The 144,179-nt window shown below is 39.5% G+C and overlaps 1 protein-coding gene across 1 annotated transcript; it reads right to left on the reverse strand.

Moving 5' to 3' along the window:
* Nucleotides 1–3,959: 3,959 nt before the first annotated feature.
* MAST4 (microtubule associated serine/threonine kinase family member 4) lies at nt 3,960–113,693 on the reverse strand. Its single transcript, XM_075138026.1, has 26 exons — nt 113,406–113,693; nt 81,308–81,396; nt 69,688–69,757; nt 65,761–65,839; nt 60,564–60,721; nt 58,452–58,527; nt 56,831–57,040; nt 53,049–53,150; nt 48,779–48,911; nt 44,465–44,532; nt 41,994–42,079; nt 34,147–34,355; nt 33,263–33,401; nt 32,086–32,218; nt 31,200–31,365; nt 28,074–28,175; nt 23,772–23,894; nt 23,439–23,551; nt 21,373–21,500; nt 21,038–21,270; nt 18,969–19,169; nt 15,935–16,164; nt 13,975–14,097; nt 12,062–12,198; nt 11,174–11,355; nt 3,960–10,300 (listed from the first exon to the last, which is right to left on the reverse strand). The coding sequence occupies exons 1-26, from the start codon at nt 113,495–113,497 to the stop codon at nt 6,414–6,416; spliced, it is 7,269 nt and encodes a 2,422-aa protein (XP_074994127.1). The 5' UTR covers nt 113,498–113,693; the 3' UTR covers nt 3,960–6,413.
* Nucleotides 113,694–144,179: the final 30,486 nt, after the last annotated feature.

The following is a 144,179-nucleotide window of genomic DNA, read 5'->3' on the forward strand; positions in this document are numbered from 1 at the left end:
AAGATTCCTGCTGGACTAGAAAGTTTTTGCTCATTTCTGAAGACGCTGCTGACAAGCATCCCTGCTGGGTCTTCTCAAGTAAGAAATACCTCTCTTATTTGAAAAGGTCCTTCAACCCTCTATTAGCAGATCAGACTAACACATGGGTTCTTGCAGCTTTCAGATGCCTTCACATCACGTACACCGCCTGCCTTACCCCACAGCTTCTCCTCCTCCTGCCTTTGTAGCCACGTGCTGCCCAAGGGCGCACAGTGAGAGACATTTGATGTTTCTTCTCCAGTTGCCTATAAACACTCCCAGATTCTGGGTACCAGGACGTTGCCTCTCCTCACAACTCTCCATATGGCTAACCCATATTCCATTTCTGCGGCTGCTGACACGCTCTGCACAGAAACTCCTCCTGACCCCGTCAGCAGGCGCTGCGCTCCGACTGCAGAACACCAAAGCTGCACAGGCTGCCTGCGTCAGATGAGCCCTTCCGCAAGGACTGGTCTAAGGGAGAGAAGTGTCACTGAGCAAGCCACACTGCCCGAGGCGAGGACTCCCCGACTCGTCCTCGGGAGCAAGGCAGGGATGCTCCTGAAGTCAGCTCAGGATTCAAGGTGCAAACCTGACTGGTTAAATGCGCAACTTCCGATAATTGCGTTATCTAACAATCCAGCATGAATGCCAGTGTGTGTACCATCCAAGAGAGACCTGCTTCTTCCATTGTTTCCCTCTTAAAATTTGTGCGTTCAGGAAAGTGATAGACAAATAGTGAAGTTAAAAGGGAGCATGATGCAGTTCATGACTTGGGATAGGTGCAAAAAAAATTGCTGCAAGTATCAGGTAGTAACTGCGGGAGAACCACAAATACCAGTGACTTGAGGGGAAAACTGCATGTTGGGCTGATGCTTTCTGAAATGCCTCTTCATTTGGAGAGAAGAACACAGGATTTAAACACCACCAGTTTCTGAAACGCTACCCAGCATCATGGCGTGGGCTCATGTGCAAACTTCAGTCGGTTAAAACTCAAAGACAGCTGAAAAGGCGAAATGGTGAACGTGTTCCCATGCGATATATATTTGCACACAGAGTATTAAGTACAGACTTTCCTGCAACCCATCTCTTTCCCTCCACACAACTTGTTTTTGATGACCGTTATCTTCATCTGTGGTCATTTTTATTTTCTCTTTGATTTACTTTACAGCGTCATCTCTGCTTTCTTATTTGCCTGTAAAATGCCATTCATAGGACACCGTGTAAACAACAGTACTGAACAGCATACACTGTGTGTTTCAGGATACGCAAATCCTAAATACAGAGACTGATTATTCTGAAGGCAAATTTATATATGGCTATAATACACTAAAATGTCCAGATTTTATATTAAAACTTTTTGAAGTCCAAAGGTTTAGTCTTCTGGGATTACTTAGCAAGGATATAAATGGAAAGAGACAGTAGATCTATTTTTCTTTATAGAATTTGTTTACCCGGTCAAGCTTTGATCTGATGCAGTCCTTGGTTTCCAGTCAGGCCTTTTCTCTCTTATTTTTTCAAATACAGCTGGGGAGCTGGCACACAGAGAGAACAAGGGAATCGCCTGAGGTGAACGGTGCCCAACAGGATCGAACTCACCACCATCCTGGCTCCCGGGCTAGATGTCACTGAAGTCATGGTACAGCACAAAACTGCAAAATAGGATTTGTTATCAGTATTTACACAGAGGAGAAACTTGAGTAGATCTTAGCTAACAAGTCACATTTCAGGGACTGCTAAGCACTTATCTTTATTTCGGTTGGACAAACCAAAACTCAGAGCCAAGTTCTTCCTTCCCCAACAGTGCTTAAACAAGATACTATCAGTAAGATGCACGTCAATTTTTGAAAGAGGATTTTACTCTGAACAGGATCCTTGAAGAGGTCACTTTCTAAATCTGCTGACTTAAAAAAAAAATCCTAATGTTGACAGACATTCTTTTAAGAACTTTCTCTAATTCACTAGTCTTGTCTGTACCTGGAAAAAGAGCAGGTGAAATCCCTTCTTCACCACTCACTCATATCGTACCTCCTTGCCTGGCAAATACAATGGAAATTCTTCTCCCCCAGCAGCAGATGACAGCCTTCTTCAGCGAATCTCTCAGACATCCTCTTGCCCCTGTATCTAATTCACACCTGCATTTTGAAGGGCTTGCTTGTGCTAGAACTTACCCACATTGTTACTGTCTTCTTACTCTGCAGCCTTCTCCACTCCTCCTGATGCTCCCAACACTTTGCAGCTTGAACCATCACTTCTAGTGGCTATCCCCAGTTCATTCAAATCCATCTTTGGCAGATGTCTGGGAGATTGAGCTGGTCAGTGCTAATCAAATACTGTACTATAGATACAGTCAGTGGAAAGAAAAACTGTGGCTAACTCAAGCTATGAATTGGGCATGCATCCATACACACTCTAGTACCTTCCTGTCCTGTGTTTTACTCTTTCTAAGCTGCCATCTGAGCCACCATCCAAATCCAAGCTTGGCATCCCTGCTAACTCTTGCTAACTACATAAGAGAAAAATACAGGGTCTAAGGGAACATAGCAAACTGTGAGTTCAGTGCTGAAGAAGGGAGCCCATGTTTCCCTTTCAGACCATGAAAGCGTTCCCATTCCAGGTGAGGTGCAGTCTCTTCTTCAACAGCAGAAGTGAGGATGACAGGCCATGCCAGATATAATACCAGGAACCTTTCCCTCCCAACTTCTTCCTCAGCCCAAACCCCTTACACCACCCCTTTCCACTGCCCCTGAACACTATGGAGACTCAGCCTGGGCATGCAGGTTTCTACGCCTCCCCAGGCAGAGGTGACTGCTGCTGTCCACAGCCAGAAACGGCACAGCAGGCAGAGCAATTAGATCCAGAGCCAATCCTCAACTCTAGTAATTTCCTTTCCCTGAGCTGCTTGATCCTGCTCTCCCCTCAACTCATCACACCCCCTGCCAGTGCACCGATTTTGCAGACTATCTGCCTTCTGCTGGGTTGCAGCAAGTTGGAAAGGTTGGGGGTGACCTGCAGTTTCCCCTCACCTATTGGTTTCAGAGAGCAAAGCAATAAAAGTGATGTGTATCACTGCTGTACTTGGTTTTGTACAGAGGAAAAACACAGAGAAAACAATGCAATAAAAAAATGTGAACAAAAATAGCCTCTCCCGCCAGACCAACAGTTCCTGGCATGTGCAACCAGCTGTGCAGAGCTACTGGCAATGGAACAGTAAAGAAACAGGTATTTTAATTGATGCCACTCTTCTGCAAGAAGTGGAAAGATGAAAATTGGGGGAGCAATAATCCTGCTCTGTTGCTCCTCCTGGCAAAAGGATTTTTCTTCATCAAAGAGGCCACTGCATACTAAGGTGCTCTGCTCCATCTCCCCTGTCTGGTTCACTGCATCTATTTATCTTCTATTATGAGAAAAAAAGAATAAAGGGAGATTTGATGACGTTCAAGGGGTAGAGATTTCAAAACTGAAGAAAATGTTGCACTTACACATGCTCCAGGAAATTTGTTAAGGCTGAAAATTCAGCATTAATAAAAAAACCAATAAAGATTGGGTATTTTGACCCTAAAAAACATACTGACCTATTGTAAGTAATTATACATGTTTTGGAGGAAAGATTTAAATGTCACATTACAGCCTACTGCCATTGTTAGTGACCAGTCAGGATATGTCATCCATCATCACCTCGTGCCTACCTACCCAACAGCAGAGCAGTGGTTCCAGCCACTGCCTGAGACGACATACTCAGCTATGCAGAGCTCCTCCGTCTCTAGAATAAACTGCATTTCCTCATGCAAAATTCTTGGCCAGCATGTGCCTTAAGAGGTGCACTGAGCTGCCCCAGAGGAAAAAAAAAAAAAACAACTACCCACCTCTGAGTTGAGCAGAGATGTGCCTTAAGTTACAGGAGTGAACGCAGTTTAAAGAAAAATGATAACACAACAGTGTTTCATGCTGAATTTTTATTTCAATGTTATGCAACTGCATAAGTATAAATAATCGTGTTCAATATACAACAATTATGACATCCATAAGGAGTTTCTTAGAGAAAATAAGACTGCAAACACTTTATTGCACAGACCCTAACGATTTTTTCTTTTTTTTTTTTTTCCTTTTCTTTTTTTTTTTTTTTTTTCTCTTGTAAGCTGAGGAAGTCTACAGCAGGAAGTCTACAAAAGAACACACCAGATCTACAATCACATAAAGACTGACCAAGTAGCACACAGGTAGGAGGATCCCTAACAGCTCACCAATAAGGTAAACACCAACAAACAGGTATTACATAAACACAAGCTTAAGCACTGTTACATTTCCAAAATGCAAAGAACTTATTTGTCAGAAGTGATAATGATAATGAACTATACAAGATATACATAAAGGTATACTGTAAACAAATAGCTAGATGTGCTTTAAAGGAAACAAGAGGATAGCTGAAAAAAATGCAGAAGACTGTAAACTAGGAAATACCTCCCAGACAGAAATGTTATTTCGAAGTGCATTAGCATTCATTTGTAGTAACTGCCAAAGCACAGATGAACTGTAAATGTCAAGACCATTTTATCTTTAAAACCGCTCAAAAAATATTATCCACTGCTCACTAGCTCCTCTGTGAACACAAAGGCAGTATGAATGTTCCAGTGCCACATAAAAAAATCAGAAGGACTTGTTTGTGATATTATCTTTCCATGACAGGTTTGCTGTAATCCAACTCAACTAATCAGTAGAATAAAGTTTTCACCAGAGGGAAATGAATTCTGCACACTGTCAGCTGTCATACAAACCTCCAAGTCAAGATTACACTGTATTTTTATGAACAATTTTCTAGCTTTTGAGACAGAAAGACAACCCGTAAGCCCTGATGAAACAGGTAGGGGCCTAGCTCTACTGTGGGTACATATAACAGAAATAAGCAAAACCACCATTCTATTGATCCCCATTATTAAAAACCACGCATCTGCAAGGCTATTTTGTAGTGCTTCTGTACATGTTTCAAATTTTAGCTTTCATCCTTCAAAACAAACTAAATACCTCCACGCTAAAATGATCTAAGTCTACATGTTCCACAGTATACAAAATTTAAATAAGGCTTAGCAAAAGTAAAAAGACAGTCACATTCTAGCACCAAATAGCTCCAACAGGTTCCTTTGTTACAAAATGCTTCTTTTATAATTACAATTTTTTTTTTTTGCATACAAATAAAAAGATTATGTTATGAAATGTATGGAGCTACTCAATGCATTTAGAAATGAATATGAAACCCAGAATTACTTGCTAAAAACAGCAAGTTAAGTCTACAACATAAGGCCCCAGCTATGTATTAAAATGTATCGGATGTCCTGAACTTTTTTGAAGATATGATACTGAAACTGCTTTTTTCCTTTTTACCTTACTTGTCATAAAATAGAAAAAAAGCTACGGCTATATGAAGCTAATTATGCCATGATAATATGAATTCTCTAAACGTATTAAAAAACAGGGATGAACATACTAGTACTGCAAGTCATGTGCTTATACTTGTGCCTCACACTGTAAGGGCCTGAATTTAAAAAAGCTCAAGGAACTCAAGAGAGGATTGCAGCAAAAACTAAGCACACGGCATGTGCTTCAGAGTCTCAGCCTTGTCTGAGGTGAAGGTCACAGAACACACTCCCAATAGACAAGACGAGAACCACCGTTTCACCAGAGAACACGACTCTTGCTGCGGCGCCCCGATAACCAAGTGGTCCTCCCGTAGCTTTAACAACACCTACCCTAAGAGACAGGCTTTGGGCGGTAGGGAGATGCAGTTAGGTCTTGTGTTAGATCTGGTGAAGCAGTCAGCCAGGTACAGTACTATCAAAATTGGCTTATTAAAAATACATGTAAAAACTCACAATAAGTCACCATATTTATTCTGTACTAGTATTTTTTTTAACCTCTAGCTAGGATCTTTAGTAAGTAAAAATGTGGCCTGTTTTTGTTTTCCAGTCAGACCCACGCTTGTGCATTGTCCATGCCAGGTCTGAGTTTTAATAATTCTTTCATATTCGAGTATGGCAAATAAGTGGCAAAGCAACTATCTTAAAAAAGGGGAGAGTAAACAACGCAATCAGCAGCAAAGTATATATGCTACATTCAAACCCCAAACACATCGCTAGGTATTTACAGAGGAAATCTTTTCTTCAACAGCTCTCAGCTGTAAAGGTATTTTTGTACAAATACTATATGGTAACAGTTTTACCGGTTACAATTGGGAAGGCATTTTGAAAAAAGTCCTCTCTTTACATATCCCCTTGTTCTCTTTCTTCAGTGACATGAAAGCTTTGCTGCACAAAGACACGACACAGTGCTGGTTTAAATGCAGTCCAATATATTGACATTGTTTCAGCTAGTCTTGAATTCACACCTGCCAGGTCTTACAGTTAACAGGATTTTTTGTGAGGACTGCTCCGTGAAGCTTCCTTTCCTCGCCGCTGCCGAGCTGAGTCTTTGTCATTAGAAAGTGCGTTAGGGCGGTCAGGTGTGGTTGCTGACCTGGATAAATCTTTACCTACATTCTGTTTTCTTGAAGCAGACTGCTGAGCCTGAACGGCATCTTTTCCCTTTACATCCACAGTGTTAACAAAAAAAGACTTTTCTTGATTTCCAGGTTTCCCCCCAAGGTTTGAAGCAGGGTGGTGGGCTTCTGCTACAACAGCAGCACTGTGCAAGGCCATCAATGAAACACTTTTAGTTATTTCTGCCTTACCGCTCCCTGTGGAAGAGGTGCTTTTCTTATTTACTTCCTTGCAGGTTGCGGGAAGCTCAGGTGAGCCTGCTTTAACCTTTGCTGAAGATGCATCACTCTTCGCTGAAGACAAAACAGATGCTTCTTGTCTACATTCAGAGAAATTGGCTGAACAAGTCAGTGGCTTTCCTGGTGTTGCAGCCACACGACTAGAACTCTGCCCGTTGGCAGACAACAAATGTTTTATTGCAATCTGCTTGTTTGCGTCCTCTGGCTGTTTTTGATTAACTTGTGCTTTCCCTTTTGAATCTTGAGAGCTTTTGCTATTTGCGGTCGCTTTTTCTACTCCTTTCCCTCTGGCATCGCAGTTTGCGAGGCAAAGGGTAGGCTCTACTTTCCCACTGTCAAGTTGAACATAAAGTGCATCAGTGCATATTTTTCCTTCGGGTCTTTTGTCTGCAGAGATCATCTGGTTACTAGGACTTCTGTCTGCCTGTTTGCTCAGAAAGAGACAGTCCTTCACAGTGGAAAACTTTGGAGACACGGTTTGTTTTTCACTGAGGTGAAGTTGCTTTTGATCAGCAGATTCCCCCAAGCCTGCCGGTTCTTGCCTCTGCATCTGCCTAGAACTCTCCGGGCCTGCTGGTACCGAGCCGACAGCAGAGGATTTGGGTTTGGTGTCAGGAGTGATGCTGCTCATTTGGAGGGTGGCTACTGAGCCATGCTCCAAACTCACGCGCCTTTCGGCCTGCACATGTTCATTGCTCATTTTTCTCAAAGAGCCTGAAACAGAAGAAAGGGGATCTAGCACATTTTTACTGGCATGTTTCCCATCTTTCCGGGAGCTGGTAGACACCTGAATAATTGTTTCTTTTTCTTTGATGGTTGGAGTGCATGGTTTTTGTGACAATATCTGTTTATCCAAGTACTTAGACTTAGAGGAACTCGTATCGGAGACTGGCCTCTGTTTATTACTGCTGCTTTCCACATATGTGGCAGCAGGTTTCACATGTTCTTGAACACCTATGTGAACATCTGCAGCACAGCTTCTGCTTACAGTGTCTCTCACAGCAGGAGAGCCTGAAGCATTAAGTTGCTGCCAAGGAACTTGGCTGGACTGCTCTCTCTCAGTAGTTTGAAGCCTTATGTCAGTGAGTTGTTTCTGATCTTTCTTTCCTAAATCTTTAGCATTGTCCTTCTGCACAGAGGAAACCGGTGCAGACTTCTCATTTTTAGGATCACAATCTACTGAGGGTTGCATGAGCCGTTTGGATGGAAGAGCTTCGCTCTTTGACTCTGCAATAACTTTCTTAGATTCACTCAGAACTTTCTGCTTGGTTACTTCCCTTTCCACAAAACTACTAGCAACAGTGCTGTCATCTTTGCCTGGCTGTTTCAGTGATTCTCTGCCATCCTTAGGTTGCGCCCTGGGGCCAGCTGCCTGCATTTTTCCTTGCATCTGAGGTGGAATGGCAAAATCAGCACAATTTTTTTCATTGCTTTTGGAGTAGCTCGTTATCAGGACATCCGAGACAGATACCTTCAGAGATGACTCCCTGATCACCTCCACCTTTGCAGGGATAGGCTCACAACTTCTCTGGGCTACTGGCTGTTTGGCAGGCAACTCCTTTTGTATTTGCTTCTCTTTTCCTACAGCTTTTTCAGGAGTGCTTTGGACAGCAGAAAGTTTGGAGTATGCTTGAGTAGGTTTAACACTCTGACTTTGCATAACGCAAGACTTTGCCTCCATTGAACTGTCCTTCTGTTTTGAAAGGGAAGTGTCTTTCTTTTGAACAGCTTCGATAACAGAAATACTGCCTTTAGTAGCTGGACTAGAAACCTTTTGCTCTGTCACTACTTCTGCAGCCACAGGGATGACTGGTGGATTTGGAGAACTCTTGCTTGTTTGCAGAGCCTGAGGCTCTGATACATTGACTTTGCCAGATTTTGAATAGCTTGATAACTGCTCTTTCTGACAGGCCAGCTCTGCCTTACCACCACTCCCTTGTGGTGCTGGGGGTTTAGGAGATCCCCCATCACTGCTGGTGCTCTGTCCTTCTGGCAGCACACACAATGGCAGTTCAGTCTTCGAAGCCTGTGGCCCAGAAAGTAAGGCAATGTCTAGTGTGCCTTCTATTGGCTTCAAACAGGAAACAGACCTCCCATCAAGTTTATATTCTGATGGACTTTTTCTGACAGGAGCCTCAGTGGAAATAAGGACTGATTTTTCCACACTCACGTCCCCTCGGCCATTCAAGGTCTTGAGAGGAACAAAAGACACTGAGTTAATCTGAGCAGCATGTGCACTGCCGATAAATGCTCTACCATCGGCCACTGCAGTGGAGTCCTGCTGTATGTTTATGGGTCTGCCTGTATTAAGTTGAAGGCATTCATGAACGTTTGATGTCAATTTGGGTTTTAGCACTGGACAGACACTGTCATCTTTTTCTTCAATGGACATTTTCTTTCTAAGATAATCAATATTTGCAAGTTTACCATCTAATCTTTCAAATTTGACAAATTCTTTTGTTGGTGCATTTTTATCTGTGTTTTCTCCCTTTCCATTTAGCATCTTGTCAGAGGACTGAGGTAGCACATCTTGCAGTGTACATGGAGGGGAAATTCTTTTGAAGTCGTAAGAAATATGACTGAGTTCATTAGGCGGAGGCCCGTGACACAACATCTGTGCATCTAAAGCAACACCATCATTTGATCTCAAGTTTGCATTCTTTTGAAGGGTGTCTTTGAGTATGCCACCAACTGACTGGGTCTCCAAAGTAACAATTTTTGTTTCAAACTGATTTGTTTTTTCTAATACCTTCTGGAATGCTTTTTTGTCTCTTTCTTCCAATCTTAGGGTACTGGGATTTTCTGGTTCACTGCTAGGTTCATGTACAGCAGTATGTACAGTTTTTTCAGCAAAATCTTGCTTTTTCATAACTATCTTGACCTTCAGCTTCTCTCTGTCTAGCTCATCGATGGATTCTTGCCTACCTAATTTTCGGGAGATGGGTCGTTTCAAGCAGCCCTGCTCTGCAGGCCTGACTCGTGTGAGTGATGGCACATCACATACATTCTCCTCCAAGCTCTGAAGAGTTACTTCCCTTTGGGACAATTCTCTATTCACTTCTTCCTGGGTCACTTCCAGACTGTGTTTTCGTGAACATAAGTGTTTCTTATCATTGCCATAAGAGGGCGCAAGTTTCTCTTCAGATTGGACTCTCTTTAACAGTGGAGATCTTGGTGGCTCTGCACTCTTTGGCCTAACAATATGCCTTACAATAGTTGGAGGGGAGTGCATTTTGCTAGGAAAAGATTGAGCTATTTTTGTACTTCCAATCGAATGTCCTAGCAATGGTGATGGAGATCGCTGAGGGGATGTCGGCTGGGGTGTTGGAGAAGGTGTCCGTGCAAGAGGAGAGAGAGGAATGCTGCCAGCTGATTTGCGTCTTCCCGATCTGTATCTTTGCCCTCCAAGCTTTGGACCCAAGCCATGAAGAGTGCTGGGTCTTATGTGTCCTGAACCAGCTGGAGAATTGGGAGCACTTGAACTAGGGGAGCTACTCTGGGAAGAGTTAGTACCTACAAAAAGAACAAACAATCAAACCAAACAAACATAAGATTAGCAAGATTTTTTGAATCTTGTCTAAATGTTCAGTGAGACATGGAACTTTTCACCAGTCCAAAAGGCCTATGTGCCATCTGCTGCCACAATGTTCCAGAATTTGTGGAAGGTTTTGAGTGACTGGGCTGTAAACCTCTCATCACTCCAATTACGTTGCTATTTCTCCCTTTGCCCCTCTGTTCCTTCATCCCCTTTAAGTTATCGTTTCCTTCTATTTAAATAAAATAGCTAATGCTTTCTACCACTTCAAAGCAATGATCAAGGCTTTCCTTGCCTTTGCTTTTCCTTGAAAATAATTTACTTTTGCCAAGGGATTGTACAACAGTAGTCACTTTTAGTATGCACTAAAATCATGACAGAAGTAAAACAGGAAAAAGGGGCAGGCTTTTAGGAGCCAGAAAGATGCATATTTCAGCACCTAACCAATCTTTTCAATAAATCTGCATTCAGGAGTGCCCATGCTACTTCCATTATGTAGCAACTTTTTTGTCAGTTTTGTTCTTTTATCAATCAGCCTCTCCTAGGCAAGATTCCACCTTTTACTCCAAACTTGGATTGTTTATTACTCCACTTACAGCTATTGGACTTGGATTTAAACTCTGGGACAAACCTAGCAGACAGTTCCCTTTTAGGTACTTCTGTATCATGAAAACACCTTTGATTTTGCATCAGGAATCTTTCTCCCTTTTTCCAGACAGAAATCAGCTGTTCAATGATTATGCTTGTCAGAGCTGACTACTCTTGGCAGAGTAAAACAGATCTGGGGGGCTCACAAGAAGTAGTGAAGGACACTTCAAGTCCTTTTCCTTGCCCTCCTCCTTCACACTCACCAGATGGAAAATCAGGAGTAGAGCGGTAGCTTGGGGTAGGTGATCTAGGAGATAAGCTGTGGGTTGGAGACCCAGGCAAGCTCTCCCCTGATGAAAGTGATCGGTTCAGGCAGGAAAAACTTCTGCTGGTGTGAAGAAGAGGAGAGGGTTGCTTGGCCAGCTTTTTAAAGAGAGATCTTCTCCTAGGGTGAGAAGAGCACAGCATTAATCAAAAGTTAAGATGCATAGAAGATACTATTACCGGCAAATTAATTACCGGCAAAACTCGTGCAAGCTGACATTGCTTCCCTCTCCTGTTACCCTCAGAAAAAGCAAATGCTAAATCTATGTTTACATGAAAGCAAACCATACTGCACAGCATGAAGTTTAGAAAATATCATCATTTTCTAATAGGTGGGATAGATATTTGTACTAAAATTTACTCACTGTATTTCAGAAGAACATGAATATAAATCTTCCTTTTCTTAATTTAAAAGCCCACCAAAACTGAAGGAATATCTATAAAGTACTAGCAGTGTATTTACAAAACACACATAAACTTATCATCAAACTAAAAATGCTCATAAACTTAGCACTAGAAAGTTTAATTAAACAAGTACAAAAAGATATACTTAAACCAAATTAAGATGCAACCTCAGTTATTCACTTTCTTCCCCATACATGTGTGCCATGCAAAATTTTTAGGGGTTATTTTAACAGATCTAGTTTAGGCAAAACAGGGTTGGAAGAATGTGTTACAACCATAGGATCTCACAGAAGAAGGTAAAAAGATGTAGAAGACAAGAGAAAAACATTAACTCAAAATATTAACTTCGTATTTTAAATTAATTGTTCTGTATACAAACACACACGGAAACATATTCACGATGAAACAGAACGATTACTCACCTCTCTAAACTCTCTTTCTTTTTGGTTTTCTTACTGCGCCTGACCATTCGGCTCCTGTAGCTGTTTCGCCTGGCAGGTCCTGTCTTGATGGAAGTGTTTTCAAAAGGGGTTGTCGTTACCGAGACTTTGTTACCACTCTGCCAAAATGGAGAAGGAACCTTTAGGTGTGAGTAATAGAAGATGACTTTGCCTTAAATTGAAGCTACACCACAAATGCAACTGCAACGAGACAGAACTCCAGCATCAGAGTAAGAGCTGGCAGTGTAGGAAGCCCTATGCAGATGTTGCCAGGCTAATTTATGTCAGATAAACAATGATTAGAAAATTCTCAAATTCTGCCAAATTTCCTAAACTTCCTCTCTTCTAGCTTTGAGACAAGGAGAAATTCCAATAATTGTAGCTGGACAGGAGGAGACCAAGGACTGACCAAGTCTGCAATTTTCAAGGTGAAAGCTTCTACAGAAACATCCTGTTTTGCCACAAATAACAGTGGTCCATTCACTGGCCATTTGTGTCTCAGAATACTGACTGTTACAATGGTGAAATGGAGGAGAAAACTTGATCTTCATTATCAACCCCAAACAATCCTTTTATGTTGTTCAAAAGAGGTAACAAATATAATTAAGTTAAGCTTTTTAGGACTGTTTGCATGAACAGATGATTCAATAAATAAAACCAACTGGAAATATCTATATTAAATTTTTAACATCCATACCTGCTGCCCAGCACTGTACACCACTACAGTGAACTTCTTTTCAAAGGAATTGCAATAGCCCAAATTCATTTATGATACAGCACATTTGAATAAACAACAATCTCTTGTTTTGATTTTACTCTTGTAAGGAGTGTGCAGGGTTGTCATGTTTCTCTTTTTCTGTATCTGACACAGAAAACAACTGCAGACCCAACTATCTAAAACTACAGAATTTTCTCTTATATGTTTCTTGCAAAATTGGAAAACTTGGAAGTTCTTCCTGGTTTCAGAGAAGGAAAATAAAGACTTAAGGAAAAGCGTATTTTGCATCTTTCCTCAGCTCTTTATATTTCCCCATTACTTCATTGCTTTCCAATCTTCTTTTGTAAGTGACTACTCCCTTTGACAGCAAAGCTCTACATGTAACAGTATAAATTGTTAATAAAATAGGAAGTAAATATACAGCTGTCTAAAATAATTTTGACAAACATTAGTCTGTGCTGAAAAGTTTATATAAAAACTGCACTATAATGAGCTACAGTGAAAAGCTAAGACACTACTGTTCGTTAAAAAAAAAACTGGGTTTTTTGTTTGTTTGTTTTTAAGGAAAAACTGTAATTTTCTAATAGGATAGACCTCGGAAAACTCCACAAGAGAAAAATGTGATAGATTATTCATAAAAGTCCAACTGCAGGATCAGAACTTCATTAAGCAAAGAAGCTCTGTGGGATATGCCTGGCTATACATGAGACAAAAACCTTTTGGGCCTTAAGATTATGAGAGGCAAGTTCCTGTACAGTAGGCAAGAAAGTATTTCATATTCTTTATTTCCACTTTTGCTCATTGATTTCACTTTAACAGGAGAAAACGAGAAATAGCATCATCATCAAAAGCCTGAATCACCTGATGAAGATGGGGGAATTCAAGAAAGTGCTTGAAAATGTCAAATTTTTTGAGAGACAGAGACATCTCTGTGTCAGTGCCTCGAATGTACTTCAGCTATCTCAGCAGCAGTGCCAGTTTATTGCAAAGAAACTAAAATCATAGCAGGATATATGAAGTCGCTGACCTTCCTCCAGATCTAGTGCAATAGTAGCTTAGAGTTTGTACTTGAACAACCACAAAATCTGATAACTAATCTCTAAAGGAAACAAACGTAACACATCAATCCTTGGTGAAAACAGCAAGCGCTTCTGTATCCCAGTTGTCCAAGAATTACCTTTAACAACAACTCAATGACTTCCGTATGAACAAGACCATGCACTGGCTCTCCGTTGATATGAGTAATCAGATCTCCAGCTTTTAAACCCGCTTGGTAAGCTGCACCTCCTTCTTCCACATTCTGGAAATCAGAGACGAAGAGAATATACACAAAATGGACTCCTGTTTCACCTTCATACTTTCAAGAGGCGGCTTTGTTTAATGAACGCTTTCTATAAAACCAGTTGGCAATGAAGAGATCTTACAGATACTAAGTTATATAAGGGAAGAAGAAAAATCAGACCAGCCATTCCACCATCAACTACCTACTCAAACTTTATACTTACACAGGGCCTGCAATGGTTTCAAAGCTCACTGAAACACTGCTTGATGCCACTGGTATTAAGTAAGCTCTGTACAGCAGAGCAGTCTTCATGCATGATAAAGAAGGGGTGATTTACTCCCCATGGCAAAATTTCAGGATTGAATGAAGATTTTTAGCATCCGACATTGAGAAATACTGAAGTAATTAAGGCAGCGGTCACATGCAGTACCCTAATCATGATAAAAATTAACTCCACCATATAATTAAGGATTGTTTTCACTTGGTTCAAATTCACAAGGCTGCCCATTAGAAGGAACAGTGCAGCACAAAGGTGACAAAAGACCAAAACCAAACTGAATTGCAAATTATTTTGCAGGTGGCTTAAACAATTCATCGTATTTTAAAATGAGCTTTCAAAGAATTTTAAGTCATGCAGCCACTACTGAAACCTACAGTGTTACAGAGCCAAAAACCCCAACAAACCTCTTGTATTTTGGAAAAAAGCCAAGGTTTCACTTTTACTGCAAGGTACCATTTTCTTCCCTTCCTTCACTGATGTGATGTTACACCAGTGGCAAGAAATCTGATTTTTTTATTTATTCCATTATCAAATGTACCCCATTCTCCAGATTCAATGTTCTTGATGGATTAATTACCTCTGAGAGGTAAACAACATGAAAGAAAAATGAGTAATACACAGTAGTATTTAGTAGCATTCTAGCTACATCAGTAGCATTCCTTCTTCAAAACCTACAATACATATTTAAACCAAAGCACTGTACAAAACTTCAAAGTTTTTGATATATTTGTAATCAATTTTTCAAAATTATTTTAAGGTAGTTGAAATATTTTAGTTTGTACACACACAAAATATTTATGTATGTATAATAGATAAAAGATATAAAATGCAGAATTTGTTATCAACCTCAATTATAAAATAAATATCTATCTATCTATTTACATAAATATATATTTATTTTACAATTAAGGAGGTTGATAAGCAATGAAATGCAAGAGCTGCTTTTCCTTCAGCCTTCGTTCAAATCAGTAGTGAACAGAGGATGAAAAATACATGTTATTCAAGATAGTCTTTTTCCCGTGCCATAGAATCCTCAAAGGTTTTCACAATTCCAAATGATTTGCACATTTCTACACAAAAGAAAGTCAGTGCCTGAAATCAGCCTACTTGTGTCTAGTAAAATACCACTGACTTTCATGAATCCCTTAACTGACGCAGCTTAATAAACTCCATGTGTTTTTCAACAATTTCTTTTTACAATCTCCTTGTTTTGCAGATCCTGCCCCCAATCAAAGAGGGGCTGCAGCAACCCTTTGGTTTTCTAAGCTACAGTACTCTGAACTTAGACATGGTTGTTCACAACTGCCAAACTTGCCAGAAGTGAAAGTAACCCCTGCAGAAGGTCAACATCATATGTAGGTACCACTTCTGCCAAAGGTGGCTTCTGTCATCCCTACAGCCAACACTGGTCTTGTGTACCGGCACAAATTTAGTTCTAAGAAAATTGTTTCGCACACCACCACGATTTACACAGTAACTGCCAACAAACAGGTACCACAGGTACAAAAATCAAAAGCAAATATATCATCACAATATTCTGTGACTGTATATAAGCAAAAAACTGTATTATCTTACCCAAACAATATGGTGCACGGTGTAGATATCGCTGTCACCCACGTAAACCCTGATTGCTCGGATGGTGAAGCCATACTTTTTTCCTGAACTGTGAATTACTATCGGTTGATGAGGACTTGCAGCAGCAATTGATGAATCACGGCTGGGAGATGAATCTCGGGAGGATGAAGGATCAGATGATAGGGAATGAGGAGACATAGGACTTCCCAAAGGAGAAACACCAAACACATCTGGAAGAAAAAAATCTGCCTATTAGAGTACTTTCTGAGCACACAAAAATACAGACACAGAACACTGAATTTGCTTAGTTTTATGACACCTTTGTGTCAAAATGTATCATTGCCTTTGCATAAACATTCTCTCCTCAATCGGTGTGTACCTTAGTGAATGAGAAGTTTAACCAACAACCAGATGTTAGAACTGTATTTCTTTCCCTGTAGCATAAACTGTATTTTTAAATTCAAGGGTTAACTTGTTAGATGTAGATTACTTTTTCCTTTTAGATAGGAAACACACTCATTGCTAACTCTGAAAGAACAATTCTCAGCCTCCTCCTAACAAACACTCATGAAAAGAAAATCAGAGTTTGGTAGCAGATGTTATTGTGATTACACCCAAAACCATTCCCCAAATCATCCAGCAGTGCTAACAAAGTGCTAGTTGTTTTTTTGGTTTCAGTTATGTATAGATACAGATAAACCACAATATCTAGTTGGTACATAGGACAGTAACTCAATGCTTGTACCAAGTCTCCATTTCTACATCCTGCTACATCATGCAAGACCACAAGAATTTCTTGCAACAACAGTATCAGTTACAGCTTTGTTTTATTTAATTGTTTTGAAAGCACTATGTGCTCATGCATGTGCAAATGTAAACACAATTGCAGCAGCATAAAACACACTTTGGTAACTGCAACAGACAGCTCTGCAAAGGAATGCAGCCCAGAAAGATTCCAGGTTTGGTGTCCGTGACAAACCATGTCATGCAAGGGCAGATACACTTTGAGAGCTGAGGCGCTACTCCCTGGTGCAAGTCACCAGAGGCTCCCAGAGATCGGTATCGCTGGGTTAATGCTGAAATACCACAGAACAACCAAGCCCTGAGGGGGCTGTCACTGTCACCCTCTGGCTCTGAAACCCGCCCAGATACCCTGCGCTCCGCTTTCTGCTGCGTGTGGGACATGTCCTGTGACTCTCAGCTACATGACTCAGGTCAGGGACACTGCCATCTGTTGCTGTAGTTTATTTTATGGATAAACATGAATAAGGTAGGTTTTTTGGACATAAGATTTTTTGGTTGATATAATGACAACATTTTTAGGTGTAGGCAAAGCTAAGTTTGGATTTTATAGAACAATGCTGAGATTAAACTGAAAGAAAACCATAGTTCAATGAGCACAGTAACTCAGTCTATATCATCTCTGAACTTAGTGATTCTTACTCGACAGCTGTGAAAGAACTACTAAAATACAAACTGATGAATAACTCGAGTGTTACTTGGCTGTGTAATTAGCTGTGTGTACATCATGCTCCTGTGATAGCTAATCTCAAGAATTAGCATGCACTACAGGCCTTCTACAAGGGGAAAAAAATAACCATGGTGCTAACTGTTTCAGGGCTATACCAAAAAAACACTTACGACATTTGGGAAAGAAACATTATTTGGAAGAAAGAGTCTACACAAGGAACAAGCCCAGAGTGTTTGCAAGCCACTTGCAGTTTTCAGTGTCAATATTGCCCTGAACAGGCTGAGCACACACCACTATCTTTCTCATTGTAAAAATAAAGTCATCTTCATCTCTCATGCATTTTGTGAGAATGATCATTCACATTTGGACAGCATCATAGAAACGCTAAGTATTCTTTTCATTGTCACCTAGTTGCCCTCATTCAAGCAGGGCAAAATACTCCTCTTTAACTGAGACTCAAAATTTTCGTCTTATCTTATTAAAAAATCCTCATGGTTAGCTGCTGGAATTACAGGTACTGCAGAAGCCTATGCTGTTCTTTAAATTGTGTGGTGAAGAAAGGTAGAAAACATGAGGCGAATCAGAAATTCCTGCAGTAACAGGTATCAGATGGGCCTTTCACCTCTCCAAAGCCTCCAAAACAAATGCACAATAGCACACTGCTTGCTCACCAAGGTATTAAGGAGCACACAGGGCACATGGGCTTGACAACTCAAAGACAGGTGAAGTCGAAGAGGAGAATCAGAACCAACTCTTCAACACTGTGCAATTCTCCACTAGCCTGAGGACTCAAAGCAGCCTGCTGAAGTTACTGCCAAAGCCACCTTTAAACATATGGGGCAAGTGCAGGGTTACGTTATCAGACCAGCTGATACTACACCTAAGGTCTAAAAGCACATGGCCAGCGTGCAAAGTTGAGACATAATCCCACTTTTCGAAAAAATCCCTCAAAGTTTGGGAAATTTGGACTTTCTGAACCATTAAAAAGCAAAGCACAAATGCTTCATCTGGAAACACTCAATACTACCATTATACTTCCACTTACTTATAGCAATATTTCTGGCTTCAAATTTTGAAATGTAGTAAGCCAATGTAGTACAAACAGGAGCCTACATGCTATTTCTACTTTTGTGACACTTCTCTCTAGCTTATCACCTTTCCTTATGCAAGATGGGAGAGGACTAGTCAGGCTGAATGTGCTGCTGTAACAAACAGCTATTCTTGGAGCTGTACATAGCGAGCTACTTAAAACTTAAGCTACACCCCCCCTACTGCAGGATGAGCCAAGGACTGAAGCCTGCATCCTGCTGTGCATGCACATGGTTGAACACAAAGTAGTCATCAATAAACTACATTTTTGCCATCAGAAAAGGTCCCTCAGCTGTAGTGTGACCATTGTAACTTGCTGACGAGATTACACCATCTAGTAATGCATGTGAACAACAAGAAACAAAAAAGTGTGACACAGAATCCATTCTGGACTCTCAAAAATCTTGCATTTACGTCATAAACCATGAAGTATGCATAAATCATAACATTTCAAACAAAAAGCTTTATCTCTACCTCCTGGGATCATGAGGGACAAAGCACTTGCAGAAAGGGACTTTGTGACTTTTCCAGAGATCTTCTTTTTCTCTGTGCTTTCTAATCGCTGACGAGCCATGTGAGATGCAACTTCATTGGGTGGCTTAGAGGAGTTTTCTGTACTGTCCACACTCTCACTTCTTCCATTTATCTGATCTAAGTGCTCTGAAAAACTGCCAACTGTACAAAGAAGAAGGGATTGTACAATTGTGAGATAGCAATTTTTCCTTCTATTAACAAGTTCATAAAACAACTTTACAGAAATCTGAGTAATTCTTCCAGACTTACAGAATGCATGAATGTTAACAGAATGAATTGAAGCAATAGTTTTTTGTAATCACTGACTAAAGTAAAGTAAGAGACAAAAGCTGAAGCAAGTCTTGTATCTCAATATGCAGCACTCACCTTAGAGAACTTAATCATACATTTATTTTTCATGTGAACTCCTCCTAAAGTAAATGAAAGGCTCCAATCCTACACAAGGCTCCAATCTGGCATGAGTTGCTATCAGCTTAACAACTTTTCCAAAATCATTAAAACACTAAGTATAATTTTATTTTTAATTATCATCTTTTACTTTTATTCTTTGGGTGGTTTTCTACCACACAGGAGAAAGATACCTGGCACCACTAAACTCTGCATTACAACCACATTGTATTAGTGTCTTGTAGGTAATGAACTTCCACAATACCAAATGGAGGAAGGAAAACAATGTTTCAAACAATAAAAAAAACCATAAAGGCCTTGTGTCACGTGAACTACCTGCACGGGATTTCTTCAAAAATTCAAAGATGTCAGGGGAAAGTTGTATGACCTTATGAAACACACACCAAGGGTAGGTCACCTGTTTAAAGACATAGCAGTAATTCCTAGTATTCCTTTAAGGTCACTGAATATCCTGCTGCTAATGGACCACAGAAAAATGAAATACTCCTAAGTGTAATTGATAAGTGACCGAAGAGGATCAGAAGCTTTGAGTTGTCACTGTGACTGCTGTGCTAATGCCAACACCATAACACAGGGCTGGGGGGAGTGAGCCAGACTTGGGATACAACACAGTCAAGGTTTTAGACAAGGAAAGGAGATGGAAATGGTTGTACAGCTGGATGAGCCTGAGCAAATTTATTTTCCCAGAAATGGAGAGGAGGAAGGGGGAGGAAAATGCGGGCTACAAGGGAAATTAGGTATATGGGAATAGAAAGTGGTATCCTGAGAAAACTCAGTGAGGTACAAAAGAGAAATAAGCTGAAGACAGGTAAATGTGTACAGAAGGTAACTAGAACCTATATATGGACAATCATGAGACTGATATGGGCCTAGATCTGTGTTAAGTATCAGGTCTTCCCACAGTTATACAAAACTCTCCTCTGAAAGTACAAAACCAGCAAGATACTGGGGCCATGGATCCTACTGAATTGCATGCAAATACTTGAGCTGGGAGAGGGATGCATAAAGGAAATAAATTATTTAAGTAGGGAATGGTTTATAACACTCCCTCCTAGATTCCTAATGACGAAAGTGACTTCCACAAGTCAAAGACAACCCTGCCAATTCTGAAAGGCGTACATCATTAAGATGTCTTAATTAAAAACACACAATGGTGCAGCACAGAGTGCTAGAAAACAGCAATACAGATCAGTTGGAATGACTCCAGGATGATCAATCAAAAGAACACCAACTTCAGTAAGGGAAGATAAAAAAATAGTGCTTTAAGCGCTCAAGGGATCTAAGACTCCTTTTCTCCACAGAAGGGTCCTGCAAAGGCTCTATGGTCAAGTGACCATTTTATTCACTTGCCTAGCAGCCCTCCAGAGTCAGTGGGATGACACCACATGTTGGCATTTGAAAAATGTCAAAACTTTCCCATACATATTTTCATGAGATTTTATTAGCTTGAGCCTGAGCCCAAACCAGACCCCTCTCGGGATGGCTTTTTGTTAAAGTAGTTCTGAAATACGGGACTTCTAAATCCATGAATGCTACCGCTAAACAAAGAAGGTCCACAACTGTTTCTGATGTTATCAGTCAAGAGACCCACTGTGAATTACCTGATAGTGTGGAGCTGCTGATCGTACTTGCCGGAGTGGTTACTTCAGGTTCGTCTTGCACTATTTCCTCGCTCACAAACGCAGGCTTTTGCTGTTCCTCCCGGGGTCCCACTAAGCTGGTGGAATCATCCTGTTCTCCTTCAGCTGATATGGCCAACTTCGGAAGCAAACCAGAACTGTGTCGCTGCCTGCTACTCTCAGTGTCAGAGGAGATGGATGTAGATATTTGTTGTCTGCATTAAAAATAAGCAAACTCTCATGCAGTTATTGAGATGAGGAGGCCTGCTACCTGACAAGCAGGACGTGGACCACTTCTAGCACCTCCTTCTACTTACATTTCCGAATATTCTGAACTCCAGCTTAAAGATTCCACAGAAGGCAATGTTACACTTTTTGTTTTGTCTCCTGCATCTTCCTTTTCTTCACCTTGCGTTTGAATGACTCGATCTATGCTACTAAAAACCTGTTACAGACAAAAAAACCACAAAAACCCCAATTCATCACTGACACATTTGATATAAAAAGATATGCAGGAAAGCACATTTCTGGTTGTACTCTAAATGTTCTAAATGTTTATACAGTATTTCAGAGTGCAAACTTCAAGCTTCTTGAGTTTTTTTAAATTTCCAAGAGTTTGTGTTCTTAAAATGCTTTCCTATTTTGCTTTCTCGGCTCCTCACTTACAGGGTCACGAATAACATCTCTACTCATTATGAATTCATCAGCTTTCTCCCCATTTGGTGTGAACCAAGAGAGTACAAACAAAATCCATAGCCTTGGGGTCTCTAAGTCACAGGATTAATTGCTCATCTTGGATTAATTTATAACCATAAAGCCAATCAAGGTAAAAAAGCCCTAACCCTAAGATACTTACTTAGTCTACCAGTCAGGTGGAAAGCAGGCAAATTAATCTGAATTAACTTTGAAGTTAATCCCTTGGCTAAAGGATTTAGAAAAAATAAATTCTGATCATTGGAAGTCTGTTGTTTGCTCAGCTGACAAAGAGCACACAGAAGTTGTCAGCTGTGTATTCTACAGCTTGAGATGCACAGCTAGAGATGCAATGACATAATGACATTAAAAACCCAAACTATTACTGTGGTACAGAGCTTTCAAAAGGACAAGAAGTTCACAGAATCACAGAATGAGGCTGGAAGGGACCTTTCAGGTCATGTTGTCCATCCCACAAGCAGGGTCACCTAGACCTGGTTGCTCAGGACCATGTCCAAGTGGTTTTTGAAGACCTCCAAAGATGGAGACTCCACAACCTCTCTGAACAACCTGTGCCAGTGCTCAATCACCCTCACAGTAAAAAAGTGTTTCCTTGTCTTCAGAACTACCTGTGTTTCAGTTTGTGCCCATCGCCTCTTGTCCAAGTTATCTCCAAAGAGACTGCATCATTTACCAGTATCTGAATTTGAAACATACCAAGCCAAAATAAGGAGTTTACACAGAATGAGGATAACTACATCCACGATTCCTGCCTCTGCTCTTCCACGCTATCACAGATATAACACATATGTGGTACTGCACAGCCAGCATGAAACCCACCAATTCCTTAAAGCATAACGTTAAAGCATAGGACAAACAAGATACAAACACAGACTTTCCAAATACCTTTAAACAGTTCCTAAAAATAGGCTAAAGAAACTTCTTAAACAGAAAGCTTTTGAAAATCACTGCTGGATGCTATGTTAAGACTAAAAGCATTCTCAATAGGCGTTCCACTTCCATTATTTCCTGCCAATTTATCCTCCACAGTATTTCCTGAGCATGTCCACTCTGCTCCTACTTGCGTCCTTGTCCAGCAATAACTAGCTTTCATCTCAACTACCAAAGTATACTACCCTTCGGACAGTCAGCTTTACTTTCAATTCACAGCATTCAAATCACTCCCTCAAATCCACATCTCTCCTTGGTTAAGTCACATGCTAACCACTACTTTGCTTTTTCCCTTCAGTCTAATGTAATTTAATTAATAGCTACTATAGGCTAGGACTGTAATCTCTGTTATGCCATCACCTGCAAGATGCCCAGGATACAACTGGAGCAACATGCAAACTATGTACAAGGAAACCAACATAAGGAACATGCATTAGCATTTAACAGAACACTTTCCCTAAACTTCCTCTTATGCTATCATGAATTTTCTACAGAAAATACCAAGTTCTTTATATCATTTTCTATTACCTTCATAAGTATTCAAGAAATAATTTCCTACAGAATCTTCCCATGTTTTGGTTTAATGGTATTCATTTCATTCTTGCTCAATTTCAGTTAACATTTCCTTAAGAAACAATGCCCTATACATCTCTTCCATATCTAACATTTCCAAACTCTGTAAAAGTTGAAAAATGTTTATGTACACAGTACATACAACATTACAGCAATTTTTACTTACTTTTGAAAATCTGTGTGAACATGAGGAAAACTGTCTTATCTCCAAATTAAAATCTTCATCATTGGTATCATCTTCTTCCTCAGTTTCCATATGGTGGTATTTCTCAGAACGAGCTACAGACAAGGGAAATAATGGGTACCAAGCTTTAATATTAACTAAAAGCATAATTTTATTCTTAAGATTATTTCTGCTGAAATGTCAAACCACCAGTGAAATCGCAAGCTGCCAGTGGTTCTGATACAGGAGATTTTCAAAGCAGTAGGCAAAAGTCAAAGGCAGTGATTATTTAAACAAGGCGTTCATCACATTTTTATAATACCATCAAACACCTACTGTCAAAATAACTTGTGTCGTCTTCAGACTCCAATTGTGGAATAAATTCTGCTTTCTGCCTCAGCAGACTATTCCAGTCAAGGCTCCTGAAGAACTGATGCTGCTTTACTTCATATGCACCACCTGGGGGAGCCAGAGAAAAACACTGAGCAAGTTATACCAAATCCTCTGACATTAATTTACCTAAACCCCTAGTCAAAAAATGCTAATTATCATGGAAGGGCACAATCACCATTGTAGGCAGGAACATCCACTACCCATTTCCACTAGAATCTCTTAAACCTGTCAGAGCACCTCCCTGCCCCTGTTTTGTTGTTGCCATTTCTTTAATAGTGGTGGCATTGCTTTATCATCTTCCCCTTTTTAATGTTTCTATTTTTCTGGATATACTAATTATTATTTGTCAGCATCACAAGCTGTAGTAGTAGTAGTCATGAAAATATAAATAGGTGCACTAAATGAGTAAGTAGTTAGAAAGTAATGAAGAATGATTCTTAATAGTTGCTCAATGAAAATATCATTGCTGATCAGGAGCTCCTTTTGGTGTTTTATGGCAGTAATATACAATTCTATAGGAAATACCTTATCATTTATCTTCTTATCGATTACTGCCTACTTGTTATAATGCGTGTTACACAATTACACTAGTTTCAAGTTAAGAAACAATTATAGGAACACAGTGAAATACTGGAATTTTTGTCCTGGGGAGGAGGGCATTAATAAGCATAAATCTAATTCTAAAAACTGAACAGGTAACCTGCACCAGCAACTGCAATCAAGTTACTGCCAACTTGATTGTACTGGGTTTACGTGGCAAGGTTTTGGTAGTGGGGGGGCTACAGGGGTGGCTTCTGTGAGAAGCTGCCAGAAGCTTCCCCTATGTCTGACAGTGCCAATGCCATCTGGCTCCGAGACGGACCCACCGATGGCCAAGGCCAAGCTCATCAGCAACGGTGGTAGCACCTCTGTGATAACGTATTTAACAAGGGGGGAAAAAAACCTGCAGAACAGCAGCTGGAGAGAGGAGTGAGAATATGTGAGAGAAACAACACCAAGGTCAGCGGAGAAGGAGGGGAGGAGGTGCTCCAGGCACCGGAGCAGATTTCCCTGCAGCCCATGGTGAAGACCATGGTGAGGCAGGCTGTCCCCCTGCAGCCCATGGAGGTCCACGGTGGAGCAGATATCCACCTGCAGCCCGTGGAGGACCCCACACCGGCGCAGGTGGATACACCCAAAGGAGGCTGTGACCCCGTGGAAAGCCCACGCTGGAACAGGTTCCTGACAGGACCTGTGGACCCGTGGAGAAGGAGCCTGTGCTGGAGCAGGTTTGCCGGCAGGACTTGTGACCCCGTGGGGGACCCAAGCTGGAGCAGTCTGTTCTTGAAGGACTGCACCCTGTGGAAGGGACCCATGCTGGAGCAGTTCGTGAAGAACTACAACCCGTGGGAAGGACCCACATTGGACAAGTTTGTGGAAGACTGTCTCCTGTGGGTGGGAACCCACCCTGGAGTAGGGGAAGAGTGTGAGGAGGAAGGAGAGGCATAGACAACATGTAACGAACTGACCGCAACTCCCATTCCCCATCCCCCTGCGCCACTCGGGGTGAGGACATAGAGAAATTGGGAGTGAAGTTGAGCCCAGGAAGAAGGGAGGGGTGGGGGGAAATGGTTTTTAGATTTGTTTTTCTTTCTCATTATCCTACTCCGTTGTTAATTGGTAGTAAATTAAAGCAATTTTCCCGAGTCGAGCCTGTTTTGCCCATGACGGTTACTCCTGAGTGATCTCCTGTCCTTACCTTGACCCACAAGCCTTTCGTCATATTTCCTTCCCCTGTCCAGTTAAGGAGGGGGAGTGACAGAGCAGCTTGGTGGGCACCTGGCATCCAGCCAGGGTCAACCTACCACACTGATACAGTATGTAGACTTCCTTACGTCAAGGCTAAGTCAGGAGAGAGCCATAGAAGAAGTGTGAAGTCTCCAGGATTGGTCTTTAAGTCAGAGTACCATGGTTTCTAGTTGGGTTCTTTGCTTTTCTGACTGCACCAGGGAAAAATTTATAAAAGCCAAATCTTCCCAAAGGATACCAAAATCATCTCTCATTGTAAGTCACTAGCCAAGGTGTGAACACTTCTCTGAGCACAGTAATGGGATACTGCATCAGAATTGGGTAATTCTTGATTGGTACCAGACACTTCAAACCCAAACTTCTGTCATTTTCCTTCTTCAAAACAAGTAGAGTAACTATCTCTCTTCCTTCAACTTGACTATACCACTCAGGTCTCCTAAGCAAATACACAACTACGATTTTCATGGAGTATTATGCAGCTAGCTAATATGTATTGAATAGATAGGGCTGTCACTTGAAATGCATGGTGGAGCCTGGAATAAACGGTGCTATTTTCCAGTGCCTTCATGGCACATTGCAGCCTCCGTTTCTGTGAGTTGCTTCTGACACTTAAAAAAAAAAAAACAAAACACTTTGTTGCAGTTTCTAAACACCCCTCTGTGCTTCAAAGAAATGGCTGCCCGATTTCCTTCTTCAGGCTGCCAGCTCTTGAGATACCATGAACAGTCGAAAGAAATCAGCCTGTAATTGAGCTGCACAGATGCTCCATGTGGTGGCACTGACCATTACACTTAAGCCAGTCTCATTCTAGCCAATTCACTTTCTCAACCAGCTGTAGCAAAAGAGGCAGAAGTTGCAATGTACTTCTGATCCAGCCTCTCACAGGGTGACAGTCTTGAATTAACACTGTGTTTACCAGGAAAAAGCATCCTGGCAATGAAACAATGCCTGAAAGGAGTATACTTAAAACAAGAGAATGGAACTAGTTGTGGCTCTCCCATTTTCCCTTTGGCAGCCATGCCCTTTGCAGCAGATGAAGCAGGCAGCAAGTGGAGAAGCTGACTGGGGCATGACGCCTCCCTCACTCTTAACTTGCTCAAGATGGGGCAAGAGAGAACAACAAACTTTGCTGGATGCCACTTACTCCAGACCATCAGCTACAGTGAAGTCTAAGGGCTGTTCACACAGATCCCAGATGCTCAGGGAGCAAGGGACACGCAGTTCACTCAACTCAGTCACGTCATTTTGTCCCAAAAGAAGACCTGTTGTTTGGGACCACGTCAATAGTACTTGGGGTCTGGGCTATACTCACGTTCCCCCTGAGTGGCTGTGGTAAGGCCAGTTATGAACTGATTCCTAAAGCTCCTTTTTATATTGGCTCTAAAAATATGCAGCACAATCTGACCACTGGACTCAGTTTGCCAGCAATTTGGCAAGTACTCTCATACTGACTCAACCTGCCACTTGGTTTCCTTAGTATCCCCAATGTATTTATATTCATGGCATACAGTGTTCATTATAAACAGGACTATACCTTTACATTCGGGCTCTTTTATATTGGAGGCCTTTTTTGCTGTGTTTACATAGTGCTTTGCCCAGTGGAATGGCAGTCAGTGACTAGGGTTTCCACACATTAACACTCCAAAAATCGTGCAATATTTTTCATTACTGCCTCTCACACAAATTCCCAATCCTTCCCAAATACATCCTGCTCCATCAAGTAACAAATATAAATGCACAGTGCTTTCATTAGCCTATGCAGGCTCACTGCTCTTAATACCACATGCCAGGTTCTTCCCTCAAAATGGAATGAGCACAGCACTGAATGACCACAGTGGAATAAGATGGCACCTTGTGTTCTCACCGATATCTATTTACTTCCTTAACATTCACACTTTTGGTTTTATTCTTTTTCATGCAAGGCAGTAGTGCTTGCTGAATGAGAATGACAAGACCTTTCCCAACACAACCTCAGACAGTCATTTCTGAATAATTAGTTCCAGTACTCATCACCTACCTAAAGCCTGGAGGAACTAATTTGCCAGGCTAAGATACTTCTGAAAAAAGAAGCATCAGTTGATTCCCCTTCTCTATTTCTGTGTTTAGTTATTTAATACTGTATTCACGTTATTTAGTTATTTAATACTGTATTCATGAAGGAATCCCATCCAATGGCTAACTGGGTCCTTGAGAAATTTCTCTTTTATTTATCGAATTAAGCAAAGAGTAAATGTGAATGACCACATGTAAACTCCAAAAAAAGGACAGTCATCTTCTTGTTAAGCTTGTATTATTGGTCTGAATCTATAAAATACCCTCTGCTATAATGGCATGTTGTCATGCTATTTGCCCTGACAGATGTTTCCCGGTCAAAACAAATAGGTGAACAAAAGCTCCCAATGCTGAATATAGAAGCTATTTCTAGCACACTAACAACTGAAAATAGTGCCTCCTAACCTGTTCCCAGTCTTTCCAAAGGATTCTGCCTGAGCAGCAGGGTAATCAGATCCTGGGCATCTGGAGGTGGTGCTTCATCCTTTTCAGGCCAATTGATTTCATCTAGCAAAACAGAAAGTTGTTTGTTATTACTGAAGTCTGATCCCAACATTCAGCAGAAACTGTGTGAAAGCTCTCATAGTGAGCTAGCAGTACAGTCAGAGTTAAGGCAACTTTTTCAGGTTGCTCTCTATTGCATATCAATTACTGCCGATTTTTGTACTCTCTATACAGATTCCATAAACACATTGTTATGTTCCCGTTTTCCTTGGAAGTATCCTTTAACCCAAACAGTGTTTAACAACAGAATGCAGGAATGCTTGGCTCATGGAAAACTATTGCAAAATATTAGCACAACTTGTATGCTGTCCCTTCTCCCCGTCCCTCCAAAATCATGGTTTAAATTTTAGTTCTGTTCCATGGAAACTGCTGTTAAGATGGACACAGCTGACCTGACCCAGCAGTCACTGCTGACATCCGTAATTCCTCTCTAATGCTAACAGACTCAGTGAAGTCATTACTCCCATGACTAAGGGCCGAGGTATCGGACTCTGCTCTGGAGAGATACATGCCAATGGAGCTTTTTTCCAAGTATCTCATGCTTCAGAGGAAAATCATCTCACCCTACTGACTCTTATACTACTAAGACTTTTGCACTTCATAGCAAGCTGGACCTAAATTATGCAATCAAGATATTAAACCCTGCAGTATTCAGGTAAGGCTGAATAAAAATTCCACCAAACTTCCATTTAAATTAAGCAATGGAAAATTGTGCCAGTTTCAATAGGAACATGAACTTTGTAACAGCCCACAAAGCAAGTTTTGTCTGATTTTTAGCAGAAGCTGCCTCCACAAATGTAATGTATTGCAGGTTTAGACAAAACTCTGCAGAAGTTTCTTGGGAGCTGCAAGGATTTGGGCATCAGAGAAACAGAATGCTAGGAGCTCAGGAAATACAGAAGGCTGTTAAGAATTTTGTTGTCATTATATGACCTAGACTTTTCCTTCAAAATTATCATCATTGGAGAAATAATCATCAGAAGCTACACACAAGTTTAATCTTTGTATTTCAGAGGACAAGGAAAGGTACTGAAATAAACAGGCATGAAATGTAACCTGTTTCTGGAGCATTATTTTTAACCCTGATCATTTTAGGCATCTAAGTTTACAGTGAGGCCTCCCACAGTTGTACTCATACAACTTGGGGGCAGGAAAGGCAACCTACAATGAAGAAGGAGCGAGCTAAAATGAGGGGGCAAGATTTTAAAGTAGATTTTCAAGTAGAACATAGATTTCACCCACAGAAACTGGAATAAAAGTCTAGGCTACAGTTTGGGCTCTTTAACATGGCTTTTACAGTTGAATACAAGGGGACCATATATTTTAGCACAGGATGCTTATCCAACAAAAGAGTTCTCCTGCAGATACTGACAATAAGAACGATTTCAGTAAGTAAGAGTATTTAAAATAGAAGAGAAGAAACTGACAAGTCAACATCAAAACAAGAAATTAAGCTGACCAACAGTCTTGGAGAGTGAGTGGGAATAGATCAGGTTTACAAACATACACTTCTACCAATAATTTCTGGAAGATAAATGGACACATTCAAACAGATAAAGTTATTTACCTAAGTCTCAGCTAGATTGTAACACATGACAATTTGTTTTACAAAATGTAAAATTAATGCCACATGCAAAATAAAGTCTAAAGTGCAAATTTTGTCATTCATTTTTGACTATTCCCTCCCCTTCTCCCAGTCAGAGAGCATAAAGATAAAAACACATGTGCATGTGCCTGGAAATGCAATAAAAATATGAGTTATTTCCATGTTTGTCTGCTTACAGCTTCCACTGTAGCTTAAATCTGTTTTGGAAAATAAAGCCTGAATACGCATCACAGCTGTGAGGCATCCACAACAAAGCCAGCATTTGCTGCTTGTGTTAATTAAACAGTTGATTCTCTTTGCCACTCAGGCCTCGGCATATCACATCAGAAAACAACACGGTTATAAAAACATGAACAGCTAGGATATTGTATAAAGAGGTCATATATTAGAGGCAACTCACAAATCCATTTCATTACAGTTTACAAACAAGTCTGGCTTTCAACTTCAGAGATGGAGAAAAGCAAGATATGACAGAGTGTCTCCTGAAGTACAAAAAGGGATTTGTTGCATTCTCAGAGAGTAAGGAACCAGAGGTGTGGTTAGTTTTGTTTCTGTTGGGTTTTTTGTATGCTTGGTTTTGTTTTTGGTGTTGTTTTTTTTTTTTTTGTCTTAGCTACTGGACCTTTTATGCAGACCATAAAACAGACTGGGAAATACTCAGAGGTAACAGAGGTGCCATTCTGTTAAACTTTTGGCATAAATAGAGGCTCTCTACATCTATGCATCTGGGAAATTTATGGAAACAGCAGGTAGGGTAGTAAACAATTCTGTTTAATTATCATTCAGTTTTGCCACAAGCCACATAACAATACTTAGGGTCAGCTTGCAGGTTAAGAACTAAAAGGTTATTGAATTTTAAATGGAAGAAGAACAGCTGCTACAGAAATAACATTACATTACAACAATCACCAATGAAATCATTAACAATCTGTGAATTGAATTTGTTTCCTTCTCTTTCTCATTATTTATTATTCGGGAGACATTTGTTTTAGGGTTTTATTACGTCTTTGTTAATTTCTTCATTGTGCCATGAGGCATTTTCCCATTTATGCAAATTTATTTTATTCTTCTCTAGTATAATTTCTTTACTAAAGACTGAAATCACTGTTCCATAGTGGCACTACTTTTCTACTAATACTGCTTTTCTTTTTCAAACAGCACAGCTTAACCATTGTACTCTACATTACTGCATTTTCTGTACTTAGCAACAAAATACAGTAAGTTCAGCTTTTAATCCAAATTTATTCTTATTGCTTTGACAGCAAATTGTATATTACAACATTACAATAATGGTGGGGTTTTGAGCAAAACTAGCTTGAAAACCTAGCCTATCAGGTGAAGTTGTAAATATCTTTACTATTAACAGAAATTGAAATGTTTCACAGCAAGCTAAGAAATGTTTTTTTAATGATAATCCTCACCACTGATTACTTGTCCAAACAGCTCTTCTGGTGTATCTCCAAAGAACGGCACACATCCAACAAGAAATTCGTAAAGGATAATTCCCATAGCCCACCAGTCCACTGGTTTTCCATAACCCTGTCTCAGTATCACTTCAGGAGCTATGTATTCAGGAGTACCACAGACCTAAAAGAAAGAAAATAAGCATGATGGTAAAACCAGTCTGATTGAACTACATCACATCATTTATAATTCCTGAAACGTAAAATAATATGGAAACATGGAAAAATGGAATTCAGTAGGTTTCAGTCTGCTGATTTAGCATAACAGCTAATGTTTATAGAATGACCTAGCTACATTTACAGTCATCATAATCAACATTCACGTATCTGTCATGCAAAGGACAGTTTGCATTTCGTATGTGGGAGTCCATCACGGCAACTATTTTATTTAAGTTAAACATATCCTTATCTTTATATAGAAGTTGTGATGGTTTTATCTTAAGTAACTTTTACAGTGAACAGATTGTGAGCAATGGTAATGAGGCATGCTTAAAGGGAAATGGGCCATAGCAAGGATTTTAGCACCCTTGGTTGTACAATGCATCATGAGCTCCACAAGTACTCTGCTGAGACTTCTGAATTCCTTACAAAAACAGTTTTCCATTTGTGTCTCTCACAAATTCACTTGCACACAATTAGGTTGTTCATCTTACTAATAGATCCTAATGTGGAAAGAAAAAAACCTAGAATAATCTGCAGGGCATCAGTAAAAGTAACTGACATACACAATTGGAACACCAATGCAGAAATAACAACAGTTTATACAGTATTATGGTACATTCTGCTGGCAAAACATCACTTCATTTGAACACTCAATGTAGAAATGAAAAAGGCTGTGTCTTACTTGTTTGTCAAGGAATTCTCTGGCATCCTTCTCAATGTGACCCTCATACAGATTGGTAGTCAAACTCATTAGCCCCACCTTTGACAGGCCAAAGTCTGTAAGCTTTATATGGCCCATGGATGTTACCAATAAACTGAAAATTAGAATGATCTAAAGTTACTGTGATATAATCCAACATTATGCGCTTATCATTATTATTATTATTATACTTGGAGGAAAATGTTTCATTAGCACTGCAAAAATATAAAGACAGCTTAAAAAGTAATTTAACCAGGTACAAAATAAACAGGTTAAAAATCTGAGAGTCTTACATTTGTTACTGTTATTATCAGATGTAAACAAACTTTTTATATGCAATTGCACAACATCTTATAGAAACACACAAGTGTTGACAGTTGAATGCTAGATGCTTTGAAGAAAAAGAAACAATCATCATCTGAAAGACCTAGAATAGGATAAATGTTGGTTTTGAAGTGAGGTGAGCATTTTCTGTCTGTAACAGCTGGGTCACTTATTTGAAAAAAACTCAGGCATTAACTTAGTCAGTAACTATTACTACACTGGCTTGAGGTATCATGCTATGAAGGTATTATCACTCAACATGACTCCAATTCTTTTTTTTTTTTTTTTTAACTGTGAAACAGAAAGAAGATTAATGGAGCTGCAACAGCCATACTTTTTACTGCAGCTATTTGCTGTAATGTCATTTACACGTGCAGGAGCAATACTGTATTTCTAAATATTGAAAAAAAAACCCAAAAAACATGCAACAGGAAAGATTTCCCAATCTGGTCAATCTTGTCTTCACTATATATGCAAGTTGATGATACTTTGTATTAAACAGTGTTTCAAGCATACTTTGAAAGATCTTTTCCTTAAGGACCAAAATGCATTTCCCTCCATTTCAGCCAGAAGAGCAAGTACGTTTTTTTTTTAGCTACTCCAATAGCCTCTTCCATCTTCTATCACAAGATAGAAAATTTTAAAGAGCTCTTTTGGAAAAAACGCATTTTCTGTAACTACAGGTAATGATAATTCAAATATTGTGCAGAAATTGTGAATCTACGTAACATTCACAATAAAAAAAAATTTCAAAAACATTCAAAGCAAGTTTACACCTTTCATGTTTTATCTAACCATTTCGAAGTTCTCTTTTGGTTATATTCTATATACATACTTGTCTGGTTTCAAATCCCTGTGTACAATGCCATAATTATGAAGGTATTCCAAGGCCAGAACAGTCTCTGCAAAGTACATCCTTGCCATGTCTACAGGTAAGGGACCCATATTCTTCATCAAAGTAGCACAGTCTCCACCTGTGGAAACAGGACAAATGTTCCAGATGACGCTATAAATTCTGAGATGTGTCAGTATAATGCATATATGCTGCAGAAAGAGACACAAACGGTAGTCATAAATGTTTATTTTCCAGTCAGATGATTCAATTGAACATGTAACCACAGCAACTACTGTACTGGAAACACAGTGTGAAGCTGGGAGCAAGCAGTACAAGGGTTCAGCTGGAAACCAATGAAGTCTGTGCTGCTACTTTTAAAAAAAAAAAAAAAAGGGAGGCGTATGGGGGGGGGAAACCCACACAACCATAGCCTGGGTATCTCATCTTACACTGCCTCTGTCCACTGTTCTCCTTCAACATCAGCACCTTTTCAAATTGCTTCCTCTTTCTTCTTTCTTCGTAAAAGTAACTATTACAAACACCCCAACATATGCTAATGAAAATTTGAACTCCAGAAAAGCAAACAGCATTTCGACATGAACTTTGAATGCTAGGACACTTATGATTAGAGTCTATGAGGAACTTATTCAAAGAGCAGTTATTTCCCATTTTAGCTGGAACACAAGTGTTTTACAAGCTCTCACTGGGAGATAATGACTGGGGAAAAAGCCACCTTTTTGTTGGATTTAGATCCTAAACCTGTATTGCCAGAGTACAGAGGACACACAGGAGGCCTTTCTAATGCAAGTACCTTAGGGGTTATTTTTCTTTCTTGGTGTAAGAAAACTCTCTTCTCCTCTGTAAGACAGAACAAACATTTTTACCTTCTACATATTCCATGACCATGCATAAATGACGTCTTGTTTCAAAGGAGCAATACATGCTGACAACAAACGGATTTTCTGCAAATGTCAGAATATCACGCTCAACAAAGGCCTGTTGGATCTGGTTTCGGAGGATGAGATTCTGCTTATTAATTTTCTTCATGGCAAATCTTTGCCTGGTTTCTTTGTGCCTCACAAAATAAACCGCACTGGAAGTTCAAATGGAAGAGAAAAAGAAAAAAGTCTGAATAACTATTAAAAATTATTCTTAAAATACTTTTTTTTTAACAAATAAATAAATAAATATATTTTTGAAAAACTGTGTATGTATTATATAAAAGACTTGGTTTTAATTTAATGTAGTTGACCTGCCTTTCACATTAGAGGGTGGCTACAAACTCATTTTATTTCATAACCAGGATGAGTTTCAGTTAACACAAATTAGTACACAAACTAAAAACAAACAACTCCCACCCCCTCCCACCCCCCACAAAGCAAACAACAGATATAGCAAATGCCCCCTCAACAGATACAGCAAATGCTCTCAGCTCAGGCACATTTTGGGCGTTTCCATCAACAAAGGATTATATACAAAACCCAGTTATGGCACAGTGTTCTAAATCATCCCAACAAATGTTTATTCTGTAGAAGTGTGCTGTCAGATAATTATGACTCAGACTCTTGTCCAGGGGATTTTAAAACATGTCACAGGTTTCACTCAGACATTGCTCGATGGGGTGGCTCCCTCATTGCCAGGTGCAAAATTTTCTGTTCTTGTTCAGTCCCTGACATCAGCATTGATCCATATCAGGGGTAGGTCACTAGTAGGTAATCCGAAATAAAGATCACTGCGTTACCGCATGGTAATGTGGGATTAAGATGTATCTTGACATGCAGAACTTCCACTGGGGTACTGGGTACAAAGTTTCCTGTAAGCTTGGTTAGATGAGGTCAAGGCAGTGAGGGAAGCAAAGTGAAAGAAAACCTCACATGGACAAGCCTTCCTTCTTTCAAGGCTCAGAAGGAATCACCCTGCCGTGAAACACTGACACAGGACATTACTGCTGCATTTCTCAAAATCCCTTGAGGCAAATTCTGAAAATGTTTGCCTTGCTTGAAATCTACTTTGTAGCATTTAATGCTTATAGCATCTCCAGTATATAATTACCACAGTAGTGAGTGTTTATGGAAAGAAAGGACTAAAAGGAGAAAATAGAGAGGGAAAGAAATGGGACTCAATTATGTAGTTTTAAAATCCAATTTGTTGTCCCCATGAGGTCCAATTATCAGCATACAATTATTTATTTAAACACTAAAAGCAATTTTTGCCTTACTATTTCTATGAAGATCTTCCCACAGCTACCAAAGTAACAGGCACTGAAAAAATCAATGTGTTTCTGCTTTCCTTTGTGGAGGGACACTTTTGCTAGACAAGAAAGTTTCTCTTACTGATTCCAAAAGCGTTCATTAATCCCTTGTTCTTGTCTGAGCATAGGGCAGGTAAAAGACATTACACCATTATGAAAGCAGGGGAAAACCACCTGGGCAAAACCCAAGACAAACCCCACCCTTCGTGCCTCCTACTAAGTCTCACTCCCTTCCGCCCCTCCCAACCTGGAATAAAGATGGAGTTATTCAGCTCCAGTACTCCTCCCTGCTGGCTTCACGCCTTTTGTCTTCCTTTACTGTTTCTCTCATACTCACTTCTCTCTCCACCCCTTCATTACAACTCTTTTCCTTTGCTTTTCTTTCCCTTATAGTCTGGTTTTCCTCTCTCTTTGTTGCTATCTCTTGTCAGTCAGTCTTAGCTGCTTAATCTCCTGTCATGTCATCTTTTCTTTTCCCTATTTCAGTCCCCTTGTGCACTCCTGGCACGTCAAAAAATGAGCCCTTCAGGTGCCTGAAGCCGCAATCCTTCAAAAAATATAAAGTTATATGAATGAACTGAGGACTGCCTGAGGACTCAGCATGCAGATTTTTCTCAGAGCTTTAATTTGGATAGTGTGCCAAGATGAACTCTTGACAAACAGATATTAACCACAGCATATTGTTACAGCATCTTCATAAATACCCTCTGCGGATCATGTGGATCTGTAGGGTCATTACTACCATATTTAACGATGAAGAACCAGTAAGTTCTAAGGACTACTTAGTCCAGTAAATATTTCGGACATGCTGGGTATGTTTCCCCAGCTCTCTAAATTGCATTCTCCAGTCTCACAGTCACAGGCAGGTAATCATATAACTTTCCACTAGGATTCAGTTATCTACAATTCCTCAGAAAAAAAACCATTTAGTTCAAGTGTACCAGACTCACGAGACAACTGCAAAACAATTGTCTCTCTCTCATTTACACATGCACACACTGTTTATGCTATATAAAGTGTTTTTAAATCATCTTCAACATACAAAAATTATTCACATCCTCCGATCACAGCAACCCCAGCAAACAGCGTTTATGCTTTACAAAGAAAACTCTGCCCTAGCCAGCAGCATGTTATTCCCGCAGAAGACCTCCTTTCTTCCTCCAGGACGTTCCCAGTTCACAGTAGTAATGCGATTTCCTCAGCCTACCGGTACACAAAACTAAGCACCATGAAACAACTGTGCCTGGGACTGCCTGTGACACCAGTGTTCTCAGCTCCCACAGGTCAAAAGAGCGTATTACAATTTACTGAAATGTCAGTAAAACGATAAATAGAAAATGGAATCTTGCCAAAGAGAAACAGGAAAATGAAGATGTACACATTGCCTGGACATTTAAAAAAAAAAAAAAAAAGAAACAGGAAATCTTCCACGTTTCTGCACATAAGTGGGGCTTCAACTTAATCTAAATGGAAAGCTTGGAGTAAAGCACACATCTGCTGAGACACGACTGCGAACTTTGAGGTAAAATGATGGGAACAGCCACAGTGAGTTCTAGTACATAACAACTTTTTCTTGGGTAATTTTGAACCCTGATTTGCCACCCTTGAAGTATGCTTCTGTTATTGTATAACAACTTATTGTGTAGATTGTGATGGCCTTCTCGTTTCCGTTCACTCCTTTTGAAGCTGTCATCTTGCTACATTCTCCTAATCCTGGCACTGAACTTCCACCTTGTTTTTTCCTCCCCACAGGCCCGCTTTTCCACATCTGTCTCTGTTCTTTGTTTTTCAGAATGCTAGAGCTGGAGCACTAGACAGAAGTTTATCTTTGTTTTGTATGTGCTTTTAAGAGCACAATACCTCACTCCTGGTTTCTTGGACTTGATCATTAAATGCTGCTCGTGATTTTCAGTATGTTATAAAGACAATTGTAAATTTGAGGATTCCTTTAACAAAAGCAATGTATTAAGAACATCCAGACCATCCAATTACCCTGTCAATCCATTCAATGACAGTGGTATGCCCTGTCTGCCTGCACAGCCACAGAGTGGCATTATTGCAACGTCTTATGGTTTCAAATGAAGGATTTGCTTTCCCACCTCCCCCCTTTCTGTTTTCATAACATGGCGACAAGAGATTTCCAAAACATCCTCTGATTTCACTGTATGGATCTCAACAGGTACACAAGTGTTCTGCATTTTATTGATGCTGTATTTTAACATGGCAAGAGAAGTTTACTTGTCAAGAGAAATAAGAAAATTCATAAACTTTGGCATTTTCCAAACATTACGTTATTCCAATTCCAACATAAATCTCAGCTTGAAAAACTATCTCTAATACACGTTTAGCTAGGCACAAATATAAAACACTGTGCACATGTGTTAAGATGACCAAAAAATGCTAAAACATTTAACTGGGTTCCTGAATTGCTCCAACTGAAATATTACACAATCTATCCCTCCAGTCTTACAATCAAGATGCCTGTTTTTTCTCTAAATTACTTACAGGCTTCAGGCCTAGTTTACAGCTCTTCAGCCATTTTACAATCTAGTCTGCATTCAGTGCTTGAGGCTAATGTAGCTGTGTTGCTTGCTTTGACCCAATTCTCTAATTTGTCAAAGGACCTTGAACTCCTTGAGCAAACATAGGTACTGTACTTGCTGCTCACCAGGAACTATGTTTCATTTTCACAAGCAATTTCCTGAGAAGACACTGCTAAATTCTCTACTACCCTGGAATTATGTCTGATGTTGCCTCCAGTAAAGAGGAGCCACTTGTGAGGCTGTGATTCACGTTATGGCAATATGGTAAGTTTACAGATAGTTATTTAAGATCAGAATTTACAAGCAGCACTGCATCATGTCCTAGCTAGGCGATGCCCGTGCCCAGATCAGATTTATTTGGGGGCAGGGGAAAATGCTGCCTAAAGCACTGCAGAACTCTTAACATGGACATCCAGTACGGTGTGGGTCTTCCTAGCCCCAGGACAAAACACACAGCCTCCTCTCAGCAATATTTCAGACTTATCCTAGTCTGCCTAGAAGCAAATGAGAAGCTGGCCATCTGAAGAAGAGAACACGATGGCCGTGATCCTTCTCTTATAACTGGTAGTAGCCCTAGTTGTTCCAATGTCACAAATTTTCACTAATAAAACCACCTCTCCACATCTAAAAGCAGATGGCAGCTAGTAAACACAGATGCAAAATGATGAAGCTCTTGTCCCTATGGGTAAACTGTTCTGTATTTGCAAAAGAAACACTTGAGAAATTGAGCTCCTCACCAGTTTGTGGCATACTGCACATTCAGGAAGGACAGAATTCAAGATCTTCAACATAGTAACTATCTTTCTCTACTATTGAAAGGATTGCATTAGCTGCCAATATTAGATCCTCACATATATAAGAAAGATAAGGCACTTGGCCTGTGCCGTACTGGGAAGGGAGGCTCACTCGAGGGCAATGAAGTGCCTGAGTTCAGAGTTCATCATTTTGAGTAAGTCCACAACAAATGATGAATGTAAGATCCCTATCATAGAAATTGACAGCTTCTGCTTTCTAAACTGCTCTTTAAAGCTATGGGCTTCTAGCAATCAAAGCCTCTTACTCTGCAGAGACCAGTCACCCACAGGGGTAAACAGAAAAGAAGGAAAGGAATGCAGCTTATTAGACCTGTAGTCCATTCAGAGGTGCTGCTACTTAAGCGAACCCACAAAGTCACACTTCCCCCTATCCCCTTCCACTTCTGAACCAGTGGCTGCCAGGCTGATGATGAATTAACCTGATTGAAGGGGTGTTATTCTGCAGCCAGGCAACTACGCATGGGCAAGTACTGTCAACCAAGTGGAGAAGGGACAGGAATGAGTACTCACAGGTTAGGGGCAGCAGCAGCTCAATCCAACACTGCCTGAATTTTTAAATTTATCAAACACCACCATTAGCCAGTATGTCATGTACATTATCGACACTGACATCTCTGTAGAAGTAAAAGCATTCCAGGCAGGTGCAAAACTGGTATCATGAATTTGCTTTAAGCAGATACAGTTACACGTTAGCGAAGAGCAACTGAACTAACATCACTCAATTGCCTGAAATCAAATGTAACCTTTATTTGGTTGAGCTGGTTCAGGAAACCAGGCTCATGCCACCTTGAAGAGATGGACTACTATGACCTGCTACCTCTTGCAAGCTGGAATATGGAAAAAAAGTTGCTGTGATCGCAGTAGAAGTTTAAAATTTGGGAAGTATGAAAAGTTTTGGCTGGCTGAAAAAAGTCAGATAGACAGCTTGTGAAACCATTAAGGTCTTGGCCAGCATCCTACATGTTTACTGATTCACAGCTTGTTTAACTTCTTGTATATTCCTAGCCATTCCCAAAAGCCTGAAACACCTCATCTACTATACAGTCATTTAACTGCACTACAAATGAGTTTACCCAATCAATTAAAACCAGAGAACTGCTAAGATATTTACTCAAACCTTCACAAAAGCAATAGTTTATATTTAAACTCATCAAGTTTAACATATTTGACAAATCTCTGCTACAGCATGCCAAGACCAACAATTACCCTGTCAAGCAGTCAAAGCTTTCCATTTCACTAATGAAGGCAAAACCACCACAGCAAAATCAAAGCAAGCAGAATGTATGGGTTTTTTTAGAATTTGTTCAGAATTAAACCCTCCATTAGCCTCAAAATAAATAAAATATTACAATATTACAAATATGGAGCAAGAGCCACAGGTCTACCGAACCTCTGACTTCAGGCAGCCAGCCTCGCACTGCTGGTTGCAGCATGCCCTTCTGCAGCTATTCCCTCCTCTCCCCATCCCTGAGCCTCCTAAAACTGCTGGGAAGCTGGGCAGGTCTAGTGACTCAGACACCCTTTTCGCTAACGGGGACCCACCCCACATGGTTCTTCTTATCCTCCTCCAATAAGACAAAGAGGAAATTGGGTAGGAGATGAAAGGAGGAATGGAGAGCACTAAGCGTCTGCCAAGGGAAGGAGAAAGGGATGCAGCCAGGGCGGGGAGCAGCAGCTACTGCTAACTGCTGGAAGAAAGGCTTTTGAAGTCCTGGGGTAATTGGGAGAAACTGGCATACGGTAAGTAATGAGTTTGCCTACGGAGAAATTCTGAGAAAATGAACTGTGCAGAGGTTGACTAGTGAGAAGTTGTATTTGGATATTTACATAACTTTAATGCAAAGTATGCTATTTCCTTCAGGCTTTTTGCTGAGCTATGTAAGCAAGTCTGGACAAAAGTAATAGCCTCCACACAAGCTGTCATGACCAACAGTACTAGGCAGTACTAAACGCCTCCTGTCGCAGAGCTCAGGGTCACCTTTAACTGAATATCATCAGAGAGTATCATTGGCTGTGCCAAGCAGCTTCAGGCCATTAAAATGGCATGCAAAACTCCAGTGGCTAGATTGCAGGTGCTTTCTCCTCTATGTCCAAGGTCTCTTCAAAGAGTGCTCAGTCCCATCAGGTCGCTGATGCTTCCTACCTCAAGCAGCGGCAGCAAAGAGAAGAGCCAGTCTAATGGGGTCTGGGCTGGAGAGCAGCACAGTCCTCTCCACTGCCGGGCTGTGACATGGTCTCATTTGGCAACGGGCTCCTCACCTCTAGATGGAAACCCCTCTTTTTTGAACCAATACATCCCTCCTGGTCCTGCAGGTTACAGAGACCACCAGTTCCTGTCCTGATACACTTCAGTGCAGAGAAGGAGCCAATCAAGGGTCTAATAGATAAGTATCTGACCAGAAAAGGTGGCTGAATAGAGACTTCTGTCTGCTGATAGACCCAATATCTGCATGGGTACTTCCAAAAATATTTCGTGTTCATTTAAGGCCCAGGCTAACGTAATTTTCTCTTGGTCTTCTAGGATATCTCCAGATGACTCACATACCACTGGGCAGTAAGCTGTGCACTTTCCAAGTACCCAGAAACTAACCAAGTAACAGCAATTCCTTAAAAGCTAACTGGTTAAAATTTGAGGATAGAATAGAAGCAACAAAACAGTGCTGCCCTACTTAAGGCAATTTGTTTCTACTTCACCAATATTTTTAGGTCAAATCAGCACTCACTTTTAACAATCTGTCTCCCTACAGATACAGTTTTATTCTGTTTCACATCTGCATAAACACAGGCTGTTTCTAGTGTTACAAAGGTGGCTTTAAATCTGCCTTTTGATTTATTCAGATTTCATCTTTGGCATTACATGATACCTACTTCTGAAAAAATCTTTGTGATGTAATATTCAGTATTTTAATTTACTGCAGCACACAGTAATTCATTATTGCCTAGCAGGCTTTCGAAAAAGTTTTTCTGTGAATTTCAAGTATTAGCAACAAAACAGGAAAGCAGAATGAAAAAAGCAGCAGTGCAAACAAACTCCCTCACATAAACATCCCTGCAATAAGAAATAATGGGAAGTTAAGCAAAAATAAAATGCAAAAGAGCTGTTGCACTCATGCATTACTCACCCATAAGCTCCATTACTAATCAGTTTAATTGTTTCAAAATCACTTTCCCGAGGTTTCCTCTGCAGCTTCAGTGAGGTATCAGAGCTCTTCAAAGTAAAAGAGGAGAAAGAACAAAGTTAATACAGCATTTTTTTCAAAATCAAGGAAAAATAAAAAAACAAACAAAAACCAACTATCATCAGGCTGTCACACCCTGCTGAACCATCTAAAAGCTCTGGCCAGTTAGCCACACAGCTAGCACAGACAGGGACCACAGGGACTCCTGAAGCAAAGCTGCTTTTTCATCAAAAAGGTATCTGTTACACTGCAGCTATCTGTTCACTTATCTACATGCACAGGTTACAGCAGACAGGCATGAAGGCTTCTGGTAAAGTAGTTACTGGCAATTCCTATCTGGAGTTATGGACTTCTGTGAATCCCACCAGGCACTCGTCGGCCATTGCCGTCCCATTTAAATGTGACTCTGGTAGTACAGCCTGGTAGTAACAAAACGTAGATGACCTCTCATTCATCAAATAAACTTTTCAACCTAATGTTAGGATAGACTGTGATATAACTTGGGATAGACTATGAAAAGAGACACAAAAATGAAAAGAAAAATATGGAAGATAAAAACGCAGTAATTCAACCATTACAGAGGTCACTTTCACTTACTTGTACGCCAGAACATTTTCAAAATGGAGTTGTCACGAGTACTGCACAACCTTTTTTCTAGCTTTAATTTTTAATTAATCTTGAAGATATAAGTGTGAATTAGAATTGGGGGCAGGGGGGATGATAAGGGCATGGAACTCCAGTATTCCAAACCCTCAAGATCCTTTTCAAGATGTTTTCCAAATCTCCAAAAAGTTCTACAATCCCTACCCCAGCAGTTGGGTAATAGTTAAGGTTGAAGCAGACCTGGTTGGAACATTTTCAATTAAATGCTTGCTAAAGAAAATTCAGTGCAAGAAGATTAGTGAATATCTTAATATAATGAACTACACAGGAGCAGAGAGAGACGATTTATTAAATTGTTTAGCCCACTTGCCTGCCAGTACAGGATTCTTCCTAATTGCATATTTATGATGATTTTGAATAGTCCTGTACTTTTCTTGTAAGTTATGCTTCCTGTCACTTCCCATGTGTGTTTATTCCAAGCTACAGTTTGAGAAAATGTTTCCAAACATTCACCCTCTATTTTTCTTTACTGATTTCATATCACCTCTCCTACTTAAGTTCCTTTTTTACACTGAATTATCCTTCCTGTATTTCTTCAACATTTGCACAACACAAATAACTTTACAATTGCAATTTCTTAGCTATTGCAAAGCCAGTTTGCACCTTAGAATCCCCTAAGCATTTCAGCACTTCCTTTAAGTCTTCTAGTTACTCTTTCTGTCTTTTCTCCAATTTGTCAGTATCCTTCCACTAAATATCGCTCAGGTCTAATACAGTATTTTAAACGCAGATGAACGAAAGCAGCAGAATAAGAAACATCCTTCATGTAACAACTCCGGAAGCCTTTATAGGTGGCATTTTGCCAGAAAATCAGAAATTATCTCAAGATAATACGACATCTACCAGAGCATGATGTCTTTTCTGTAGCATATCAGAACCAGTTTACCAGATAGCCCATGCCGGTATTTTAAACTCTACTAACGTTTGTAAATACCTGGGAAGTACCACTGGATTACCCATGCATCCCCCAAAATTGCACTTGCTTTTTCTAGCCATTTGCACTGAAAATTGACACTAAATAGCTGGAACGCCATCTACTCTGTTGACTGAAATCCAAGGTACAAGAATCAACTTTTAAAAATAAGAATTTAAACTGAGCCCATTTAAGCAATATTCAGCCCAACCAACTCTTCGAACTTGTTTTTCTTTTGCCAACCTGAACAAGCATCTGACATTATTGCTGTAAGATACCCACTATTGTAGACAAATAGTTTCAATCACAGATTCAGAAGAACAATGCACAATCTTCCAGATTGCAAACTAACTTTCTGAATCCAGGCTATTTGCTAACTTGCTCATTTCTTCCTTGTCTCTTCATTGGATCTGTTCAGAGTCTCTCAATTTGATTATTAGCTGCCTCTGTAAATGGACTGTTTTAAAATCTGGTTAGAATACTTTATTTTTTATTAAACAGTTGAAAAGTCCTTCTAAAAGAAAAATAGATACATTAATTAAACAGAAATAATGGAGCAGTGGTAAAACAATTGCCACATGGTGAACACTAGTTTTGTGGAAGCTAAAGATATTGCAACATTTAGGAAAACAGGTAGAAAGTTTTGTTCTAATATTTCTTTTTGAGCCTTCTGTCAGCTGAGCACCATGGCGGTGGTCTGAGGATGAACCACTGTTCTATTCAATCTGTTTACACACACCAGGAGTATATAAAACAAGGCAGGGGCGGTGGGAACACAACACATTTATTTTTCCTTGCTCCGATTCAGCAAAAGCAGCAACATAACAGGAAAACTTACATTTACTGATTCATCCACTTCCAGAGATTCTGCTGTCCCACTGTCACAGTTAGCTAGCTGAGCTATTTCTGGAAATAAAGATTAGAAACTTCATTTTGAACTACAGCAAATACAAAACTAAATGAAGCACAGAAAACCAGAGAAGTGACACTTTTCTGGAATACTTAATAAACATGCTGTCCTATCAGCACGTTTCCTTTGCTGTACTTGCCAAATAACTTTTAAGGGCATCTCCAGCCATACATAAAAAATCCCACCCGGAAAATGAAGACCTGCTATTCAATGCCTATGTAATCCTCCACTGAAGAATTCAAACAGCCATGAAGCAATGAAGAGGATACTGCTATCACTGCTGAGATGTGGGCATTCCGAGATCCATGTGTGTTTGACCATTAAGGGAAAGATAGCACTAATCTGCTAAAACTCCTGAGGATCTCAGCCCCTGAGAGGTTAATAGTAGGCCCCATCCTTGTTGGGCTCCTTCACAGTTAGAGCAAAAAGCTTCTAGTATAGACAGAGGTGGACTCCAAATGGTTTGCATCTTCTACACAGAAATGCTGATATGCCTAACAGAATAAGCTAAAAGCCACTGTCGTAGAAGCTTATCATTTATGGAGTCACTAATTCAGATGACTTCTCTGGGAAACTAAGATTTTGGGAGTCTGCAACTTGACTTGGTTGTCCCTGCCAGGGTCAATCTACACTGCAGAGCTCCTAAGCCTATCCTGTTCTTCAGGGGTCCAGTAACTAAGAATTCATCCGGGTAATAAAAGGTAAACAGGACAGCTGGTAGCTAAAAGAACCAGCGAAGCTTAGTATTACTTTAATCACATACATAGTTAATTACATACTCCACATAGCCAAAGATGCAGCTTTTATCATAATTATGTGCTGGCAATCAGAGATAAGACCACCTGAAATTTGTGAGGTGCATTTTTATCTCAAGACTGTTAACTGAATTTATGAATATGAAAAATAATTGAATATTCACATAGAATATCTAAACCAGATTTTTCTGTAATAGTAAGTGACAATTACAAGTGAAATTCTGCACAAGACTTACTGTAAGCATTAAGAGCAAATTAACCACACAGATAATTTTCTGTTGGAACACCTAAGATTTAAGGAGTAACTCTCATTTATAATCACTATCCAAAACACAACGTTTGTAAAGTGTAAGAATCAGAAGCAATGAAAATGTCACTTCAAAAAACAGACATCTTTAAAGCGTTAGAGAGGCTAAAAACATTCCAAAAATTCTGAAGATGAACAAACAAATCTTAAAAAAAAAAAAAAAAAAAAAGAGACCCTAAGCTAAAATGATACAGGCCAAACTTGAAATTGCATTGGATTTCCCTGGCAAAAGTGAGTTTTGTGAACATGGGGTTTTTATAATAGAAGTGTTGATGAAACCTTTACGGGTGAGAACCAAGCAAGCTAGAATAATATACTTTGACAGCCTTCTCAACTGAAATTATTTTCATAAATAGCAAATTAAAATGAGCCATTTTTAAACAGAACTTTGCAAAATAACCATTATCTGAGAAATACATATTCTTTGCAAGGAGTAGATAGTAATGGAATGGAACCAAGAATCAGCTTTCGAAACAGGGAACTATGGAACCATTTTGCAATGCCTGAAGAGATTTTTAAAACTCATCTAAATACCATTAAACATCTGCCCTTTTTCTTTCATTGATTTAAACCATTTCTGAAGACTCATGATTCAAAAAGGTAAAGATGGTAATTTAAAAACCATGGGGAAAAATTCCTCCCCGGGGAACTTTTCAGAAATGCAGCCACCAGTCTCTGCTAAGTGATGAATCTGTTGTGGTATTGCTTTCAGTACAGTATAAATTTATCTAGCATTATCTCCAAGTAATGCATGCATCATTTCACTCAAAGAAAGGACACTACAGCTATGGCAGCAAACAAAGGAGGTAGAGAAAGGTCCAAAGTAGTTGCTTTTCTCTGCAGAGGAAGTAAAATCCTTTGCATGAACATTTATGAACATTGCAGACATAATTTAACAGCTTAGTTGAAAATACAATTCTGTGTTTCAGGATAAGTGGTGTTACTGAGGTGCATTTTGTTTGTTTGTTTTGAAAGATTTGGTTCTTCTGCTATTTAAATATTTTTAAATATTGGCTATTTTTGCATACGAGGAATTTAAAGCTCTCTCAGGAGGATGATCTTCACCCAGTATTTTTTATAGTAATCAATACAGTATTTACAAATAATTCTCTTTGTAAACGATTAATTCCAGGGCATAAACCCATAGTGCCATTCTTTTATTTTTGCTTAGGAAATGTCCTTGTATATAGAGGCACCAATTTAAAACTAAAACCAGATCATTTAAGAAGTCATTGCACAGTGAATTATACTGCTTATAGATATCACTTTTTGTAGGGAGGTAGGAAAGCATTAATACAAATCAGATGGCCTGAATTATTTGATCACAAATCCACATACATATTAACCTTTAAAATGATACACAAAATAATTCAATCACCCAAATCTCGAATTGAGCCAAAGATCAGTAATCCATACATCATACACCCCTCAGTATTTACTGACAACCTACACAGCCCATTTTTTCCCTCAGAAAAAAACACATTTAAATTATCCTGGAGTGCTTCAAAGTTTATGTTATAATCATTAATATTCAATTTATGAAATGTAATTATAAGATGTGTCCTAGATGAAGTACACTTACATAAAATAAATATTCAGTCTGAGAAAATAGTATCGCTTATTTGTATATAGCATTTGTCTCTAGACATATATACAAATGCATACAGCATTTGTCTCTAGACCTTTTTTGTTTAAAAAAATTCAAAGATATTACTAAACTTAGCTAATGTCAGATTCTTGACTCATGCTAAGGAACACTTTTATCCAAGTGGCCAGAAAGAGTCAATCAGTAAGATAAGGTTCAAGTGGCAGAACCAGGGTCAATAATACTAGACTCTCAACCCACACTCCAAATTAAATTTGCATGCTTCATCAGTGACATATTTATGAATTGTCAGTCTAGGCCAGACCAACAGCTCTCCAAATCCAGCAGACACCTCTTTATCTTGCAGAGAATTAAGCTACTTCTTGATCTTTTCCAGTATCACATGGAAAACAGCGTTTATGTATATTTTCCCCATTTGTCTGGCATCCTTGCTGCACTCCGAATCCAAGCAGTACGCGTCAAAGCTGCTTTAATCTGTATCTCAGATAAAAATAATACTAAATTTGGATGAGGAAGTTCTTCTGTGAAGACAGGAAGTGGATTAATAATAGGCTTGACTTTCTTTAAAACTGTTAACGTAACATGAATATCATTTATAACAATATCCAATCTAATTGAATTAGATCTAACCAAACTCCTGACAGCATCTGCCAGTGCTGAACTTCACAAGCTGCTGAAGTTGACCAAAAAATAATTTTCTCTCAGCATACAATACACTACTCCTTTGATTTAATAAAATGTAATCTTGCATCATGAGAACTGGTTAAAAAAAAAGTTTATCATAGTTTTTTGCTATTATTTTGTGTTTTCAAGTCCTCTCCTAGAGATCCCCCTTGTCCTGGGTCATAACACAGAAGACAAGCTAAATGGCACTAACTAGACTTATTTTCCAAGAGGGCATTTCTGCCAATTTCTTCCAAACTGCAGGACTAGCACTGAACACAATGAAGGAATTTCCATTTGTCACCAGTGATAGAACCTGGTCTCAGGATGGAAAAGAAGATGGTCTGGTTAGGAGACAGAAGTAATCTTAGTTTTCCCAACACTGTCCTTGAAAGGAGAATCAGGCAAAGAAAAATTCTGCAATGACAATACCTCCATTGGAACCCAAATTCTCCCTACAAAAGTCCTCAACACGGACACATAAATTACCCAGAAAAATAAATTTTTGCAGTTTTAACAGGAATGAGAGATATTCTTCTCAGGGACTCTAAGATGTGGGAGCCTGGGGGCACTGAAGTGCAAATAACAGCTCAGCCCACTTTCATTTATACCTATGGCTGGGTAATAGTTGCCATCAAATCCAGCTAAAGCTGAAATAAGAAAGTTGCATTGCCAGGCTGGAAGAATATGATGAGTATCATTGACTGTGAATGATATTCACAACAGTAAAATCTCAGATGGTCTTTTTAATGCCCTTGAGCTTGTGGGAGAACTGTGAGGGTTAGCGAATACTTGTTCTGCTACCATCTTTACTTCGACCCTTTTCGGGTATACACAGATGATCAGAATGATTAAACACATTGAGAAGGAATAATCTAGGAGTCTATAGCGGGACCAGGAGATGCACTTACCTTCCAGAGGATCTTTATTTAAGCCCAACTGGCTAATAATATATCGAGGGATGTCTGTTTTAATGCCTTGCCCCTCTTTAGCATGGCCTTCAGCTGCTTCCAAAAGATAGTAAAACTCTTCAGGATCAAATTCCTGGAAGAAAAATAATCACCATCATTCTCTCTGTAGAAATTGAAGTCTTAAGGCCTAACATAAAAACTTCCTTTGCTTCTTCTATTGCAAATATTTGACATTTCCCTTATTAAAAACAGTACCTGTTTATTCTATTACTCTATTACAACTCTTATACAATGTGACATATTGTAAGCAATAAAATTTCATACCATTATTTTAGAGCACTACCTTATAAGAATAGTAAGATCTTTGCCCTCAAAACTTCCCATAATATTCAGAGTGAAATGACCTATAACCAGCAGCGGTAATATTTCACATACAAAAGACTATCTCCCTGCAGCTGTTTCCATATAAAAATCCACTAGTGAAATAAAGAAACTATGTAAATATATCACTCTCCACTTTTACTTCTAAATGAAATTTTGAAGTATTTTTAATCAATATATATGCAATATGTTTTATGGAAAATACAATTAAATAAATCACTAACTTTAGAACAAAGCCAAAATCGTAAGTTGCTGAAAACAACATCTGAACTTCATTGATCCAATTCTTCCAAATCTAGACATGAAACAACCTCCTTTGGGAACCAACTATATTACAACTATCACTTATACCATGCCTAAAAGGCAAGCGCCAAAGAGGAACAAAAAAAATAGACAGTGAAAACCCTGCCTATCCACCAAGTCCCGTGGAAATACAATTATTTTACTACCTTCATAGATTCTAAAAATAGGAAAGCATTGAAAGGAACAAGCAAGTTTATTAAAAGGTTTGGGTTTTTTTAAAATAGACTTTATCTATCAGTATGAATCCATACCAAAACATCTCTCACATAGCCATTACATTCTTCAAGACATTCATGCCAACCATAGATCACAATAGGTGCAATGCTTAACAGAGAGCGAGCCAGAGTCATGAAACACTGATGTAACAAAAACTTTTTGCTGGAGTAAGTCAGTTCTGTCAAAAATATCTGCGGAAAACAGGCAGAGTGCTGAGCCAGCTAGCTTCCCTGACGGTCGTTTCGTGGCCTGCCATAACTCCATGGGGCTTTAGTCTGCATGCTGGGTCACAAGGCTCCTGTCCTAGCTCCTCAGGCTACCCAGGATTTGGGCACTCAACGTCCCAACCTGGAAGAAAGCTTGAGAAATTAGGTATCATGTTTCATTGTAGAAGCATCCAAACAGCTGCAGCTACCAGGAGGAGTTGCAGTGCATCTGAAATGAAACGTCTTTGGAATTTTCAGTCTTGTGGAAACAATCTTAAGTTTTTCATTTGTCATGAAACAATTTTCATCATCTTCAGCCTACTCTTAAGTATGTACCACAAACCCACGAACTGCCCAAACTCTCTTATTTAGCTCAAAATCTCAGGGTGCTGCTAAACTGCCTAAAAATCTGAAGAGAGCAACTAAGCATTACATGCTGCTTTAGCCTTACCCTCCTTGTCTGACATGACATCTTGGCACTGAAGAACACAACAATGTGATGATGTGTGCCAAGATTTCCTACCTACCTTCATCATGAAAACATCATCATTTCCTTACCTGCTGCAGTGGTAGACATACAGCTTCTCCCCCACTTGCTAGTAAGTCAAGGTAATTTCAAAATAAATACTTTTAAGCATATGAACATGTGTGTTTGTATATATATATCTACCTAAACATACACACACACGCATATATACATGCACACACATGAATAATTAGAAGTAACAAATTTATTTTCTGATCTTTACTTCCAACTCTGTGTTTCATTTTCTATGTACAAACAGAAAAAAAAAATTCAATAATTGGCAGTAGCTCTTGGTACACAGAAAACTGCAAAAGCTTTATTCATACGATTATCAAGTGAGTAAAAATAGGAATTCGCATACCATGAACACCTCAGCCAAGATCACTACCAGAAAACTAACAGCATCACTGCATGGTCTCTGAAACTTCTCATGAAAAAAGCGCTGGATTTGTTTCCTGCAATGCTATGAACTTTCTTACAGAGGCTGAATTTTCCATACCTAGTGCCTATCTCAGGCAGACGTTCTAAAGCATCAGCCAATATTATTCAAAAGTTTCCAGAGGGACGCTATGGAAAAGCAACAGTATTGTTTCTTAAGATTACATGATTCCAGAGACATTTATGGAATAGGCTTAACACCTTCTTGCATGAGAAATGTATTGTTTTGTGACAGTATGACTAAATCTGTTCGAGCCAGCTGCCTCTGTAGAGACATGCTCTGCAGAGTTGTTATATTCCAGCTTAAATGTCCTAAAGATCCCATCTGAATTAAGAACTCTCTAAGGAACCTGTGTTGGCTTTTCTCTGCAATTGCTGCTCTGAAATTCTCAACTAAGACACACAGTCATCTCCTGGCCTTGCAACACTGTCCTTCCACTCACATCGGCAGGCCCAGCAAAAGCGGGGATACAGGATGCGCAACAGCTCTGCCTGAAGCATGGTAAGGCAGAGCAAGTATTCTGTGACAAAATCCCAGGGGCCGAAACTGGGAACTAAGTGAATGGAGATTTGGATTAGATAGCTATAAAACTTAGCATTTAGGGAGAATGAACTAATGGGCAAATAGGTCAGCAGGAGAAAAGCTGAATTGAAAAGCTAAAAGACAATGATGACACTGCGGGCAGGGGTAGGTGGGAGAAAGTCAGCCAGCACTGAAGGGAAGGACAAAGCATCATAAAGAAGCCTCAGTCTGTCGGCCTACAGGACGTATTTAAGGGCATTTTTTAATGTGTGATGATAGAGAAGGCCACAGACCAGAGGGAAAACAAGACATCGTAGGGTGAAGAGGTAGAAAAAGATTATCTGAACCCTGGGAATGGAGCAAGGAAGATCACACTAGATATGGAATAACCATTTCAGGGTTCAGGGTGAAGCACTAATGCAAGTTTGGATTCAATGGCAGAGGTAGGATGTGCTAAGGCATCCTCTTCTCTAAAGTCTGCCTTTGTTTTTTAAAAACATCTCTTTCATGCTGATTCAAAGCACATACCTTATTTTAGACTCCTTCTGAACTGAAAATCATGAACAAAATGCAACTGGGAACACAGAGACATGGTGTTTCCAAAACAAAACAGAGGCAGCTCTCAAAATGCCCATGGCTGAACAAGCCAGGATGTGGATTAACTGTGCCACAGATGAAGAGACGCAGCACAGAGCCAAAATCAGGTTGGAAAGACTTACTAGCTCAGATTCAGTGCCACGCAAATGCAGTTATGACACTTTCAGGCATAACTTGAGTGTAGCAGCAGGTTAGTGGCTCCCACATAAGCCTTGCCAGCCTCAAATAGCTGTATGCAGCATCAACACTGTGATCCTGGTATTGGCAAGCAGAGTGGCTCAACAAAGTCAGCTCGGGCTGCCTGCCAGGCCTGTTGGACTGAGGCTGGCTCTTACATGGTATTTGGGTGTCTACGCTGTCCTTCTGAGTACACTGTGTTCTGCGAGAGCTTCTTAGTTCCACTGAACAACTGAAGCACATTGGCTCTGTGCGTAAGAGCAACTTCCCACACCTGAGACATCTCAGCTCCCACAGCATGGGCAGGCAAAGCAGAAACACACCCATGTGGCCTCGCACAAGCTAGCCCAGTCCGGCAACATCAGTGCTATGCTCATGCACAAATAAGTTAACTCTTCTGCTCCTTCTGGACCCCAGTATAACTCCGACTATCTGTATATCCAGATACCCTGATCCCTCTGCTGCTGTTCCCCCCGGATCAGGTACTGTAGAGCTGACTGCAAGCTGCTATTAGCTCTGGCAGCTGTTGAGTGAATCGAAGTTATGAAACTTGTAAGAAGAACAACAACGGGAAAACCACCAAGCAATTACGATTCCGGAATAGTCTTCCCAAGGAATAGCAAAGTCTAACAAAACAACAGAAAAACCCAACTGGTTTCGAACTGGAGCCTCCTCAGTTGATGAAAGGGATTCTATAACATAGTATTTGCAACAGCAGGGAACCAAACACAACTGCAGTCCCATGTTCTTGAAATAAAAGCAGAAAGGATCCCACCAACAATGAAACCCTACCCCATTGTTTGACATGTTTCAAAAAACGATTGTAAAGGGCCTTGAATACTAAACCAGAAACTTTGCTACACTAACAAGTTAAAAACCTACTTATAGTAAGCACAACCTTACCAGGCATTCCAGCAAGCGAGCAGGACGAGCAATAACTATCAGGATTTTTCGGACAAGTTGCTTAATAAATGCCATTTCTCCACTCTCTGATCGCTCTTGAGCCTAAAAGATAAAAATGAAGTGATAATAAAATCGCATTTGATGCACTACTCAGAAAAGTATATATGATATTTGGGACACCTTTGGGTTTGAAGCATGTACTTGAGACAAATAGCACGTCAATTTCAAGATGCCACCAGAAATAACACGGATTTGAGCAACACCGTAATTTCAAATTGAAGTAATCCCATTTGTACAATTCTAACACTGTAACAACAAAATACAAGTGCCTACAGTGGACATAATACCTGCTTCTTTCTTTTTTTTTTTTTTTAATTTACACAGTATTACTACCATCAGTTTTGAAAAAGGAACTACATTTCATACAACATACATCTCTCTACATGTACAGTTGTGTCTCAATTTGTTAATAATTTTAGGATGAAATTAAAACTGACCTAAGTAATATTAATAAACATTAGCCACCGCCATGCCAATTGATACTGATTTCCTATGGTCAGATGTCATACTAAAATGACAATGACACATACATATATATTTTATATATAAAACTATTCTTGCAGAGAGGCTCCATATAAAGGTACATGTAGAAAGGAAGACAATGGAAAATTGGGTTCTACAAAGATTACCACAAAGGGGGGAAAAATGCTATAAAAGCATACATACAGAAAAAATACTTCTAAAAGGTTTGATAACATTTGCACAATGGTCTGAACTGCACTTCAAATTTCTTTCAAATGTTCCCCTCTAAGAACAAATTATGTAATTTAAGGATGCTAATGAATGCAAAGAAACCGAATCATTCTCCTTCTGATTAAAATATACTAATAGTCCTTCACTCAAATATCAAAGCATTTCTTTGTTCTGAATAGTAGAAACTGTAGACTTAAGTTTTTCATCATCTCTTGCTTATTCAAAACCACAAAGTGAATTAAGAAACTAACATTTAAAAAGTGATTAATATGGACAAATAAGTACTTTTCATATAGTATGTATCTTATATTTTTTGAAGTAAAAAAAACCCCATGAAAATATGAAGCTACTATTGCTCTTAATATAAGCACCACAATTTTAAAAACCACCAAATATCTGAGAAGAATTAATCTGTGAAGTTTAAAGAAGCAAAAAAAAAAAGGCACAAATACCATCTAGCACTCTGCAATAGGTTTCAGAAGAACCTTAATTGGATACAGGCATTTGTGTTCTGCACACTATCAACCAAGTCCCAAGAAAACTCTTTTGTAAACAAAACACCTGCCTATTTTAATCATCAGCAAAATTTAAAGCACCTTTGTATAGTTTTGTGAACACTCAGGTGCATATGTAAACAAAAGACTCAATACATGTTACATTTAAGAGCGATGAAGTAGGAAAGCATTCAGGTCCATTTGACCTTGACCTTAGAATTATAAAAATGTTGGTTGAACCAAGCTGCTCAAACCTCACGGGACTCTTCCCCTGGTTATGCAAAGTAATCGCAACATGCCAAGTAGCAGTAGAAGATGCAGCTTTCTGCTGAATGTCACAGCTGGGAATTGACAACAAACTAATCACATGAATCCAAAGCACAACTGAGTGCCCATAACCAAGCTGTGCAAAGAGAAAGTTTTCTTATGGTCATATTACGCTATTAACAGGTATTATGGAGTTGACTCAAAAGTTAAGTCTGAGTATTTTATGTTTTTGCAGAACAGGAAATTTTTACATAATAAAGAATTAGCATCATAGAACATGACAAAATGAGTGTTTCGGTGTTTTTTTAAATAATGCAGACTGGAGAATAACTTGCTAGAGTGTTTTTTTAGTGGGTTTGGGTGGGGGGCATGTTAAGGGAGTAAGTGACAATGTACTCTAAACTCTACTTACTGTGTAGCCATTTTAAGGGATATAGTGTTAACAGTGATTAAAACTGTTAACAGTGGTTCAATGACTCTTAGGTTAGACATGTTTCCTTGTATTTTGACATTATCACTAGCATAACATAATTCGTAGTCAGATATCTCCAGTCAACTGGCCAACTCTGCCTGCACTTTGGCATCATAAAAATGTGAGTATTTCACAAGAAGGTCACTAGCTCAAATTTCCTTTTAACTAGTAAGCAAGCTCTACGTATTTTCTCTGTTTAAAAAATAGGGTTTCAATAATCCAGAAGTACATCACTGATCATAGAATCATAGAATCATTAAGGTTGGAAAAGACCTCTAAGATCATCGAGTCCAACTGTCAACGCAACACCACCATACCCACTAAGCCATGTCCCTAAGCACCACATCTACACGTCTTTTAAATACCTCCAGGGATGGTGACTCCACCACTTCCCTGGGCAGCCTGTTCCAAGGCTTGGCCACTCTTTCAGTAAAGAAATTTTTCTTAATGTCCAATCTAAACTTGAGGCCATTTCCTCTCATCCTATCACTTGTTACTTGGGAGAAGAGACCAACACCCGCCTCTCTACAACCTCCTTTCCGGTAGTTGTAGAGCACGATGAGGTCTCCCCTCACCCTCCTCTTCTCCAGACTAAACAGTCCCAGTTCCCTCAACCGCTCCTCATAAGACTTGTTCTTCAGACCCTTCACCAGCTTTGTCGCCCTCCTCTGGACAAGCTCCAGCACCTCCATGTCCTTCTTGTCGTGAGGGGCCCAAAACTGAACACAGGATTCGAGGTGAGGCCTCACCAGTGCCGAGTACAGGGGCACGATCACCTCCCTGCTCCTGCTGGCCACACTATTTCTGATATAGGCCAGGATGCCATTGGCCTTCTTGGCCACCTGAGCACACTGCTGGCTCATGTTTCACCATGTCTTACGTTTTGCATTGCTTTATGAAGAAAAAAAGTTCAAAATACAGTAGTTGCAGAAAACCTATTTACTGAATAGAAGTTAAAAAAAAAGCAGCATAGGGAAAAAGAAAAATCAACCAAAACCTTTTGCAACTGCTCCTGCATTCAAAAGAAAGTAGAAGACAAGGCATAAATTAAGACAGGCATGGTATCTTAACATCTCGGATGGAAAATTTCAAGTCAATATCAACTCTGCTGGTCTATCACATTAACTTTGGCTCATAATGTGCTATCAAATCCCACACAAACAAATCAGAACATTACATGCTGTACTCATTGTTTTAAAAACGATACATTCATAAACTGGAGTGACATGTCATAGTGCATTTATTTTGTCAAGTTCCCAGTTCTTCCTAATTAATTTAGCTGATTATTCTCTGGAAGTTTCAACACTTTTAGAAATCACATTATTTCTGTTAATAAACAGTTTAATTATGAAAGGAATATTATAAATATTTAAATAATTAAATAACCTCTAGCTAATAGAAAGCTAAGGGCTGCTGTCTGCTTTCTCAACACAGCAGGCAATTAGTAGGGTTGATAAAGTGGAAAGTGTATACGTTCCCTCATTTATCCACAGTAAATGGAATAGAAGCCTCCTCATTTAGGGCTTATGCACACACTTCTGTAAGCAATTTATAACTTGCACTGCATGACAAAATGCTCTTGTTTCTGAAATCTTTACAACTCATCTATTCCAGACTAGTACACTAGGATGCCTTATAATATTTGTAGTCATCATTATGTAGACTAAAACTGCTATGAATACCACTTTGACAATTATTTGAGCGAACAGCCATGATTAATTCAAGACGACAACTCTTAGGCAAACAGATTTAAACAATTTTTCAAGCAAACATAACAGTAGTCTCATGGCTCATACCTCCTGTAGCAATTTGTCTAATTTCTGCTGTAATTCAAGGAAGTATCGTGATGTGATGAGGCCCTGGTGGGATTTATCCAAACAATCTCGAGCCAGTTCTGTGATCTGATGGTGGGTAAAACTGAGCACTCCATCTGCCAGGGGAAGGACGTTCTCTGGAGAATGATTTGTTATAATGTCCCGAAGCCTCTCTTCCATCTGAGCTGTGGCCTATAGACAAATAGATACACAATACATTAAATCAGCTTTACCCGAAACTAACAGCCTCAAACCTTCTTTCTGATTCTGCGACGTTTCTGTACTGCCTAAAAAGTTATCTAGCTGGAATGCGTGAAATGACTGAAGCAAAAAAGCAAGCAAACAGAAAGGCAAAGTGACAGATGACGTTTCCCCACATTACCAGTCCAGAAAAGCAACAGCCTTACTGTTCTACTACACAGATCCTCCCCTTTGTCTGCCACCGGTGATTAACCATACACTAATCTTCTGAGGATCACTAAACAGAACTAAAGGAACACCCATAACTATAAAACTTTAAGTCCAAGTCAAAATAATAAAGAAAAGAGAACTCATGGGGATCTACTTTGTTCTGCTAAAACTGCAGATACTACAGAGCAGAATATCTTCCTCTGATACAAGTTATACCATGAAAATATTTCACTGGGCAGACTTTGAATGAGCATTGACTGATTAAAAGCACCACAGGCTCACAGGTCCTGCCAGATCTGTTTACAGGTTGCTAGATTTGTCTGTTTTACAGAATCAACTGTCTGGTTCTCACAAAACTGCAGATGCTTAAAAAAAACTGTAAACAATATTTTTATTATTAAAAAGTAATCCCACACCTCTTAGCTCGTATCTCAAACACTGAAATGAGTGTGTCATTCCACACTTCAGACTGCTGTTCACTCACTCTGCAAATCCTGACAAATCTCTCTTCATATTTCTATGAGGAAATACGAAGAAATTTCTTCTATTTTTTAGGCACTTCTTGGAATAGTATCAGCTTTCTCTTATTTTATTTTCCAGGGGTCATCGAAATCCTACGAGCAATGAAGAGCGCAGTGCTCCGAGTTACACACCTACACGTAGGAACTCCTTTGTGTTTCAGACCTCTGGACACAACAGCAACGTGTCCTCATTTAGTATCTCATAGCAAACCCCCACAACTGTGTACTGACCTTCACAATTAAAATAAGTATATAATAAGTGTTTAGGAAGAGGAATAAATGCCACTAAAGGAAGGAATTTGCAGGTATATCAGCCAATGCTGCACAAGTCTTAGCAACAGAAACTATTTTTGGTTTACTAATTCAGTATACATTTGCCCCAAGTACACACCACCTATTGAAATCGAATGCACTGTCGGTTTCCAATCAGCAGGATATATTACCAGCATGATTCATTTCAAAACCAGTTCAGCAGCTTTGCCAAATGAATGTCCAGTTCTCAGCAGGGATTTTCTTTATTGTGATTTTATCTTTGTAATAAGAGCTTGGTGATGCCTTATGAAAGCCATTGCAGGGTTGGATCATTAGTTCCCATAACAAAAACACCACTTACTTAAAACCTATGTAGCCTATCAATTTAGATACTGGGTATCTTAAGTATAATTCATTACCTTTGGGAACCTTTCTTTGTAGACATGGTTCATCATAATTATTTCATTGTCACAGCAGGCAGGAGAACGTCCAGGGCTGCAAGCAAAGCAAATTATCCCTTTAAACTTGTCTCAGCATGAACTACAATCAGTTATTATATTTTTGTACAGTTTATTTGCAACAAAAAGTCAACATAGGCTTCAGTGGAAAGGTACATTCTCTCACCAGTGGTATACTTGTTTCCCTTCTGCTATTTCTGACTAGGCCCTAAAGATTATTTCACGTGCTTGACATCTAACTGCTAACTGTGTTATTTTCTTAGTTTGTAACTACACTTCAGGATACAGGCAGTTTTGCAACACTTGTGAACATCACCTTTTTCTCAGAAGGGCAACAGAGATATTTAACTGTCAATTATAGCTACACCCGCCCCTTTGAAGGTTACATACAACGAAAATAGCAAGACTGATCAAGAACTCTGTTAGCTGCAAGTGAAAAACTTGAGAAGAATGAGTCTTTTATTCTTTTTTCTTTATACAGATCATTTAAAAAAAAAAATCAAAACAACCTATTTTCAATCTGACCAGCAGATAAAGGCAGCAACTTCCTACAAATAATGCCATACATATGCATCAGTTCCATCAATGCTGGGGCACTGTGCCTGTAACAAAAGCAAGAGACTTGCAGGAAAACCATCCATAAAAGGTACCCATGGCCTCAGCTAACCTACAAAACTGCGCTTTGCTATCATGAGCCTCGATGTATTATCGTCTGTGATAAATTCCTTTGAAAAAAATCTCCATCTGATTTTCCTGGGTTGGTGACACTGGCCCATTCAGTCTGGTCTAAAAGATGTGGAACAGGAAAAAGACCCCACAAAGGGGATGCTATCCTCTAGGAGTGACTTTATCATAACATGTACATAGGGGTTTCTTGTATGAGCAGGGGAACTGGCTTTTGGCTTTCTAAAAGGGCAAAAATGAACACTAAAATTTGTCTCAAGATATCACACTGGTGGGTCCTTTAACTGATATGGACAATCTGTTACAGACATCCACAAGCAAATCCACTGAGGACAAGGTAGGTACATAATTTCATCACAACATTTCTGCAGCATAATCCCTTTTCTGAAAATGCTTGGTTCTTGTTTTTTCCCTGGAGCATATGTATACATTCTGTGAGTTCAAACGGAAGATTTTAATTTTTTAAGTGTTAAAAGCATAACAGAAATTGAAAAAAAATTAAAGATGTGGCAATAAATACAATACAGTTTCAAACTGTAATCTTCTAATGAAGAAATGGGATTTTTTTCTTAGTAATCCTTGCACAGTTTCATGTAGGTAGCAACTACATTTGTCACAATAGCCTACACAGATTTTAAAATAATCAAAAAGTAGAGTTAAAATATATTGCACTAAAAAACTCAATCCTTAAGATCTGCATACCTGTGAAACTATTGTTAAACTTTTGAAAAGTTCAATACAACAATTAGAAATACAATACTTCCTTTTTTTAACTTCCAGTTCTTGAAAACTTATCCATAAAATTAATCTGCATTTTCCAAACCTAAACTATTCTGACAGTTTAGAACTGATCTTGGATAAAACACATCTTACACAAACGACCACTGCAAATGAGATACAGATGCCTAGTCTTTGGGAAACAAGAAACTGAAGTTCATCTTGGTTAAAGAAAATAAATGAGTGAAATATAAAAATAAACCCCCCCACCTGCCCATTTGTTCTTTACCACGTTTGCTGCCAGATAGTCCTAGCATATAAATACATTCTGAATTAGTTTTGCAGATAAAGACTTTATTCTGTGAACAATTTGACTCCGGAAGAGAACCAGTGCTACAGTCAGATCAATAATGACTAGCTCACCAAGACAGTTCATGCACGTTAATTGCCTTCATTAAGACCTAGCTTACAATGTTAACCACTGAAGTAAGCCATGATCAAACCAGGAGCAAGAATTTAAAAGGACTATTCGTAATTCAGCCTTAGATGTGTACTTCTTGTATTATACTTCAGCAATTTCAGAAATAGTGAATGCCTCCAATGTACAAAACCATGATGTTCCAGAATATGTGAATTTAGATCCAACTCTTACTTCCAGAAAGACAAACTCACCTGAGACTTCGGGACCGAGGGCGCATTGCAGTGGTCCTGCACCTGTTATCACTGGCAATGCTCTCAGTGGTACAGAAATGTTTAGATAAAAAATGTAGTTCATCAGGTGTCGGTTGGTAAGGTAACTGGTGTAGCTTCTCTTGGGATGAGCAGGATGACTACAAGAGCAGAACAGAACACAAGCTTCTGTCAGAATGAAAAAACATTTTCAAGATCATATTCATGAATAAAGCCATTTAATTTAAAAATTATAGTTACTGTTTCCCACGCCTGATTACCAATTTAAAGAAGAAAATAAACAATTCTTCTCAACTTAATGAGCTACATACAGAGTAAGTATAAAAAAAAACTTTGGTCCCAGAAGAGCCATTGCGTTTCAAAAGTTCACATTTCTTGTAAGGCAAAGATGACATCTAATGTCACACACACCAACACGTAAGAACAGTTAAAACAGGATCTGCTGAAAATTAATTATTTGAGTAGGACAGCATAAGTATGATTAACCGTAGAGTACCACTTATTGCCACAACACAAATTGTAAATCTACATAATGAAGGTACTTCGTTATCCATGTTTAAAACATTATTGATGCTTTTTAAAATAAAATGAAATGTAATCTAAATTCTTGCTGAAAAAATTCATATGCTGGTTTCTTATAAAACCCTGCACATTCAAAATGAAGTGAAAGAACTTAATACGTTTACCAAGACAGGTTCTACGGCTGACAAAAGTAAAAGGGATAACACTCAAACCATCCACTTAGTATAAAATTGGAAGATACAGACAGGTATAAAATTGGAAGTGCTACCACAACAACTAGCCTTGCAAAATTGCATGTATAAAGCCGCACTACATAAAGCAGTGCAGATGATTATACTATCATATTTTACTGCCTTTTATGCAGCACAGCTAGCTACCTGAGCCACACTAAATGTTTGGAGGTAGGACTTTGAAACTACTTCCCTGAGCCTGGATTTGATGTCCTTGTAAAGAACATGTACATAGTTCAATGCATTAACACGCAGCCTTGCTAGTCTGGACTGACAAGTGTAGACAGAGAAATGCTCTACTGTTTCTGGTACCAAAACTAGTTTCCAGGATAGCTTGTTCACAAATACCCTTGTAAGACTGCACAAAGCTGCTTGCTAACATGCAGACATTCCCTTTGTTTCACCTGTGGAGGGAAAGAAGTCTGAAAACTTGTACATCTTTCTGGAGCTCTTCAGTCTCCAGCTAGCTTTTTCAAGAAAATTAGTTTCTTCTCTCTGTCAGTCTTTGTGGGCACATTATCGTTCTAATCTGTCTTCTCATAGAGGACACCAAGGTCCCTGCCTGGCTGCTCTTTTATTGGAGGCCAGCATAGTAAGAGCTTCTTTGCTATGTCATCCCTCGTGAGGGAAATCAATAAACTTTCGTACGGTACAAACATTGCTCTACATTGCTAAGGTCAGCGGGTAATGTCCAGGCTGGTAAGCACAGAAACTAGACAGTCTTCCTAATTTTCTGGCAACTTGTGTGGTAAAGGCTGAATATATCCCAATTCTTAGGAACTCAAGAAAAGACTACTTATCACACTATATGTCATGAAGTCATCTCTTAAAAGTGAAAAAGAAGAAAACCCACTGCTGGGAAAGGTTAACTCGCACAGGACTGGGCTATATGGGAAGGCTGCATCACATCAGAACAAGTTAAAGTTAGCAAGATTGCATTACCTTGCTTTGCTGCAGGCTAAGCAGCATGCACACCAAGAATTTACCACAGTGCACAGGATAGGTAGTAACTTGTCGAGTCACAGTAACTCATCTATGAAATTCAGCCTTAGCATATTACCACGCATAATTCAGCTCACAGCTAGGTAAGTTCTTTCTTATCTCATACTATGGCAGCTAGTTGCAGTTAACCTCATGGCATACTTCCTACAGCCACGCTCCATAAGATAAAAGATACTCCAGCACACGGAAGTTTCCCAATACAGACCATCACAGATGGCTATTTCTATAAAATCAATCTCTACCTCTTTGGCTTCTGGGGATTCTGGGAAGATCAGGAGATCAATAACCCGTATCACACACTTTCTCACATAAGGTATCACAGAGTTTAGATCCAACAGGATTAAAGTGAGAATCTTCCTTTTGCTAACAACTCTCAGTTGTATCAGGACCATCACAGGCACAGAGTGCATTTTCTTGGAGGTCTGAATTCTGATCTCCGTACAAATCCAAATTCTCATAGCAAAACTCTTTACAAAATTAGCTCTCCTGGCATTCTAGAATAGCTGCTCCAAAAATCACATAAGATTTAACATACTTTTAATATGCACAACCACAGTGCATCATGGCAACACAAATTGTTCTTCCAACACAGAAAGGCAAATTTGCAGCCAATACCAGCTAATGTAACCCCGAAGACTCTTTCCCCATGTCCTTACCCTATTTCCCCATCCAAATAAGCTTCCAAGAATATAGTCTACTGGCAAAAATATGCAACTGAGTATTCTCTCACTTTATCATTTTTATAGGCTTGCTCTTCGAGAAGACACACAATCATCTCAACTGCATCTCATAACTAGCAAGATCTCATCCAACTTTGCTGGAATACGACACACCAAGAGTTTCTTTTCAATTGAATAATCTTAGCAGGAGGTATTTTCATTTAATTTCAACTTCGTTGTGAGAACTGGTATATGTGGTACTTGCACCACTTCTAAATCCATGAGCTTCCATTAAACTGGTAATTCCATCAACCTCTTCACTTTCAGTATTAAAAAAAGAAAAAACAGTCTAACAAGAAATGGTGAGCTACACTCACCTGAGCATAATCGTGATTACCACAGACCCTTCTGCCCCTGCTTTGACTTTCAGTTGCTTGTAAAGATCAAAGTTGTGCTCTGTTGTGATGTGTAAAAACTGTTTCTGATTTCCAGTTGATACATCTCTGGATTAATGTGAATCTTACTTATCCAGCACTGAAAAGGGAGCGTTCTGTATGTACACTTAGGCTATTGTGTGTGAAGTGGTCTCCCATTGCCTCTAAGAATTTGTAAGAATGTGGAGGAGAAGGTTGCACAGTGCTAGCTGTTTCAGATTCTGAAAAAGTACATGAAACCAATTAGATGGACACACTTCCAGTTTTCATTTTCTGATTCACGCATATCGTCAATGGGTAAAAAAAGAAAGTGAAAAGCATCTCTAGTAAGAAGCAAAGAAATAGTGGCTAGATTTGAAATTCAGAGGTTGTCTCAGTGCTTTTGCAGGGCTCATCAGCAGAAGGGGATTCTTGGGGGGAAAAAAAAACCTTAAGAAATATATGGCATGAATTCTCCACTGCTGGTTTCTTCAACAAAATTCAAACTTACTTATTGGAAAAACAGATTTCTTTCCACAAGTCAGAAACTGTTCAATGCTAGGGAAGACATCTATTTTAATATTTATACAATGTGGTCTAGTCAGGAAATATCAAGGGAGAACTCAACAACAGTCTATTACAGAAGTTAATACATCGAAATCCATAATGACAGTGCTATAACTTTTGTAAGAAATGCAAAAATGCTGTAAAACTGCTCCACATTCCAGCATGCATACAGTAGTTAGTAAACTTACGCAGGAAAGAAGTACATGAACTAGAATTACCATTTTAAAATTGAAGATGTCAAAGAAAAAGCATATGAGTATGGACTGAAAATTAAAACTGTGTTTTGATATGTTTCTGACACAGCTTTTCATTTCCTTTCTAGCACAAGCCTGTTTCTTGTAACAATGATGGGGTTACTATGGCAATTACTTATTATCTGACATAACCTCCTTTACGTCAATATATTTTAAGCAAAGAGCACAGCATATTTGATCTAGTTCCAACAAGAAGTGTACAAACATGCACTATGGAAAGTGGTTAGGGAATTAATGTGAAACCATGCAATTTGCTTGCCAAAAGTAAAATCTCCACAGGAAGGAAAGCAGAGGTCAAAAATCAGTGCTGCTGAGGAACAGTTCTTAAGATACATGAAATCATTCAACCTGGTTTGAAGTCAGCAAGAATTGACTTGACTTTCCAGAAGCCTTTGTGGACAAATATCAAAAAAGAGTTGATCATAACATAAAATGGTCATGTTTCATCAGTGTACAGGATATAGAACTCAACTATTTCACAAGAGAAACAGAACACACCCAGGGGAAGAGAAAGCTTACTTAAATTGTAAAAGAAACTTTTTTTAAAAAATCAGTTATCGTGTGTGCGGTAATATGTATCATTCATATAACAGTACTTTTGTTAATGATACAACCCTAAAGGTAAAAAACAAGGCTAAAAATACAAAACAATTTTTGAAAAGTCATAGTTGGATCTACAAGGACCAAGCTCTGTACTGCAGAAGATGTAATCTAACTGTCAAAACGGCTTCCTCCACAGCTCTATCTCCCCAGTCTCTCAGGTATGACTATCACAACAGACAGCTTAGTTCCACGTTGTAACACAACCCAGTACTTCCTCTCCAGTATAGAGGTGTGCAAGATGTGCACGAGTACAGATTCATACTTCTCCCACTGCCTAGCTCCTAAGTATTGAAGCAGGATCTCGTGCACTGCTATGGTGCATGTCGCGACTCAGATGGTACATGCATGGCAGGGGGGCTGATACAAGATCACATCATAAGGATTGCTCTAACAGACAAAAATTAACAGATTAGACTTATATTTATCCTATTATGCATCCAAAAGGATTCCTTCTAAAATGCTAAATATCTAACATATTATCATGCACTAATGTCACTATTGCCAAAGAAAAAAGACAGGCAAATGCGTGATTCATTCTATCTTAAGATAGCAGTCTAAGCTAGGATGGATGAATCATGTCATATATTGGTTCCTCTTTCTTTTCGTTATCAAGGCAGCCTCACTTAAGACTTGATACCTAACTACCACATGGTTAAAATAAGGCAGTATGTCTCCCCTCCTACTGCCCCACAGATCAAAAGTGGGTAGTTAAACACTACTCACTGCCAGAAAATATCTCTAAGCAAAGCACACATTGCCTGAAGTTTTCTTCTATTTCAGTGAAGTAAAGCAGTTTCGTATCCCATATAAACTGAAAGTCTATCAACAGTAACAAAGCCTACATTGCCTCCTCCTAAGAGAGGCAAGCTACATTTGAGAAGATATGGCACGTAATAGAAATCTATCAGCATACCAAAATGGATACTTACAGAAACAGTTGAGCTGGGTGTATTTGTACCATAGCCAGAAGAAGGGAGAGAAGCCAAAGACCAGCGGCGACCATCAGTCCTGTTGTGAAACCGAGGTTAGTCAAATGAACAATGCAATATCCTAATACAGAAACATCTGTGTAAATATTACTGTGTAAAACTGCATTCCAAAAGCATGATACAAACAGGGGTTTTAATGAAGAGTAAACTTTCACAGGGGACCACAGTAAACAAGCATTTAGAAAGGATGACTTAGGCTTACAGATTTTTTTTTTTAAGTGTGTTTTTCTAGTTAAAAAATCTATGAGATGAAACAACCAGAAGTGAATGAACAGCTCCACAGAATTGGTGTCTCACTAATACACATAGAAATGGATCACAGGGAGTCTTCACAACTCTCAGGTCCATCAGATGAAAATTAATGAGACGCAAATTAAAAACTTGTGAACAAATGCAAACCACAATGCTCTGAACCACAGAATAACTCCCACAGTCTGCCTGAAATACAAGGGCAGCACTTAAGTCTTAAGTGACATCAGTACAGGATATCAGCAAACAAGCAGGCTAATGTCAAATAACTGCAAAGAATGATTAGGTAAAAACAAACTTGTTGAATGTTAGATATGTAAATCAGGAAAAACAATTTTGCAGCAAAAATCATGCTCACTCAGAATAAAAAAAAAAAACAAACAAATCATAACCGAAACCAATTTCTGTTCTTCACCACTTGAGGTGAGCTACACACAGACAACATGAAACTTGAATATTCAAAGTGACAAACCAAGAAACAACTATGGCAGCCATGTTTGGATTTTTGAGGAGGTAACATTTACCTGTCATTTCGGTGCCCATGACTGGAGTACAATTGTATCATATATGTTAAAGAAAGCAAAATAATACATGAATAACAAAACAGGACAAGTTTTTATTAACAAACAGTATGACAGTGGGGGAAAGGAGAAGGGAGAATTGAAGCTCTGTTTTACAGCCAGTACAATGATCATCTCTCAAGCCTGATTTACACAAAAAGTATAATTCCATAAAGGAGAACTGAAGTCATGCTAAGTCAGAAACTTTAAACCTCTTGATGCAGCTTCCCTACCCTTCAAGCTAACCGTCTAAAACAACATTTGCTTCTCTCCATTCTAACGCCTTATTTCCTACTCTCATTTATCCATCCACAAGCTACAACCCAAGTCTTTGGGACTCTGAATACATCCAGTGTGAGAAAAGAAACTACAGTACATAATTAGTGTTAAAATATAAAAAGAACATGTGCTAGAGGGACTGCTGATTGTATCAAAGACTGAACTCTGGAAAAAACTTCCTCCTCCTCCATAATTTTGTTTTTAATTCATTAATTCTCCTCCCTTCTCCCAGGTATGCATGAGCTACCTCCAGATGAATGAATAATTCCCAAAGGAGTTTTTCCTTCATTTTGGCTTAGCTGCGCAAGCTAAATACGTTCACAGTTGAAAGAACAAGAACTTGGAAAGTATTTAAACACGCGTGAGACCCATATATTCCACAGCTGTGAGACAGAAAGTACTTCCTTACTGAATAACTCATATTGAACAGGGTTCCTGCATCACACAGCAATTCTCACACAGAAGGGCCATCGAGGATGGGGATGGGATATCACAGAAAGTTATCTGGGAAGCAAAGGTGGGAGAATAGGAGGCATCGATAAGGGAAGAAGGGAAAAACGGGTAGCAAGTCCCTACAGCATTTTCCCCTGGATTCTCACATACATCGCTTGCCCCTGCCCTACAGTGCAGTCCTACCCACTTCCCAGCAGCTCTGGAAAGCAGGATCTGTCACCTACCCATGGGCTTACAGATACTGGACTTGTATGTACCAGCAGAAGAGGCCTAAGCAGTGGCTACCAGAGGCACAGGCTATTCCCAGGCATTGATCACCCCACCAGATGTGGGCAGAGGAAGGTGACACTCCTCTCGTTGCCGAGGGCCTGAGGAAGGCTGCCTCCAGCCTGGCACACTGGCTGGCAGCATGGCAGAGGGCCACCTTCCCGCTGCAGCGCCCTTTGCTGCTGCTGCTGCAGAAAGGCTTCCAAACCATTTCCTTTGCCTTTCCCTCCCTTCCTCTCACTTCCCCAGCTTTTTGGTATCCCCACTGACTGGGGGACAGTGGATGGAAAAGGAATATCCATACACCTACACCATCTCGCCTCTGCTTCTTCAACCTGCTCTATCACACACACACACACACTGTCCTTCCCTTCCTTTGTATCATCATTAATTTTACAAAACGTAAGAGAAAAGGCACAAAGTCATAAATCTGAGAACTGCTCTCATTAACTACAGGTCATTTTACTACCAAAATGCATCCTATCACAGGTTATATGAAGACAACCACAACATACATACCAAATTCATAAGAAAATTTTATGTTAATGCTGTTATAAACTTAAGTGTCATCAAGCATTTTCACTATAAACATAGAGCAAAACCAGTTTCCATAGAGAATTGATCTAAAGAAGTTTCTTGAATCCCACTAAGGGGTGAAATATTTTGAAATCATAGAAACTTCTTGTGTTAGCATTCATTTAATTAAAGAATTTATTTAGAGCCTCTTACAGGGCTCTAAAAATGGTCAAAATCCAAATGAAACACTGGTAAACAAATTCATTTTTTCCTCTTGAATTTTAAGGTTTGCAAAAACATAATGATTTAAACTTTCTGTTGATTACGGGTGGGAAAGGAAAACTACTTCCTGCCTGCTGTATTTCTAAGTAATGCTCGGTCTTTCATATCTGCTTTTTCCATTATAAGCTATTTCTGGATTTAATGAATCTTTCTAAAAATATGCTCACAAACAAACGTAATCTATGAAGAGATAGCTTTCCTTTTTTTAAAGATAGTATCAAGAGCAAGTAGATTAAAAAGAAATACTTAACTTTCTTAAGATGTTGATTAAAAAAGTGACATCATATGCTATTAGAAAGATTGACAAGATCTACTGTTACAGATGAATTAGATTCAGGTAAAAGGAATACACAAGTAAAGTTTTCTCCCCTTTGCAGCTTTTAAGAAGAGTTAAGCCATTTCCTTGCACTTACTTTTGAGAGCTTGTGTGTGCTACTTTACTGAACTCCCAAAATAAAGGAAGAAAGACTATAGCAGCAAGTGCTGTCTCATTGCAAATTCAACAGTTACATGCCTGACACTATTTACTGACAAAGAAAGCCACAGCACTCCAATTTCATTTTTTGTGTATATACCCTTGGGTCAGCATATAAACTCTGCCTACCCTCCCAGGCTTTGAGTTAATGAACATATTATTTGAGGTAGGCTGACAAGGTGTTAAGTGATAGGGAACCACACTGGCATGAACAGGCAGTCTCCCATGACATGCTATCAACTTTGGTTACGGTTCATTTAATAATGATTTACTTCATAGATCACTTCAAATTCACTTTAGATCTTCAAAAATTCTACTAGCGTTAATTAATCCTCACAACACTCCTGTGACAGACCTGACTGTCTCAATGGTACAGACAGTGAAACAGGTCAAGGTCAGGTATTAAAGGTATGGTGACGGTATTGCTGCTTCCAGTAAAATCAGGCCCTGAACTCAGGACCTCTATAATAGTGCTCTTATAAGCAATGCACTTCTTACATTGTGCAATGGATGAGGAGATAGTGTCTGAATTGAATACATTACAATTAAGTCATTAAAAAAATTTTTTTTTTTTTTTAAGAATTCAGAAAGGTATGATTGCATTGTGTCAATCATCCAGTACAACTTTGTTGCAACTGGGGTTTAAGAGAGCTTACATAAGCAAGATAACACTTGTCATTCTAAGTGATAGATTTGACAGATGTATTTGCAATAATCTTAATATCTGGGTCCAACAACATTTCTCCTATGCAACATGCATGCTGCATACTACAAACAACCTCTTACCTTCGTGCAAAAGAAAAGTGGGCTGAGGCACTGGGAGAGAAATTCCTAGGGCTATCTTGAGGACTGTTTCCTGTTGGGGGGATACACAAAAAAAAAATTATTAGAGGAAAAAAAAAAAACCTACTAAAAAACATTCAGAAATACTAATCCAAGCATTTCCAGGCAGGTTAGAAACTAATTCCAGAATTTCTGCTCTCAGAGTCTCTGAAAAAATAAACTCTGGTGTAGAATCTTATTTCAACTCACATTTTGTTTATATTTGATTTTTAGTTATTGGATTTTATAAGTCATAGAAAACCCTCTATTTAGCCCTTTAATTTGAGAATTCTTAAATTAATTTGAGAATTAAAGTTTAAAAAAACCAGTGTATTAGCTTGAAAGAAACATATTTTTCATGTCAGAAACAAAGTGGTTTTTTTTTAAATCACACAAAACATTTGAAAGAGAAAAAAATCATGATCAGCGTGATTTAGCCCATACACAAAGTCTCTACAGCATTTCCACAGGCGCTTTACTGTGATTTTTTCATTGTTCATTTCTTCTCTAGCTTCAAAGAAAACAAGCAGACAAAACACACTGAATGGAATTGTTTTCCTTTAGTTCTGTTAGACCGAGGCACGGAAAGGCGACCACCCTCTGTGATGAGAAGAAGCAACTGCACATTGGGAACAGGTTGTAACTTTAGGATCTGTTACTTCTTCATATTAAAGCACCCAATCTGCTGACCAGCATGAGTGCAGAAAGAAGGCAGCTGCTGAGAGCTGCTCCACGCCACCTCCGCCGCATAGCACCTAAAACTAGAGGAGACACAGTATCTGAAGAAGAAATAAAGATGACCCCTGAAAAAAAACCGAAAAAACACCAAAAGCTAAAAGGATTTGATTTAAAGTAGCACTGGCATACATCTAAAAGTCAATCTTTCCTGAAATAAGGAACAGACTGCAACAACTATACATTAAAGAAAAGTAATGTATTTGCTGTGGCATTTTATTTTTGGACATAAATGAGACTGCAACATTAAGGAACAGATAAAAAAGCTCCTATGTACGACAGAGTCAACATTTAATTTTTGAGGAGAAAATTACTACCTACATGTGAAAAGGCCGGTACAATAGAGTGAGTCCTTAAAAGGACTTCAAGTGGCCTTGATTTCTGCTCAAATTTCTGAATTAACATTGCATTTACCCTCATAATGTCCTTAACAGATCCCATTAATTCTATAAGAGAAAGCATAATCATGGAGTCATTGGTAGCAAATGCAGAGAACACCCATCCCCTGCCTTTTTTTGGCCAGAAGCAGATGCAAGATGTTTTTTGAGCTATGCTTAAATCACATCTTCGCAGCTGCTCTTCCCACAGCCCCGAGAGACAAAGATTCCACTCTCGCCAGCCAGTACCTCCAACTTCTTTTTGCCCGTTTATCTATCACGGCTGAATTATGTCCTTCTGACATTCCCTCCTCCCCCTCAAGACCCCAGCTTCTTCATTACCCTTCAGACACTTCTGAGGCCTTGATAATTTCAAGGTGGCAAGGATTTTCGTTCCCTGAAGGGGCGGGGGCAGGGGGAGCAGAGGGAATCTGAAGCCATACAAGCGGCACAGATTTCAATCTTTATTTGGGGAGCAACACAATTTAATCTTGTCCTGCATGAACTGCAAATATCAAATTACGGAGAGCAACAGTTCGTTTAATTTAACAGCTAACTGGTTTTCTTTTGCTGCTGCAAGAGCTTATTTAATAAAGATAAGCTAAAAAAAAAATTGTAACACTGTGCAGATAAAACATGGTCACAAACTTTAGCTACTGCACTAGAAAAAATTAGCTGTAATTTGGAGTATGTCGTGGACTTAGATAAGAGGAAAAAACGACAAAGAAGCTACCTTAAATTCTGGTAGAAAAGCAGAGAATTGGGCTTAATGCGGTGAGACATAAACAGCTTTTGACAGGAAATGATTTGACAAACCAGCATATGGGGGTTTGTAAACAAATTCCTTTCCTCTGACAGTTATTTTAAAGTTATATATGAATATATACACATATTTAGCACACATCAAGGACATGCCTAACTATCCATTGGTTAGTCAGAACATATGTGTAAACTTCACACAGAAGCAAAAAACAGGATGGAAGAATGCAGTAATTTTGTAGCTATTGCAGTGGATTTGAGGAGACACAATGCTGCAAACTACCTCGCTAGAATCAACATTAAGATCACTTCCTTACAGACAAAACCTGAAGAAGTCCAAGTCTTACTCAGGAAGAGCATCAGATCCTGCTATGAGGAAAATCAATTTGCAAGCACTATTTCCAATAGCAAATGAGCTTTTAAAACAACAAAACTGGTAAAGCCATATACATAATACCTGGATACTAAATCCTGCCGGTTTATCTAGAAGTCTAAGAATTCAGACAAGACTGGAAACAGAGAATGAAAATCCAAACCCCAAATGGAGAAACAGCTAGTGCTATTATGCGTTTAAGGTGTGGTGTTCCAGAAAAGCAAGATAGGTTAGAAGCAGAGTCCTATACGTGACCTTCATCCATCAGAGCATTTATCCACCCATCTGCAAGTCAATACCTGGGAGACTGTCAAATAAAAACCAGTGCCAGTTAATTCTCTGTCCATATGTGCAGTGCTTGCTTATTAGTCAAATCCCGCTGTTCTTTAGGATCTGCTGGCTGTTGTATGTTTTAGTCCTAGGGTATCTCTATGCTGCTGCAATTACTGTCGATATTTCTGATCTGGTAAAGTAAACCTGACTGGTGGTCAGGCATTAGGTAAGTAATTAACTCCAGCATCCACTGGGAGACAATCAACATACCAAAACAATACCTCATGACAACACACAGGGTAACTCATTTTGCAGGCACCTATTGTTAAGAAAACTATATCAAGACTAACTAAATTGTGATTGTTTTGTAAGTAACTTCAAGAAGTCCTGTGTTTTTGCCACAGAGGGAAGATGTTTTAAGTCTTTTAAAAAGCCGTATGTTATAGTCATCGTATTTTATGAATGTATTTTTAATAGTCTTCCACTTACAAAACAGTTTCAGATGCAATGACTTTCTATTAGTACTGAGGGGATAAGAGATTAATGATAATTGCTATCCCAAATTCCTGATGGATCAAAGACAAATCCTGCTTGAAGTCTTGATGTCATTATTTGATGGTCTTTTAAAATGGATCACAGTACATGAGCACCACAGTAATACCACATAAGAAGGGGTCGTACGTTCCTCTGTGTCAGTTTACTTGGTGGTGAACCCATGCTGCGAAGTGAACAATACACAAGAAACCATCCACCAGCAGTTACAGGTCTGACTTTCATACCATAACAAATGGTGCCAGTCAACAGAACACACAGCTGGGCAGCAGACTTATTTTGAATACTTTCCACTCAGATCCACTCAAAGGTGAGGAGCTCAAGCTATTTCAAAACCTGGATTAATGATGCTTCACACCAGCAAACAACGTTCCCCAGTAACAGCAAGGAAGGTTTGCACGCTCCTTAGATCTGTTTGCCAGGATGCTTTGCATGTTCTGACCACTACTTAAAATACTGGCAGTGCTATGTTTTAATGGGATTTAATTTAAATGTCAGTTGTATCTGCATGTAACTTACCACTTACGCTTTCCTCTCCTATGCCTAAACTAGAAGATGCTCTGAAATTGCTGTAACAGTTTTACTTTATCCAAAAGCAAGACTAAATAAAAAGTTTTATTTTAGCAAAACCATTTCTATTATTCTACATGTGACAACAGTCAGAATAATTGAAATACTGTATTATTTTCCTCTCCATAAATATCAGGTTTTTTGTTTTAAAAAACGATATTCAGAACCCTGCTTTAATCTTTAGCTTTCAGCATTCCCGTATTTCACCATGAAAACACACTAAGGCTTCATTCATTTACAAACCTAGTCCTCCTTTCCTCAAAATCCAGTCAACGCAGACTGTAGCTAAAGCAGAACAGCACAGAAGCTGCATATGAGAGAGATCCTTCTTTGCTTCAAATACACTGTAGTAAACCAGTACTCATAATCAACATACAAAACCCACAGAACTAAAGCTAAAAATCCAGGGAAACTAACTCTGAATTTGATGCACACACACAAATGCCTCCAGCATGATTCAAACACAACTAAAACACATGGTGCAAACAGCTTTATTCATTACTATATTTTAATGTAGCAGCTGAAGTACATCTATCAAATGAACTTATCTGATGCAAGCAGTAAGTCCTAATGTAGTGAGAGCAGAATATTAGCAGTCAGCACTCTAACCTAAAAAAATCCTAGAAAAAGGATTACAAGTGGAGACAAGACCTCCTTGGTCTTAAATTTTGCTTTAGGCAATTGCATCATGTAATCGTATTCATAAATTTATTGAATCCAACAGGAAAGGTTATGTTTCTCCCTGCCATACTTAGTGGACAATTCTTCAGGAACCCTCATGTTCTAGTATATATGGCCAGCATGTATTTCTCTTCCCATTCCATGAAGAAAACACCTCTGACCGATTTAGATGACAATACAGGCTTTTCAGTCTTCCTGTTGCCCAGGCAAGCAAGTAATAGTCTTTCAGTCTTACACAACAAGCTCTCACGTTCCATCCTACCAGCCTTTCTCCCCACGTGATCCCACTTGAACATGTATGACCATAAAAGCATGCAGTATTCCAGATGAAATCTAACCAGGATAGATTCAATAGCATGAAGTCTTCCCAAATTCAATTGACAATCACTTCCTTTGTACATCTTCGGAGATCTGATTTTCAAAGCTACAATAGACTGGTCCTTGCAATCTGGTCACCCATCCAGATGAAAAACGCACTCAGGTCTTTTCCTAAAATCCTTATAATAGATTAGTCCACAGCTTACAGTAGACACTTCTGTTACTGGTCCTCCAGCACAAAATGCTGCATGTTGCTATATAATTTCATACTTTTTTATTCCAGTCCTTGAAATCATTCAGTCACTTCAACACAGTTTCCCAATGCTGTTTCATACTGGATGTCTTCCAAATTTACATCAGCTACAGTAATTTTATGCCAGTGTCACTTATGAGAAGATTAAAAAGGTTTGGCCACAAAACCAAAACTTGAGAATGCTACTGATAACCTCCGCTCCCACTTTATAATATTTCTCATTTTAGCACAACCCCCGTCTTTTCCCCTTTAAACAATTTCCTACTTATCTTGCAATTCTTGTCCTTAGTACCTGTCGTCTTAGTGGCACCACATGAAACATTTTACTAAAATACAATCAAGCAAGATTTACAGCATTGCTCCTAACAGCTAAATCTTGTACCTACAGCAAATACAATTAAACAGCACCACATGTGACTATTAATCATTAGGGGTTAGTATCACCCACAGGAACAAGCTGCTGTGACTATTAAGGTGGGGACACCTGAATGCCCTGACTTGCTGAGATTATAATCATTCACTTCGCAGGCTGGGTGGTGCAGATGACCTGCCTACGCAGCAGCAGGCAGTCAGCTGGAAAAGCCCATTAATGACCAGGGCACCAGATGTTGTCCAAGCTGATGCTGCAACCCTTCGCTTCCCACAATTCTGAATGTACTCAAAGTTCATCAAAAATTAAAAGGATCTTTCAGCAGGTTTAACGGCTTCCAGCCCCAAAACAAAGGATGTCCAAACAACGAACCTAAGACAGTCACTAATAATGATAAAGGTTTGAACCCAGAGAAATGACCTGGTATAGATATATTTTCTATCGTCATAAAAAAGAGAAAGACTTTATGTAGTGAAAGCTGGTATTATTCTTGAAATCTTTCATGATCTTTACATGTACGCATAAGGCATAGTAGGAGACTTCAGCTGCAAACTAAAATCTGACTTTCCACCAACACAAATTATCTCCGCAGGTAGCTACATGTCCTGCACAGAGGAAAAGGACATTACATGTACTGCATCAGTAACTAATGTATATAACAGATATCATATATCTGCTGTACATATTGTCTTTTTCCTATGCCCTTTTTAACCCTCAGTCTCAGACCTTATACCTCTCTGTGTGCTCTCAAGCCTTGGACTACTTACTGCTCTAATAACTCTACTATAGCCCACGAGCCTTCATGGCCACTGTTGCTTACAAATTAATCTGCCCCTTCTTTCACAGGTGCTACTCGTGCACTATTTGCGCCCTGCACAACATACTTACTTCATCAGTGTAGTGCTGTCTCACTTGTCTCTCCCTCCCTTCCTACCATGTGAATCTGAGAATGACTGAGATGGTAAGGCTAACAATTAAAAAACTTTACGTAAGTATTCAGTGTTTGTCCAATTCAGCCTGCATCTGTAAAGATTAACAACAGACTCCTATGTAGGAACAATCCTCTATTATCTCCATAGCAAACAATGAAAATTGGGGAGTGGGGGAGAAATTTGCCTGGGACCTCTATATGACTTTCTCATATGGGGCAATTTTCACCATCACAGACTTGGGCCACCGGTCCTTCTCAAAGAATGTCTGTCTAAACTAGAGAACAACCTGTGCCTTCATTTCAGACCGCATCTGGGAGAAAAACAGGACCACAAGGAAGAATGTGGGTATAAAATGCACCTCAAAGAATTACGATTATGTTCAAGAAGCCATTCTTCTAAAACAGAGCAATACTGCTCACATCCAATCTCTTTTGGCTAACTGCAATGTAGATTGTTACGATTACCTAGTAGCAACCTGAGCTCTTCAGGAGGTCTGAAGTAATGGCACATTGTTTCCAAAGGTGCAGCCAGACCTCTAAAGGATTGCTCTGCAGATACCAAAGATGAAAACATTCTTGAGCAAAGCCACAGATACTGGCATGAGTGCTAATGCAGTGCACTCGGACTAAGAGAGCTCCACCTTGAGATTCATAACATGCCTTCACGCACCTTGCTTCAGCTGACACAGGGGATGCACAGCACTTTTTTTGCCCTCAGAGTTGTGAGATCTTGGGGGAAAAAAAACAGGTAGCTTAAACCAGTGGCCTAAATAAAATTCATCTCAGGTATGAGATGCAAGCAAAGGTAACTAAGTATGTACTTTGCCTATTCTCCCAATAAACAATGAATTAACGTAGAAGGGAACAGGTTGTTTGTAGATCCAAGCGTGTCCTCACAAGGAATTAAAATACTGACTTCAGATACCTCCGAGGCACTGAATTCCCAAGCAACGCCAACAATCTTATTAGGACTATACAAGAAGGGCCCAGGATAACACTGAAAATTATCAAGATGATAATTAATAGAAATTGATGCTGGGTGGATTTTGAAAAGTCTGACAATCTCGGTTCCCTGCAGCTTGAATAGCCTATAATAAAGGGAAAGGACCTGCAATAACAACTAAGATGGTATAAACATGAAGTCAAGAACCTAGTCCACTTAAATAAGAGCATCTAATGGAACTATTTTCAGTAAGGGGAACAGCAGGCTCTCCCCAGAGATGGCTAGAGTACCCTGACAGTAGGGAGTACAGTAGTGGGATATAGTACTCTAAGAGAAAAAGATGTGGCATAAAAGCACTGATAGTATGAAACCAGAAGCCAAAATGGTTTTAAAAAGGCATGAACAAACAGGATCATGCATAATCTATCCATTTTTCCATTTGAATTACTCAAACCACAGCAGGTTATGTCCTTCGTTTTCCTGTTTCATGGAATCAGGCAGGTGCCCAACAAGGAACCTCTGGGCAGTTCCTTTCCAAAACCAAAGCAAAGTGACTTCAGAGTGTGTCAAAACCTTGAAAGCAGCCTCAGAGATCTCCCTTCCAATCTCTCACCTCGAAGCAAGTGTGATTGTTCTTAAAACTACGTCAGAAGATAGGCCGTGGCAGGGCAATCTGATGCCGACCTGACATCAAGCCCAAGTTCAGTCCAAGACATGAAAAGACAGTAAAATGTAATCTTGCAGCATATGGACAGATATAACTGAATATGATAATTTCTAGCCTAAAATGCTGTTAAGTATACATCACTATGTCCAATTATATTAAAATAAGTCCCAAACTTGTATTTCCAATCACATTTGCAAGAGAACCATAGGACAGACTTCTACCTGAGCCAGGACACAGTTGGCTGACAGATGAACATGATCTGACTCTTTATGCTCAAAGTAGCTCAACTTTCTACTGAAGTACTAAAAAGGACCTGTAAAGCACTACCTCTCCTCGCTCCAGAACCAGCAGAAAATTCTGTGTTTTGAACAGAGTCCCTGAGGTCCCCAAGGAACAGGGAAAGTAAGAGGGAGGGCTAGAGCATAGTAAAGTGGAACTCTCAGAGCCCACATGTCTTCACCAGTACTTCTGATTTTTTTTAAAGATTCATAGAAACATGTTAGGCTTTTCCTAAAGCAGGAAGCAAGGTAATGAAGACAGACACAATAGAAACAAAGAAGAGAAAACTGGAAAGAGGGTAGTTCTCAATGCATGTATAAAGATGCTGAGAAGATGAAACAGGACTGAAGGAGCTAGGAAAGCTGACAGCCTGGGTTTGCTGCAACCTCCCTCCTTCTCCTACAGTCAGAAGGATTGCTGCACAGAACTGAGTGAGAAAAGAATGACCAATCAAAAGGTGTCATGTGAAGAAGCTAAATGTTTCTAAGGGCAAGTGGGATTGAAAAGAGTCCTCAGTGACTCGAGTTCTCAGCTCTATCATCAGTTAGACTCAGCCCCTTGAAAGGCAGATCCAAGAATCAGCGTCTTCCTTTGACAGCCCAGCGGCAAACAATTGTGCAATGTTGCATGAAGTTAGATTAGCTGTTAGCATCCAAGCAGCCTAATCTGTTGCACCTGCACTCATCTGGGCAGATTCCTTGCACAAAACTGAACTCTGACAACATGCAAAACTCTTCTAGAGCAGGATCTCTCCAATGTCCTCCATATTCTGCAGAATCTTACTAGGACATATTTGCCAAAAATGCATGTTATTACCACGCTTCAGCCAAGGATAGTCTAATGAATAAACCTGTTTTCAGTGAAGGCAAGCACTGATACTTTGTTGCACGTTTAGCTTGCTCCATCCTCCTCTAGGATTGGAAACTGTTTTGCTTCCCTCTCCCTCTTCTGCTTCTATTGCTTCCTCCTTCAACAGCAAACACTAATAAGATGTGAAGGTGTTAAAGAGGGTCATCTCCAGTTCTTCTGAAACTTAGGGCTTGTAGTACATGCTCCTGGCAGAAGGTCTGGTGCAGGCTGCAAAATAAACACTTCCGATTCAGAGAACTTTTCTAGTAGTATCTCACCATTCCCAGCTACTTTCCAGACGTAGTCAAAAAAGACCCTAAAATCATCTAGCTCTACAGGAGATATACCAGGTTCTCTCAATGGAGTCAAGGAGGCCTCTCTGACTTGGAGTAACCCCTCCCAGACAAGGACTGACAACAGGAATAAACCTAGCAGGCCGTACAGCACACGCTGTTTCTTGCCACATCCTCTGCTGCACTTCACAAGAAAGCAGGCTGCCAGGACAGGCTGCCACAGCGAGCAGGGAGGCGAGTTGAGTGTGCAGATGCCAGTGCAGGTAAGACCTGGTGGCTCTGACAACACAAGAACACAGCATCACTAAAAATCCACAATCTCTTAAGACCAAGGTTTCCAAGGATTTATATACATTAAACACTTGACACCCTGAACTCCTACTGTGTATGTAGATGAAAATTCGTAACTTATGTGGCTTTGCTATGCTTTTAAGCACAAAATTTGCATCTTTTTTTATTTGCATGAATCAGGATGACATTCACAGTGATTCAAAGTACAAATCAAAATTAAAAAAAAAACCTTGCCTACCAAGTCAATTCCAGGCACTATCTCATTGATCACTAGACGAAGCAGAAAACCTGTCAAGGGCGACGGTGACTCTGAACACGCTGTACCTTCAAATTCCCCCTTCAAGGGACTAGTCTAGGCATACTAGGCAGCTGAGCTAGGAGCCAATGGTTGTGCGAATATTTACTGTAATTAACTATACATAGAGGCAAGCTAATAACAGAGCCGGCCTTACACATGCAAATTTTCATCATATATGAGATTTCCTAGTGCTGCTGAAGTGTTCGGCACACATACCTTGGGAGAACGTATCAGCGTTAAGAGAACCTACCATATCGTGGGTAACTGGAGAAGCTGCCAAATTTCCACAACAGGTTTTTGAATACACAGTACATACTGCTGAGTTTAAGGAAAAGAAGAGCTTACACTAACTTGTCTTAATCCTTGTAGTACCAGTTTTCCATCAACAGCTGCGACATCAGCAATATTATTCCCCTTTTATGGTTTGAGAAATAGATTCAAGAAGATGATGAAATTACTTGCTGAAAGCACGAATCCACTGTCAGACAGGAACTCTTCGGCACTTATCAAATACACAACCTATATTCAGGTCCCAGGTAACATGTGCTGGTCACTCCATACTTCTGAAGCCTGTTACGCATTGTTGGTCTAAGCCATCAGTTTCCAAATGGGTGGTATAGTCACTCACAGCAGCAGACATGCTAGTTCTCACAGCAAGCTATTGCTATTGCTTTCATCAAGTCAGCATAGCACAACTAAAGCCTCTTTCTATGGTGACCACAGATCCCCAGTTCCAAATGGCAATTTCTGCATTTGGGGAACCCAGAGAGGGATCCCAAACATTCCAACATTTCATTTTTCAGTTTTAAAAGAGTCTGCACCATGTTTTTCTTTGTTTGTTTGTTTTAAATGCTCTGCTGCCTTGAACTCTGCACAAATCTTCATGTTGTCTGGATTCCTGGTTGTGACAGCCTGCAGCTCAGAGTGAAAACCACTACCATATTTTCTCTGATAATGTTGCTTCCACAAGAAAACTGGAAATGCCTTACTAAACTCACCATCCTCTTAAAAAATTAAACTGAAACTCTGTACCTTCTCGTGTAACATCCGAGAGCAGTTCTACAAAGTATTCAGTGTCATTGCCTATACAAGGATTGGTGTGAGGTTTTCCTTTTGGTGTGTAGTTACAGACAATGCCCAAAAAACAGAGAGAGACAATAAACCTTTGAGGAAATGTGTTTTGATATGATAAAAATGTTCTTTCTTAAAATGAAAAAAATAATTATCAATAAAATATTTATTTATGGACTTCCATTCAATCTTTAAGTGCTTCAGGTGCTTTAGAAGGAAAAAAAAAGGATCATCAATTTATTGCCGTGTAAAGTGAAGCACAGAAATTTCCTGCAACGTGCCTAACACAACAAATCCTAGGGAGCAAAAGCACTAGGAATAGAATGTAATACCCTACTTACCGCCTCCACTACCTTTACCATGTCTGCAAGCTATTTGTATCCTTTTCACACCGAACTAGGCCCAGAAAGGGAAGGCAGGGAGGGAGGGGGAGAAAATGCATCAGAATGTCAGAATGCAAGATGGGGAAATAAAAAATAGCTGCATGATCCATGTTAGGTATTTCTGGACTGCTTCCCACCGTAACATAGGACTTACGGATCTAAACATAACAGAAACTTGGATGGAATGATACGCAACTTTTTGCTACTACAAACAGTGGAAAGAAGAGTAGTGGGGTAGAGAATTTGTCTGTTTTCCTTTCCTCATATAGACATTTTAAGAATTTAATAATAGCAGTAATAGTATAGATATAAAATCACCTGCATGAGCTGAGAGCGGTGAATGAGGCCGAGGCAGAGCTGGAGACTGGCCATTGCCCATCAAACTCTTCCTGTTGCTTGTTCTACAGCTGTGGGCAAAGAGAGAGGAAAGATGACATTAGCATCAGAAATACAGCATGTACCGCATATGGACATTTTGAGATTCTGCTACTTTGTTCCTTCACTTCCCAGTCTCCTATTAAAAATCAGAGCTATTGTTATTTTTGTAGGCATGTCCAGGAAGTCTACGATGATACTGGACAATGGCAAAGACAGCCGTTTCTGAAGAAAATGCACCATGGATACTTTTCAGGCTTGCATCTTTGCTGTTCTGTGCAAAGACCAGCATTCCCCTGTAGAGTCATTTACAAAATGTTCTTCCCTGACTGCAGCTTGTTTCTCTGCCATACGCTTTTTAGAATATATACAAATATACAAGCATAATGTGAAAAAGTCTCAAGCTTATAATCACCAATGATTAGACCTATTTCTGTGGCATGAATTGTAGCTCCAAATCACATGCCACGAAGAGCAATGATTTATCAATCTGAGAATGATACAATAATTATAAATCTAATTATTGAGCTAAATTTCACATCTGTGCCTTTTGTCAATGGAACAGATGATGCCTAAGAAGATGAATGCATTTTTTTACTCATACATTTTTCATTTGCAAAGCCACTAATTTCCCATAGCACAAGATCATTAGGTAAGATAAATAGTAAATTAACGCATCTATTAAACTTAGGAAAGGAGATATTTTTCTTAAATACATCATACAGTTTTTAAATATTTGTTGGCAGAAGTGTTTTTCTTTTTTCCTCTTTCTACTATAATGCATATTCCCACAGACATAAATCCCCAACACTGCAAACTTTCATGCACAAGGAAAATAATATCTTGAAGTCAAAAGAGACCGTATCTGTGTATAAACTTAAGTGCATGTGCTAATGTTTACGGCACTGCAATCAGAATTTTTTTTCTGTAAAGGTTTAGAAAAACTCAAAAACACTGAAAGGGGGAAAATTCATACATAAAACCATTTCATTAACACAGTAGATTCCAACGGAAGCAGATTTAGATCATATTTGCCTCCAAATTTGTCTCCATAGATGTCTCCAAAGATGAATTTTGTAACATTATAATCTCTATATAACAGCCAGAAAGCAAGACGGATTAGTCTTGATGCAGTGTGAGTTGAATAAAATGCAAAAGAAAGGATGGCGTTGAACAGCATAAACAGCTAAGTAGAACATTCAAAAGTAACCCAAAGTGATACTGAAAACATGGGGGGAGAAAAAAAAAACACTAAAGGCAGAGGAAATGTTGAATATGAAAGCAGTATAGAAGATACCTGCAATATACAAAAAAAGTCAAACACTAAGACCAGTCTCCCCTTGAAAAATGTTTTGTGAAGCAGCAAGAGTGCCATTCCCAACTGTTTAATGAGTTAATGCAAAATTCATTTGCATGAATTGCACAATGAATTGCCATACTGCTTAATTATTATAATCAATTAAACAATGAGTTAACTCATGAGTACGTACTTATCATTACTGCAGATCTATGTAAGAAGAGAAAGCATGAAATCATTGCAAGATTCACCTTTAGAGCACTGGAAAAGCCAAAACTTATTTAAGACATACACTGCAATTTCTAAGCTGAACAAACAGGGAGATCTTTTTAAATTTGAAATTATATACATGTGGTTTTAGGAATCTGTCTAGATGAAGCTCAGCTTTCTACAATTATTTTTAACATACTCAGCACTTAATCTACTTTTTAAATGATGGAACTTGAGCAAATATTCCAAATTTCATTGGACAACAATTTCAAAGTCATGTTGTTTCCCACCATGTCAAATTTTGTCCAGCTGAAGAGTCATATTCAGTTCTTCTCTTATCTAAGAATGGTCCAAATTCTTCCTTTTGGTTTCATGCAATGTCATTGTATTTTTGGTAACTTTTCTTGCATCATACTATGGCAAGCCTCACTTTGTCTGCTACACTTGTTTTTAAAAGCTTGAATAACTGTTCCTTTGCAATTCTCCAATCTAAAACTGAACCCAGTGGAAACTTTTGGTATTCATTAGACATTCATTAAAGGACACACAGACTGCATCTATCCACGATGATGCGATGATACCACTACAGCATCTGTGGCAGGCTGGCAGGCTGGGGTTAAGAGACCCCATTACATAACTTCAAAGCAGCTTTGTGTGGCTAAAGTTTGGGATCTTATGGATCACCACATCTCCTGTCACAAGGAGAGAATACATTTTAAGCATCTAATACCTGGATATGTTCTCAGCAAAACATTACTTTCAACAAATTCTAGGCACCCTTCACTGGTTTCGCTACGAAGATGATTCCAGATACAGGTTTATAAGTATCATTTGCCCCATCTGTAGAAATTGAGAGTTTTATCACTTTTGCCAGAATTTCCTATGTAAATAAATTACTGCTTTGTGTTCACTTTTACATTCAAACTTTATATTCTTCAGGTGAAATTAGTGCAACACCTTTCACAAATCAAAGATATCTAATTCAAGTAATCTCGATTTTGGGGAGGATTATTTTTAAGAATTATTTCTGGGGAGTATGATGGCATTGCCTTCAATATCAAGATGTTACATAATGAGAAAACTTTCCCCCAACTGCCATTTCAAAAAAACCTTTGCTATTTGCTCAGACGTGGCTGCAGCTGTATGGAGAATTTATCTTTTATCATACTCAAATGAAATGTTCTATTGAGAAACAGAAAATAAAAAATATGAAGCCTCCTCTATTTGTTTTACCAGTAAGGTAAGATGCAAATCACTGCATGAAAGGACAAATCCATCCTAGAGGATGGATGTTTTTTCAGTTGTTTCACAAAGATTTTGAAATTATGTTACCCATCCTGTATAATGTGTGAAACACAATTCCTTCCCCAGAATAACGGTATTATAGAAAAGGCTCTTTGTGGGTGAAAAAAAAAAAATCTTCAGGGAACCTTGAAAGATGATCTAGGCTGCTAGAACACCACAAATGCGAAGCAAGGTCGCACTAAGGAAGTATCAAAGCATTACTTACTGAACTGTATTTAGCCTTGAAACAGCAATCTTCCGTATACAAAAGAATCTCAGAAGTTAAAGCTATTCTGCTGACAAAATCGTTTTTCCTAGATCTCTGAACACATCACGTAACTTTCCCCCTCCATTGTCTTCATAAAACTGTTCTTCTCCCATGCCAATCTGACAAGATAAACCAACTGATAAGAGGCATCCCTGAAAGAAAGCCTCTTCGTCTGCCAGAAAGTTACAGCAGTGCAGGAACAGTCTATAGGGATTGTAACATAGGGAAACATAAACCTTGATAAATCACACAGGGCTACACTCTCAAAATGCAATTCTCTAAGCCTTGGATTTCATGTTGTGATCAGGTTGCACGGCACAGAGAAGAGACCAGCAAGCCAAGCAGCAGATACAACACAGGGTTTAGAGCACTGAAAAAAATGAGAAAGAAAAACATCTTTTTCCAAGGAGAAGAAGAGAGTAGGGGAGAACAAAGAAAAGAAAAAAATCAGTCACGTTCAACAATAATTAAACTTTGGGTGCACACAAAATTTGAACAGAATAGAAAGCGTACATTTTTGCCCTTTGCCGCCTTCTCTTCCTAGACTTCAGACCGTTGCCTACAACTTAAAGTGGCAGTCCTGGATGACTACCTATCTGGAAGTAGTTGGCATTACACTGTATCAGCAGTGCCCTGGACTACTGGCACTGATCCTTATCTTGGAATCCAATTCATAATTTCCTATTTGGTTTCCAAATCTGCCGCAGACAGGTTCTGCCTTACCTCCTGCTCTCCGGCACTGACATGCTCCTGCCCACTCACACCTCTCCTCCCTGACTTCTCACGACGTCTCACTGCTGGGGAATTCCTCCTTCATCCCAGCTCCAGTATCAGGCCCAACACACTAACCTCTGAGTCACTTCTCCTCCTCCAGCTGCTACAGATGATCAACGCTTCCCATGAGACGTACTCATGATAAAACAAATAGAAGACACTACATAAAAAGTGCTTTTTGCTCAACTTTGTTAATCACAAAGCAAGGGTGAACTACAGCTGCTGAAAGATGCAATCCAGTTGCATCTGGATTACTTTGCTCCTTAAATAGCCACTGTTCTTCCCTTATCAGGCAAAAGCTGTTTGGGCAGAGATGATGGGAACTGCTAGATTGAAACCAACAAAGCACAAGACAAAAGTACTGGATGGCCATTAAAACAGAGCTACACTCTGTTGGAAACACTAAATAGAATAGAAAGTTGAAGCAGAAATCCAGTTCTTTTAGGACAGGCAGTACTTCATCCAGAGCTGAAATATTAAATGCAGGTTTCCTGATAGAGTAATCAAGAAATGGCAAAAATTGCAAGAGGTATGCACTCCAATGGAATTTTCTTCCTCAGAATGAAGGCTAATATGTGAGCAAATTACTGGCAGAAAGGTTAATTGCTTTTTTTTCCAAAAAAGTAGAGAAAGGCAGCTACGTTGACAGAGATTACCACTTGCCGTACTTTTCATGGGAAATTCGGCGTCTGCTTTAATCATTTATAATGATTTCATTTCAACATCCTCAATTACTAATATTTACACTTGTAATGAAGATGAATTTGTACTGTAAGCTATTACGACAGTTCACCACCTTTCACAGGCTATGCTGAGCACGGCACTACTCCATAACACAGCTTCTTAATTTTGGTATCAGTGTAATACAGTGGAGTTTAGCTGAAGGTAAAGATTAAAAGGGGACGACTCCTATTTTAAGAGAAGCTGCAAACAAAATGTTTTATTTGCTAATACAAGTGCAGAGAAATTAAGATATTGCTGTGTCCAGAATGCAAAGCCTGACTATGTAGACACAAGAGAGACTAATAATGCAAGACCAGCACTCCCATAAAGGCTCTAGGGATAGAAAAGGTGGTTATAATTTCTCCGGTGTTAAAACTGCATAGCTGAAAACTACCTCAGGAGGAACACGCTGTCCCTAGCAAGATTTGAGATGTGGCCACTTTGTTTATACAGGAAAGTTAAATTTAAGTTATATTTCAGTTATATTTAACTTGTTATGAAGCTAGCTAACCTATGACTTCATAGTTACTTATTATCTTCACAAACAGCAACACTGAAGAGTCAATAGTGCACGCAGCACTGCCTTAAAAAAACTAAAATATTTGAAGTGAGGAATCCAGTTTGTTTTCTTCTGTTTTGTTTTTGGTTTTTTTTTTTGTTTTGTTTTGTTTTTATTTTTATTTTGTTTTTAAAGAAAAAGAAGCCTTTTGCATTAAAAAGCAGTTTGGCAAGTATTTCCAAGCTCTCCAGAATCCAGGCAAGTTCTGTGGGACATTAACTCGAACGAATACAAAAACCTGCTGCCATGAAGAGATTACGCACACTGATACTGCAGCAGCTTCCTTGTCAAGAAGGAGCCTTTAAGCTTGTATTTGATGAAGCATCTCCTGATCTAGGAAGTCAAAGTAACACATGGCCTGCAGTTAGTGGTAGTTTCACACCTAGATCACTTCATGAAAGAAAATGAATCAACCAAGAATGTTCCTCTCTGAATACTGTGGAATTACAGTTACATGAGCAAAATCCAGAGGCTCCATTCAGTACTATTTGTTGCTGCCCTGTTCTACCCTATAATTAAGAGACTGAAGAGTTAGGAAGCAATTTTGAGAGATATTTCCTAGACTGAAGTAGGTAAATTCTCAAGGTGCTACAATCATTGAGAGAAATGTGCAAACCATGTGAAAGCAAGTAAAATATACCATCAGTAACACCCAGAATGGTGTTTTGTTCTTTTAATGGCTTTCAGTGTTCCACGCTCATATCCATTTAGTATCACCTAGTATTATTTTCTGATATATTTTTACTAGACTATATGTCTGCATATACACTTTCCAAATTTGGTGCATGCATATAGATATGTATATAAGCATATATATGTATAGGACAAGAGGAAATGGTCTCAAGTTGCGCCAAGGGAGGTTTAGACTGGACATTAGGAGAAATTTCTTTACTGAAAGAGTGGTCGAGCCTTGGAACAGGCTGCCCAGGGAAGTGGTTGAGTCACCATCCCTGGAAGTATTTAAAAGACGTGTAGATGAGGCGCTTAGGGACATGGTGTAGTGGGCATGGTGTGTTGGGTTGACGGTTGGACTCGATCTTAGAGGTCTTTTCCAACCTTAATGATTCTATATGCATTCATATTTACATGTATAAAATATATAAAGACATATATATATAATCCCATATTTAAAACATTACATGTACAGCCAAACATTCTGTTTATTGTATATGCCACTCTCCGTGACAAATTACTTCATATCAGTTTTTAATGAGCTGGAAAAAAAAAGGGTCTTGGGATTTAAATTTTAGCTGTTGTAATGTAGGGATTCAGATTTTACTCTTTTGTATTTAAGGCTTAGTCAACTTAAATGAGGCCAGTTTTAGTCTGAAGAAATAGAGTGCTGTCAAAACAGAATGAACACAACACACCAAGACCAAGTACACAGCTGCTGGCAGCCCTAGTTTGGCAGTTTGTCCTGAATCTTTGCAACACTGCAGTGAGCATTTCAGTTTTGGCTATTGGCCAGGTACGCATGGGCAGTAAGCTAAGGGTCCTCTCTAGGTACTCACGCATTTGTGTCCAACATGTTTTTCTCTGCCATTACTATCACCTACCGGTATGCCAGCATGCCACCAGAACTTCATCTTCCCTCAACCATACAAAAGAGGAGACTTCAATATTTCTCCTCATCCTTCTAAAAAAACCTACAGGGAAAATAAAATTTAAAATGCAACCAACTGGACGCATGACCACCCTCTGCATGGACTGCCTGAAGGGTTCAAATGCATGCAAGACAGCATCATTGCAAAAATACCTGCCAAGAAAAATCACAGAATTGCAAAAATATCTGCCAAATCTCTGCTATTCAGAGCTGAGGAAGACTGTTGCAAAGACAGGCTTCTTACGCTGTAGAAGGCCTCTGAAGCTCCATCCCTCCAGTGTATTACAAAACAAATAAACAGGTCCTTTATTAAGCCTTCTCAACTGTACTTGCTAGTTAGATATATGTTGAGTGTATTCAACTCCAGTGACTGCTCTCACTTTTACTCTTATACTCTTTTACTTTGATCCATAATTTTTCTTCTCACGCAGGAGAAAATCAGTAGTTTCAAGAAACCTGAATTTCTTCTACAGAAGTAAAATGGTGTATTTCTATCTGTTCTGTTCCTTCCTAAAACAACTGATTTTTTAACTTATTATAGAGATAAATATTTAATTATGTAACATAAAAAAGAGTATTAAGCTAACTACTAACTCCATAGTTACACAATATTCATAAAATAGCTGCATACAAGATAAAGTCTGTAATGCACACAAAGTGGGCAGGCAGCGGAGAGCAGACAAAAAGATCGCTCAGGATCATAAACCAGTCCACTGTGCAATTCTGCTTCATTATCCACAAAATGCAGTTTTTGCATCTTCGTATCATACAACCTATTGAGAACACGCTGATGGGATCATTTAAATCCCACTGCTTCTTGAATTTCTTTTTTGATCTTACTTGTGTTCTGGGAAGGGACATAAACCAAGTTATTAGGTGAACAGCACGTCTGCTATCATACTGAGATATTTAACTAAATTCCTTGACACACAAATATTACTCCCTCAAAATAAAGAGATAAGTAGGAAGCTAGTACCAGAAATAGAGGAAAAATATACAGGGCTGGCCTAAATCATCGCTAAATACGACTATCTTTATTCTACATAATTCAGGAGATGCAAAAAAAGGCAGAAACACCTCACTGGAAAAAAAATTTAATCATGAGGAGCCACAGTGATGGGTTTATAACATTTAACAAGTGCTATCTTAAAAAAAAAAGTGTCATACATCACACCTGCGAAGATCAAGGCATCAATAGTTTGGAGATGTTAGCCAAAGAAGTGCCTTGACTTGCACAGTAGATAACCCTGCAGAAACCATCAGACAGGAAATACCCTATTTACTGGAGAGTCTGCAGCACAGACAGGAGGTTTAAAACACAGGTCTCACTGTGCTCTTGGCCATCCCCAGCAGTTTTGCATTAACCCAGATCCCTCCAGATTTTGACTCTAGACTACAAGTTCCCGGTGCATCTCTTGGGATCAGAGGATGCAGCCAGACATTTCTTATTGTATTGTGGTGGTCAGGCTGGGGGCAGGATGGTTCTCACTCTGCCCCTTGCTTGTTGTTAACAGCTTGAGAGAAACTGGGGGAGCGTGGGGAGCAGAGGGACGTGAGTCGGGGCTGCTGGATGCCATCCACTGCTGCTGCTCCATCCAGAGCCTCTACTCCACCTCAGGCTGGAGTGCTGTCTGCCAGGCTGTAGCATAGACACTGTCACAGGCGGTGCTTGCCGCTGGTTCTGTCCCCAGTTTGGGAGCTAGGCTGGTGCCCCATGGCTGCTGCTCACAACACCAAGTCATCAGACTCAGGCAAGGAGGTAGCTGGGGGATCTTCTCCTCACCCTTCCACCCCCAGCTGAAGTTAAGGTATAGAGCAAGAGCCTTTTCCACACTTACACTGAACAGAGCAGCCCATCTACTGGCAATTTTTACCCAGCCCGGCCCTTCAGAAAAACCCAAACAAAACCAATAAACAAACAGGTCCTGTTCCAGCCATATTTCCTTTGAACAACATCCAACCAGACTCGAGGACTAACCACAGCCAATTCCCCCGGCCATTTCAGAACTGCAAGGGAGCCAAGCACATACCCTGAGCTTTCTGTAACTCTGGTTGAAACTAAGGCCAGCATAGTTCAGAAATAAGATAAAACATGGGAGTGTCTCCAAACTACAGACACGAATACCTGTTTATCCAGATACCTACCACAGTGAAACCCTGTCCATCTTCTCCCCAGCTTTCTCATTCTGTTCTCCACTTAGACTGACCACCTCTTGGCTTTCTTTGCTTTTTCCTTGCTGGTGGTTGTTCCCAACAACCACAGCTCTGAACACCATTGTTCATAACTCACCATGTATCATGGAATTAGTGGGCCAGGATGATAAGCCAGACAGACCTCCTCACAGTGTTGAAAGCATTGCCCAAACAGCACAGCCAATAGCTTTAGGGAGTGCTTCTCTTGGCCAAAAGAGCGTGCGTGGTGTCAATACTTGATAAAGACTCAAAGGGTTAAAGTCTTCACGGTCACCCATGCCGTCAGCCTAGAAAGTTTGGTGCCTCAGTAGATGTCTGGGAGAAACCTCAGAAACAATCAATCCATTTCCAGCTGGGGGCAGGAAAGAAGAAACGATTTAGTCTGCTCTGCTTCTTGCTACAGAAGTTGTGCTTCATCTTCCTTTCAACCTCCTCAATTTGTTTGTACCCGTCAAAATAATTTATGTTGCCAAGGCTACTTTCACATAAAAAGAATCAGAGGCTTATTGAAACAAAAGTCTACACAGTACCCTTTATCACATGAAACACTGTCTGCTCTGCACTGCACTCCAGAAACTCTCCCCATGAGAAAAGCGGCTAAAACACAAACTCCTAGAAATATTCTTCCCTACGCTATTTCACAATTTTTTAGGATAGTTTTGAGCTTTTTTTTTCTAACCACACCCCCCACCCCCGGCCTTTCCTAATAATCACGAAGAAGTACAACTAAATTAATCATATCCTAAAATTCAAGAGTAGGAAATTGGAAGCTGCCTGAAGTAAAGAGATTCTACACGGTTTCACTTTCAAACCCAAGTAGTTCTCTTCTGGTTTAACCCCTAAAATAATTTATATTTATATCTCACTCCTTTCTCCTATAATTAAATAGTAACAATTCATATTTACTCGAAAGAATAGTAAGTCCAGACAGGACTGCTTCTTTCTTCCCTTGCTAAATTTGGTAGCTTTCAACCTCTCAAAACTATGAGGGAGCACATGATTATTAAATGTGTTGTCTTTAACCTTTAGCAAATACTACCAAAGACTCAAGGGGTGAACAGCTAAGACAATGTCAGAGCAATGCACCTGGACTGAGGAAAAACTACATTTGCAGATCAAACCTACTAGGAACAAAAGAGTCTGAATTTTTTTATTCCTGCTTGGGCAGGATTCTAAAGCTAAAACACACTTTTTCATATCAATGTTTATTTTCTGACTGAGAAGTAAAATACTTACAGACTAACTGCTAAATAACTTACTGTCCCTTGCTAGAAAGCATCTAAGACATTAAGAATGTGGCTAAAAAAAAAAAAAAAAAAAAAAAAAAAAAAATCTATCAGCCATCTGTGTCTTTATTTTCCTATTTTAAAAATACAATTGTGCAAATTATAGCTTGTATTAGATCTTAAAATACTTTGATTATTCCTAGCTCACTGTTGATGCATATTCCTGGGAGACTTCTGCCTTTTCTAGAATCATGATTCTTCTGAAACTGGTAGACTTAACTTTTTAGCTAATTCACACCAAAAAAAGATAAAGATTATAGCTCATCTGTAAATAATCATATCCAAAAAGCAAGCCACATGTGTGGTGTGTCCGCGCACCTGTACATGTATAACTTTAACCTTCTGGCAGAACGTAGTCTACAACAAGAGAATGCTAGAACAGAACAATTAAAAGAACACTGAACTAAATTTTTGAAAAATGTTGTATGAGCCTCATTTCATTATTCAGTACTTCAATGCAACTTTCTCATGGCACTACGCAACTAGGACTAAACAGAAGAAAAGCAAAATGGGGTTTAATAGGAAAAAAAACTGAAAGAAATTACATGCTGTTAAAATAAAAGTCTGGAAAATCACTCATAGGAAAAACAAGAAAAAAAAATAAAAAAACCTTTCCTTTGTCTTCTTTCATAAATATCCTGACCTCACCTTTTCATCTTAAGAACAAGCTTAAGCAAATGACTCAACTATGGTTTGTTTCAAATTGTGTTACTCAAAGGACAATCAATGCCTCAGACCTGAAAAACGTATATGCGATTTTTAACTCAAACATTTTTGGAAGGCATGACACTAGTCCAGCTCTCAAATGCCACTGTTCTGTTTGGAGACACTTAGTTGATGATACCTCCACCCTGACTGGCAGAGACGGCAGCCAATATATGAGAAAAAGCCTCTCATCTCTCCTGTAAAAGGTGGCATAAGCACACTGGGCGCACCGTATTTCCAGTGCCTTGGAGGAAGCAGATACACTCATCCACTGTTCGAGCCAAGTTGCCCCGGACCTTGCCGGCTCCTCACGAGGCGGCAGGAGAGCATCTGCCAGGGAATTGCCACTGCTGCTCTTCAGCGTGGGGGAGCTGCCCAGCTCCACTTCACAGCCGGGCCTGGACCGCCCCTGAGCTGGAAGAATTCAGTCTCCATCACCTGAAAAATCACTTGTGGAACATGAAGGTTCACAAATACCAACCGAGCAAACCTTGATGCCTCTTGCACCAAAACGCCCTTTTCTATAAACTTCAAGAGAAACACATAGTTACCACAGAGATGACAGCCTACACATGCATGGGCATAAGCAGGGTTCACCAGTATTCACCAAAATCGCTGTTAATCCCACCTAAATACATCAGGCCTACCACCACCTAAGAAGCAAATGCTTCACACAGTTTTGAAACAGAAGCTGGGACACTGAGTGCTTCCTAGTGAATGGGCATCTTCAAGCCTCCCCCTCCTATGTACTCCTGCCCAACGGCCAGGCCACACGATCTTTAAAAACAGCTGGAATGATAGTGAAATAGTACAGCTGCACAAGCTACCACCTTAAGCAACTTAATTCAGCAGAAAGTTTCTGAAAGTAGTTTCCAAAACAACAACAAAAACAGACTTCCTTTTGTTGCAGCCCAGGGGGAAGGGGAGGAAAAATGAAAAAAAAAGAGGGAAAAGCATTCAAGGATGTTAGCCTCCAGCAGACACACTCTTCCAGTAAGAGCGGAAAGTCCTGAGCGCTGCCATCTATTGAGAACCATAAGTGAGGATACACACCCGCAGACTGGAAAGCGCTGCAACAATGAAGCACAGTTGCCTACTGTGCATTTGACACGCGAGGGAAATGAGCTTCATCCCTTTTGTGGCACTTTGGTATTAACTGCAGTGGTTTCTTCCTCTTTTTCTCTCCTTTCTTCTTACGTATATGAGAGTCGCTAAAAACGCGCAATAAATGCCTAATTTTAAATTAAGCAATATAAGTTTGCACCCCCTCTTCAAAGGAATTAATGCAAATAACAGGAAAATAGTCCTCTTCCTTTTTATTTCTGAACTTTTTTAAAAGACAAGAGGCAATCTTATATAGCTAAAGTATCACACTTTCCATACAAATAATAAATATTTTGCAATTAATATTCTCTACTGTCTTTTGCTTGGACATAAGTAGTCAGTAGTGCTTAAGCAGTTAATACACTGGAATTAAGGAAATACAGAAAACACTTAAAAAAAAAAAAAGAATCACTATTTAGGACAAAATATGGGTGTTTGAAAACTATGCCTTTTGCTAGTTAGGAGCCTGAATACGAACAATTAAGTGGGAGACATTCAACCTGAAAACTACGTCTGTTCCCATAAGACCTCTGGCACCACCATCAGTGCCCCACATTTGAGCGTGCACACTTTGACTGCAGTTCAGAAATTTAGTTTGCAAACAAAAGACACCCTCTCTTCACTGAGACCCACATTCTCCTTCCTTCCTGCTATCAGCTGACCAGAAGTTTTTTAATTAAATCGTAATTAAGCACCTAGAAGCATTATTTTGCCTGGGGGGGTGGGCAAAGAAAAAAAAAATCCTTTCATTGTGCCCATTCAGTGTTGGTGTCTGTTGAGCCTGCCGAAGAGGGCATCAATTAGTGCCAGCTATGGCGGCTCTCATGAAGAGGCTGTTTGTTCAGTAGGAACCAGCCATCTGCAAAGTCATGCTGAAATGTAAGTGACCAAACACTCCATGGTCACAACGTTAAGACATCACTGGACACATACGTGCAGCCAGCAAGGTGGCATTCCCCATCAGTCATATGGAGTTATAACAAATTAGAGTCTTTCTGCCCTTGGAGCTCCCAAACACAGCTACATCCCTTGAATAGCAAAATAACAAATAATCAATATAGAAAACCTGTATGTCTGGTCCTTCTTTTTTCCAGATGAAAACTGAGCTTATGTGACTGACGTAACTGTTGATTATTATTTTTTATTTAATAGAGCTTCATGAGAAATTTAACAGACAAAAAAAGAAGTATGTGCTGGCATATAGCTGACATCATTTACAAAACTACAGAAACTAAATCAATCACTTCTCCCCACCATGAATTTTTATTAGAGATAGAGTACCTACACTTAAGTTAGCTGTGTATCTATACTGGTGTAGTTACAGGAGCATATTCTGCCTTCTACAGACATAGTTACACCATAGGGTAAAAGTCTTTCACTATTTCGGACTTCCCAGATGGAAATAAAAATGAACCACGAGAATACAAACTGTCGTCTTCAACTGTAATTGTGTACTAACAAAGCTATGTCAGCAAAATTAATTGACTGACTAGCTATAGCTCAAGTAATTACCGCTGTATAAAACGCAGTGCGGAGACTAGGTCTGGGAGCAAACTTCAGCTCTGCGCGGCAGTAAACCTCCTGAGGAACGCAACCTATTACACATGCAGATCACACTGCTTTGCTGCGAAGTCACGGTGAGGTAATTGAAAACGTATGAATAATCTCCAGTGAAGCAATTCAAACATCTCCAGGCATAGTCATCAACAGGGATGACAACACAAGGCTTCTGACATCCACTCGCTCTCTTTATTTTTTTTTTGGTAATGCTTAATCATCAAGTACCACATAAGCCAGGAAAGATCAGATGATTTACGTGTTTCAGTTTGCTGCCACAGACCTGGCACTTACACATACATGCACATTTATACTATTAAAAATAGTATGGTGCAGTATTAAAAGACGTTTCAGTGGCGTGTGTTTCAAGTGACTGGATTACTCAAACAGTGAGGTCACAAACAAATTATCTAGGCCATCCTAAATAAGTACTGATAAAGCATTCATGTTATGCTACCAAATGTTCCCTTCCCCCGACATGCTATGTCAATTTAATGATCCAAGTATCCAAATCTCTGAACCAGAAATATTGTACAACTTTAGAATACCTTAAGCCTATCTAAGATAGGTTTTCTGGAGATCAAAACACAACAGTGCTGAGTTGTAATCTCTCATACAGGCTTTGAGAAGAGATGACACATGATCCAGGGAGAGGGGAATTTTTCTCCTCTGCAATGGTACACTTCAAGCTCTTTCCCACAACTGGTGACCCAGCACAACTACAACACAATCTGATGTTAAATTTATTCACATGGTTACATCTAGTAAAAATCTGCTGAGTGAAACTCGAAAATGAGGAGCAATTTCCTAGCAAAAAAAACCAGTATGCATTCAACACTACAAGCCTCCAAGTAGAGCTCTAATGGAATGAAATGTATCTCCAAGAATGAATCTGGTCCACAAAATCCATCCATACCCTCTCTTTATTAAGATTTCTTTCTGTGAGTAATGTTTTACAGAACCTTGGGATTTTCAGGACCAAGTAAGCTTGATTTCTCCTTTCTAGTTCTCCTGATCACTTCAGTGGCCAATAACACCCTATTCTCTCATGAAAATCCAAGAACACAGAAACAAGGCAAAATGACAATTTAAAATTAACTTTTATCCCTAGTATAATTTTCTGTACTAGACTTAAATCTACACAATGATACAGTATCCCACAAGAATAGAGAGAAAAGACTAAATCAATCTTAAACACAGCACAAACAAGAGTATACAAGCAATTTATGAAAACAAATTTTACATATACTTTGCCCTGTAAAAATATCCATACCAGGAAAGGAGTATTTTACTACCAAAGTAATGTACTAATTGCTCACAAATAGAAGTAGGTCACAGAGGATTCATGGAAGCAAATGCCAGTGACTCAGCATAGAAGAAAGAAGAAAAGGAAGAAAATGAGTGCAAGGATATGATTTATAGTGTGCAAATAGCTATGAGCTAATATTGTGAAGAGGAACAATTTCACAATGAAGATTTGTTCAGTTCACCCTGGTGTGTCAAGAATGAAGTATCACATAAAATGACTAGTAAAGCAACATCCACTGTAGAGACAAAAAAGCAAGCAGTGGTAATTATAGTTAACATTTTAGTTTTGAACACATCAGTTAACTTACTGTCCACAGGTATGAAAGCCTACAACCTACCTGACGGAACAGCAGCAATAGCTTTAGGAGCCAGATCTAGCAGTGCTGCTGGCAGTAACAAGAACAACCTGAGATGCTACAGGAAATATTGCCTGTCAAACTATGCAACACAGGATGGCATACGTCTGTATTAAAACTTAACTATTTAAACAATATCTGCTCCAATACAAGCAGGATTGCAGGCAAATTAAAGGAGGGGAAACCAAAGTGAGTATGTTGTCATCTGTTACAACTGTATGTTTTGCCGCTATTCTTCAAGTTTTTGCTTCTGGATTCATACAACGACTCAAGTTTTCAGTGTTCGAGGGTACAGTTTTGTGGTTGGTGGTTTTGGTTTTTTACTTTGGGGTTTGTTTGGCAAACTTTTCTTGGAAGTTCATGTTTCAAGCCCTATTTTGTCAATGGAGAGATTTAACATCAACCCTAAACATCTAAAAAAAGATGAAAATTAAATTCTATCCATTAGAAAAGAAAGTGCTGAAGTCTATACAGCAGTCATGAATTCCAAATAAAAAGGAACACTGGCTTGGATGCACACAACAAAGTTGAACAGCACAATTCAGTGTATAGTCTTTCTTCCTTACACATCGATCCCTGAAAGAATTCTAGTATTACATAATTTTAAAAAATCTCAAGACTTCATTCTCCTGCAAGAACAGATCTGTCTGACTTTTTAACATCAGTTAAAATTCTACCTTGGAGCAACAATGCCAGGATAGCAGAGAGACATGATTGTGGAAAGAGTAAATCTGAAAGGGAATTTGTGTCAAAGTTGTCAATGAGGAGAGTTGGAACTCTCCTATAAAAAGAGATTTCACATCGCTGTTTATAAACTGTTAATTACACAAAAAATGTAACCTCGGACATGAGCAATGAAGTTACAAGAAAAATTAGAAAAAATCTCACATTTTTTGCTTCCATGGATCACAACTGTTTTGAATTAGAATTTGTGCCCATGACTTATATTGGATTTAGGCCTAAGAAACACTCAAATTGTCATTAAAACGGTTCAATGGGATCCATATGAGCAAATTTCCCCCTTTCCTCAACTATGTCTTGAAGTACCACCACATCACATTATGTTCCTCAAATTCTCTAAGACATACTACTATGCTAGTGATTAGCTCTTACACGGACAAGCTAAAACCAAGACTGTCCACACATTTCTGTAAGCTGTACTGACACGAGGTTACACCGTCGTCATTATTATTCTGAGATTCACACCAGTAATTCCATCACAGAAAGCGGTCTGGCAGATTACCAGTCATCTTAAGCAGCGTGGATGAAGAGAACTGAAAGTTGAATCTACAGTTGAAGATGAATTTGGTAGTTTTAACACACAGCTACTCTGTACTCTGAAAATTTTCTTTGGCACAACTTCCACATACTGTCCATTTGATGTAACGGAGACAGGTTCAAGTGGAACTACGACACATAGCATTCTGTGATCTTCTAACCTTCTCAGTAGTAAGGAAGAACATGCTGAGAGTTTGAACATTAATCCTTCATTTCCTGGATTTTGCAAAATAGAGGTGCTAAACCTCTAAAACCTCTAATTTGGTTCAGTGGTTTAATCAAACATTAGACTTTCTACTAACATAAGCTCTAGCTCAGCTTTTCAAATAATCATTACAAATGACCTCAAACAGACTACGTTCAGCTTGAAAGCCAAATGTAGGCATACAACTGAAAGACAAAATAATATCAGCAAAAGCCGCTTCCCCAAATGTCTTGAATATAAAAGAGCAGAGACATTCATTGGGATTATCATTTCTCCAAATCATAACTGCAAAAATTACCACTACCCATATAAACAGATTCTGCCTTTGAAGACGTAAATTAAATGATAAAGCATTCACATACATCAATGTTAACATAATCACATGCTTTTTAATAATCTCCCCTCTACAAATGCATAACTAAACATTAAATCAAAATGATTTTTCAGTCTTTCAAAGCCTCAAGAAAGTCTGTGCAGGTAATGGTAGCACACAGTTCAGAAGGGCTGGACAACTAGTTTGATGTACATACGGGTGTGTGACCAATTAAAAAGTGACTGATTGTTTTCTCAACCTAGCTTAAATTGATTACAGAGCTCTAACTTGTTTTTATGGGGATGCATAATCTCTTGCCTCATCGTGACTAGCATAAATTTAGCTGATACAGGAAAGTAATGACAATGAAATTTTAAAAAGTGACCACTAAAAAACCCCAAGATTCTAACTGGTAAACTGGCACTCAACAATTCATGTATCCTCCCACAATTTGGTGAAATAGCAACGTAATCTGATCATCTCTTTCTTCCAAAGTGTTGCATTAGATTTCACATAACTGTGGAACACATAACTGTGGAAACTGTTTACTGATTGACACAGATTCTTTATTTCCTCATATTCTTCAGAGAAATAGCATACCTTGCTCTCTTTTTTTCTTTATTGATTTTTTTTTCCAATAAGCAAACGCAAACACAAGAACAGCAGCTTCACACCTATTTAACAAAGGAGAGGTACAGTATCATTTTGCAAAAATCTGCTAAACTCCCAAGAGTTTCTGTAAGACTGGACTGAACTTTACATTACTGATACTTCTAGGTTTGCTGTTATAGCTCAGCAGATAGCCACTGGAACATCACCCATGCAGAGCTCTAAAAGCAAGTTATGGTAATAATTCCAGAAAATAATATTCTGCTTTTAAATTTTGACTATTCAGTATGTTATATTAGCTGTATCTTTAAAATGGATAATGTAGTCACTCTCTCCAAAGGAGAAATTCTGGTCCTCCTATTCACCAATGTCTCCCAGCACACTTTATCACTCTAGAAAGGTAGGAACATGTTATTCATCAGTGGTGGAGATAGGAATCATGCTGCAACGTGATACAAAGCTACACGTCATATCCTTTACAAGTCTAGCTTTAACAGTCCAAATGCCTGTAGCCATATCACCTCGTGCTGCGATTCTGTCACATCTCAGGCTACGCGGCATTAGGCTAACTAGCTGCTGCAGGAAATGATGATGAACTCTGAGTCAGACCTAAGCACACACCCCACTATGGTGCTGCAGGGCACAGTGCTGTTTTGCAGATGAATCTGCGCTGCCGACCACGTGAGATCATTCGAGATCACTGCTTTTGGTAAGCATAAGGGTAGTCAAGCGCCCACTTCTGAAAAAACCTACTGAACATTCAGAAACCCAGATCAACTGAATATGTTTTCTTCAGGGTTGTTCTTCAAGATCTCAACAAGCTAATTAAAGAAGTTGTTTAATCATTTTGACAGCATATTTGTGTTAGGCAAACCCCGGGTTACCTTCAGCTTTTCTCTACCAATGCTTAATTTAAAACCAACATGTCTTTGATGGAATCAAGCTAGTGTGAACCACCCAAACTAACAAAAATAGGTCAGTTACATACTATGTATACACAATTCTATCATTCAAGAGACTTCATCATCACTGACAAGAAGTGCAATGAGGATGTTGAGATAAAATTTGGCAATAAATAATTATCCAGTTTAATAAATCAAATTCTTACCAAATCACCGACCAAGTATGAAAAATAGGTAAATTATACTGATAACTTCTTCAGAAGGTTATCACAACTGAGTATGCAAAGAGAAGCATGGAAGTTCCCTGATTTTATTGAGGCAAACAGGTGGTGTGTGGCCACATTACAGATTAGAAGTCAAATTTTCACATTCAAGCAATGAAATCATACCCTCAAGATACATACAAATATTTTCTTACTCTAGATTTTATGTAAAACTAAGTAATGACTGGATTTTTTTTGTTGTTGTTGTTCAAAACTGTACAATGATTTCAGACTGTAGCCCTCCTCCTTTAGGCTGCAATGGAGTCAATTCGCAGAAACTCTGGAAAACTAGAGTAGGTCAGCTTTGTTCCAAGACTTCTAAAGAGAAACTATTTTGAGGAAAGATCCATCATAAATGAGAAGACCCCACATTTTCTACTCTCAAGAACAAAACCACTTGGTCCAACATGCAAAAGAGCCCAGTGGTGAGAAGCATTATTACTGCTTATATATGCAACAGTGCTACGAGTCCTCATTGTTCTAGACACCATACGAACACAACAAAGGACAGCCTCTGCTGGAAAGAGCTTACACAGTCCAAAAACCCAGGCATAACACATAGATGAGACAAACACCTCCGACAGGTTAGAATAGGTGTGGATGAAGTAAGGTGACAGAAGAGGGTGTGCTACAATTTTTGGCCATCAGGAAGAGTAATCATCTCACTACTCATCCGGCCCATTAGCTCATTAGCTAATTTAAGGTTTCTATTTACATCACCGCAGAAGTATGCCTGAAGAAGTGATGTGCAGAAAGGATAAAACCACCATTTCTGCAGTCTTCGCTTTTTTTTGGAAAATGTCTTATGCCTTGTGAACACCACTGTCAGAGGACTCAAGAAAAAGAAAAAAATGTGAGACTGGTCCAAACTCTACTTCAGTCCCCTCATAGTTGTAGCCAAGTCATAAAGCCAGGAGCAAATTTACTTTCCACATCAGTTTCCCTCGTTCTGTAAGATTTTTATGAGGCAACAGCAGCCCTCGCTTTTGACAGACTTATAAGAATCCATTGCCTAATAAAATGCATGTGTCAGTAGATTGATGAGAGATGTTCTCATAAAATAATGACAATTAAAAAGCAAATGCCTTAAAAACAAAAAATCTGATACTGCACATTTCTTATCCTAAAAACATAAAGCACTGCATTCCTTGCAAATCATATATAAAGAATTGTATTTTAACTACTTGGACTTCTACTGTATTTGAAGTTGAAGTCCTATGCTTACTTGCCTTCACTTATCTTGAATAGTTGTGTTGATAATATTTGCTGCCTTTGCCCTCAGGATGGCTATCATCCAGTGATAAGTGAAGTCACCCAGGCATGGTTTATAAGTTTCATGTTTACAGAATCTTGGTATCTATCAGAAAAGTGGTTTTGTAAAAATAAAAAGTTTGCAGAGAAGAAAAACAAATTATTTTTGACAGCACAAACTGTTCAGGTGAAATATCTGTAAACGTGTATGGAAACTAGAATGAAAACTGTGTCTCCATCCTTGCTTTTGGTTGTGTGGCATTGTGTGCATTGCTACTGTGCCTCCAAAGAGGCCACTGCGTAATGCAGAACACTGAGCCAGTTCTCAAACTCTAATCCCTCCTCTGACAATAGCAATATCCATAACTAAAAAAAGTTTTTCCATATGATCTTTTCCATAAAATAGGGTAATTACACTGACTTTTAGAATTTTGTATCTTCTGTTACATGCATGTTTAATATGCTATTTTTTTAGAATAGCAACACCTTTGTGTAAAAAAAGAATAATGCTTAAAATGTAACTTCAAATCATCTAGAATTTGGCAGATATTCTAATATTCTGCATGCATACACTACCCCTGTACCACAACTATGTTCACAGCGTCTCATTTCATTAGGGTGCTGGATTTCTAGTATGCAGTAGGTGCTCCTGCCACATATAATGTTCTAACTCCTGGACCCTGGTCTTCTGATTGCCCGTACTGCATGCGCTTTACTTCACTGCTGTACCATGTTTTGGAATGATCCAACTATTTACCTACAAGATGAAAGCAGGGACCAGCTCTACGGATCATTTCTTGGAGTCTACACGAACAAGACCAATGGGACACTTCTGCCTCCCACTGCACTACAGTCTTCCAACAGCACCCCAGCAGGACATGTTCCTTCATACAACTCCCACACAATTCCACCTTTTCAGACAGTCTGGCCAACCCTTTCAGACAGTCTGGCCCACCCAAGAAAGAAGAGCAGCACACGACTCTCCCCGTCCATGTCCTTACACACACCCAACACTCCCACATGGACCTGGGCCAGGTGCTCCCAGCATTGACAAAAGCCACACCGTGCTGTTGGCCCGTAGGCCAGCTTCCTGGGGCAGGTGCCTTTTAGAAAACACAGCGTTATTGTTCCCTCAGTATGACTTGAAGGGAAAATTCATTTTTCCATACCGACTGAGGCAGAAAACACAGACAGTCCTTTGGACCTCTCTTCAGATTGTTTCCTTCTATTAATATCCATCTGTTGACCCTTGGACTGGATTTAGGCAGTCACAGTCCCAAAGAACGTACAGAACATTTTTTTTATGTTTATAAAAAGACTGGCCCGATGTCTCCGAGGCCATTACTAAGGTTAGGGGGAGAGGCAACAGCATCACCAATAAATAGTAGTGGAAAACGCAGCTCACTTAAGGAACAAGAAGAAGCAAAAGAAAGCTGGCCAGAACAGTGGCAAACCTTTCAGATTTTCTCAGACTTGTGAATGATTAAACAAACACATTACCTTGGCTGGGAGGACCAAATTACTAAATCTCTAACACTATTACTCTGTGTCTTGTTTCCTGTAGACCGTCAGAGTAGGTGATCCTACTGGTTTCTTCTTGCCTTATAATTTATGAATCAGAAGAAGGAAACACATGATGGTTAAAAGGTATTAATTTATAGATAATGCTGAATGCTTAGGTCTGACCTACACAAACAATTTGCATATTTAATAAAACAACCTAGTATATTCATACACTTTAGTATGTTTTGTATTTCCTTTGAAACATTTCCTTTACAGAAAAGGAAAAAAAAAAGGCAGTTTACTGTTCTGAGATTTGAGGAAGACGTGTAAGAAAAAATGTGAAGAAACTTAATTTTCAAACTTGAAAAAAAAAAAAACAGGAAGAAGTTTCATTTTTTGGTTTTGAAATTTTTTCCACCAATAGAAATCAATGCCTCGCAGAAGATGGTAATATTTCGACATCTGGCAAGACAAAATAGCACATATGAGACACAATCAAGTAGGAAGAAAAAAACTAGATAGAAGTGTATATCCCAACAGAACTCATGTTCTCTCATTAGTCATAGGTCTCAGATGGGGACCAGATGCCTCCAAACACAACAGTTCAATTATCAAAACATGGCAGAAGGGCCAGGGAAGAAGCCAAATCACCGAGCCCCAGGTAAGGGGGGGGGGAGCGGGAAGCTTACTTACAAAATGTGTTACATATTTTCTTTGTCCATTACGTGGGGGAAGCAAAAGGAAGATGTTCTGGTAAGACTTGATGGTGCAGTGAACTGACATAATCATCCTTTTGCGTGGGGTGTTCGTAGACAAGGTGTATAGAGCATATTGGACTTGTCTGACTGCCTTTGCTTCTACTATTACAGCACTTATGGAAATTCCCTTGACATACCCATGCGTAAGAACAAGCTAGACGGGCCTAGACTCACTGAAAAAGTAAGTCTGTAAAACAAATGTACACAATCTACTTTTTATTAGTTAACTCCGAGAGGGTTAACAGTATTATCACAAAGGATATTAGTTAATTATGACTTCTCACTGAACAGCATTGTCAGATAAATGAGTTAACGTTCAAGCATCCTCCTTCCAGTTTCCATAAAAGGGAATAAAAAAAGCTGTGTGTTGATTTACATTATGAAAACTGTCCTGACAAAAAATTCTGGTAAACACCACGGCATCTCTTGGTGGAAACATAAGTCTGATTTATTCTTACCGTCAGTATCTAACTTCCGTTTCATCAAGGACTCCATTATGTTTGTGTTTGAACTGCGTTAAATCTGTAAAGATATATTTATCAACTAAAAATTCTGATAAAGACTTTTGCCTTCTCTCAGTCAGCTGAGATTACAGTGGACTGTAATCAACAGGAAATGTCCATGACTGAAGGCAGAATTTCACTCTAGATTGCTAGGCTTGTTGATATTAAGCTATATATTAAATGAAATGACATATCTGTTACAAATAATTCTGTCAAGAAAAGAACCAGGGAAGCTCCGTTTTCTATGGTTTCATGTCCTCTCATTCAATCACAGCACTACATCTTCTACAATCCTCCTGCAAAATTTTCATCTCTCATGTTCCATTCACTTTCCAAACTCCCTTTGGGGTTACCTTCCCTCACTTTTGTTTAGCTATCCAGAGTGCAAGAGATGCTTCTTGCAGCCACTGCAATGCCATCTCTGGGACATTTAGCCAGAATGCCACCACCTCTTGGCTGGAAGAAGGTCCTGTCTCCCAGTTAAGAGACCTCTGTACGTCCATCAGGCACATCACCAAATTCTCATGTTCCATTAGAGTTCTATTTGGGTTCGAGGAGGGGAGGTTTCAGGGTTAAAGTACATACTTACAAAATATGCTATTCTTAGGACTACCTTTCATTTGTTTTCTACTTTTGAGGTTTCTGTATATTTTTATGTAGGAATACCTAATACCTTTCCAGAAAATTTCAGCAGCTCATCCAAGAAGTGATAATACCAGTTGCCCAAAGAGAATCTTAAGAATAAGAAGAATTTAAATTAGCTGATTCATTATACTCAGATTTATGAAAGGCAGCTCAGCTAGTTAAAACTAATGTACCCATCTTCCCTGTAACAACTTTAGGATTTAAAACTGATGCATAAAAGCATCATATTTAAATGTATTTCAAAAACAAAGTAAAGGCTTCTTACAGAAATCCATCTCTGATGAATAGCTTTAATAAAACAAATAACTATTATATAGTCTCCTCTCTCCCAGGTACAAATGAAAAAAGCAAAGGGTCAAAAAAGCACTGCAAGTTGTTCCACATGTGCAAATCTATCTCTTGTGAGTAGTGGGATTCTGTTCAGACGTCTGTGCCAAGTCTCGTACAGGATGGGGGCCCGGCAGCCCAGAGGGGGAAGACTGACTACGCAATGTTCCCAAATGCATGCTGGAAAACAGCATGGAGAAAATGAAGAAGTCTATCCTCCACTACTGTTTCAGTTATGAACAACTTAAGTGCTACTTAAAACAATCACAGATAACAAGTACCAGCATTCAAACAAAGTAACTTTTAATTGAGTTCCAGACGAAACTGATATCTATAGAATTACCTCCAAAAAAAAAGAGATTACTATAAAGTGAATCCTTCCCTTATTTCTTACGGGAAAAAGAAATAGATATCATGGTATTTTACAATGTAAATGCTATACTAGTTTGAATTAGTCAAATTAAAAAAAAATCAAAAGAAATAAACCAGTTTCTTCCAGTGGTGGAACAGAGCCGAGAGTCTTGTTCAGTTTGGGAAGACAAGCCACATTTCCCAGAAAGAAGATTATAAATGGCTGCACTTCGGGAATTTTCAGAAGCTATAGTACAAATGCACACTATAAACAGCATAAATACCCTTGCAGATGAAAAAGCATCTATCCTATTTATGCCTAGATGTGCCTTTGAATAAAGCGCAAGTAAGAAAAATAAGTTTTTCCAATTGTTGAACTGACCTCAGAGTACCAATCTCATTCAGCTTCTCAAGAAGTATTATTTTACAACTACTGCTTGAGCATTTATGTATACAAGTGTTTGTGTATGTGTGTGTATTTATTTACAGTCTGTACAGGTGTAGACATATATATTGATACATATGAAAATAAACAAAAGATATTGATAACATTTCCTGTCCAACCTTGCAACAGGTAAGTTTACATTCATGCAAGTCCCCTGAAAATAAAAAATAGGAATTTTGTCAGACACATAAAAAATGTTCAGACTGATGTATTCCCTTATTGACATGTGCAAAAGGAACAGAGTTTGTTTTACAACCTCCTTATTGCCTTGAGAGAAATAATGTTTTTTAAACTCTGCAATACAATACTATAATCAAGCACTAAGAGCACTGAGGGTATACACATTTTTATTGAACTAAACTATTTCAACGTGTAACACTTTGGTTATTTGTTTCAGCAAATTAAGCAGCATTAGGAATGGTATTCCTTCAATAATCAACACCCTTGACTTTACACAGGACTACATTAGTTTCCCCACCACTAACACAGATTTTTAAAATTGCTTACGCGTAAATGCCTACATAAACTAATTTTTTAATAAAACTGAATATATGTAACCTTGATTTCCCCATCATTTATTTGGATGTTAATAACTATGTTTTAGACCAGTCTAGTTAGAAAAGAGAGACACTTTGATCACGTATAAATAGCCATTTTTCTACCAGTAAGCAGTGCCTCATTTAACATCATCTTCAACATTTTTATGAAGGGGGGGGGGGGGGAAGATCCACTAGTGGGTAACCTTTTCTTTAACATATTATTTTAAACCGAGGTTAAAGCCAAATGGTAGAGATCAAAAGCAGGTTGTTACATGCTAGAACATCTACATAATTACTGCATATGCAGAAAACAGAACGGGTGGGATAAGGAAATTGCAGCAGTTTTTACTTTCTAATCACCAAACTGAACTTGCCAGTATTTCATGGGAATAACAGATTCTACTTACAATAATAATTATAATCTTTCAAGAACAATAGAGCATGACGGTTTTCCTTATTCCTAAACAATTATTTAGGGAAGACCATTGCTAACTGAAAGAAAGGGCGAAAAAGCTGATGTATTTATTCTGGCATGACCCCAGTATTTTTGTAGTTCTGAAGTCTCTCTATTGGGTAGATCAATCTGCTAATTGTTCCCGTTTACAGTACTTCTGAGATATGTTTATATTTATTGGGAACCATGCCAAAAGGAGTTTTCTAGTTCACTACTATTCGATTTGGTTTGAGCATTTTAAATAAAACCACAGAACTGACCTACCATGAGATTTAAGGCTGCAGTGGAAGTGGTTTTTTTTTAATCTCTGCTTTATTCAGGTGGAAGAGTCTACTGAAGTAGATCTAACTAATACTAGTTATGTATCAATAGTATATAGAATATGCATCACTACAAAACAAAAAAAAGACTGAAACATTAGTGCCGAGAAGTATGTGGTCTCAGAAATGCATAGAAAAATGCCAAGTATATTGTGTGATCTCCTTAAATGTCTCTACCAGAGTACATTTAAGTCACGTGAAAAATTGTCAAGTAACCATGCACAGTGTTACGCAGTAGACCCCCACATCAGATGAAATTCAGAGTCCAATATATGACACTTGCATATTATGCCTAGACACAATTTTATGTATTAATACTACATATTCGGGGGGGTGAGGGGGCTTTAAAATTTCACAATTACTGCAGTTAGGGAATTTGTGAAGGTTCAGAGGCAAAAATCCTCTGAAAGGTTCCCAAAAGAAAAACCAGGAGCCGTCACTGAATGTGACACACCTGTTGAATAATGCTGAATCAAAGGTAAGTGAACTTTCTGTTTTTCCTCAGTTTGGGAAATACAATATGGCACATATGCATCTGTCCTGGTGCCACCACGGTGTTCCTTACAACGAATTTACCTCCTACTAAACCTTTTTCTAATGACAGGTAACATGACATTCTGATCCAGGTCCACAGCCTACAGATAATGCGGCAATATACACGGAAGAACTGCATGCAACGTTAAACAGTTTTATACCATTATGAAATTAGTGTGACACATTCAATAAGCTTCATTAAAAATGTTCAACGTAAATCAGTTAGCAGTATCTTCATATTTTAAAAACAGTGGCTCAAAATACTGAATGATTTCACGTCTCGTAACTAACCAAATCATTACCACTTATGTTTCCTACTTTGTAAGCCATGCACACTGACATGTGTAACAAATTGATGGGAAACCTACCCTGAAATCCACTTACATGACCACCATTTCCAGTTTTGACAAAGAACTACCAGAGACAAGCCCATCAATCAGTATGTGCAGCCACACAAGCAGGTACATAGCTTACCGTTACCAGAAGTTTGAAGCTCTCTGACAGAAAGTGCAGCAGAAGAGGCAGCATGAGTGAGCTCCTGTGCGCTTAAAAATTACATTTGAGAAGGATCAGTGAACTTCTAATACAGCAAGAACTCTAATGGCTCTGTAGAACACCAATAGCAGATGTAAGCCAAATTCAAAGTCCTACCAAAAAATGGTAGGACTGAATCTCTGTGTAACGTGACCACATCATGTGATGTGTCCCAACAACCACAGCTCACGAAGGGACATCTGGACTACTGCCCTTTTGATTCCCTGGGTAAGACAAAGACTGTCTCCTACTGTGTAACAGCAGACATTAACCACAACGGTGAGGGGAAAAAAAAAATTACAGCTTCTTTCAGCATGTTCCAGCACTTTCCTAAGCTTCTTTTTTATTTTGCTCTTACTTCAGCTTTCCCCAAGTTTTCTACAGTAAGATCCTTTGGTCAAATCCTAAAGATCTCGACTTAATTCTAACAAAATAGGATTTTTTTCAGAGTAAAAACTAAGCAAAAAACAGGAATATGACCAGATGAATCCTCACCAGTCTGGCTGAAGCTAAGAAACAATGATGGCTCACTGGAGAAAACTTATTGTTGCCAACATTCAGATTGTAAGCAGAACTTGAAATCCATTAATTGCTTGAACAAAAAGATTGACCAAGTAAACCAATCAGAATAAAACCAACACATTCACTTTGACGGTGAGACTGTAAGACTATCCCCCTAACACACAGCCCTTACCGTGAACAAAAGGTAATACCATTACCAAGATATATTAACTGTGTCGCACAGAAAGCAGTGGGATCATTAGTCCAAGAGATTAACTTCTAACAAAACATATTGAATGACAATGTGTTTTGAAAGCAAGATAGCCTGCACGGACGTATTGCTTGTTCCCCCCAGTTTTGGGATAACTATCTCTCTAAACTTATGCAACATCTGTTAGGATAATAGCTCCCTCTCTCTTGCATGTCGGAATTAAGGTGAATGAAAAGGGCTGAAAGTAAGGAAGAGGTAAAGCTCTTCAAAACACCATACTACAAAACATACATTAAAAATAACACAAATACAGCAAAAGCAATCATTTTTTAACTTTTAACTGATGTTTACTCCTATGTAACAGAAGTAAAATAACTCAAGTTGGAGCACTGACAGATTCAGCTGGCATCAACACAACTACACTTCATTTCTGCGGCTGCTTTTATGTTAATAAGTGTGCTTGGTTTTCTTATGTCACCAACAGGATCACTTTTAACGCCTATTATTAAATAAAGCAACCCATTTATAGTATACTTACACATAATACTGTGTTGACAAAGGAAAAAAACAAGATCTATACAAGAACCAATAGGAAGAGCTTACATCATAACTTTAAAGTCACTGCATCTACTCAAACTACCAAGTCAGAGCAGTTCAAAAAGCATGCTCAATATTCTCCAGGAAGCATGCTGTCCCAAAACTAATAAAACTACAACAAAGTTTGACAACTCTATTCTCCAAGTTTCCAATAAAAGTTATAATCTTCCTTTGTTTTTAGTGTTTCAGAAATGGTTATGAACTGTTAGAATGTATGAATTATTACTTGATGACTGATGAATATTTTAAGCCCGTATCAGGAAAGTCTCAATACAACTTCAGTGACTGTACACAAGTAATATGAAGTTTCAACACAAGTCATCCAGTAGTCTACTTTGGCTGAAAAGCAATTGGGCAAGCATTCATAAATCCATGCCTTTGGAAAAAAAAAACACTCTGACTCAAAGGAAGAACGATTATAATAACATTGTTTCAGTGCAATTACCACAAAGAAGCAAGAGAAAAGCGCACACACACACAAAAAAAATGTCACTGGCTTATCGGTTTTGTAAAAGATACAGAGAGAGGATCAGAGACAGAAGAGAGAAAGTGGCAGAAGAGAACGAAATAGATAGCATAGAATGAAGCAGAAAGTTTTTAGTGATTCTTCCATATGAAAAAGTGTGTGCGCGCATCTACCCATACATAAATCCACACATCGATCTATATAAATCAATGTATACATATACACAGATATCCTCTCTCTCTCTCTCTCTCTAGTTCTCTACTCCAGACGATGCCATTTCAGGCAGGAACCTGAAGTTAGTACTATGAGGGTCCAAATACCTATAGCAATAAAAAAAAAAGTTAACATATGGTGGTATACATGTTTCTTCTCTGTAAAAGTACATGGTGTAATCCATGTCGTTTATAGGTTCCGTGATTTGAATACTAAATGCCTCCAATTTATAACTGAAGAGAATTTTTCTACCCGCCAGTCCTGAAAACCCACTCCATGACTTGAAAGTCAGGCTGGGATATTTCTTGTTCACATATCCCTTCCAGAAAGAGCTGCTGCAATTGAAATTCAGCTAAGTCTACTGTTGGAAAACAGAAGTAAAAAAATCTTAATGAAAGACTTCAATCCGCAAATAAGACCAAAAACTAAGTTTTATGTCCATTTTATAACTTAGCTGCCAGCCTCAACACTGCAACCTGAAGGACTTTTCATTCCTCACTTCTAAGAACCTCAGCAAAGAAAAATAAATGCCTACATCAAGTAAATCTGTACAAAGAAAAAAAAACTCTTAGTACTAGCAGCTAATTCTCATTATCCCAAGCGTCAAGCAATTAGGATAGTGCTCATAGAAAGGATAGGGCCTAGCAGGCCACAAGAATCCTGGCAGTATAGGTAAAAGTAATTGAACAGGCAAAAAGAATATACCTAAGAGGCAAAAATGCCCAACAAAACATAAAATTAATGCTCTCACTTTGGCAAGGAATCCCAAGGCCCACTGTGGATACAACCAAAAAAAAACAACGAATGTCCCTTGTAAACTTTTCATGAAGCACCAAGGCTGGACAACAAGCTGGACAACAGTCTCATGGGCAGTGTTACTATTAAGAAAGAAAACTCTTAACTCAGTGGACCCAAAACTTTCACTTTAGCACAGCCAGGAGATTCAGATCACCGGAACTAGTCTCCCTTCAACCCTACTCATAGCCTACTCTTTGGTCCTCTAAAATGCCTGGAAAGCTATACAAAACATGACTGGCTACCACTACCCAGCAGCACTCTTTTAGAAAGGGAAGGCATCCTGTGGCAAGTAAGCAGCTATGCTTCCAGTCTTTTTATGCTACAGTTGGGTCTATAGCTGACAGTGAGCCTGTGAAGATAGTCCAGATGAGATACAGCTCAGAAGACGTAGGCCCAGATGGTACCTTAATTAACCCAAGCCCATTTCTGCAGCAGAACTAGGAGAAACTGCACTTCCCATATGGTTTTTATTTCTTCTGACAGTTTTATCACTCTGGGATCTATCATTTACATTAGTAGATGAATTAAGAGTATATGGGTGCAGAGGAGAAGAGAGCTGAAGAAGCAGGCCAGTCAGCCTTCCCCTGGACATGGCAACGCAGCAAGATGCTGAGTTCCCCATCCAGATGAGAGAACCAGCCTGAGAAAAGAGGGTATCTGGGCCCATTACCAGTAAGCAGCCTTGAAACTCCACTGATGGCTTTTTAGTTTCACAATGCCATGACATACTGATTTTGCTACAGAGAGGGCATTAAATATTGAATATCCCTGTAATACATAAAACTTAACTGCATATATGGCATGTACTATTCGCTGATACAACATACATGTGATATGCTGAGGCAGTATTCAATGCTGTTTTAAAAATTCTTCCAAATATTTCAACAAACCCAGTATAGTATTAAATGTGTTTGAAAAGCAGGAAGGCATCCAAATATTAAAAACAAACAAACAAACCAAAAAACAACACAAGTGGTATACATGTATTTCATGCTTCTTGTATCAAGTCTCTCTCCTCGACCTGCCATGCAGCTATACATTTTATAAAAGGTATTTTTAGGTCTTCACATAGGTGCAAACCTACCTGAGTAAGAAAACTGAAGATAATGTGAAAAAGCCCCAGCATATTCCCCTTTTTAAACACAAATACATTTGCAGCAGAAAAATGCATAATGCCTATTTGGACATGCAGCTGATGCTATGTAAAAGTAAAAAAACCATTTACAAGAGAGAGATAACAATTAATATAAAATAACTCAGCACTTACAGCTACCTGTTTCACTGAAGGAACAGTTTGCATTCATGTGAAACAGGCCACTTGATTTTCCTATTTTAACTTTCTGACATTCAACAGATACCTTTTTTTCCTTTTGAAAAATATCAGTAAATACTTAAGGCTTACAAACGGCCAGCTCTGCTAAGCCTCTATCCTGCTTGCTTTGTGCCGGCTTTTCAGCCAGCAGAAGAAACATTTCACACACGTTCACTGAAGATAATAGACAAGCTAATACTCAAGGTACTTTCAGACAGAAGCATATCATAATTTAACACCGCAACTGCTATGTCTCAAAATAGCATATGGGGTCCTAGTGAACAAAGTTACTAACTTCTATAAACTTTTGGTAGTCCTTGTGATAGAGGCATATACTTAACTGCAAGGGATACCACGGCACAAAAAATGACCAAGACATCAAAGCCTATCAGTCTTGTGTTCATTGATGGCACAACCCTTTAACTTTTACTTAGCATTTACTACTTCCAAACCTTTTTTCCGTTCTGACAATAATAAAAATGCTACAAAAATAAAGAGGCCATTCCGGTATTAACAAATGTCAGCCAGCCTGACTAAAAAAGTAGTTACACAAACCTGTCTCTTTAAGAACACCGAACAAAGTAGGTTACCCTGAGTTGTCCATATAAAGTACATCTGCTCCGGATAAAAGGTCAAATATTTGAGAGCAAGCTGAAAGTGTCTTTAAGAAAGAAAAAAATGGGGAGGGTGGAAGGGCAGGAGAAAGCAAAACAACTTCTTATAAAAGGAGGCAAAGTAATATGCAGCGTTTGGTTTAAAAAAATACGGAACCAGAAGAACCCCAGGGGACTTGCAAGGAGAGTCTCGCAGCTCTCGCAGTTTCAGACCAGGAGACGCCGAGAGGCCGAGTCCCGACGCCCTTCCAAGGGCTCTCTGCTGCCGCCGGTGCAGCCCGTCCGGGGACCAGGAAGTCCGGCGGCCCGAGCCAGCGCCGCGCACCTGGCAGCGGCGGGAGCCCGCCGCCCCCCGCAGCCTGCCTTACCTCTGCGTCCGGCGGAGGCGGGTGCCGCTCCTCAGGTGGGGCAGCGTGAAGTTGGAAAGGACCGTCCAAAAATTTGGGTCCGACATATCCATTTCCCTGCGTTCGAATCCCTACAAACTCCGTGCCATAATACAAGGAGGAGAAAAGGACAGCACCCCCGATCGCTCTCAGGGGACAGAGAGCGCGGAGCGGGCGAGCCAGCCAGCCAGCCAGCCAGCCAGCCTCCGGCGGGGGCAGAGGAGAGGAGAGGAGAGGAGAGGAGACAACAGCAACTCGGACCGGCAGCAACTTTCCCGTGCGGCTGCTCCGCCGGGCACCGCCCCGCCCCGCCCCGCCCCGCTCGGCACCGCCCGGCACCGCCCCGCCCCGGTAGCGACCATTCGCGCCCGCGCAGGGGCCCGCCGCAGGAGACTCGCTCTCCTCCGCCCGTCGCCGCCAGCGGCTCCCGCGCTTCCTGCTCGCCCGCCGGCGGCTGGTAGAGCGGCGGGCAGGCGGGCCTCCCCCTCCCGCCCGGCGCTGCGCGAAGCGGGCGCCCCGGGAGCCGCCGCCGGGCCGGCAGCTGCCGCCTCCCCTCCACCGGCGGCGCCAGGTGCGAGCGCCGCAGGCCCAGCCCGCGCAGCCGCTGCGCCTGGCCCGCTTCAGAGTCAACGGCAGCAGAGGCAGCGCCTCGCGCGGAGGAACGGGGAAGTGCAAAGCCCCGGGGGTCCGGGCCCCAGAGCGCTGTGAAACTGTCCACAGCAGAGCCCACCAGCTACCCTTAGCTGGCACGCTTCACTCTGCTGGAAACGGCAAGCAAAGGCCACTGACGTTCTATTTAAATGTACAGTGTCCATATGTCACTACTATGACTTCGTGCCTATCCCAGGAGAACTGACAATGCAGGTACTTAATTACTGTTTTTCACGCTGGCTCCCTGCCACTCCAGACACTAGGCGTTTGCCACAGAAAGCTGGAACATCTGCCTCCGTTACCAGCAATCTCTTTTGAGAAAGATACCCTGAAACATAGGCTGGCAAAAGAAGGTTACGGAAAGGCTTTGAGCACCTTTTCCACTCAAAACAGTGACCTAATCCCTCAGGTACTTTGAGTCATTTCCTCTTCTTCCTCCTCCCAACTTTCTTCCTTTGCTTCTCTTTTCGCCGTTCCCCAGCTGCGTCCAGCACAGCCGGTTTGCTTTCTTGACTTTTTTTTTCCCCCCCATCATTCCACCTTTGCTTTACTTCTCATTTTAGCCCCATGTGTGCTGGCTGCTATCCTCAGTCTTTTCACTCCTAATTCCAGCAACACCCTCAAGCCCTCTCCTCTCTCCCTCCGCCGCTCTGTCTAGACTAGCATTTTTCCTCACATCTCTGCAGTACACAAATAAAAGTGTTTCTAAAATTACTACTATACTGCATTGTCATTCACTAATGCCAAACTCGAGCTGTCGGAAGCAATGGTGGTCAGGTACAGAAAAACAGTAACTGTGGCTTCAAAAAATTATGAGGTTTGTTTTAACATACTTAAAATTTCCATTTGCCTTTTTGTTTCTTTAAGGGTCACATTTAAGGGACTTGGTCACATTTACAGTTATGGAAAGAACGCTGCAAGTTTTGTGCTGAGACTGTTTACTTATTTTACTGAAAGCAAGATTGCTGCAGAATCTCAACATTGCAGGAGCTATATCTTAGAAAAACACTAACTACTGTGATATCTGGCAGCACTGCACTGAGACAAATTATGTAGCACTGTGGTTAAATCACCCAAGATGCAGTAGTATGAGGAAAATCACGGGAAACAAAGAAAAACCCGAGATAAATACAGCCATACAGCCTAGTCTATCACTTGGGTGAAGGAAAACTCGTGGCGCAGAATGCTGCGGAGCAGAGCTGGAAGGGCTCACATGACACTCTGGATGAGACAGCTCTCAGGATACCAGCTTGGCATGTAACACAGCATTGCAATGTTAGCCCTTTTTTTTTTTTTTGGAAAAGCCTCCAGAAATATGCATTGCAAAGGTGGCACTAGTGCCCTCTAACAAACTAAACCATGATTATTTCTGGGGTGCAGAAGAACATTTTCTTGGCATAGTTTTACAAGTCACAGATACAAACTTTATCTTATTCAGGAAATGGGCTTAGACAGGCATTTAATAAGGTGTTCACACAGCAGTTACCACCAAAGGCCTCAGTGCAAATCCCCAGCAGACACCATTCGCTGACACACCACTGCAACAAAGTCAGCTTAACACTGATCAAACACAAAAGAATCACCTAATGCTTCTCTAAAGATGTCTTAATTTTAGAAGAGATCAGTTCCACAGGAGAAGGGAAAACAGCTCCGTCTAGGTTGAGGTCAGATTTTTCTTGCACAATACGGCTCAAATGGCTGCAGAAGCTGGTACTCAGGGCAATCTCTGCCTGTGCCACTCACGAGGGCTCTAGCAGGAGGGTACTTCCCAGCCAGCTTGCATGCCTGCTCTTTTTATACCCCTCCATTAGGACAGAGAAGTAGTATTCACATCTACTGTAGCCAGTAACAGAAAACCTCTCATCCATTTCTTTTCGCTTTGAGGTACGCTTGCCCATACTGAGCGTGAAGTTTTAAAGGTTCATGTGAAGGCAAGCACAGCTGGCAACCCTCCTTTCTTAAAACTTCCTAAGAAGGAAATTCTCAAATGTCTACATGAGCACTAAGAAATATCTCATCCTCCACGTACTCCGCTACCTCATCTTCCCTGCTATGTACACAAGTTTTTGCCTGTAATCCGCATTTTTGAAGAAAGAACTGTACATAATCATGAAACCAGGGAACTTTACCTATCTGATGTTGTGAATAGCACTGGCTAAAGAATTACAACAAAGTCTTCCACCTATCATGCAGGAAAAGTTTCAGTGTCCCCATCACCCTGCAAGCTCTCCCGTCTCCTCACCCTTCCTAAGAGGCAGTTAAAGGAGTACCTTCCCTCTCCGAGTAACAAAAGAGGTTCAATTTCCATAACTCAGCCAAGCGCATAATGTGTAGAGTGATCATGGAACATGGAGGTCAAAACTCATTTCATATCAAGGCCTAAAATTAGCAATCTTTTCTCCTGCAACGCCAGGCTGTAATTCAACTCAATTTCTTTGTGAAAATCTCTACCACTTTATCAACAATGATGTGAAGCCTCCAATTCTGAAAAATACCCTAAAAACCTTCAAAAATGAAGCAAGTCTAGTCTATCATACTGTGAGCAAAGACCCACCTGAAAAAAGATGTTTGCTGCTTGCAAGGAAACAAATTCTGGTGGAAAAGAAGTTTGATCCTCCTACGTACAACCAGAGACATGATTATACCAAAAGCCATTACACAGACCTGGCTACGGCAATACACATTTCATGATCTGATAAGTTGGATTTTTGCAAAAGCAGAAAGGAGTGAAGAAATTCTAGGTGAAAGTTTCTGTCCATTTATGATACCCAACAGAGGGTATCATAATCACATCAGAGTGTCGTTCTACATTTAATGCTGAACATCGTTCACTTCAAACTTGTATTTCCGTCTGTAGACCCTGCACAGACTATTCACAAGCAATAGCTCCCCAAGTTACATGACCTGTGGATTCAAACATAGCTTCACTTTGGCTTTCTGCGCACAATTAGATGCACACAGACCTGCTAACTAGTCAGGCTGTTTCTAACATGGGCTCGAAAGCAAGGAGACTTGAGTAATTATTTTTCTGAAGTGCTTGGTGGACATATGCATATTGAGGCACTACAGAGACTTTGACAAAGGCATAGAAATGAAGGGAGGAGTTGTGAGAAGTCCAGCATGGTCCCACAACAACCTTATATGAATTAATATGCTTCATAAAGGGAAACATAGGCCTTATTCTTAAGAGCACAACATGTAAATTATGATGAAGACTTTGTAATGCCTGTCTATAAACAACATAGCTTCCAAAGTGGTGCCTGCAGTTTGTGACTTTCCATGCCACAGAAATGCCTGATTTGAAAGCAAACATCTGAAGGGAGAATGAGGTTTTGTGAGCTCACTGAGCAGGTACTACACCCGCTTAAGAGAAAAGGGGCCACCTTCTCTCCCAACCTAGTGAGCTGATCAGCTGAGTGAGGGACAGCCCAGGACCAGACGCAGTACAAGGGAAGTAGATGGAGCGAATGCTCAGGCAGAGAGGTAGGGGCCGCAGGACGACTTCTCTGGCAGCAGCTATCCCTTAAATTAGAGCCTCTCTCACTATCAGTACTCATAGAGCTGCTTATCCTCCACAAACACAGGCTCAACAGCCAGATTTTGTCTTGTTTTGTAAGCCAGCACAATTTACTCACCTTTACCATGTAGAACTGGACAAAAAAGCTGAACAACGCAGATGATACAGGGTTCCAAAATATGTAAACCCAAAATTATTAGGAATGGCATACTAATAAATGCATACTTGACAATTAGATATATTTCCCTGCCACAAAATGTTATTGATATGTTCAGCAACTGTAAATAACTCTCCCTCAGTATCCAATTAAAAACACTGAATTCTGTAGTTGTCAAAAATGAATAAAATACAACAGTTAAGAACCTTCAAACGTGTCCTTAACAGCATTTGTTAAGCTTAAGTTTCAAGCTACACAGCCACTCCCAAAACAACAACCAGCTCAGGCAACTTCACTTAGGAGATGCTTTGCTATGTAACTTGGATGATGAGTTTTATTTATCACAAAGCATTACATAAGGTAGCACATAACAAAACAAGTGATGACGATCATTAAGTTTTCCCTTTTATATTCATTGGAAGATAAAAATATCACTTGAATCAGAAAAGGTGACTAATCTACCCTTGCTTTGAAGAAAATCGCATTTCCAAAAGCAAACTTATAAAAAGCATCCTTAGCAGAGTCTCATTTAATATATAAGCAAAAAATATTTCAAAATGTCAACATTTACTTCCAGTAATTAACAGCAATAAATATTCTTCCCCAGAAACATTTTAATTATATAACACTGATTACTGATTTTAAGTACCACCGTGAAATACTTAGGAAGTTGAACAGTGTATCTTTAAAACCAAAATGCAATACCAATACTAAAATGATATTTTGCATATAGTATTCCAATGCAAAAGTTACCTAACCTACCTTCTTTCACACTGATCGTTACATTAATATGCATTGGAATTTTTCAAAACATATATGAAAATGTTGTGGAATCATTGCCCGAAAGCATTACAGACTGCTCAGGTCTTACCAATTTTATAGCAAGACGTACACTGAATGCAGTTCATCAGCAACAGTACAGATAATAAAGAGTTCCTTAAAAATGCTAAGACCAGTAAAATCCTAACAGGTAATCCTCATTACACTGAATAAGGAGGGTAAATTTGTGAACCATGAAATGCCTTCATGCATCTTTTCTATTTTCATGGGAAAGGAAGATTATGCCATCACATCTTTTAGCAACAAAGAAATGTTTCTCATTCCATCAATATCTTGGAAGGACGTTAGATTAGAACTGCGTTGCAGATGGTTGAGAGTTGCTCATTCAATTACTGCTATTTTCAAAGTGTCTTGGAATATCTGGAAGTTCTACAACAGTGAAACTAAGCCGTCATGCCATGGCACTCCTTTAAAAGGACAAACAGGATACTAGATGCCATCAGGAAAGAATTCAGGTATGGTAACATACTTAGGATCACAAAACACAGTTTTACAAATAGAACAGTCTGCCCAAACAGATCTTGTTTCAAATGAGATTTCAAGTCTGGTCAATAGACATCTCGGTGGACAATACAGTGAGACATTTGTAAAACATTCAACCTACCTCCTCACAATGCCTTAATAACTTAACTAGCACAATACAAAAATTTATACATGAAAGAGGAAACATTAAAACTCACCAATAGATTTGAAAAAGTAACTGCACATTAAATGTTTCTAATGGGTCGTAAAGGGTTATGGTCTTTGTTTAATACAATTCAATACTGCTATCAGTGATACGGAAAAAAATATGATAACCTTTCTAGCAAACAACACAAAAGAGGTAAATAACAACAGGAACAGCACAGTTTATCATTGGATAAAGCAGCTTTGTTTGAACAACATTCATTCTAGTCTTGCTAGACGTCAAGTCATACCAAAGCATAAAAAATCCCCACAGATGTAATATAGGGCAATATTCTGGAAGGCAGGAACAACGCAGTGAATTTAGGTACTGTCATAGATAAACAGCTAAATAGGAGCTCTTAACGTGATGGTATAACTAAAGGAATAAACATCCCTCAGATCTATAAGCAGGAAAACCTCTCATGGGAGTAAGGAGATGATACAACTGAGCATTGAGGGGCTAAAGTACAATTAGTTGTGTATTTCCCAAAGGTTGCAGAAAAGTCAGAAGAAGTTCAAGAAAAAAAAATTATAATGAAATCTGAACTGTAGCGTGCAGCTCGAAAAGCTTAATTTATTCCATTTAGCCAAGACTAAAGGAGTACCTTGGTCATTCAGTATCTGTATCCCCAGCAGGAAGAGATTTTTGGGAGGAGACATGTTGTAAGAATAAATGAACTCCATCCTGTACCTCCCTCACACATAATAGAGTTAGGGGTTCAAACTGCAGGATTCAGATGAAAAAGGAGTTTTAACTTCTTTCACCTCACCCATTGTAACACGGTGGATTTCCCATCACTGTAAATCTTACATGTTATATGCCTTTCTACCTAAAAAAATAATCACAATTCAAACAAGAGTTAGAGGATGGATAAAAAAAATAGTAGACAAGGTTCTACAGCCTATTTCATATAGGAAGTCAAACTAGAAGATCTTATTGGTCTGTTCAGTCCTTAGAATGTGCTAATTAATAATTACTTTTATATTACTTTTAATTACAATAATTGAAATCTGACTCCCTCTAGCGGTTGATGTTGATATTTATTACCTTCCTCTACTGACTTCACACAATTTTCACTGTGGGATGTACAGTGTAAAAATAAGTTGAAGAAATCACAGAAAGGAAAGAAGTATTTTGTGGGTGTAAAATGTGTATCTGCCAAATTTCTAAATTTACTTAGAACTGTTTATAAATACATGTAAACACTATTGCTCTAACTAGTACTGAAGTAATGTGCAAAATTCAAATTAACTTCCCACTGCTCTGGTTTATTATGGCTCATTTAATATAAACACATTTAGGAAAAGCAATGGTCCCAGCATCTCTTCCCATTTCTGAAAGATTCTAAATAGATGCACAATATAATTGGAAGTTAAATATATGGTGTGGCCATCTGCATCAGGCATCAAAATTCGCATCAGGCAACACTATTTTTAATCCAACATTTTACTATCTGTAGTGGAGTGAGCCAACCACGCTAACAACTATGCTACCTATTTGCTCTGGTCCCAGAAATTAGCTTCTCCTTCTGAGCTAATTTAGCAAACAGGCAGGCTAATGAGAAAGTTTAAAAGAGCTATTTCCCATTTTTATAAGTGAATTTACATTTATCTTGGCAAGTAGAGATAGCATTACTACAGTTAGAAGTGCTACATTATGTGGTAAGCAAGTCCAGAAAGGGAGAGAGAACATCTGATAAAAATGTCATCATTTTCCAGATACCGTTGTGCTTGGACCTTGATTTCATTATTACAAATGCCAGAGGGGAGAAAAAAATACTGTATTACATAGCTAGTATTAACCTATCCCGCTTTGTTTTTCTTCAAGTGCCTTTTTGCTAGCACTTAGCAGCATCCTAAGAGGATCACACCATTTTTTCAAATCAGTAATTAACCATTTTTGTGGCTGCAGTACCGCTGGTATAAATGTGAAGGTAGATGTGTTGTCCAACAGATATGTAAAGAGCCATAATGAAGTTTTCCATGGTTTTGGGCATTCATGTGAAGCAATCACACACTGAAGAGACTTACTTCACTGCACTGGCTCAGACCACTCTACATACTTACACCTTCTCCTGACTTCACACATCAGCCATATTTTATCATACATCTTTTAAAATCAACAGCCATAACCTATATGGCAAATGGCATTATCTTTAAGGGTCAAGGTGAAATTCCCAAGTAATTTCTTAAGAAAATGTGGATACAATCATTCTTCTAAAACCGTATGTACTTAGCTATTGTTATACATTCTGCATCACAGCTGCAGGCAACTAAGCCATATTTTTTGAGAAAAATTCTTAATTCAGTTGTAGAAAAACTTTTTTTTTAAAACAAAAGGTTTTGGTTTTTTAAACTGTAAACTTGAAATTGTGTTCTTTAAAGTTTAAAACCAAATAATTCTGGTAGACTGTATAAACATTACATATAATCTTTCTGTATCTTTTTAAGATGAAAATATTCATATCAGACTTTTTCTTACTAGAGGAAACATATTGTTTAAAATAGAGTTTGAAATACATCTGTAAAAAGACTGTTCAGCATTTGCAAGTTTTGTGTGGTTTTGTTTTGTTTTAAGAACTTGTTAATACATGGAAAAGAAAATCCAAAACCCACTACCTTCAGAGGGAAGGGCAGTTAAGTGGAACATTTTGTCACACCACCCCAGCATTCTAGTTTGGAGAATCCCGAACAATATACTCCTACGAGAGCAAGACGGCTCCTTGTACAGAGCCATCTCCTCACGTTCAGCTCTGCCCCCGGCCACCCCACTGCCGTTCTCACCAAACAGAGTAACAGACTTAAGGGATTCTCTATGCAAAAGTCACATGAACTAGGGAAAGAAATCAAGCTCAATTCCTGTTTGATTGCATTCAACCCTGGTAGATTTGGGAAAGCTGTCATCATGAGTTATAACTTTTCTCATTCTTAAAACACCTTTTGGGGTGTGGGGGGAGGTTTAATGAAGGTCAGCACAGGGAAGCACTCAAGCCTGTCAATCAAAGTCTAAATAGATCGATTCTGGTGATACTGAATTTAAAAGCAGTTATTCGGTACAAATGCTGTCTTCAGCGAGACACAAAACTTCATCAGCTGTAATACTTACACACTGAATGTCCTAAATTAATCACCCGATCAGCACAAGACTGATGGCTACAGATCCATTACAGGGGATCTGTCAAAGCAAGGAAATTAAATGCTCCTCACCAACATTGACAAGTAAGGTGTTTATTTCAGGTATTTTAAACACACAATTTATTTTCAAATCCTGATTTAAATCACAGTGAATAAAAATCAGGTGCTAAGAATTCAGAGCTTTGTAGTATATATACACGCAAGTAGTTGGGTTTCCTGAGCTTTTCCCTGCACTCATCTGGCTTCATGCTTCAGCTGATCTGTGTGATGGATCTGTTGTTGGCAGAACAGTGTGAGATGGAGCACCCCATGCAGTGCAAGCCGGCAAATTGGAAATCGGGGACATAGGAAGTTCGAAGGGGAAACATTATGCTTGAAAGAATATTATGTGGACTGCCCATTAACATTACCCTTGGGATTTCAAACAATGAGCTGAGCACATAGCACTGCAAGTTGGTAACATCCTTAAATCTCTTTACACTTCACCCTTAATGCTCTCCCACTCAAAAGACTAAATAATAAATAATAATAGTTCTGTTTCAGCACACACCCCGCAGTTTAAATCTGAATTTCTGAATAATCCTAATTACACTCAACTCATGCTCTTACGTCTGTGGGGTTTTCTGAACAGTTAACTACCCTGCCCCTCAGATGGTGCTGCAGCTGAATAATCCAAACTGTACATGCAGATCACATGGTTGCCAAACAGAGCATCACTGGAAGCAGCAGAATTAACTACAGAGAAAGAAGGTAATTTTACAGAAACAAAATGGAAACCAAGCATCTAGAAGTATGAGAGTGGTAAAGATTATTTCAGTTAGTTATGCTTGTCAAAACGTGAGAGAAAACCCTCAAAATGAAGGACATAATACTAAAAATTATCTCATGGCTAAGGTGCCCCAGGGTCTAAGACCTAGTGTTATTTAGTCATTTAATCTCTGTTTGTGCTTCAGTTCTACACTTGTAAAGCAAAGATAATAATGCCTTACTACTTCTTGGGAGTGCAGTGAAGATAATTCCAGAAACATTTGCATTAAATGCTCAGGTACTAAAAAAGGAGGAAAGAAAAGGAGGAGACAACAGCAGAGTGATCTTCTTCAGGCCGACTACTCTATGGATTCAGAGGTACTGAATGATTTCTGCAATCCCCTTCCTCTCTAAGGGCAAAGACAGTACAAACAGAAGTTGAGAGGGACTCAGATGAGTTAAGAAACAGTCTTAAATCTCTCTCACACACATATCAGGGAGAATGACATGAATCAGGGAGGATGACATGACAAGTCACAGACTTCCACCTTCCACCCCCAAAGACAGGCAAACACATTTCATTTTAGCTTTGTAGGACCAAGAGTGCACGTCAGCATTCTGTAATACACAAACTACAGTTGGCACCTCAATCGTCACCAACACTCTGTCAAAACCATGTAAAACAAGGAGTGCAGGATCAGCACAACCCATGCTAGCTGTTTATAACTGCAGCATCCTGGAAAACTCTATCAGTTATAGTAGAAATGAGGGAATTAACTGCTCAGCTTTCAAATAGCAGTTCAAACCGCTGTCTAAGAGTCCTAATTTCACTGATATCAGACAATCTGATTATTCCATTCATTTAACTGCAGAGGACATTAGTTCATGGAAATAAACATCCTGATACAAAAGGGACTTAAAAACATTTATAACTGTAAATATACATTCTTCATATGCCAGCAATAAAAAAAAAAAAATCTTAAAATCCCTTCACCATTCAATCAGCCTCGCCTTTGACCATCTCCAGTCATGTCTGGACACAGCTTACCATGAATTTTAATGAGCCTGAAATATGTGTGTAAAATTACCTGTTTGTTTCTCTCAAATCAGCATACTCATTTGTCTCGGTATTTTGATTTTTTTTTTGTAGAGGGATTGGTTCTTTCAAAAATTATGCAACACTTCAATTCTGCAAAATTTACAAGTAACCATGCTTAATATTGACAAAGGATTATCCGAACATATTCCACCAAAGGTATAGTCTATTCTTTATCCTGCTTGCACACTTCTACATATGCACAAGAGGAGAAGATTTCATCAGTCCAGTGGCAGACAGCATGTGGAGAGCCTAAATGTTCTCCTGGCAAAGAAACCGCAGTATGGAGGTGAAGGAGGAACATACCAGACTGCTCATAATGAAAGAGGCTTCAGTTGATACATATCTACGCCAGCACTTGTCATGATCCTCTCCTCTCAGGTACTACAGCAATTTTTAGAGATATTTCCAGGTTTTATCAGCCTGGGAGGTCACAGAGCATTAATGGCCTTCCCAAACTCAACAGCTTTTCCAGAGTACCTGCCAACAGAACTATAGCAATCAGACTACAACTTCTAAAATATGACAAAAACTCCTTCCAGACTATTGTGGCTCTACTTTGAGGTGCCACAGACATGTCTTTTATAGTGTTTTTGTTGTGTGAAAGTTTTAGGCCCATTTCTGTTTACGTCTCTATCAAGTCGCAAATTTGCCTTCCTGGCCAAGCAGCATCATGTCATCTCCCACCCAGGAACCACTTTTGGAGCAATCCCCCTCTCAACTCCTTCAAGGTACATGTTTTGGCTGTAAGACACACTAACTTTTTGCTAGGTAGCCCTGAGGCTCTAAACTCCCATCGGCTTTGCTCTGCTGAAGTGTTACGGTGCTTGAGCCGCTAACTCCAAACCACCTTCTCTTTTCTAGCCCAAAGAGGGCCTTGCTGACCTCTCCTAGCAGCAGGTCCTGAAGAGCAGAAGAAGCAGCCTCCATCACTCCTCGCATAAAGGGAGCCATACTTTTGCTCAATGACAGCAGCTTTCTTACTGCTCCCACAGTTTGCAAAGCTAACAGTTAGTCTGCCGCAGAGTGCCCTGTGTATTTGAGCACCTGACTGCTCTGGTACGAGCTCAGAAAGTTGTATTGCTCATCACAGACATCAAAACATACACCCAAGACAACACCGTATCACGTGAATACTGACATTGTTGTCTCGCACCCACAGGGAACAGTTTGTATTGACAAACACACTAGTGTTTGAAAGTAGGGTTAGTGGGAGATGGAGGCAAGGACACATTCGAGTTGGTGTCATTCCAGCATCAGGCTCCTCAACACCTCCTGCTTCCCAGCACAACACTCTAGCCCAACACTAGTTTCCAAGACCTTCCAAGAAAACTGGTGTCCCAGCAGCAGGTGGAATCACTTCCTCAGAGCTGCTCAGGACTGCATTCACTAGAGGGGCTCTGGGACCATGCTATGCATTTACAACAGGCCAGTTGCATCTCATCTCGTAGCAAAGGATGGAGTCACTGGGAGAGCTGATCAGTTTGTGCCCGAATCATGCCATGAGCTGTTCTTCCCCCCCAACATGCAGGGGAACTGCTCTCCTCTTTAAAGCCAAGAGACTATTTTGCTGAATAGCTCTTCAGATCAGGAGCACTGGCCACTCCTGCTCTAACCACTAACATGTCTCATCGATCAAGATGACAAACTGGCACGCGGGAAAGGACTGCTAAGTCTCAAATATAGCAGTTTGGTGACATTCTTCAGTTTTCTACAGCTGCAAGGCACTGCCTCCAGGAACCTACACGTGTACTTTTCTTCTGAAATGGTTAGTGGCAAGCAAAAGGAGCAACAAAATATCTGAAAAACAAAAGGACTGAGAAAATTTCTACTTATGGGGGGGCTTGGTCTCATGCTTCTTCATTCCTGTTTACCACTCTGTTTCCAAAACATTCATTTTTAAAGGTTTTTTAGAACTTGCAGCTGTGAAGTTACCACTTTAATAGTATTCAAGAATAAGCAAGATACTTTCCCTAAGGAATCACCAACTTCCATTGCAAAGCACTTCAGCTGCACAGCAGTGAAAACAGGTTGTGTTGTATACAGCAGAAATAACGAAGCCCTCAAAAAAGGCCATTGTAGGGACAGCAGTGCCTTTCCAATACACACCTTCTGCATTCCTCACTTAAAGCTTTGAGAGTCTCAAAGCATTTCTTCTGCTGGAATTGTGTGTCATACAGAAGGCCGATGCGTGCAGCACTACTTTCTGTTCTGCATCTATTTTTATCAAGGTGTGATAAAATGATGCAGATGCAACGTAATGCTGCAGCGTTGGCACGGAGCAGGGTTGAGAATTTCCATCTCAAGAATTTAGCTGCAGGATTGTTTCTCTGGCAACTCATACAAGGACCAGCTGAAATTGGTCACTGTGCTGCACAAAGACTGCAGAATTTCTGAATTTGTGACAACAGGAGTGAAGTTACCTCAAGAAATACCCCTCCTGGAAGAAGTGAGCTGCTGACATCGCCATCAGACCAAACTTTCAAAGAAAAGGACAACTGGCAGGCTAACCTAGCAGTTTGTCCATATCTGCAAGAATTGATTGGCAGCAGACTACAGACAGTAGTCACATTTTGGACAACAAATGGACCTTGAATTCAAGATATTTTAAATGCTTTCCTATGAAATCAGATTAAGCCAATTATGAAGCCATACTACAGAAGTCTGAATTTTACACGCAGGTTGAGACAACTGAGCCTCAGGACATCTACAGTCATTACGAATAGATACGTCACCATCTGACAAGCAAAGCCTCCAGGTCAAGAGGTACAGTCACTACAGTGACTGATTGCTGTTAGCAGGTAATTTGCATGTATGTTGAACTCCGTGGTATGACAGCATAGAAAGAGACCAGTTTGTCCATTTTCAAATATATTTCAAGACCTGTCTAGAGTTATTTTCACATATATAATGTGGATGAGTTATTAAAATTTTAACCACCTCCTTGGCTTGGAGTGATTTCTTAACACCACGCATGGAGTACTCAACTCACCTAGTCTCTACATGCGCCCAAGCAGAGCTCCATGCCATCCTCCCTCCCCTCCTCCAATTTCTGATTTAGTTATGGCATATTTTTTGTAAATATTACAAACTTTCACTGGTTGTTTTTTTTTTTAATTGAAAATGTGAAAAAAAAATTTCTACAGAGCTCCTCTCTCCACGTCTTGCTTTTATTTCAGCCCTTCATCTTTCAAACAAGACATAGGGAATGTGACTAAAAGCTTGGACCAGCTCTTTATTATGGTATCACCTATAACAGTTAAGAGAAACCAAAATTTGATTCAAAGGTAAACAAAAATCTGCCTAAAAAGTAATGCCAGGTTTTTGCTTCAAAAGGGGACTATACCAGGTCATTTGTCTTTAAGAGCTGTATAGCAAAAACATTCACATATTAGCCAGTGAATACTTAAACATTTTAGGCTTCAAAACTAAGTAATCTGAGCAGCACATCAAATGACAGTAAAAATGAACATTATGAGGGTATATCTCAGTGGAAAGTACTTCTAGAAGACTTTCATTCTCTGCTTTAGAAAGTAGTAAAGCAGTTCAAGAAATTTCCATTCAGGTCATTCCTATGACTGTGCAGCCTTCAAAGATGTTAGAAAGACATTTTTTCAAACAATGTTTTGAATAAAAAATAAAAACTTTTCACTGTCTCCAGACCCAGTGTTCCCGTGTTACAGCACCACTCCACAACTCCTGTAATTTGCAAACTCAAATTCATATTACCTCCTCAAAATACCTCGAAAGCCTAACCTACTAACTTCAAAATTTAACATTCAACAGTACATACAAAATACAACCCAAAAGGCCAAAAGATTTAATAAAACTAGCACACAACTGCTTTGGGAGGATTTTTATGAGAGCTCAGGGAGAGGAGATCAACAAATTGATATTTAAAATGATTCAGATGAGCTCTCTCCCACAAATGAAAAAAGTAGCTTTCAGACTACCACAGGAAATAACTGTCACAAGAATTTTCCTTGATTTCCTAAGACGTACCTTACACATAAAGGGGAAAAAAAAACAACCCCAAGAAAAACACAGCACAACAGCAGAGAACTGTATTTTTGGTAAGCTCTCTAAAATTCTGTTATCTATCCCTCTAAGTTGGAATATGCTGTAGGGAGAAGGGGCTGCTGTTCTTGCTTTACTTGATCTAAAAATATATATAAATAAATCTTTCTTCTGAACAACATGAAGTAGGACAAGCCACAAATCAGATTGCCTTATTCCACATAACTTTTTCATAGACAAGAATGCAGTTTTCTCCTGGGAGCTTTTAAAAAAGTATTTAAAACCAAATCTTTATGATATCAGCAAATTAAGTTTTAGTCTATTCAACTCCAGAAGCTGTACAAAACATCACTGTAACAACACAGGCTTAGCCTCTCTGATTTTGCATCAGAAATTCACATCCCTGTATTCCTCTTGGGTGGCAAACCAACACTATAGATCCTCCAGGTGACCCATGCTCACAGAAGACAGCTGTGCAGCTCCTGCAGTTCTCAGTTGCATACTCATTTACACCTGTGCAACCCCATTAAGACACTAGTAGGCTTATACAGATGTAACTGACTGTCACTCAATAAAATACTGATGATTCACAAGCAAGAATAGAAACAAAATCTTCAAAACTTAGAAGCTTTGAGAGTATTTCAAAAGCTGAAGGTTGGCATAGCGCATTTAAGTATGCAAGATCAGACCTGCTGAGTAAGGGGCTGCTTTTACTTAATCACTCCTCAAAACCCAGTTCTACACCACAAAAATCTTATACACGCAATGAAGTTGTTCCTCATTTTCCATTTTCTAAAGTGCCAATGGAAACAGCTCTCCCTTTGACCTGTGACAAGTCTTAGTATGGGAGAGTATGGGAAATAGCTGAGGAAAATGTGTTTTGTATGGTTAAATAAATGCTCCCAGAAAGAGTTAAAAGAACAGCAAGGACACAACAACAACTTCGGAGTAGACAAACTACTTTTGGAGGAGAAAGCCAAAGATTAATTTATTTCACCTTGAGGAACTCGTGCTTTATGGTAGGTGTTCATGAATGCTAATCAGATTATTCTGAGAGATGAAACAGCAGGTTTTCCTCATTTTAAACAAAACCAAATAATTTGGGAAAGAAATGGAGCCAAGTGATTCCTTACCTAATCCACTCCAGCCCTTCTCATGACGTTCCTGTTTCAGGGTAACAAATCAACAACTTCATCTTTCAGCATAACCTTAAGGTCAATGTAGTTTGTATTGATGTCAGAAAGCAAAGGTGGGAACAAATTTTAAAGAAAAATGTTTGCTTGAGCATCCCTAGGCATGGCAACTGTGGCACTGAGACACAGGGAAAGGAGCCGTCCTCTGACATACACTCCTCCCGTGTCTTTTATAAAACCTTAAGAATCCAAGAAGTAGCAGTTCTACAGTAGATTACACAGAAGTAAAGAAACTACTCTGAGACCAGAAAGGTCCAAATTTAATTCTAACTCTTTACGAGAATGTTGCTTTACCTTGAGAGGACCATGTCATGCCTCTGCACAAGTCCCTCCCCATCACAGAGGGAATACTACCTTTTCTACAGCATTCACTGTCTGGTCTATCTAGACTATACACTTACACCAGATTTAATCATTAACCAATATGTACAACAGCTGTCACCGTGGCTGTTACTCAGGTCTGAGCGGGTAGCTTTTGGAGCTCCGGTGCAGCGCTGTCAAAGGAGATGCCCGCACATCAGTGGAGTGCCAGCCCAACTACAAGCTGCCACTGCCTCCCGTGATGCTGACAACTGCCCCCTTGCTTCCTCCCCACTCCTCTGCTAAGACAGGCCTGTTCTCAGTCGCAGCCGAGACTCACTCAGGGTGCAGCCATGCTATCGCAAGAGCTAACACAGAAGAGGGTAGGAGCACGGTCATGGCAACAGGGGCAAGGACAGGACTGATGAGGGTTTCGATCAACAGTTAGGCTGTGCGAGACCCTAGGGGCAGTTCTTCCATAGGCAACTGCCACCCCGCAGCCGCCCCCCGCCAACCCCGCAGCCGCCCCAAGTGCCCCAGCCCAGCTATCTCGCGCCACGCGGCAGAACAAATGAAGACTGACCACACCACTTTCCTCCCCACAGAAACACAGGAATATTAAAAATGATACCATTGCCTTCTGTAACGTAAAAGCCAAACAGCAAACTAAATTCCCACTGTCCATTATATTTTTCACATGGGTGCATATACTTACATGCCCACACAGCATCATACAAAGCTAGAAAATGTTTAAAAGCTCTTTAAACATGCTCACTTTCAGAAAAACAGCAATAAAAAGTTACTAGAAACTTTCCTGCTCATTTTTCTACAAGATCCATCCATTTCATTGAAGGCTTTGTGAAACAAACCAATACAGTTGTTAGAAAGTAGCTATTTTAAGCTTTCTGCCTTTATTTGATTCAGGGATGCAGGAATGTCAGGGAAAAAAAGAGAAGAGGCAGAGAAAGTGGAAGAACAGGAGGACACCAACTAGATTTTTATTTCTGTATTCAACAATTTGGTATATGAATTTAAACAGCTTAAATATAGTTTCAGGTAAAATTAAATATTTATTTTTTTGTTTTTATAAAATTATTAAAAAATCTGACATTAATTCTTCCTTGGGCTTGTAATGGTTACTCATTCATATTATATATTCAGGTTACATTTAATGAAGATGTGAGTGTCAACATTCTTTGGCAATTTCCAGACATAAAAACTTAATACTGAATACCAGCAAGTGGCTAAGAGCTCCAAGCTATGTGTGACACAGACATATTTTTTTCTTTCAATTCAGTGCCACTGGATGAGGTTTAATCCATGCCAGTTACACTGCTAATTGCTGCTCTTGGTAACACACATGTAATCAGCTGACAACATGACCCCATGTAAAATGCACTGTTTAATGCGGCACCCTCACAAACTTTCCAAGAGAACAGACTACATTACCAAAAGGTGTCATTAATAATCCTAGTTTACCTTCCCACCAACTCAGGAGTTTTAGATATGTGAGCTGAACTGGATTTTCCTAAAGAAATAGGACTGCCTATAAAAAAAATTAAAACCATAAAAAAATAAAAGTACAAGCTTGGGCTCTTTTTACTTGCCACCTTCTTTTTTGAGGCTTCAGAATGAATCCTTTCAATCCCATCACCAGGCTGAGAAGGTCAGTAACACTCGTGTCTGCACGGCACCTGACACTCATGCAATCCTCACACTCCTCAGTGAAGGCTTTCTGGAAACTTCACCACAATCTTTTTTTTTTTTTGAGAAACTAAGATCTTTATATTAGCGGAAACCTTCTGCCTGAGAATGAGGATGATCAAAAGTTCATATTAGCTCTCTGTGTGAAGGACTTTTTTCTGATCCTGCCTACAAGCATTAAATGGACCTTTACAAAAATGTAAAGGAAAAGACAGGAAAGAATGACAAACTAAACCAACTAATACCATGCACAACTCAAGCAGAGAGAAAACATCAGCCAGCACACGTCCTATATTGTCAAGAAAAACTAGAGCACTCAAAGGCAGCAAACGCAAATCCTCCCCTGGGACCCCCATTCCACATCGACAGCAGCAGAAACCACTACCATTATTACGTGTCTGAGTCTTACAGTCCCGGTATCAGTGGCATCAGTAAAGCAAAAGGTTGAGCAAAAAATTTCTTTTGTTGACAATCACTATCTCTACTAATCAGCTGAAATGCATGCTCTTCTACATATTTAATTTATTATTTCCACTTCCTTTATCCTTTTTATTAGAAGCTACTACAACTTCTCACACTTAGTATTTCCTTCTAGTCTTCCAATACTTTCACCACTCCATTTCCCATTACTATCACAAAGAACACCAAATTATCCAAAGCAAAGAAAAACACACTCCAAAATTATGTTAGAAGCATAAGTATCTTAAATCTCTCAGTAGCTGTGCTCAGCTATTTACATTATCTTCACCTTCTCTCTTTCCTTGCAGATCTGCTGCTTATATTAATTAGTACTAAAACAGTACATGCTTTTTCCCCCCACAGAAGTTGAGAGTTTTCAGATGACCCAAACAGCAGATACAAATTTGATGGGAAATGTGTGCCTAGCTGCCTGAAATTTGAAAACCTCTCCATCCCCCATCCTCTCCGAGAGGAATCGGTAAAATATGGATAGTTCACGCTGTACCAGCAGGCTCTGCTACCACAGGTACTTCTATTCACAGGATGGTACTGTTTATTTTGAAAAGATCTTCATCATCCAGCTGGCAAAAGGTTCCCTTTAGACTACTACTGTATGTGACAACTGCTATAAGCAGAACTTCAACAAAAACAACCGCCTAAGGAGCAGCTGTGCAAGTCAAAGGCCATGAGGGAGACGTGTCAGCATGTTAGAGAGAGATGATACCACAGGAAAATCCTATCCATTCACTCTGGTAAGGCTCCCATGCTGCTAACACTTCCGAATATGAGCAAAACTAGTTGCACTAAAATAATTTCTCTCCTCCCACATATGGGAGTACTCTGAGCTAATGGAACAGGAAATGCTAATTACTTACATACCCTAAAAACCAACACATACGTTCTTCCCTGTTAACCTAGGTCAAGCTTGAACAGTAACTAATAACTAAAACATTTGCTGTTCAATACACCAGCAGTCCTCTACAGCTATAGCTACGTACAGCACAAAGATTCAGAATGAATCAAACTTTTTACATTTCCATTCCAGGGGAAAACCAACGATTCTGGCAGAGCTTTAAACACATTTCAGGACAAAACAATCCAAGAAAAATCCCTAGGAATTTTGATGTTTTTCAGCAAAATCTGGGGAGGAGGCTTTACATTAAGCAGTATCAATAATTTCCACTCCATTTCTTCAAAAAGCATCTGAAAAGTCTGCTCCCAGCATCCTCCATCATAGGACGGAAGGCTCAAACTCAGCATTGTTGGGACCCTCTGCTCCCCAACAGGGGGAAACAAAAGCCTTGAGGGTCCTGGTTCCAAAGACCATAAAAACACTGAGGGCTGTGTCCATAGCACAGTTTGCATGGCAGGACATCCCCCCGTCTGTAGATGCTGTTCAGCAGGTTACACAAATTAAAAACTTTGTACACAGCTTTTTGATTCCACAAAACCGACGTTTTGAAAAAGAGCACTTCCTCCCCCACAAAGGAGAGTGATTTGTTCTGGCTGTATACAATAAAGACCCACTTAGAAAATGCTAGTTTTTACTAAGCATCCTCTACCAACAAGATAAGCTCCACAGAATATACTGATTTTGCTGATAATTCATTAAATAAACATCACAAAAGTGTTTTCACTGAGGAAAAGAATATATTTATTTAAATCACACTGAAAAATGCACAAATGCGGGATTCTCATCCCATCTCTTCCCTAACAAAGCAGTATATATAAAAAAATCACAATATTTCTTCAGAAACACATAGCAAGTCACAAAGTGACACCTGGACAAGCTCAAGAAATGGGCCCATGTGAACCTCAGGAGGTTCAACAAGGCCAAGTGCAAGGTCCTGCACGTGGGTTGAGGCAACCCCCAGTATCAATACAGGCTGGGGGATGAAGGGATTGAGAGCAGCCCTGCCGAGAAGGACTTGCGGTACTGGTGGATGAAAAGCTGGGCATGAGCCGACAATGCGCACTCGCAGCCCAGACGACCAACCGTATCCTGGGCTGCATCAAAAGAAGCGTGGCCAGGAGGTCAAGGGAGGTGATTCTGCACCTCTACTCTACTCTGCTCTGCTGAGACCCCACCTGGAGTACTGCGTCCAGCTCTGGAGCCCTCAGCAGAGGAAAGACATGGACTTGTTGGAGCGGGTCCAGAGGAGGGCCACAAAAATGATCAGGGGTACGGAAGAATGAAGAAAGGCTGAGAGAGTTGGGGTTTTTCAGCCTGGAGAAGAGAAGCCTTTGGGAAGACCTTATTGCGGTCTATCAGTACTTAAAGGGGGCTTATAAGAAAGATGGGGACAGACTTTTTAGCAGGGCTGTTGTAATAGGACAAGGGGGAATGGTTTTAAACTAAAAGAGGGTAGATTTAGACTAGATATAAGGAAGAAATGAGGGTGGTGAAACACTGAACAGGTTGCCCAGAGAGGTGGTAGATGCCCCATCCCTGGAAACATTCAAGGTCAGGTTGGATGGAGCTCTGAGCAACCTGACCTAGTTAAAGATGTCCCTGCTCACAGCAGGGGGGTTGGACTAGATGACCTTTAAAAGTCCTTTCCAACCCAAACTATTCTATGATTCTAAAGTTATTGCTCCATTTTTCAGTGTTACATGAAGCCTTGATAGAAGGACTCTTAGCTATCAGTTTGTTTTTAACTTTAAAGTATGCTGAAGCAGATTAACGCATCCAAGCAACTCTCTCCTCTGCCATGCTACATTCAAGAGGTGGTACCAAATAGGCATAAATATACCTTATTATGTCATTTAGCAAGGTGGTAGTTCTCTAAGAGTCCTTCATCCTCACAGTATCAAGTGAGACCTTTGATCAAAATTAAAAGGTTTTTTTAATCCATGAGGCATGGATAACTCATGAGTAATCCATTTTAAAAACTACTTTCCCTATGGAGCAGAACCTCAGTAACTCACACCTACAAGATCCCTGGCTTGCAATTTAATTTTCTGCATTAAAAAGAAAATAAAGAAGGCAAAAAACATTTTTGTGTATTAGAAACATCCTTCAATTATTATTTATAGTGATAATTTTACCATAATAGCAAGTGTAAGATAGTATTTTTTTAATCAATTAATGATTTTCTGATCTCATAAAAATAACTACCTTTCTGAGAAGTACCAAAAAAATTATTCTTCTGAATGAACTTGGGAGTAGGAGAAAGAAGAGAGTGAGAAGGATGTTGTACGTGGCTGCTTAGGGCTCATCTAAAACATTACTGTATCAGAAATAAGGCTTAAAATCCTCCTAGTCCTGAAGAAGAAACAGTCCTACCAATGTACTATACATGTCTTTATGTTCTTCTAAATGGATGTGCATCTTGGATACTCAACTGTCTTTGCACCTGGACATCGCTAAGCATACTATCTCTCAGGTAAGCAAAAAATATCTATGTGTTTCATGAATCACCCTCATTTCTGAACTCACCTTGAACTTTTGACATAATAGAATACAGTTTGAGGTGTGATCACAGGAAGCAAACTATAAAATTTCAATAGCAGATACATTCCCAAGCAAACAGTCAGAGCAACGCAGAATTATGCATCAGTATCTTGAATCTCTGTACTAAGTCTCAAAATATAGATTACCCTACATTTTTTCCGTAAAATACTTCATTTCAGAACAACAGCTGGTCAAGTAAAACATATTTTGGATTGCAGAGACATATTTAATTTTCTTCAATTTTCCCTTTGCAGTATGTTTTGATTGTCAAGTTTTGGATGCAGAAGAAAACATCAACAATGGAAGTTTACTTGCTTACCTCCAAAAATGAAAAGCGAACAGAGGACTGCATGGACTGCAGGGGCTTGTTGGGGTTGGGCTCAGGCTCCTTGGGGTGAGACTGCAAGTTAAAATAATGTCATCTCTAGTGAACAGAAGGTTTAGCAAGAGTCACATGTTTTAGCGCAGGAGTTACAAAGGAGTTTCGGTTAGAACCAAAACATTACCGTCCTCCTGAATGAAGTGATTGACAGTAGCCACATAGTTTTTGACTTAAGATGAAATTGATTTAAATAAAAACAAATATGAAATCTGGTGCTGGTGCATATTCTTGACCATGTTAGACTCCCTCTGAGAACAATACTTGTGTACAAAGTCCACAAAGAGAGAAAAAAAATGGTAACTTGTTTCAAACTTCTAAGCATTCTGTATGAAACAGGGTATGTAACTGGGACATTTTTTTATTTTAAAAAATCTTAGGGTTTTTTTAAGTTTTTGACATGCAAATCAGATTTATTAAAAACAAAAGGAAAACTAAAATGGATGATGAGCTTTCATCAAAAATAAGAAAATCGTAATAAAGATTCCCAATTTGAGAGCTTAAAATTTGTGCACCTAGTAAAAACTAAAAGAACCCTAGTTAAGTAGCATCAATTTCCATCGATTTCACTATGAAATGTTCCTTCACAAATATCAAGTCCTTTATCTAGGTAGTCAAATATGGATATAAACAACTCATCCAAAAAAAACATACTTGAGCATTTGGCTTCAAAGGTGCCTTCAAGAAGTTGCCTCAAGTGCACCTCCATTCAAAAGGGCTCTCAATAAAACAGCAGGCCACTGACAGATTTCACAGATGCTCTTTTAAAATATACTCATGCAGTCGCATGCAGTTGTCCCCATAAAACTTGCAAGAAAGCTTTTGGGTTTTTAACCGTGTTAAATAGCATGCCTCTTGTTGCAATTAGCTGAAGTTATCTGTCCGAAAAACCACACAGCTCTGCCTCTGTGCAGACTGAGCAAAGGCAGAAGCTTATGGGGAACTTTTTCCAGCTCACCTTCATAAAGATTTGTTCTGCTACGTACCAGACCCTTGCAGCCAGCCAACGCTAGCACTCTTGTCCTGTCCCCAGTGGAGACGCAGATGGCTAATGTAAGCACAGCTAGCTCCAGCTCTAAACCTTTGTTTTCAATTGCATGACACTTTGCCAGATTTTGAAGCATTCACATCAAAACCTTTCAAGGTGGATACCTGATTCAGTTTTTTCTGAACATTTCAGCAGGAATAGCACTACTGGTTCTAAAACAGATTAGGGACGACATTTTTTTGACATTGTACATTCTTGCAACCTTTCCTTCTTGAGATGCTTTGGAGAGGACACAAAGTTTGGCAGGGACACACACACAGAGTCAAGGGTGGGCCTAGTGTTACTTTCTGACAAGGCTACTGTGTTAAGGCAAGCTCCTCTGGCTGCTGGCTGTGCCTGCATAATCCCTGAACTAGGTGCTCAGAAGAGCATGCAGCCCAGCAACTGCATATGAGCTAGCTTGATTTCAGTTGCAGGGTAGCTGTGCTAGCACAAGAGTATGTCTGAGCTAATAAGCTCCATTAAGAGCCAACGGCACAATATGTCACTCTGAAAATGGCTGAACTGAACGCAGGCTCACATCAGTCAGCCAGTGGAGGCCTGCGGAGCAAGGTGTGGATTAACAGACTCAGATTTCTGGTGTTTCACTGGGGCGCTCTCTGTTGCACTGCACTGACCTGCTGCAACATGCACTGGGAAGGTCATTGTTTGCGTAAGATCAGTACAAGCTCGTAAAAAGTTTTTGTACTTCTAAGCTCTATCTGCACTGTCTCTTATTCTCCACTGCAGGTCTGCTCCAGCAGAGCCGGCAGTTTGTCCCCCCTTGTTTGCTTGTGCATCCCCCTTTTGTTCGTCTGTTGGTGTGGCCCTGGCAGACTACGGGCTGGGAAACTCTCCTGCGCTGTACGTCAGTGCTCACACTGCTGTTCCTGGCGGTGCACAGCACGGGAAAGGACGAAGGCAGGTGATGCAGACAGCAACCAATCCAGCAGGATTAGAAGCAGGGAGGGGAGCTGACACTGATCAAAAGAGAATCCAGGTGGAGGAAGAAGGACAACTGGCACCAGCTGGCCAAACGGCACAGGGCTGCGGCAGGGAGAGAGCATGGGGACTGCTATGGAGTAACAACTGGGGGCAAGGAACCTGCTAAAGCCAGAGCAGTGAAAAGGAGAGGGAAAAAACAGGTCTGGCACTGAATGAGCAGAATATATTGACTTCAGACCCCAGAATGAGATTCCTAGGTCACTTTGCTGTGAGCAAATCCTAGTGACACCTAGAGGCAAAGCACATCTCCCTCCCGCCCGCGGGTGGCACCTACGCAGCAGGTGGAAGTCTTACACCTGCCAGTAGTTACTCATATTCTTCCTCATTGCCATTACTGGAACACATCAGAGTCTCAGTCATGGAGCAGACTCTCGGGGCATTCAATATCTGATGGGCTGGTACTATGGATCTGTAAATTCCCACCGAGTGTGATGACACTGGAGTGTCAATCCAGTTCTATAGAACTTGCTTTTCAGCTTTGCTTTTTTAAGACCTACAAATTACATGCACGAACCTGTTAAAACAAGTTATCACAGTGCATATGCACGCGGCTGACAGGCAGCCTTAATTCTTACATTTACTAAATTTGGAATGCTTCATTTTGGATCCTTAATATTCTTTGAAAGAGCTTTCTGCAAGTAATGAATATAAAGTAGACAGACTGTACTAATTTCTCAGAGAGACAACGTAATTCTAGTCCCAACATTTAAACTTTATTGAAAGAAAATTCATGAGAATTAGTGTGCGAAGAATGTTTCGAGGAGTAAGTTGGATTTTTTTCCCCCCAGATATGTGCTTTTATAGATGATTGAAAATAAGAATTTGGGAGACATGACTTAAGTCTGCATTGACTCAACTCTGACAAATCATGAGAGAACGACTCTATGGGAATCATTAAGTGCCTGCAACCACAATACGATACTTTCTTTTCTCTACAAGTAAATTAAGTTTAGAAAGTAGCAGGTGTGATGGCAAAAGAAAGTCTAATGTATGAAAACATTGAATATATCCCAACAACGTTTTAGCAAAAACAATGTTCAATGCTGAATTTAAAATATGATTATTGATTTTATCAGTATGAAATATTGTCAAAACATGGCAAAGCAAGTGTAATTATGTCAGGTTACCATGAAAAAGGAGAAAACAGAAAATGATTACCTCATATTATAAAAACACACATGTATGTTGAAAAAACAGTAACATGAATCATTTTTCATCCTTTGCAGTTAGTGACGTTATTCTCATATGATGATTACATAATTCAGTGAACACTGATTTAAAAATATTTTAATTGCCACATCTCAAAAAGAGTATAATTATCAATTATTCATGGAAACCATTTTAATGAGCTCCCTGATAAGACCCCTCCCCCAAAACTCCTGAGAAATTAGCAATGCTATTTTCTCAGAAAAATATCTAGAGCTTAGTCTGCTCACAGCTAACACACACTGCTCTCAGCAGAAGATGGCCAGATTGAAATGCAGAATTTCTCTCTGATGTTTCACAAACATAGTTCCAGGGAACTCAATGTAACACCTACACTTGCTCCTTGGAATAAAGTGCTCTGTCACCTTCATGTGATGATTAGAATAAATTATTTGGTACATTGCACACTTACCTATAGCCCTCTCTTTAAAACATGGCAGATGTCAGAGATAATATCTTTCATAGATAAATAACTTTACCGCAGGCATCTGCAGCATTCAGGATTTTTTTCTCCAGCAAGAATGGGGAAGTCCCAGGGAATACTAAAGGATCTGACGTAACCATATCAATTTAACCAGATAAAATTAGCGAGTTCTCATGGTGGCTATAACACGCATACATACATGCCTGACATGTCAACGTAGACTGTAGGTATGTATGTATAGAAGTAAGTATTTGGCTTTGACTAACAAATCTTGAGTAAACATATGCTGGCATTTATGAATAAAAGACTATACTTACTATGACTATACATTAAAATTACATATTTTCTTGTAGTTACTCTCTAAATAGCTGAAAGCACACAAATGAGTTAATCAGTTTTAAGCAAGTACCAAGGAAACATACTGCTAAATTAGGTAAACATACTTACTGCAGAGCTATCAGGAATCCTCCAGAATGTCAAAACAGTTCATTAGTGTAGTTACGTATGTAAAATACAGCTCATTCTTGATGGATTTTCACAAACAGCATTTCTATAATGCTTTAATCTCTCACAGTGCTCTTTATTATTCAGCAGAGAGAGAGGCCTTTCTAAAAGGCAGCACTGGGATAAACAAACAGTAACAGGGAGCTGGAGAGAAAGACAGACACCATGGCCTACTGACAGATTCTTCCCCTGCGAGCTGACGGGATGCTCCATGCACTGAGATTCAGTAACTTTAAATATGCAGAAATGCTTTCTTTCCAAATGTACTGCAATATCCCGGCTCCAGGCTCGCGCATTTGCTGAAACAACTGCAATGCATTTAAAACGTGTTCCTTCAACCTGGAGCTGCAGTGCTCCTAGACTGTCAGCACAAGCGTATGTTAAACAGCTCCTGGTCGCACGAAAGCCGGCATCATGCAGAAACCATTAAAATATTAAAGACAGACAATACTTACTCCAAGGTCAGCCCTGGAATTTGTAGCCTTTCCCGCTGGGCTTTCATTGCTGTTACGTGTTACCACACTCTATTGTAACCATGACACACATTCACTGGCAGCATTCTGGCGATGACAGAGAGCCAAAATGAACCACTATAAAGGAATGGACTAACGATCTCTTGGGGGCGGGGGGAGGACTGCAAGTTTGGGTCCTTCCACCTCTAGCTGTCACGAAGAGCTGCCGGCTGCCTCTCTCAGGTTAGCAGCAGCGCACGCTGCGCCGATTTTGTGAAGCGAACGGTGCCTTCAGTTGTGCACATCAAGTAATTCATCCCCGGTATTCTGCAGCGGCAGCCGCCGCGCCGACACACACACGCACACGCACGTTGCACCTCGGAGGAAGGAGAGGTCCCCCTCGCTACGCCAGCCCACACCGCAAAAAAAGCCGCTATGCTTAAGACAGTTTCTCTCAGCAAATGTCAAACATTCACCACCCCCTCTGATCCTGCCGAATAGGATTTAGCCATCTTGTTTAAGTCACATTATCCCTTTCCTTGGTAAATAGACAGGCAGTTTCTGCAGTAATAGAAGAGCAAACCGCTGAATGAAAAACAGGGTCTTCTCCTTTAACAGGGAAAATCAATTGCCAAGGCATCTGAAGAACAAATATATTCTTGTTACACTGAGGTTAATACAAAAGGTAAAGTTATCCAGTTCTGTCATGATTGCACTTGAATTTTAAAGGGAAATAATCTAGAATTTTTATTAAGGGTGAGAGCCAGACCTAGAAATTGCAGAACAGTGTACCAATTTCAGGTTTAAAGGTAACTTCACTTAAAAGTAAACCAGTATACAACAGCTGATAAAGATATTTTATATCAGTGCCGCTATAGGATGCTGGTTTTAATTTAATTATATTCCTTTTTTCATGTACTATCTCTCAGTCTGAGATTATCCTTTTAATAAATAAATATTGTGAATTGTTCCATGAGGATGAACATTTTTTCAATGCTCTACAAAACACCATGAAAAGCAAAGCCACTGTGCAAGTACTTATTTTTAGTAATTTAAGAGCTAGGATGTTTTATCTCGCCCGCATAGTTTTCTAATTTGTACTTCTTGCACAATACGATAATGTCAACCACATGATTTTATTTTTTGCCAGAGCTCTGTCCATGCTCTCGGCATGGACAACTTCTACAGACTATTCAAAGCCCAGGACTAAATGAAGCTGCTGCTTTTTGGGTCCCTGGCTCATTTTTGGAAGAAATTAGTGAGTTCACAGGTACAGAGCCATGGGTTTCAGAGACAGAGGGAAATCTCCTGGTTATGGAAACTGCTAAACTGGATTTGGTGAACTAGATTGCTCTTTCCACCACACAGTAGAAAATAATCATTAAATTCTCTCTCTTCTTTCTCCCACATATTTGTATTGGAAAGTACTTTAATTTTAAGTTATGTACTACCTAAAGTCTTCATTTACAGATATTGAAAACAAAACTGAAGGATACACAGAACTATGCATTTGAATTTCTAAAACATAATAGACATCTGGATTCCGATTACTAAGCTGACGCCCCAGGAAGCATTACTAAGCCAAGCATCTTGAAAGTAAATTCTCCTACCTCCCAAAAGAAAGAGAAAGGACTAGATCTAAGGGGTTAAATTCAAGATCACAAACCACAATGGGTGAATTCACAGATCTGTAAGGGCACACAGATCAGTTAGGTGCCCAACTCTGATTGGTACTTTCAAAACACGTTCTTCAAATTTTACTCAGAACACAGCAAAAGATCAATTTCTTGAAGATATTTTCAAACTTGAAAAAAATAGTACAAGAATCAACTGTCTAACAGTCAAACAGCTCCAACATTGAAACTATCAGGTGACGCTGTCCATGCCCACAGGTTTTTTCATGATTGAGTTTGGAGACAACCATTTAGGAATAGAAATTTAACAAGAGAGAAGCAGAGCGTGAGGTACGACTACAGTCACAGTTCCCTGGCTCCGCCCCAGCTGCCAAGAACAGGCAGCTCCCTATTCCCATGGCATAGCGCCTCTCAAACCAAGCTCTCTTCCCTTAAAAGTCCTCTGACAAAATCTCTTTTGTACCTAAGACTTCTTCAGTTGCTGAAAAGTCCTGTTTCTGATGGAGACAGAAAATTTCAACAGGTAGATCGTGACCGTGTGCACACCACACACGTACACATTTACGTAAGCCTTATATAATGTTCAAAGGGCCTAACCTTGTGCATACTAACCTTTAGTTAGGTACTTCATCCCATTATCTATGCACATATATGCACACACATGTAACACCAAATAACTTATTTCTTGTTGTATAAAGCTGTTAAATTTTCACTGAAGGCAGAGGGAGTAGGAGGCAGCCCTAGGAGCACAGCCAGCTCCGCTGAATCAGGCCAGTACCGCAATCATTTCCATACACAAACCAGCAAAAAGACTAGCTCGGAAGGAGGTGGTGTGCTTCCTTCGAAAGCTCAATACAAATTTTACACGTTACTCACATAAGGCCAATTTTAATACTAGGGTGAACGGAAGAGACGAGTCCACAATCAAGGTGGTTTTCCTCCCACTGTTCTTGAAGCGGTGCAACAACGAAAAACATGCAAAAGAATAGTCTGTCACTAAACACTGCTTTAGTGTGAAACATTACAGTTAGGCAGTAGGTGCATTTTACCTGCAAGAGAACAAGACTGCCAGCTTGTCTTGCCTAAAGGAGAATGAGCTGGACTGGCAATTCGGCACAGCAGCTTAAACATAAGCAACTGCATGTAAGGGCTATTTTGAGATCATGATAAATCAACTTCTATCCCGAGCTAATTCATGCAGGCACTTCACATCAAATTAATGGTAAATCATTCTAAGCTGAGATTGAGCTATAGGTTGACTTTGAAAATTCTTCTTCTATGCATTTTGCCTAATCCAGACAGAAGTTTGGAAAATCATGATTTACTGAGAGAGAGATGAATACATAGCAGGAGATAAATTCTGCCTACCATTAGAGTCTTACAGTTTTTGCAGGAGTAAATGGGAACTGCTTCACATATCTGGGGGCAAAAAATAGCAGCAATTTAATTAGATGAAGCCTTGCAAGCGAAAGCTGACTTCATTTTGATCAAAACAATTGTTTGCTCTTAATTTCACACCACTTAGATATCATCCCACCAACATATAGTTGAGGAAGTAAGTGGAAGTTAAAAAGGAGGCTCATTGTACCACAAAAGATAAATCTCATTCATTCACTTGAAGTAACTGTAGTTTATTCCTAGGATAAATAACATTCATTATACTTGCAAAGGCGACAGTAAAGTCACTGCCTTAAAGGTAGTGATTTAAGCGTTTTCTTAATCTTTGGCATCATCCCTGAAATAGGTGTCATGAGTGCTAGTTTACTGATAAAACCAATTCCATTAGCATAAAAGATTAAATTACCACAAATACTGTGGTAAGTAAAAACTTATCACTTATTTTAAGTTGAAATCTGCAGCACCTGCAAGCTAAAATGCTTGGGTGTTCACCTCAGGGCTCTATTGTATGTGTATATATGGCTACTGGAAGAAATTCTACTCTTTCCTGTTAAAAAGCAGCTTTGTTTCACCTCTACTAGCAATATGACAGAGACCAGAAACATTCACTCTTGGTACTAGATATAACAGAAGGTTTTGGTACATAAAACTAAAAAAAAATCAACTAACCAAAGAAAACCCAGCAGCTATTTCAAGTTTGTACATCACATTCTTCTAACACTGTGAGGTATAGAAGTATCAGACAAAGCAAAGGATAAGTAACGCTATACACAGCCGAGGAAGACAACAAA

The sequence above is a fragment of the Calonectris borealis genome, chromosome Z (assembly GCF_964195595.1).
Source record: "Calonectris borealis chromosome Z, bCalBor7.hap1.2, whole genome shotgun sequence".
Classification (NCBI taxonomy): Eukaryota; Metazoa; Chordata; class Aves; order Procellariiformes; family Procellariidae; genus Calonectris; species Calonectris borealis.

Excerpts from the sequence above, each read along its gene's own strand:
- MAST4 (XM_075138026.1), bottom strand. The coding sequence starts at position 113,497 with ATGGATATGTCGGACCCAAATTTTTGGACGGTCCTTTCCAACTTCACG. Across the intron at positions 57,041-58,451 it reads ACAAAGAAAGGTTCCCAAAG|GCCACAGCTCAGATGGAAGA; the intron begins GTAATGAATTAT and ends ATTTGTCTATAG. Across the intron at positions 16,165-18,968 it reads GTCCCTCATGATCCCAGGAG|ATGTGTTTGGTGTTTCTCCT; the intron begins GTAGAGATAAAG and ends TTTTTCTTCCAG.